The sequence below is a fragment of the Typopeltis vanoorti genome, chromosome 24 (assembly GCF_054136105.1).
Source record: "Typopeltis vanoorti isolate ZY-2024b chromosome 24, IOZ_Tvanoo_1.0, whole genome shotgun sequence".
Classification (NCBI taxonomy): Eukaryota; Metazoa; Arthropoda; class Arachnida; order Uropygi; family Thelyphonidae; genus Typopeltis; species Typopeltis vanoorti.
Window position 1 is genome coordinate 82,213,578 of NC_143572.1, and position 144,179 is coordinate 82,357,756.

General features: G+C 34.7%; 3 protein-coding genes across 4 annotated transcripts in view; 2 read left to right on the forward strand and 1 right to left on the reverse strand.

The window, feature by feature from the left end:
* Positions 1-16,430: 16,430 nt before the first annotated feature.
* On the reverse strand, positions 16,431-67,042 carry LOC150093474 (uncharacterized). 2 transcript variants are annotated; one of them, XM_090413549.1, is made up of 3 exons: positions 66,967-67,042; positions 43,017-43,149; positions 16,431-20,113 (listed from the first exon to the last, which is right to left on the reverse strand). In XM_090413549.1, exon 3 carries the CDS (start codon positions 18,973-18,975, stop codon positions 18,289-18,291), a length of 687 nt encoding a protein of 228 aa, XP_090269675.1. In that variant the 5' UTR covers positions 18,976-20,113; positions 43,017-43,149; positions 66,967-67,042; the 3' UTR covers positions 16,431-18,288. The 2 variants fall into 2 exon arrangements, with proteins under 2 accessions (XP_090269675.1, XP_090269674.1); XM_090413548.1 differs by lacking the exon at positions 66,967-67,042 and adding an exon at positions 43,260-43,310.
* Positions 67,043-76,226: 9,184 nt separating this feature from the next.
* LOC150093475 (uncharacterized) lies at positions 76,227-79,560 on the forward strand. Its single transcript, XM_090413632.1, has one exon. It carries the CDS (start codon positions 76,227-76,229, stop codon positions 77,817-77,819), a length of 1,593 nt encoding a protein of 530 aa, XP_090269758.1. The 3' UTR covers positions 77,820-79,560.
* Positions 79,561-135,637: 56,077 nt separating this feature from the next.
* LOC150093476 (uncharacterized) overlaps positions 135,638-144,179 on the forward strand; it is a 14,199-nt gene continuing 5,657 nt past the window's right edge. Inside the window, exon 1 of the mRNA XM_090413825.1 lies at positions 135,638-135,872. The gene's annotated coding sequence lies outside the window, so the exon portion shown is untranslated. The remainder of the gene's footprint in view (positions 135,873-144,179) is intronic.

The following is a 144,179-nucleotide window of genomic DNA, read 5'->3' on the forward strand; positions in this document are numbered from 1 at the left end:
TAATCTTACTATCTCATTATTTAACCGAGAATCTGTTATCCAATTTTTTTTGAATTAGAAATAACAAGATATTCTTGAGGAAGTCACAAAGTTCAAAGTCGAAACAAATCAAAAGCTCGGAAGACATAGATAAACTGCTACAGTGAAAACAATACTCCTAATTAGATTAAAAAGAAGACCTCAACACAGCAAAAATGAATGTGAACCATCAGGCAAATGTAATACATCAGAAAGCATCAGCGATTGTATTTTTAACTCGCTCGATGCATGGAAACAACACACAGAACAAACGAGAGGTGTCTTCATCCTGCATATTAATATCCGAAGCATTAAAGACGTTGGTTAATGCCTTATCTGAAGAATTAGCTAAGGGGATCGGGGATGATCCCAAAGAGTTCTTTCGCTACGTGGCAAGTAAAAGAAGAATGACTTTGGAAGGATAACTTTAGTGGGTGCCGATGATATTGAGGTGACCAAATCAGATGTAATAGTAGAGTGATCACTTTTCAAAAGTCTATCACCCAAGTAAGTATATATCTGTACCTGTAGCAATAATTGACATGAAAATTCAAGTTAATGAAACAGTACTTAGAATATTGCAGAATTTATACGCAAACACTGGTCTTGGTTCAGATGGAATATCATCTCCGGTGTTATGCGAATGAGCAAGGGAATGTCAACTCCTCTTACATGGTTATTTAACTTGAGTTTGAACTCTGGTATGGTCCCTAGGGAGTGGAACGAAGTCAAAATACATCCTTTGCATAAAGGAGGCTCCAAGACTGCGGTTGTAAATTACAGACCAATTACCATCTCGGGAGTGGTGGTAAAAGTACTGGAAAAGTTGGTTAAGGTCAGAATTCAGGATTGGGTGGATCAGAATATGATACTGTATAAAGGCCAACATGGTTTTGTTAAAGGTTGGTCCTGCCTTAGCAATTTATTAACTTTTTATAATAGAGTGACATCTGAGTTGGACAAGGGGAATGGCTACACAGTGATACTTCTGGATTTTGCAAAGGCTTTTGACAGGATACCCCATGGAATACTGTTGCACAGATTAGAACAAATGCGGATGGATACTAAACTGGTGTTATGGATAAGAGATACTGGCAAGTAGTGTATGGAGAAGCAGAGCCCACCATGAAGCAGGCGACCAGTGGTGTGCCTCAGGTCTCTGTGCTTGGGCCGTTATTGTTTAATTTGTACATAAGTGATATTGAAAATGACTTGAAGGGAGATGTTCAGTTGTTTGCTGATGATGCAAAGTTGGGAAGCGCAATAAGAAATCAAGCCGATGTTGAGAGTTTGCAGGATGATTTAAATAAGCTGGGAAAATGGGCGAAGGGTAATGGATGTCAGTTCAATCTGGAAAAGTGTAAAGTTTTGCACTTTGGAATTAAAAGATTTCCAGCTGTGTACCACATTGATGGAACGGTACTTCAAGATATTGATAGGCTAGGAATTTGGGGGTATTAGTGGATAGGGAATTGAAGTTCAGAGGACACATTGCTAAGGTGTCCAAGATTGCACATATGATTACTTGGTTATTAAAGAACACACTAACATCCAGGGATAAAGAGGTTATTATTCCTCTTTATAAGGCATTGATACTTCTACATTTGGATTACTGTGCTCAAGTCGGGTCGCCCTCTCCACCAATTCCTTGGAGATGAGGAATTGGTGGAGAGGGCTCAGAGGAGAGTGACCAAGTTTGTGAGTGGTGCAAAAAATGCTCCCTACATTGATAGATTGAGAGCTTGTGGATTACAGAGGTTGGCTGATAGGCAGAGAAGAGGAGATATGATAGAAACATTTAAATTACTCAAAGGTTTTATAAGATTGATGCAGGGGAAATGTTTCAGCTGTGTGATATGATGGAAGAACAAGAGGTCATCCCTGGAAATTAAGGAAAAGTGTGGTTAACAAGGGTGTGAGAACAAAGTTTTTTGCTTGGAGAGTGGTGAATGAATGGAATGCATTGCCTAACTCAGTTGTGAGTGCTTTGTCTATAAATGAGTTCAAGAAGAGGTATGATAGTTATTGATTTGATAGCTTGGGTCTCCTGCGACGAGTCCTCTGACTCCGTGCAGATACCCATATATAATAATTACATCGCCATTATTGATATATTGGTCCTAACAGAAGTATCCATAACTAATAAGGAAGTGAATGCTTTCCAAACTCCAGGCTTCCAACAACATAGATCATGCCACCAAACAAAAAGAGGGGTGGAATATTAATATTTATCCAACATAAATTAATAGCAAAAGAAACTGATTAGTTTGAGCATGCTGAAAAAACCTTTTGCATCGATATCAATAATGCCGCACAATCGACGGATTCCCTTAATACTAAATGCTCTTTAGAGGCCACCAAACTTAAACGTGATAAAATTCTTGAACGAACTCAATTGATCCTTTCACGCCAAGAATTCTGCTGAACTGAATACCCAACGATAATCGATGATAAAACATAATAAACATATTGTAAACGACAACAATAACAACACTGAAATACCAAGATATGCTAGCTATGTATAACCTAATAATAATCATAACATCAAGCAAGAGAATAGTAGAAATCAATCAATCACTGCTTGCTTAGATCATATAAACATTCGGGTTCTGCAAAATAGTGCAGTAGTCATAAAGTGCAAAAGTAGCAGACCATTATATCACTGCTCTAAACCTACACAATAAGATAACATCCATGCAAAGCTGCACATGAAATGTTTTGGCATCACCATATTCAGATACCTCATAAATCTCACACTGGAGAATATATATAAGAAAGCTGCATAAAGAATAAAATGCAAAAAGAAAGTACTACAGAGACAAATTAACCTCTGCTCAAAACAACATGAAGTACACCTGTCAACTGATCAACGAGATGGTAGATTGTGTTCCCAATTCCACTGCCTCTGAAACCATAAAACACGGCTTTCACGAAAGACGCTAAATCTATCCAACAACTAGCAAATGACTTTGTAGACCCCATCCAAGAACTACAGAGAAATATCCCTGCAATCACAAAACATGATCCTCCAAGATTTGTGATTAAACGTACGATAATTGTCTTAACAGCGTTATCATACGTACTGGCCATTTATGTCCACACGGTTGGTGAGCCACAGGCAACTACCAGCTTTCGGAAGTCATTCATTGTTCGTGATGTGCGCGCGTTCATTTTGTAGTAAATAAAAGTTCTCTCTCTTAGATGCTCTGCTGCTTGTGTTCGCTACGTTTTGATTTGAACATTCCTTTGTGGGGAAACCCACGACATCCATAACAGTAAGACATTGCAGCAGATACAGTGTGATCGGCTGCATTTTCCCGACAGCGACCGTACGTTAACAGTATGAAATATAGAGAAGCTTGAATTGCAGGCTTTATTTGTGGTGGTAACACGAAACGTGGAGCCAGGACCAGCACAACACAGAAAGAGGCAATGCATCGCAATGGGGCATCTCTTTCAAGGGATGCTAAAGTGAGTAGAAAAAATTAAATCAGCTAATAAAAATTAGTTAACACCTTTTTATTCCCGTATAGGTAGCAGACGAGGCCGTTTCCGCTCTATCTAAGTTAAAAAAACATTTTAATATTAGCGTTAATTAAATGTGGATATGCACTAAATATATTGTAATAAATACTGCGCCTTTAAATAACATTTAAAAAACACAAGTTGTTTTTTGCTATGAAGAGTATAGCGATAGTGAAGCGCTAGATGAGCAGGGCGCTCATCCGGGGACCGATCATGGGACACCCTTACACCGACTTTTTTTTTTTTTTTTTTTAATGCAGGACGCATTCAACAGACACCAGGCTGCTAGAGCAGACAATTCATTCATAAAAAGCTAAAATATATGCCTGATTTCAAAGCTCTAAAACACCGTATTACGATTCTGTTAGGGAGTTATATAGCTGGGTATAAACTGATAAAACCATTTGTGATATACCACTATGAGAATCCACGAGCCTTCAAAATCCTTAGGAAGCATCTGCTTCCAGTTCATTAGTGAAGATATAAGAAGTCATAAATGACTCACAAATTGTTTGAGGATGACTTAATCAACAGTAAGGCGAGTAAAATGGAAAGCGAGTGGGTGAAAGAAATTGTAGAATTTAAAATTTTATTAATTCTAAAAAATGCTGCAGGTCATCCGTCTTATAACAATGATTTTCACCAAGTTCAAGGTCATGTTTCATCCTCCAAATTCATTGATCCAACCAATGGATCAGAAGTTCTTTTTAGTCTGAAAGTTTTCACAGACAGTATGCAATAACTATTACTTCAATTTTCCATTTGATAAAAGAAGTAAGCCATTAATATTTTTGTACCTGCCGAAGCAGATACTTCTAATTCCTGCCTTTTTATTTTGCACTCTACAATCATTTGTTCAGCTGTTTGTTGACATTATTCAAAGTTTTAGAAATTCTATTCTATATTTTCACCATTTAAAAACTGTTTACATCTATGTAACAAAAAAAGGAAAGTTCAGTAGTTTTAGTTTGTTTTTTTCCCTTAAAAAATTCCATATATGACGACTTTTAATGCTCCTGGAAATAACTTTTGTCTTAACAATATTCTCCTCAGCTGCAGGTAAAGGCTAAAAACTACGAAAGATCTCTTCTTTAGAAGTGACACTAAAGTGCCTCAAGCAGTATTGCGTAATACATCAGCAAACTCTATTTGTTTTCAGTTCTTTCCTAAATAGGAAATATCGATATTTCTTTTACAGTCTGAGACAATATTTATTTCAAAATATTTTTTTAATTTTTAATAATCGCAATTTCAATTTTATTATCGAAAACTTATAAATTATTTCATGCAGTTATTTAAGAAACAAAGAAATATTTGAATTAAAAAAAAATTGTGCATGTGTTGCAGAAGGGTTCAGCTTTTTTTTTTTTTTGGAGGGGGGGGGGCTATTTCACGCTTGTGTAACACAATTGTTTTAAAATATTATGAAAAAAATGTTATCAAGCAAAAGTTATTGCAATAAACAAGTTCTGAACATTACTTTTTTTTTTATCTTGCACTACTACGATGTATGAAAATATGCATGTCATGTCCTGTTTACATATTGAGATCTACTGCTGCTGGTTAAAAAAAACTCTTTCTGCTTTTATGAACAAGAAGTTAAATTGCATTACATTCTTATTTCAAGGCTAATTTTAAAATATCGCAAAATTGTATTCAGTAGTATTTCAAATGAACTTGTAGTTGTAAAACGGAATAAACTGTTATTATTATTTCTAGAGTGCTCGTTTCAATAACATTAACTCCGTTTTTAACCATTGTAAAATCACTTTTAGTGAGTGAAAGCAACATCATCCTCTACGCAATTGATTAAAATTTTGTTTGTTTTAAAGAATCCTAACCCCCTCCATACCGGTGACACGGCCGCTCATAGTAAATGAATTATAAACAGAGTACGCCCACAGATTCGAGACCCTTGAAAACTTCTGTGCATGTCTACTTTCCTCTAATTTCACATTATGTTTACTTCACATTTGATATGATTAAAGATTTCAGATTATTATCGAAAACAGAAAAAATTAGTGTCGCGACCTGTTGTATCTTTTCATTGTCGAAAGAGGCAACCTTCCTTAGTGTTGTGTCAACTCTTTATGATATTTGTTTCAATCGAAGTCAAGTTATAGTGCCAAGAGTTAGGGTTTTTTATTGACGAACGGTCGAAAAATGAGTTTCAAACAGAGAGCTGCGATTGAGTTTTGTATTAAACTTGGTAAAAGTTTTACCGAAACTCAAATGCTTCAAAAAGCATACGGTGATGAATGCTTGTCCCGTACTCGAATTATGAGTGGTTTAAATGATTTCAAAGGGATCGAGACGCTTGAGGACGAACATAAGCCAAGCCGTACAAAAACTGGACTGAGCGAAGTTAACAGCCAAAAAGTGAGCGATTTCATCAAAGAAAACCCGAAATCATCCGTGAGATTGATTGAAGAATTGTGGATTCCAAAATCAACCGTGCAACATTTTGACCAAGAGTTTGGGCCTTCGTAAAGTGAATTCGTTTGGAGAAGTCAAAACAAAAGACAACGCTGATTCGTTATCCACAAAGAATTCTTTCCGCGTGGCCAAATAGTCAATGGTGTTATCTCGAAGTTTTGAAGCGACTGATAGCGAGAATCATGGACGGCATGAATATCGTGACGACCAACTGTTCGTCGAAACACACTGTCACTCTTGGCACTATAACTCGGCTTCTCATGAAACAAATGTCAAACAGTTGACACAACACTAATGAAGGTTGCCGCTTTCGAAAACAGGTGACGCCACTAGTTTCTTCTATTTTCGAAAAGTTCGGTTTCTTTTTGGACAGAAGGTGTATAAAGCGAAGTCGTCAAAGTGAGTCCTTCAGGCAATCTACGAAATTTGATTTGGAACAAAAATGGAAATAACAATCTGGAAAGTCGACAGCCCATTTTTGTTTCCTTTTTTTTTTTTTTTTTTTCAAAATACAGTACTTTAGATAATTATCTTGAATTACATTCTTCGAGAACAAATAAACTGTATTGTTGACCAGAAAAAATTAGCACATAAAATTAAAAATGACATTAGTTTTCCAAGGTAATACAATATTCAAGTGAATAAACTATGCAAGGATCTCTTATTTTGTCCTGGCATTCAAAATTGTACAATAAAAGGAATAAACAAAAATAATTTCTATATTTTTTGTCTATCCCATATAAGTAAAAGTCCAGTATGGAACAAGGAATTGCATTTCTTGTTATCAGCAAATGAGCCGCAGCGATAATCGTGAATTCTTTTCAGCATGAAGGTTTATTGCACGTTCGAATGAACATGACATCAACACTGCAATTCTTATCACTGTTCTTTCAATAGAGCAGGTATCATATCCAGAATTTTGGTGGACGTATATAAATAGATGTTCTGACCTATTGGAAGGCTAATATATGTATTTTTCCAAGTACAACACTTTTTCATTAAAAAAAAAAAAAAAATACGAGTTCTTACTTTATGAATTCCCACTTAACGAATTTTTATCTTTACGCATTTTTTGGATTGGAATTTTTATTTTAAATTGTTTGATGTGAAAGCAATTAAGGGCATGTACATGGAATTTCACAATATATAAAGATGTACTTCTCTAAATCCTACCCACACCTCATCTTGGTGGTGAGGTGAATGGGAGATGTAGGTGAAGTATGTCAGAAGTTTGGTCTTCCAGGAGGACCACCCTAGGCATGAAGACTACATCAGTATTCCTGGCTGACGTGGGAGGCATCTAGTGATTGGGTTAGCAAATCGTCATTAGAAACAAAACAATATTGTTCGAGAAACCACTACAAATATGAATCGGATTGGAAAATTGGATATAGATCGAAACAGAAAATGTTGGTAGTTTTTTTTTTTTTTTTTTTTACAGAATAATAAAACTAGCAACATGGAATGTAAGAGATATTAATGAAAAAGAGGAAGGACTTACTCAAGAAATAATCAAAAGAAACATTAAAATATGCAGCATAACAGAAACTAAACAAAAAAAAATGAAATAGAATAATGAACATACAAGGCTATATATTTATAAACAACTATATATTTATAAAAAACAAAACAGAGCTGAAGCTGGACTAGGAATAGTAATACATAAAGAGTTAATATTAATAGTCAGGATAAAAACAGATAGAGGTAAAATAAATATTATTACAGTATATACTCCAGAAGAAGGAAGAAAAGAAAAAAAACAGGGGCTTTTTATGAGGATCTACAACAAATAGTACAAGAAATAAAACCAAATGAAAAATTAATTATAATGGGACACTTAAAAATAAGAATAGGAGCACTCGTGATTTAATCTTGGGTGGGCCAAGTTGAGTAGACGATTTGAGAATGCACACTACATGAGAATGCATATGACCTATGACTGAGCATCTGCAGTGATTGACAATACATGATACCAGTGATCCCCTCTAGCCCACGAAGTAGCGCTCGGTCCATAAGAGCACTACTTCGTTCGCTTTGCTTTCACAGCAGCCAGGATTCCTGAGAGCTATATTCCCATCTTATGTGGTCGCTAATTCATAAGTAGTATAGAAATAGAAGATACGACAAAACAACAACAAAAAAAAATTAATTTTAATTAGGAAAAGATTTTTGGAAATTTTTCTAGTGTTTTTTCCTTTTTCTTTTGGGGAAACAAGGGCCCCTTGGCCTCCTCCCTGAGTGCGCCACTGGTGGCGCACTTTAGTGATCATTGATCCTGGGTAATTGAAATACTTTACTTGTTCTATATTATTGTTCCCTATTTCCATTTAGATTGCTTCCCTTTTTCTTCCTATTTCCATTAGTTCTATTTTATTAAATTGATTTTCATATCATGTTTTTTATTTGTTTGATGTAACTGGGTCAGGATATTTTCTAATTTTTCTTGACTGTCTGTAGTGATAACTATATTGTCAGCATACTTTAAATGTGTTATATTTCTTCCATTTACCATTATGTCTTCACATATCTGCAGTCATTCATCTACTACTTCTTTTAGGTACAGGTTGAAGAAATATGGTGACAATGGACAGCTGTGCATAACTTCTTTTTAAATTGCTATTTAATCTGTTTCTATGTTTTTGAATTCCACTATTGCCTGGGTTTCTGAATAGCAATTCTTGATACAATTTAATAGGTATTTGTTGAATCATCTGATTTTAGAATTTTATTGAGTTTTCTTCTGTTTATTTGGTCAAAAGCTTGTTTGAATCAACAGCAGTAGTGTTTTATATTTTCGTGTCTCATAAGATCTGCGAATCTGTTAATTGCGAAAATCGAATCTATTGTGCTTCTATTTCTAAATTCCATTTACTCTTCTTCCATCTTTTCTTCATGCGAAAATTTAACTCAGTTTTGAAGAATCCTGATGAATATTTTATAGCAGTGGCTTAAAAGTGTGATAAGTCTTTAATTAGTGCAGGATCTGACATCTCCTTTTTTTGTGGATGGGTATGATCTTGCCTGTTCTCCATTCTGTTGGTAAATTTCCTTTCTTTAGTATTTTGTTGAACAGTTTCCTTAGGTAATTTATTATGCTTTCTCCCCCCTTTTTTAAAAGTTCTTATTAAATGTTGTCTATGCTGGTGCTTTATCATTTTTCATTTGTTTGATTGCTCTATGTATTTCTTCATTTAGGATGCCTTTTGTGTTAGAAGTTTCTTCAGGGTTGAAGGCATCTTGATCTATGTTTTCTTCAGCTGCAAATATTTCTTTAAAACGATTATTCCATATTTCTTTTATTGCTTCACTGCTACTTGTTGTGGTTCCATCTAGTTGCAATACTGAAACTGGGTTGGGTGAGTATGTTCTGGTTATCTCTTTAACTATGTAATAAATGGTCTTGGGTCATGTTTCACACATTCCTGCTTTTCACTTTAAATATGTGATAATTTTTGCTAATCTCCAGTTTTTACCCATTTCTTTTTTCAAATTTTTGTATAAAATTGTATTTTCTTCATTATCTTCTTTTGAGAGGTTAGTTTTGGATATTCTTTTTCTCTCCCATAAATCCAAAATATCAGGTGTAAGCCCATCTTTATTTACTCTTGTCTTTTTTGTTGCTGTTTCTTTAATAATTTCTTTACTCCCCCCCCCCCCCCACGACTCCAGGACTGTATCTAAAGCAAGATTATTTCATTTTTCTTTCAATGATCTGATAGTTAGATCTGGTCAAGCTATCATTGAGTTTTGATATATCTACCTCCTTTTGTGTTTGGTGGTTTATTCTCTTTCTTTTGAAACTGATTTTTGGTTTGGCTGAGAGAAGTTCATGGTCTGTATCCATGTCAATCTTTTTTAATGTTTTGACATTTTGGAAGGAAAGTTTCCATTTCTTATTAACTACTATATAGTCTATACAGTTTCTGATTTCATTGTTTGGTGATGTCCAGCTGTATTTGTGTTGTGGCCTATGGTTAAATAAGGTATTTGTGATTAACAGTTGATTTTTTTTGCAAAAATTAATCAAGTCCTCTCCTCATTCATTCATTCATCTCTCAATGACCAAAGTAGAAGTATGTGAAACTTCTACTTTATCTTTAGAGTACTGAACAGTCTTTGCATTAAAATCTCCCATAATAATCAGGATATCTCTTGTACTTGTTTGCCTTATTTCTCCTTGTAGTTGTTCAAGAAATTAACTATATTCTGCCTCTTCATGTGATTGGTCTGGAACATAAACAATTATTATTATGAATATTCCTCGTTCTTTTGCTTTGGATCTTATAGAGATGATTCTAGAAGAAATTGGTCTTACCTCGACTATTGAATATAGGAACCATTTGTTAATGATTATTGCTACACCTTCTCTGTGATTGGTATCTTTCCTTCCTGAGTAAAATAAGGTTGCATTTTTTATGTTGATTTTTTCCCTCACCTGTCCAGTGGGTCTCTGCAAATCCCATTTTGTATTTGAAAAGTTCTAGTTCTCTCTCTATCAGTTTTAATTTGCCAAAAAAAAAAAAAACATCAAAATTCCAAGCAAATCCCAACACTAATTCTTACCAAAGAAAAAAATAAATAAAATAAAATTATTTCCACATTAACTTCACCAAATATCGATGATCTAAAAAGCAGTATAAACTATGTGCAGCGCCACCTGGTCATGGAAATCTGAATAACTCTTCCTATGAGAACCCTATAAGCAAACTGCTCATTGTGTTTTTGCCCAAAAGGTGGCAATTTTGCATTTACCAGAACATACCATGCCACACTACAAATCCTTGAATATCAACTAACTGAACTTCATTGGCTTAAAATTTCCCTACCAAATCAACCTGCCCTATTCATATGTTCTTTAATTGCTCTCCAAACTCCATGAAACACTATACTCACTTCAGCTATATCTGTCCAAAACTGAACTTTCTGCAGTCGAAATATTGCAATAGTAAGATCAACCTTCTTAGGGACTTGAAAGTCCAAAATTTATATTGGTTCCACTTCTCCAGTTTCATCGATCAATCAGAAAGAGATAATGAGGTGTTTGTCAGCAACAATGACCTACCTCAGTCGTTAATCTCCCTACCAGAATACCTGAAAAACCCTTCCAGTTTGCAAAGACACTTGACTTCTCCATAACAAGATCCCCGTCCGTGTATGCTGTGGTTATCAGTTCTCTTCTTGGTAACTAAGTAATAGAAGGATGCTATCTAGGAGGCTGTCAGTGGATTATACTCCTCCGACGGATTGTCCTTCTATTGCTTCAGTTCTTTTCATCCAAACCTCTACCCAGACTGAATAACAGAAATCATCTTAACAGGAATGAAGGTTTTCATCTCTTATTCTACTCGAAATTCTCAGGAAACATCCAAGCTATGGTTCTGAAAAAAGTGTATCAATGCTGAAAAAGAAAATACCCCTACATATGATGGCTGGGTGAAGGCGAAATCTTCTGTTGCTCACTCTGCCTGTTCTAAACCTCATGTCATAAAAGAATACACGAAATCGAAGTCAGACTTTGAAAGGGCCAAATTCTGTAAACTCGCCTCATACCCAAATGACAGTCGGTCCTCCTTCTCTGTTGCCAAAGCCATTGGGAGCAACTTCTGCCACTAGATTCTGATCACTCTTATATCCTGGTTGTACAGAAGTTATATCACATAAAGACAAAGGCAACTAACTGGAATCAGCCTTCCAATTCTTGCATTAATCATCTGGAGAAAGGTCATTTGCTTTCAACTATATAGACGCTCTTCATGGCATCCAGAATCTTCTAACAATAAGAAATTCAAAGAATCCTTAATAACCAGAATACAAACAAAGCATCTGTCTTGATTCCTACCTAGTGTGCTAAACATTATGCCTGAGAACTAACACTTCTGTGTAGCCACTTCAATCTATCCTATTCAGCTCACATCTGCCTTATAACATGGAAACCAGTTCACAGCCAGCCCATCCCAAAGAAAAATGATTAAAGTCAACCAAGGATATGCAATCCAATTAGTTCCACTTCTACTGAAAAAAATTGAGGTTATCGACAACCAAATCTTGAACCATCTAGAGACATTGTATGAATTCTGCTACTCTCCTTCTACAGCTGAACTTTGTGCATTTACCATTCACCTCTGGACTAAGACCATAGATAAATTTACAGAACCTGACATTTTTGCTCATGACTTTTCAAAAATATTTGATTGGATTTGGTTAAGGAGCTTAAGTAAAAAACATCCATCCATCCTATGGTCTGTCTTACTCACTCTGCAACTGGATCACCAACTTTCCCACTAGTTGCACAATACATATAATAGCAGATGGTTTAGGATCAGAGTTAACAATGTAGAATTATCCCTGTGTTCTGTGCTTTCCCCCTTTCTCTTCCTCTTTGTATATAAATGATCTGGTCTTTTCCAATCCTATCCATAGCTCTACAGATGACAGTACACTCCATTCCTCCTTTTCATTCGACAAGCCTTCTAGAACTAAAATTATAGAATCCTCAATGTCATGACCAGTGACCTGAACTCAGCTCTAATAGTTTTTCCAGTGGGGCAAGGACAACATTTGTAATTGCCAATGTCACCAAAATTCAGATCAAATTTCTCTTCTTGCATTGATCTGTACATCTGAACTTTCCTGGCACAACCACATTTCAATTATAGCTTCTGCATCCTCCAAAATACTCGTATTTTTTCGCAAAAGACACTACTTCAGACCTCCCACAGATCCTCAATCTATACAACTCCAAAATCTAGTCAGCCATAGAATATTTTGAGTGGTACACTAAGCTCCACTCTAAGATTGCTCAATTCTATAAAGAAAAGGGCAATCTATCTAATTCATTTCTCGCATACCCACTTCAATCCCTCTCCCTCATAGATGTTCAGTTTCTGGCTTGTTCCTCTTCTACAGATACTTTCATTCACAGTGTAATGCTGAATTTACACCACTAATCCTCCAGTCTACTTCAAACCCATTAGAATAATGGCAACTGCTAAAAAATATTAGACCATCTTGACACTCACCAAACCAACTTCACTCCATCCTCTTTTATCCTTTCTCTCCTTTGGAACAACTCACCCATTATGGTTTCCCCAAAGATTGAAACATCATCATCATGCGTATCAAGAATTTAGGCCTAGCATGGCCTATTCCAACCTTAGAAGTCATCGAATCGTTTAAGAGGATGTCCTGGTTTTGTTTTTCCTAATGGCTTGAACTTTAAGGCTTGTTTTGGTAATCTTTCTGTTTTCATTCTTTGAACATGTTCCATCCATTTATGTTTATATTTTTTAATTTTTTCTATTACTTGTTCTTGGTTTAATTCTTTCATAATTTCTTCATTTTTTTGTGATCAAATAGGTTATAGTTTGTAGTTTTTCTCATAAACTTCATTTCTGCAGTTATTAATCTTTGTCTTTTTGTTTCCAGATTTCGCTTCCATACATTGACTGGTAGATTAAAACTCAGCTGTTCAAACAACATGTGAACAGATTCTTCTTTTCTTCTTGCCCACACAGGGCGCTAATGAGCTGTATGCCTTGTGGCCATTCGTTTCTAGATCAGATATAAAAAATGCTATCGGATTTAATTTTAATTAGCGGTTCTCATTGGCAACCACTTCACTCATTCGTTATTCTTGTAGCAAAAATCTGAACCTTACATCCCTACTAACTACACTGTTAAAGAATTTCCAACGGTGATCTCTTAATCCTCTGTTATGAATTTCTTTCACAAACCTGAAAGCAACTTGAGAGGAATTACCATTGAATGCCTCTTAACCACTTCGATATCCTGAAGAAACCCACTGTCCCAATCTGAGCATGAAATTCTAGATTTGGGATGGTAACTACTTTTTTTGCTACTAGGTGGCATGTTTTGAAGCACCCAATTGATATGTGCGGTTTTGCTAATTTGTTAAGAGGATCTGTGATATTTGGAGAGATGTCAGCCATGATCTCCATATCCTCAATTCATGAGGATACGGAGATCGTAACTGCCTCTAATTCACTTTAAACCAACACCTCTTTCACACTCATCATTTCTCCAGATATATGATCAAAAATGTTTATTCTTGTTACTAACAGTCTTCTAATGTCAAAGAAGATTTTCTCGTATAATTTTATTGCTATACATGGCAGTAATTCAACATTAATGTGATATCTTTAGTCATTCAGAGCATTTGAATTCACATTACCTTCGCAGGAGTAATTTGGGGCGTGCAATGAAATGTTAACATTTATTCACATTCCTTTTCCTAGAAGAAGAGAATATTCCCACATTCCATCTACCTGAATTAAGTTTGTTCTTTTTCTTACTGGAATGCAACACAGGAAATGAGCCCTAATTCTTTCACAAAAGAAAGCGCATGTTTAAATTACTATGGTAATACTCGTTTTTTCCAGGTGAAAATAATATTATCAAAGGAGAGCGATTTATTTTCGAACAGTATGCATTCAAATTTTATTGTCTTACTGAATTCCATTATTGAACAAAGGGGAGGAACAAAGTCTGTTCCTTTTGTTGAACATTTCTTGGATTCGAAAGGCACCGATTGGGAATCCGATATTTCTATCATAAGCATGACATTTACTAAATGGAAATAATGGACATCGGATTTAAATTCCACTTTCTAATATATTTTCTCAATTCGGGTCATTGATAAATGGTAACGCACTTTTTTTGCAGAACTTCTGATATTCCCTGTCAGAGTGAAGAGAAACTGTGTATATAAACAAGCCAGTTAATCCTCCTTTATAAATAAGGTATGATTTCAAATCATCCAGATGATTTATTTTGTTTTTAAACAAAACTACGCACTGATATTTTGAAGATTTTTATCTTCTTATTATTATAAAAAGAAATATCAATCAGAGAACTCTGTGTATGTTTACGAACGGATATGATGATACCCCTTCGTATGCCAACACAGGTGATATTGCTGATCCCCTACTTTTATGGCTTTAAAGTCGTTCTAATTCCTATTTTTAATTTAAACGTGTTGCAGAGTAATTCTACTTGTCACGCTGAAGACAGTGATATATAAATCATCGAAATTGCCTTTGTAGTATCCAAACTTTGTTAGTGCTGAAATTTGAACACTGTGTGGACCCTGATCACTCAGGAGCAAAGAACAAAGCTACAGTTTCTCAGCTGAAGAAAGGTGTCAAAGTGCAACAAATGCATGAAGGATCTATCTTCCAACGGAGGTCATATAACCTCTTGGAAATGCATTAGGTGTCTTCATTTTACATGTTCCAATCTTTCAGAAACAATTTCACAAGGCAAAGAATGAAAGCACCTGTACTCCAGAGAAAACAAAGAAACGCTGCCACCTACGATGGTGGCATGGAATACCTGAAACTGCACCTACACAAAACTTTACAGACGAAGTTATAAAATTAGGTATTATAATTAGCATCCCCCAACAGCATAACAACACTAAGGCCTTAAATCCGATTCCCAGGAAGGGCAAAAAACAAGACTTGCCATGACACGGATCAGTCATAGTTCATCTTAAAAGCCAATCCATAAGGAACAATCTCATAAAAGCTAGCAGACTGAAAGAACAGTTGTCAAGGACTTAAGCGAATTGCAAAACAATACACCAAACTTCCTACTTGAATATTTAACACTATTCAACCAAAATCTGTTCTACCAAGTCAGAAAAGCAAAAACAAAAAAAACAAAAAAAATCAATTATTCTGGATCAGTGATGCTAAGATGTTCTAGAGTAAGTCACAAACTTCAGAGTCAATACAAATCAAAATCTCAGAAAACAGACAGGCTGCCACAGTATAAATAAATTTCTAATTAAACAAAAACAAGACATCAGTGCAGAAAAAAAAAAGAAAAAAAAAAAAACATGAACCATCACGCAGATAAACCAGAATATATCAGTAATTGTATATTTGAATACCTCGATGCTTGGAAACAACCCAGTTTAAAAGAGAGGCCTCTCTATCCTGTATATTAACATTAGACGAAATTCAACTCTCTATCCAACACCCAGAGTCCTATGCTTCATCAATCGCTTGGATTACTGTTACATCATTGTGGTTCACAAATTCTAATCTTTTAATCCAGAAATGTGTTTCAACTTTTCTACATCGAACTGAGATCCATTGTCTTTTCCCCATATTGCCTTGATTAAATCACACTCAGTAAGTTCTTTCTCCTTAAATATTGTGCTACCCAACTTTGCATCATCAGCAAAAAACTACTTATGACACTACAGGTCTGGGTAGTGTCGTAAGTAGTTTTGTCATAACTGTTCAGAACACTCTGATCAGTTCATTTAAGTGAAGTTTTCCAACAAAGTTGTCAGTTAAATTTCGATGAAAAAAATTGAGGAAGGACAGGTCTTATTTGGAAGTAGAGAATCAACAGTGTGCATGATTACCTGAGCTGATTTACTTTTTTTTAAATGGAATTTCAGTTATATCCCCAGAGACACATTGTCATATCCGAAACCTTTTATTATAATTTTTTAAAAGCTTATACATTAAAATGCTTATTTGTTAGAAGCAATTATGTTATTAAAATATTCTCACAACTTTACAAAAATAACTGCATTTTATTAAATTTCAGAAAGTGAACCACATCAGTAGAAATTGCTTAGCAAATACAATTTGTAATTCACATTATATGCATAATAAATTTTCTGCAAACCAGGTGAATACAATTCTCATTTTACACTAAATTAAAAAAAAAAAATCGTGGAACATATCAAATGGTATTGAAAATAAAAAAAAAAATTATGAAAATAACAAAACTAATTAACTAAAATTTTATTCATTCAGAAAGTCACTGAAAAAGTCCTCTGATATTTACGATGAAAAAATCTAAATCACGCGCATTGAAGTTGCGTATTGCCGTATACTAGCGTCTGCTGTTTCCCGACTTCATTACTTTCGTTTCTTAAGTAGTCTCAGTCTTTAAACGTGAACTTCAAAGGTTGAGAGGTGGTGTGGCTACACATTAACAATGTTTGGCGAAACTTGTCATGGTTACTAGATATTAGCATGTATAAAATTTACCTGAGAGTTCTCAGAGAAAAACAGAAAAAATAATTAGTGACCTAAAAGATTTATCATCTTCCTTGTGCCTAATACAAGAAAACGAAGCTCTTCAAACACTTTGAAAAACAGCTTTTTGTTCTCTTTTCATCAAGTGCAAAACCATCGATTTAATTTAAACAACATGCAAGAAACCGACCGAATACTAAAAAAACGTTAGCATGTAGAAAATTCACCCAAGAATTCTCACAGAAAAAAATAATCAGAGGGATCTGAAATATTTTTCATCTTCCTAGTGCCTCGTACAAGAAAAACCAAACTCTTCAAACACTTCTTTGAAACAGCTTTTTGTTCTCTTTTCATTGTGAAGTGCGAAGCCATCAATTTAATTAAACATGTGAGGAACAGATCGAATACTTAAAAATCCATTTCTTCAAGAGAATTTTACTTAGAAATTAGAAGAAAGATTGAGAAAAAATAGTGAACCCTTGAATTGACTTCAGAAAATCCCTGCTAGTTGCCAGTTGGTTTCCGATACCACACTTTATTCAAAGCATAGCAGTCAACAATGTCTACAAGAGTTCGATTTTTGTGTGATATTAAAATCCATTCAATTCAAACTGTTTTCATAAATTTACGATGAATTTTCCTTCAATCAACGTAAGTATGATAATTTTAAAACTCATGTGTCACTAGGAAAAGGAGTGCTACTCACTAAGGTATTAGTTATTTTCGAAAAAAAAAATAATAAACCTATTCACAAGGAATACTCTAATTTGAGCTTAAAAGGGCACTTTAGATTTGGATAAGTGAAACGGTTTCCATCAGTATGCAATCTTAGATGTCTTTTCAGACTCGAACTGTCCGAAAACTTCTTGCTGCAAATTTCACATAGAAAAGGTTTCCCATCAGTATTAGTTGTCTGTCCAGATTCGAACTGTGAAACCCTCTTGTTGCAAATTTTGAATGGAAAATGTTTCTCTCTGGTATGATCTCTTTTGTGTCTATTCAGGTTAAACAAGTCGAGGAATTTCTCGTGACAGACTTCACATGCAAAGGAGCAATCTCTAGTGTGCCTTTAAGATAGCCTAATTCAGAAAATTGTTTGCCACATATTTTACATGTAAAAAGCTTTTTATTAATCTGATGGTAGCATTTTTAGTGCTTTTAGGAATTCTGTAGCCGAAAACCTAGAGCTACTCACAGGACAATTGAAAGGATTTTCACCACAGCACTCGTACTTATTAGTGTCGAAATGACTGAAAACTTCTTGTTGCAAATTTCACATAGAAAAGGACTAACCAGAATGAACTCTAAGATGACTTTTGAGATTCGAACTGCTTGAAAACCTCTTCTTGCAAATTTCGCATTGAAAAGGTTTCTCGCCTGTATGAATTCTTAGATGTCTTGTCAGAGTCGAACTGTCTGAAAACTTCCTGTTGCAAATTTCGCATAGAAGAGGTTTCTCACCAGTATGCACTCTTAGATGAGTTTTCAGAATCGAATTGCGTGAAAACCTCTTGTTGCAAATTTCGCATTGAAAAGGTTTCTCACCAGTATGCACTCTTAAATGTGTTTTCAGATAATAACTGTCAGAAAACTTCTTGTTGCAAATTTTGCATAGAAAAGATTTCTCACCAGTATGTACTCTTAGATGATTTTTCAGCCTTGAATCACGTGAAAATTTCTTGTTGCAAATTTCGCATAGAAAAGGTTTCTTACCGGTATGCTCCATTAGATGTGTTTTCAGGCTTGAACTCTGTGAAAATTTCCTGTTGCAAATTTCACACAGAAAAGGTTTCTCACCAGTGTGAACTCTTAGATGTCTTTTCAGACTCGAACTGACTGAAAACGTCCTGCTGCAAATTTCGCATAGAAAAGGTTTCTCACCAGTATGCACTAATAGATGTGTTTTCAGTCTTGAACTGTGTGAAAATTTCGTGTTGCAAATTTCACACAGAAATGGTTTCTCACCAGTATGCATTCTTATTGTTTTCAGACTCGAACTGTATGAAAACCTTATGTTGCAAATTTCACATGGAAATGGTTTCTCTCTGATGTGAAGAATTTCTTGTAACAGATATCAGATGTAAGCATCTTTAGTGTGCCTCTTGATGTGGGTTTTTATGATTGAGAATATTGTTTGCCACTTATTTAAATAAAAAAAAAAACTAAACTTTTCTGCAGTCAATGCAAGAAGATCATGTCTTTTAAGGGACTGTAGAGTTGAAAACGTAGAGCTACACATGATAAAAGTTTATTTCTTCAGTGTGAAATCTGAGATCCGTTTTAAGGTTTTGCCTATAGCAATGACTTCATACAAATTTGTGTATATTCTAATAATATAAACTCGAAAACCGCCTGTTGCATATTTCACATGTCAACAGATTTTAAGGCTACAGTTCACTGTAGGCTTGTGCCTCTTCACGTGTGTAAACAAGTAAAAGGTCTTGCTGTAATTTTCACAAGAAAATAGCTTCTTGACTGAGGGCAGTTTCAGATGCTCTCGAAGATTTGCTGAATCAAAGAAATTCTTCTGACTTGTCATACAGAAGGAATGTTTTTCCTTTTTCCATGTTCATTGTTTGGTGTCTTTTTAGGTTGTCACAATGATGAAAGTGTTTCCAACATTTTTAGCTTGACTTTTTATCTCTGCAATCTGTTATGGTTCATGTGTTTTAAGTTGATCTGATTGTTTAAAGGTTTTGTGGCTTACTTTGCACATAGATTTTTTTTTATCTGATTGATTGTGCATGTTCTCATGTCGGTTTAGATTATTCTGATATAAAAACTGCACCTTGGATGACGTACAAATGAAATACTTTTCCCGATTTTTATCTCAGTTAAGATATTTCAATAGGAAATTGACTTGAGCCATCTTCACCACCACAGGAATATTACCCATTGTTTTTTGAATTTGTGTTTCAATTCCATTCTCATTTTGATGGATTTCCATTATGCCCCTTGAAGTGCAACATACACAGAATTATTTGAATTTTATTTCAGAAGTCCAGCATGAAACGTTTCCATCAACTTAATAGTCTTCATACATTGCCGTTTATCAACTTGGTTTGAATGGATTAGTAGGCAAAATGTCTCATGGCAGTAACAGTATTCACAATCTGTAAAGAAAAATGATGTAATTTATGCTAAAACTCCATTTAGTAAATAAAATATTCTCAAAATATAATCTAATATTTAATCGCAATTGAAATATGAGTTTTCATCTAGAAATTTAATAATAACGGTAAAACTTTCATTGAAAAATAACAGTATCACTTAAAATGATGATTATTTTAACAAACCTGATTTTGTTTGCCAAATGCATTACGACAAAATAATGTGGCCATATTATATTCTGAAGTTGAACATGTCCTCAGGAATAACTCTGAGGATGAATTTAGATATGAACATATTCCTTGCACAATATGGACACTGTAAAATAACAGTCAAAGTTTAAAAATCGCTTTTCAATCTGGGGGTGAATTTCTTCAAAATTGCCACTTTATTCAGTTGTTTTTGTGTATCAGTTATTACTAGATGAGCAATTGTGATTTACAGTTGTAGATAGCATGAACATTCATTCTTCTGTTGATATTTTTCTCTGTTCTCATTTCTTTGGATTTCCGTCTCTACATCATTCTACGGGAAAATCCCTGTGGAAATGCAGATTCCTCCAGATCACATTATTTCTGGCTTTCCTCTTCCGAATAACGTTAATACTTCCTCTAAGAATCTGCATTTCAGCTGTCCTCTTCATTTCTCAGGATTTTCTCCATCCATCCCGTCTATAATCCATTCATTGTCTCCTCATGTGGCCAGAAGTTGATTGTCTTCAATACTCTACTCTTATTTCTTGCAAAATTTATTTGTTAGTTTTTTCCTCCATATCTTCACTAATTTTACTTGTATTAAATGAATTTTTTCTTTAATACTTATTTTGCCATACTAATTCCTCTTCTTCATATTTTCAGCATGCATCTTCCATCATCTTGGATAATTCCTCGAAGATATGAGTGATTTTATTTGGTCATTATTTATACCTGTAATGACAGTTATTTTATATTCCTTTTTATTTTTTATTTATTGACACCCTAACCATTACTTTATTGAGTTAATTGGCAGTGGACGTTGATCAATCAAAATCCACTGTCCTTACCAAATTTTGAGTGTTGGAGATCCACAACATAAAAATTAGGTCACAACTCCAAATAATAAGCGATAACACAAGGGCCTCAAAGGCTGATAATCCAAGCCGATATGACATAGCCCAGCACTTATCCCAAAATGTTCCGATGACGATAACATGATCAAAACAGCTCGCACATGGTCAACGCACTCCCCTCTCCTGTTTTCCCATAAAACCCTTCCCCAAGAAAAGCGCCCTTAAATATAATAACGTGTGTGTGTGTGTGTGTGTGTGTGTGTGTGTGTGTACACACACATACATACACACAGAGTGTCCCAAAATTCACACAAGATTTAAATTTAGCGCCATTTGTGCGATAGTGTTGCCAACGAGAAAAAAAAGCCAGCGTGACAGTTCAGGGTTATTAAAAATGGAGCGCTACACAAAAGAACAACACATTTTCATTGTTGAGCAATATTTTAAAAATATTGAAGGTTTGGCAGCTACAGTTTGCAATTTTCGTACAAAATATGGTCGGAATAGTGATTTAACTTCATCAACTGTGAAAAGTTTAATTAAAAAATTCAAGGAAACTGGATCAATTAGTGATCTTATACACTCTGGCCGTCCTTCAACAAGTCATTCAACAGAAAACATCGAAGCAGTTTGTGAGAGTGATGCTGAGAGTACAGGAACATAGTCTTGAATTGGGCATTTCGAGAAGCTCTCTACAGCGTATTCTCATGAAAGATTTGCATCTTTATGCTTACAAAGTTCAATTGACTCAAGCACTGAAGCCTACTGACCACACACAGTGAAGAGAGTTCGTTGAATGGATTATGGAACAACAGCAAGTGGATGCTTATTTTTCGAACAAAATCATCTTCAGCGATGAGGCTCGTTTTCATCTTGATGGCTTCGTTAATCGACAAAATTGTCACATTTGAGGTTCAGAAAATCCATGAGTGATTGTTGAGAAACAAATGCATCCACAACGTGTCACTGTTTGGTGTGGATTTTGGGCTGGAGGCATCATCGGTCCATTCTTCTTCGAAAATGCGGCTGGTAAGGCAATAACAGTTAATGGTGCTCGCTATCACGATCCAGTTTTGATAATCCAGTTTTTTGTGCCTAAATTTCAAGGTATGGATGTGGACGACATGTGGTTTCAACAAGACAGTGCCACATGCCATACAGCCCGAGAAACAATTCAATTACTGCATGAGTCATTTCCTGATCGTGTAATTTCCCAAAACGGTGATCAGAATTGGCCACTCAGATCATGTGACTTATCGTCGTTGGACTTTTTTCTTTGGGTTTTTTTGAAGTCTAAGGTTTATGCCAACAAGCCTACGACCACCCATGCCTTGAAGGAGGAAATTGAGCGCTGTATCAATGAAATTCAGCCACATTTATGCAAATCGGTCATGGAAAATTTCGACAAAAGAGTGCGTATGTGCCAGCAAAGCGTGGAGGGCATTTACCCGATATGCTATTCCATGCATAATCCTATACTGTATACTTTATGAATCAATAAGAAATTACAATTTTTAATTAAAAACCTGTGTTTTCTATCAAAATTACTTCTTGCGTGAATTTTGGGACACCCTGTATATGTGTGTGTGTGTGTGTGTGTGTGTGTGTGTGTGTGTGTGTGTGTGTGTGTGTATTTTTTTAATAAAAATACCTTTTCTAATTAATTTTCCCACCATGTCTCAATCCCCCCCCCCTTCCTAACACCCCCTTTTTAACAGCCTAACAGCAGAAGTAAGGAGAATGAAAACATCCTAACATCCAAACAAAGTATGTGCAAAATTCCTTCCTCTATTAGTCTGCATATATCTTTAAAATACACTTATAATACCCTCAGGATTCTTGAGTGAAGAAAATGTTCTCAAAATAACACACTCCTAAACAAGAGCAGGCTAAAATAGCCATAAAAATAATAATTACTATTTATTTTAATCTTGCTCTACTATGATGTATGAAAATATGCATGTCACGTTCTTATGCTTACATATTGAGATCTACTGTGGCTGTTCGAAAACAACTCTTTCTGCTTTTAAGAACAAGACATTAAAATGCATTACATTCTTATTTCAAAGTTAATTTTAAAATATCACAAAACTGTATTCAGTAGTATTTCAGATGAACTTCTAGTTGTAAAACAAAACAAATTGTTATTAATGTTATTTCTAGAGTGCTCATTTCAATAACTGTTTCTTTACCATTGTAAAATAACCCTTTGTGAGTGAAAGCAACATAAATATGTATATGATGAAATTATCTGAGACATATGCATCCTATATGCAATTTATTAAAATTTTGTTTGTTTTGAAGAATTCTCCCCCTCCCCTCCTGCCCCATTTTATTGAGCTGCCATGACCGCTCATTATAAATGTATTGTAAATATCTACATTCCTTCGATTTCACATTATATACTTTTAACAGTATGTTCACTTCACATTTGATATGACTGATGATTTTCGTATTATTATCTATAAAGCGAAGTCGTCAAAGTGCATCCTTCAGGCAATCCACTAAATTTGATTTTTAATAAAAATGAAAATAACATAATCTGGAAATTCGACAGCCCATTTTTTCCCCCGAAAAATACAATACTTTAAACAATTATCATGAATTACGTTCTTCAAGAACAAATAAAATGTATAGTTGACTATACAAAATTAGCATATAAAATTAAAAATGACATTCGTTTTTCCAAGGTAATGCAATATTCAAGGGAATAAATTATGCAAGGATGTCTTATTTTATCCTAGCATTAAAACTTGTGCAATAAAAGGGAAAAAAAATATTATTTTTTTTTGTCTATCCCATATAAGTAAAAGACCAGTTAACGGCATGGACCAAGGAATTGCATTGCTTGTTATTGGCAAATGAGACGCAGCAATAATTGAAATTCTCTTCAGCATGAAGGTTTATCGCAAGTTCAAATGAACATGATGTTCACACTGCATTTCTTATCCCTGTTCTTTCAACAGAGCAGGCATCGTATCCATATAGATGTTCTGACCTGTTGGGAGGTTAACATATATATTTTTCCAAGTACACACTTTTTCTTAAAAAAAAAATAATAATAATAAAATACAAGTAGTTCTCACTTTACGAATTCCTGCTTAACAAATTTTTATCTTTACGCATTTTTTGGATTGGAATTTATTTTAAATTTTGTGAGGTTGAGGAAAGGAGTATGTATGGTGAAATATGCATTATATAATGAAGTTCCTCTCTCAATCCCACCCAGACTTCATCATGGCAAAGAGGTGAACATGTGATGAACTGGTGATTGGAGTGGCAAACCATCATTGGATGTAAAACAATATTGTTCAAGAAACCACGAGAAATATTAATTGGATGGGAAAAATTGAATATCGATCGGAAACAGAAAAGGAAAAAAATACAATACGCAGTTATAAAACTAGCAAAATGGAATGCAAGGGCAATTAATGGAAAAGAGGAAGAACTTATTCAAGAAATAACCAAAAGAAACATGAAAATATGCAGCATAACAGAAACAAAAAAAAAAAAAAAAAAAAGGAAATCTAATAATGAACATACAAGGCATATACAACAGGGTAAAAAAAATACAAAATAGAGCTGGAGTAGAAATAGCAATACATAAAGAGGTAATATTAATAGTCAGAACAGATAGAGGTAAAATGAATATAATTACGGTATATGCTCCAGAAGAAGGAAGAAAAGAAAAAAAACAGGAGCCTTTTATGAGGATCTACAACAAATAGTACAAGAAATAAAACCAAATGAAAAATTAATTATAATGGGTGACAAATGCAAGAATAGGAAATATATACCAATAAATGGAATTATGCAAAGATTTAATGAAGAAACAATAATCCAGGTACACTGATACAATTCTGTGCAAATAAAAGTTAATAATAAAGAATACATTTTATCAGCAAAAAAAAAACCAGCATAAAATAACATTTGGAAACACGAGAGGACAGGAATCAATAATAGATTATATTATATGCAATAAAGTAATACACCCATCAGAAATAGAAGCCGTTAGTGTTAACATCAGCAGAAATTGAAATGACCATAACCTGTTAATATGTAAATTAAGACTTTACAAGAAATAGGTGAAAATAAAATTTAAAGAAAATTAGCACAATGGCAAAATAAAATTTAAAGTGGAATTATTAAAAGAAAGCATAAAAACATTATACTACAATAGATTAAAACAAAAATTTGAAGGTAACTCACTAAGCAGTGAACAACATGTAGAAGATAATCGAAAGATTTTTAAAACAAACTCAGCTGAAATTATTATTATTATTATTCAGGCCTCCATGGAGTCAAAAGACTCATCATGGGAGGTCCCTCCTAGGAAACAAAGTCTATCATACCACTCCTTAAACTCATTGACCATTCTCGCTCTCACCACTCTATCAGGCAATGCATTCCATGGTTCAACCACCTTCCATGCAAAGAAACCACTCTTCACCCTCTTGCTCACGGTTTCCTTTCATAACTTCCAGGGATAGCCACTTATCATGCTGTTCAACCAAACGAAAGACCTCCCCAGTGTTAACCTAATAACCTCCTCTCAATTTAAGTCTCAATCACATCACCTCTCCTTCTTCTATCCACCAAACTCTGTAGTCAACATTCCCTCAGCCAATCCTCACAACTGACATTGTACAATCTTGAAACCATCTTTGTTATCTGCCTTTGTACCCTTTCCACAGTTAATTTATCCCCTTCAAATCCTGGGGACCAAATCTGAGAACAATAGTCTAAGTGTGGTCTGACCAGTCTTATACAACGGAATGATAACTTATCTCTTCAAGTCAGTGTCCTTCTCATTACTGCAGCAATCCTCTGTGTTACCTTCACCACCTTTGCAATATGTCCCCCAAATTTCAGGTTTCTATCAATCATCAACCCCAAATCTCCTGTCTCCCCTACTTTCTCCAGTATAGCTCCTCTAATAGAGTATGCAGCTTCACATCGATATGTCCCAAAACTCAAGACCTTACATTTTGCTATATTAAACCAACCTCCCCCATTCATTTGCCCATCTGTCTAGCTTATTCAAATCCTCCTGCAGGACTACCACACCACAAAAAGATTTCAAGAATGCTATTGCTATACCATATGGTAGAGGCATTTTAGAAAAAAATAGACAGAACACTATACAAACACAACATCAAAACAACCTTTAAACCCCAGACAAAATTAAGACACCTACTCAGTTCTTCCAAGGATCCACTGCCACACCTAGCCCACCCAGGGGTTTACAAAATAGATTCCACATGTAACATACCATACATAGGGGAAACAGGGCGAACCATCCCAATCAGAAAGGATGAACACAAACGACACAAAAAATACCTCCATTATGGAAAAACCAGCCTTTCTGACCACGCACTCCAAACATACCACAGAATTGATTGGAAAGGTACCAAGTCCCTACACCGCACCAAAACCTGGTTCAAGCAGAAATTCAAGGAAGCATGTGAAATACTCAAACATGATCCGAATCTGAATAAAAATGGTCTAACCATTCCAAGAATGTGGAGGACCCATCTTGCAACCTGCATAGCAACCACGATGAAAATTCTCAATACAAGAAGACTTGGTGAAGGGTTTTTTTTTTTTTCCTGAACATTTAATAGCAACCTGTACTGTACAACTCCAGAAGATAATCTTAATATAACTGTATAATTCCAGAAGAATCCTAGTATATGAGGACTTTAGCAGAGTTCATTGGAACTTTTAATGGTTTTTTTTTAAATCACTAGAGGGCAGGCTAAAATAAAAGATTAGTCAACAACGTAGATGTAATTTACCCGTATAAAGTGCAACAGCATGTGGCTTGGTTCTTATAGACATGTATCCTTCTGATGATGATCTCAATAGAGGGGTCGAAACATCAAGTTTTTATTCTATTATTAATCAGTAAAATATAATCTTTTCAACACGTGTTTTGTGTGCCTAAATTCATAAATATGAAGGAGTAGATGATATTTGACCAGAAATGCTAAAGTATGGTGGCATAAAAGTCTTACAGCAGCTGCACTCAATAATTCAGAAGGCTTGCACAGAGAACATGTTACCGATGATTGGAGTAGAGCTCTCATAGTACCCTTATAAAGAAAGGGAAATATACGTGAGCATTACAGAGGTATTTTCCCTACTGAGTGTTCCAGGTAAGATTTATGCAGGTATACTTGAGAAACAGTTGAGAAGAATTGTGAAGAAAAACTTGGTGAAGAACAAGCTGGATTCAGGCCAAATAGAGGCTGTCAGGATCAGATCTTCACTTTACGACAAATAGTTGAGAAATCATCAGAATATCAGAATGCCGGCAAAGGTTGGTTGATTGGTAGAATCTCTGCTACTAATGGCTCAGTTAAGTAAGTTTGAGTGTGGTTAGTAGTTGGAAGGGGAACAATTGTGCGATGAATCTTTGGACTCCCTGGAGGTGTCAAATAATAATAATAAAGATCTGTATTTAAGTTTTGTCGATCTGGAAAAGGCATATGACAAGGTGCCAAGAGAGAAGCTATTCAATATGCTACAGTTATATGATGTCAATGGGACATTATATCAAGCAATACTTAGTCTTTATTTGAGTTGTAAGTCAGCAAGTAGAATTGAAATACAGGAAGATGGTGGTTTCATGTTAAATCTGATGTGAGACGAGGATGTACATTATCCTCTCTGTTATTCATTATCTATATGGATCACATTATGAACGAAAATGGTGTTAAACATAATATCAAAATTGGAAATGTTAATGTCAGCTCTCTGCTTTATGCGGATGATGTTATACTTCTAAATAAATCCGCTACAAATCTACAAGATTCTCTGTCTAAATTGAATAACTGTTGTAATAGATATGATATGAGGGTCAGCATTAAAAAGACAAAGGCAATGAAAATATCAACTGCATTTTGAATGGAAAACCTATCGACCAAGTAAAACATTCCAGCTAATTAGGCGCGAGTTTTACTGAAGATTGTAAATTAAATATGGAGATAGACAACAGAATCAACAAAGCTGGTATGGTAGGAAGTCAATTGAATAAATTCATATGGAATAAGAGACAAATTAGGCAGAACACTAAATTAGCTGTATACAAGACAGTGTTCAACCCAGTTTTAACTTATGGATCTGAGGGCTGGGTCAGAAGTAAAACACTTGATCAAAGACTAGAGACTGCAGACATCCGAGTCTTGAGAAAGATTAGAGGCATTAACAAATGGCAATATCATATTAAAAACGAGGGTATTAGGAAAGAACTTGACATTGTCAGCATGCAGGAATACGCTAGCAGAACCTAATCTCAGGTGGTATGATCACTTAAACAGAATGGGCGAAGAAAGATTAGCAAAACAAGTATTCTCTTCCAGGTTAGCAGGAAAACCCAGGGGAAGACCAAGATATAGGTGGATTGATAAGGTACAAAGTGCCTTAGAAATATAAGATCTGATAATGCAACAGACTGATTTGGAGGAAAATTGTAGATAGGAAGTTAGTAATGACGTAAATTTTTCATGCAGTACACCCCTTGAGAGAACACGACAGGAATTTGATGATGGAAATTATTTTAAAAACCTTTATAAATAAAAAGTTAAAATAAAATTAGAACTAGATAAACAAACTAACCAAGAAGAAATAAATACAACAGAGATAAAAATTGAAAAAACATTATAATAAATTTAGTTTAATCTTTTTTAATAATGAAAACAGATCAAATTGAAAATGCAATTAAAAAACTGAAAAGTATGAAATCACTAGGTGTGTGGATAATATCAATAATGAATTATTAAAAATGGTAAAGAAATTGTAACTCAGAGTTTAAATAAACAATCAAATAAAAACAAAAGATTCCTGTAGAATGAAAAAAAAAAAAAAAAAAAAAAATTATCTTCTTTTCTTCTGCTCCTGGTGTGATGAGTTCCCCAGAGATAAATCTTTGCCAATTTTATCTGTCTGCTGTCTTTTTATTAAGTTCTATTATGGAATTGAAGTGGGTGCTTTCTTTAATGTTGTCAATCCATTTTGTTCTTGGTCTTCCTCTGCTGGACTTCCTTCTACCATTTAATAATATGTTTGGTAGTCTTTCTGGGTTCATTCTTGAAATATGTCCAAACTATCTTAATTGGTCTATTTAGTACACTAATTATTGTTTATTTAAAGTTAGTCTCTAATTTTTCATTTGTTTGTCTTTCTGTGCAGTTTGTTCTATTGATTTTTCTTAGGAATTTCATTTCAAAAGCATTGAGATTATCCATTTATTTTTTTATAAAGATCCAGCATTCTGAGCCATTGAGTACTCTTGGAATTATCATTGTATTATATATCTTTAATTTGAGATTAATTTGCTTAATCTTTTATTTTTTCATTTTATTGTACAGTCTGCCCATTGTTATCCATTCATTACTGATTCGGTGTTTCATGGTTAAGAAATAGGCTAGATCTTCAGTGATCATTCAACCTAGGTAATGGAACTGCTTTATTTGTTCTATAGGATTGTTTTCTATTTTCATTTGGATTGCTTTCCTTTTCCTCCTTATTTCCATTAGTTCTGTTTTACTAAAATTGATTTTCATATCATATTGTTACTTGTTTAATGTAGCATGGCCAGGATATTTTCTAAATTTTCTTGGCTGTCTGTAGTGATAACTATATCATCAGCATAATGAGTTTGCTTCTGTTTATTAAATCAAAAGCTTATTTAAAGTTGATGAAACAGCAGTAGAGTTTTTTTATTTTTGTCTCTCATATGATCTGCTAATCTGTTTAATGTAAAAATTGCATCTATTGTGCTTCTCCTATTTCTAATTCCCATTTACTCCACTTTCATCTGTTTTTCACAGGAATGTTTAACTCTGCTTTGAAGAATCCTGATGAATATTTTATAGCAGTGGCTTAAAAAGGTGATAAGTCTGTTAGTGCAGGATCTGACAACTTTTTTGTGGATGGGTATGATCTGGCCTGTTCTCTATTCTGTTGGTAAATTTCCTTTCTTTAGTATTTTGTTGAACAGTTTCCTTAGGTAATTATTATGCTTTCTCCTGCTTTTTCTATACGTTCTTTTTGAATATCACCCATGCCTAGTGCCTTACCGTTTTTCATTTAGTTTATTGCTCTATGAATTTCTTCATTTAGGATATTTTTTGTGTCAGAAGTTTCTATAGGGTTGAAGGCAACTTCATCTATGTTTTCTTCACCTGCAAATGTTTCTTTAAAATGAATAGTCAATATTTCTTTTATTGTTTCACTGCTACTTGTTGTGGTTCCATCTTGTTGCAATATTGAAATTGGGTTGGGTAAGTATGTTCTGGTTATCTCTAACGATTTCATAAATGGTCTTGGGTCATGTTTCACACATTCCTGCTTTTTCCTCTAAATATGTGACGATTTTTGCTAATCCACAGTTTTTGTCAAATATTTGTATAATATTCTATTTTTTTCTTTTCTATTGTGAGATTACTTTTAAATTTTCTTTTTCTCTCCCATAAGTCAAAAATCTCAGGTAAGCCAATCATTATTTAGTCTTGTCTGGTAGTCTAAGTGTTTTGTTGCTGTTTCTTTAATAATTTCTTTACTTTTTTTCAAAACTTAGGTCTGTATCTAAAGCAAGGTTATTTCATTTTTTTTTCAGTGATTTCTGATAGTTAGATCTGGTCAAGCAATCATTGAGTTTTGAGATATCTACCTTCTTTTGTATTTGATGGTTTATTCTCTTTCTTTTGAAACTGATTTTTAGTTTGGCTGATAGAAGTTCATGGTCTGTATCCATGTCATTTTTTTTAATGTTTTGACATTTTGGAAGGAATGTTTCCATTTCTTATTAACGATTATATAGTCTATACAGTTTCTGATTTTATTGTTTGGTGATGTCCAGGTATATTTGTGTTGTGGCCTGTGGTTGAATAACGTATTTGTGATTAACAGTTAATTTTGCAAAAATTAATCACATCTTCTCCTCTTTCATTCATCTCTCCATGACCAAATTTTCCCATTACTTCTACTTTATCTTCAGAGTACTAAACAATCTTTGCATTAAAATCTCCCATAATAATCAGGATATCTCTTGTACTTGTTTGCCTTATGTCACCTTGCAGTTGTTCAAGAAATAGACTATATTCTGCTTCTTCATGTGATTGGTCTAAGGCAGCACTTCCCAAACTGTGGGCCCCAGCCCCTTTGGGGACAGTAAGTTTTGTTGAGGGGGGGGCCGTGAAATGTTTTAAGACTAAGACTTTTTTTTTATTTTAAAAGAAATGTATTTAATTTTTATTTATTATTTCTTTTTTGTTATTTTTTATATTTTAATGGAAAAATTCACACATTGGTGTTGGTTCACAAACTTTGCTTTCTGCGTATTTTGGCACTTAATGAATATTAGTAAATATTGCTTATTCATATGTTTCATTTCAAAGCAGTGGTTAATTGTATTTACTTCGAATGCTCTCCAAGGAAGCTCCAAATCTTCCTCTCCCTTTCATCACGCGTTCGTAATCAGGGACTGCTGACATATCAAAACTCGTTTTATATTATCACCGTCATCCGAGCTAGTTTACTGTTACCAATAAAAGTTTCGCATATACTTCACACATGAAAAAAAGCTTAAACAAGTTCATGTGGGGAGATAGTAACTCGCTTGCAGTGGTAAATAACAGGCCCTCCCTAACAGCCACTATACTGCAGAGGCAATAAAAACAAGTACTTTTATTATGCCAGTGAATAAGGTATGAGAAGTCTGTGTAATATATTTCTCAACAAATAGTGCAATTAGAGACAAGTGGATTAAAAAAACACTAATTAATGAATCACGTGTCCCCTCATACAGAAACTATGCTGTAGAGACTGAAACAAACACAGTATGGGTAAACACAGTATCTAACTAAAAACTATTGTTATTAATTAGATGTGTGCGAGTTCGATTTCCCAAGGCAGCAATAAAATTCAATCGCATGTGTTAAAATTCGTAAAAGTGTTAAAACTAAGTAATATATAATGAATGTTATGGCAGTTTCACTTATGAAATTCGGTTAAGAGAGTTAGCATTTCAACTCAATTGTCAGCTATGCTTTTATCTTTCGGTTGCACGATCTTTTGTTAATACCACACCAATCATATGCACGTTTTAATAACCTGCCTTTGCGGTCTGTTTCGCTTTAGGGTTAATTACCGTGAAGGGAGAAAAGTCACAAAAGAGAAAAATGTTCCTGGTCCTGGGATTCCCTTATTCAGGTAATATTCACTAATTTCATGTTATCAGTCTGTGGTGTGCCAGTATCGGTAAATGGTGCTATTATTTGATCTATTCTACGTTAAAAAATTTAACCCCGAGATGGATAAGTGACTGATAAAAAAAAAAAAAATTCCCGCAAACAATCAGAAGCAGAAACAGACTCAAAAAAGGACAGTATTTCATATTTTACCAGAGCAGCCCGCATCGTCTTCAGAACCAAACAGTAAGAGGCAAAAAACGTAATATATGCATTTGATTTTTGCAATATTCGCTGTGTATTTATATTATTGAATATAAATACAATAAATATTATAACATATCTCTCTATTATGATTTTTTTTCGAAGGGGGGACCATGAAATATTTTAATTTTTGCAATGGGGACCCTGACATCCAGAAGTTTGGGAAGCACTGGTCTAGGGCACAAACATCTATTATTTTTATGAATATTCCTCTTCCTTTTGATCTTAGAGAAATGATTGTAGAGGAAATTGATGTTACCTCAACCACTGAGTTTAGGAACCATTTTTAATGATTAATGCTACACCTTCATTGTGATAGTTATCTTTCCTTCCTGAGTAAGATAAGTTTGCATTTTTTATGTTGAATTTTTCCTTGCATGTCCAGTGGGTCTCTGCAACTCCCACTATTTCCCATTTGAACAGTTCTAGTTCTCTCTCTATCAGTTTTAATTTGTCAGGTTTGTACAATGTTCTGATGTTGATGGTTGAAATATTATATATGCTGTTTGAATTCCATATAGCTCTCTTCTTAATAAGGAGTACCATTATTTCTATTTCTATTTGCTGGCCAATTCATCTTTAGAGATTTCAGGCAATTAATACAGCTGTCTTGCCATTCCTCTGCTGCAAATCTGTTGGTCTGTGGGACCAACAGGCATGCAGAAAATTATAGAGGGACAACAGAAAATTATAGAGGAATAAATTTATTAAATACTTTGTTAAAAGTACTAACAAGAATTCTAAATAATAAAATAACAAAGGGAATTAATCTTCTAGATGAACAACAAGTATTTAGAGAAGATAGATCATGCACAGATACAATATTTATAATGAGACAATTGATGGAGAAAACAATAGAATATAATAGGAAATTATTTATATTGCTTTATAGACCATGAAAACATTTTACGGAATATTAATTCAAGATGTAATAGAAATACTGCACAGAAGAAAAGTATCAGAAAACATAACACAAATAATTAAAGAAATATACGATAACAATAATTGTATAATAAAAACATAAGGAAAAACAAGTAAGGAGATACAAATTAATAATGGCATTAGACAAGGAGACTCCTTAAGTCCAACAATATCAATATAATAATGGATAGAATAATACAAAATGTTAATAAAATACAAAATATGGGAGTGGAAATAAATATAGAATAATAAGAACTATATGTTATGCAAACAATGTAATATTAATTGCAGAAAATAAAATCCAGTTACAATATTACTACTTCCATTTAATAAAGCAGCAAAATTATTTAATATGAAGATATCAAAAACTAAAACAAAATGTATGACAATATCACAAGAACCAGAAAGATGTAAATTAAACTGGAAGGTACTATTAGAGAGCAAATAACACATTAAAACTATTTAGTTTACAACTAAACTGGGAAGGATGGCCACATCTAAAAGTGAGAAAACAAGTTGAAAAAGTTGCAAGAATATCAGGATGTTTGAAAAAGAATGTATAAAGCAGTAATGAGGTCTATTATGACATATAATGCAGAAACAAGACCAGACACTATGAAAACAAGACAATGTTAAACACTTGTGAAATGAATATATTAAGAAAAATAGTAAACACAACTAGACTAGATAAAATAAAAAATTTAGATAAAAGAAAACAATGTGAAATACAAGCTATAAACAATTGGCTTTCAACCTGAAGAATAAAATGGATTGAACATGCAGATAGATGAAGTGAAGAAAGAATAATAAAGCAAGTCTACAGTTGGAAACCAAAGAATAAAAGTAAAACAGGAACACCTAGAAAAAAGATACCATAAGAGGAAGTGTTCATTGCAATAGATATAATACCTAATGTGTGAAGAAGATAACAATGTAAATGAATGAACCTATGTCACTCACTAGCCTTGGCGACCTATGTTATTTGTAGTTTCTTAATTACACCTGATTTTTTATTTTGGTCTATTTTTAACGATAACAATTTCACTCTTCCAACAATGTCAAAAAGAAGCAATAGTGCAAAACCAGAAAATCAGCAAAAGAAACAAAGAAAAGCAAATTAGAGAAAAAATGGGAAATTATCACCAGTCATCAAGCTGGTAGCACTGTTAACCCTCCAACCGGCCAGGATGTGTGTGTGTGTGTGTGTGTGTGTGTGTGTGTGTGTGTGTGTGTGTGTGTGTGTGTGTGTATATATATATACACACACGTCCAGCTAAATCTGGATACGATTCAATACACCTGTTGAAAGAACAACGGATAAGAAGTGCAATTTGGATGTTCTCTCCTTTAGAAGGTGAGATAATCCTTTACACTGTAGAGAACACTTAAACAGATTATCTCGCGAAGTTGAGTCTCAGTTCTCTATAACAAGAAATGCAGTTCCTTGTTTTATGCTGGGCAACGTGACTGTTAGTAATTATATGAAGAGCCAAAAGGCTTCAATTTGGCGACATGAACTTACATAAGTTAAGGGATATTACATCCCATATTGTTTCTTAGCTGAATAAGAAACTCAAAGAGTTTCATGCCAAATATAGAAACTATATAAAGATCAGCAATTCCAAGCATAAGCAAATACCTGGATAGTGCAGCAACTGATCCATTAGGTAGTGCAAGCTGAGGCAACTCATAGCAAGGGTGGAGCAAGCTCCGATCACTATTCTTGGTATTTACCCATAATGTGAACTTAGCTCCTAGGAGCTGTATTACTGTTCTACATTATGAGAGAAGGTCACTACCCAGACTGGTTTCAACCTTTATTGAGGTCTCATCAGTGAGCAAGTAGACCTAGTTAATACCAAGTTTGTAGCGAACAGAACTTGCATCCCTTCTATGATAATTGCCAAGAAGGTGTCCTAATAAATTATTAATTATATGAAGAGTCAAAAGGCTTCAATTCGGCGACATGAACTTATTTAAGTTAAGGAATATTACATCCCACTAGGTCTACCTACTCACTAATGAGACCTCAATAAAGGTTGAAACCAGTCTGGGTAGTGATCTCTTATAATGTAGAACAGTAATACAACTCCTAGGAGCTTAGTTCACATTATGGTAAATACCAAGAACAGTGATCAGAGCTTGCTCCACCCTTGCTATGAGTTGCCTCAGCTTGCACTACCTAATGGGTCAGTTGCTGCACTATCCAGGTATTTGCTTACGCTTAGAATGGCCAAACTTAATGTAGTTTCTATATTCGGCATGAAACTCTGAGTTTCTTATTCAGCTAAGAAACAACATGGAATGTAATATCGCTTAACTTAAATAAGTTCATGTCACCGAATTGAAGCCTTTTGGCTCTTCATATAATTAGTAATTTATTAGGACACCTACTTGGCAATTATCATAGAAGGGATGCAAGTTCGGTTTGCTACAAACTTGGTATTAACTAGGTCTACCTACTCACTGATCAGACCCCAATGAGGGTGGAAACCGGTGCGGGGAGGATCTGGCTTTGAGAGGCTCCACTTGGAGGTAGGTTTTTGCCTATCTCTGAGTGGGGCCACCGCTGAGCACATGGCTCTGCTTGGTGGTGGGGTTAGCCTGCCACTGGGTAGAGCCAATGCTGAGAGGTTCTTCTCGGTGATGGGGTGAGCCTGTCATCGAGTGGAGCAATGCTGAGTTGGGTAATCTTTCGGGATCATCTTATTTTTAGAGCCCGCTTCACCTATACATAAGGTTAAAACCGGTCTGGGTAGTGACCTTCTCTCATAATGTAGAACAGTAATACAGCTATTAGGAGCTAAGTTCACATTATGGATAAATACCAAGAATAGTGATCGGAGCTTGCTCCACCATTGCTATGAGTTGCCTCAGCTTGCACTACCTAATGGGTCAGGTGCTGCACTATCCAGGTATTTGCTTATGCTTGGATCACCAAACTTTATATAGTTTCTATATTCGGCTAAGAAACAATATGGGATGTAATATCCCTTAACTTAAATAAGTGACTGTTAGTTATATTAGAAAGACTATAAATATATAAATCATTTTTATTTTCTCTTTTTATTGTGCAGTTTATAATTCGAGGACAAAATATAAACTGAGAGGAGACCTCCACATAGCCTTTAAAGGAATGCGGAGAACCGACCAGGGCTTCTGACCTAATGCCCAATCCTCACCTTCTCGTGGTGCACCCTGTTGGGTATCTACTTGGATACTGAACGAACGAGGATGGGCTGGCAATTTGGAATTTAGCCGACCAAATTGTATTCTTATTGGTTAAACCAAAATAAAAAATGATGGCACAACATGACAAAATTTCATGCCGGCTGGGGCGTTGCCGGTTAGACAAGGCCCCCGTTGTTTTCGCCAGGGAACCAGGGCGAACAGCGAAAAGTCAGCTACTGGAACTAATCTGAAAACAAATCCCAACTCAACATCACCAGAGTTAAAGATCGGTACTATCAATGTAAGAAGCCTGAATGGCAAAGAAATGGAGCTAGGTGAGGAATTAGATAAGTACCAGATCGACATAATAGGGGTGACTGAAACAAAAATGACCAAAACTGGCGAGATCTTTCTGAGCAATAAATACAAAATGTTATATTCAGGAAATGACAATCAAGGAAAAGAAGGAGTAGCCATAGTATTCAACACAAAATATGAGGCTAATCTTCTTGATTGACAGTCAGGCTCAAGTAGAGTAATGTGGAGAAATATGGGAATGGGGAACTGGACAATGAAACTTATTTGAGCCTATGATACCATAGAAGGTTCTACTAAGGTAGAAGTGGAGGAATTTTTTGAGGCTTTAGAAAAAGCAACTGCCACAATGAAAAAAGGAAAAGTTGGTCCTTGTTGGGGATCTAAATAGCAGAGTAGGAAATGATTGCAAGACATACAAAAATATTTTGGGAAAATTTGGAGAAAAGAGCAAAGCTAATAAAAATGGCAAATATCTGTTGGATTTCTGCTCAGGACATGGACTGGTTATTACTAACACCATGTTCCAACATAAAAATGTGCACAAATACACATGGAGAGAAGAGGCAAGAAATAAGAAAGTCTCATTGACTATGTTATTGCTGATAGTGATGTTTTCTCCCTCGTGCAGGACACCAGAGTGTACAGAGGATCTGAAATTGGAAGCGATCACTATTTAGTCTTGAGCAGGATAAAATTGAATTTCATATTGAAAAGAATAACATGTAAGAAAGTTTTAAAGTGAATAAAAGTTGAGCAGCTCTCAGAGGTGAACTGTAGACTAAAATACACAAAGATTATTGAAGAAAAAATGAAAGAGTTTGAGAACTGAAATCAAACCTTGGAGATTCAGTGGTAAACTCTGAAGAAAACATTGATTGATTCTGCCAGAGAGGCATGTGGTGAGGTTGTCTGCAAGGATAAAAAAAAATCAGAACTCCCTGGTGGACAAAAGTTAAAGAAGTTAAAGAGGAAGTGAAGGAAAAGAAGAAAACATATCAAAAGTTCCTGGCAAATAAGTCAGCTTTTACTCTTACAGAATACAGAGACAAACAAAAGTCATAGGAGGACTTTGGCAAGAATATAGAAAATAAATATCAAGAAGGTGGCAAAATATTCTGGAGGTTGTTGAAGAAACTTAGGAATGGAGGAAAGAGTGCTGTAAAAGGAGTTAGAGATGATAAAGGTGACATGAAAACAGGAGAAAAAAATATCCTTGAAGTATGGAGTAATTACTTTGAAAAACTGCTAAATGAAACAAGCAGTGATGACAGCACAGTGATAAAAAACACTGAGCCAGGCATCCAGTCAGGAATACATATCCATACTTGAAGTAGAAAAAGCCATCAAAGGCTTGAAATGTGGAAAGGCAGCAGGAGTAGATGATATTCGACCAGAAATGCTGAAGTATGGTGGTATAAAAGTCTTACAGTGGCTGCACTGCATAGTTCAGAAAGCCTGGACAGAGGGAAGAATTCCCGATGATTGGAGTAGAGCTTTCATAGTACCCATATATAAAAAGGGATAAAACTGAATGTGAGAATTACAGAGGTATTTCCCTACTGAGTGTTCCTGGCAAGATCTATGCAAGTATACTTGAGAAACGGTTCAGAAGAATTGTGGAAGAAAAGCTTCGTGAAGAACAAGCTGGATTCAGGCCAAATAGAGGATGTCAGGATCAGATCTTCACTTTACGACAAATAGTCGAGAAAGCATGGGAGTATAACAGAGATCTGTATTTAAGTTTTGTCGATTTGGAAAAGGCATATGACAAGGCGCCAAGAGAGAAGCTATTCAATACACTACAGTTATATGGTGTCAATGGGGCATTATATCAAGCAACACTTAGTCTTTATTTGAGTTGTTAGTCAGCAGTTAGAATTGAAGGAAGTACAGGAAGATGGTTTAATGTTAAATCTGGTGTGAGACAAGGATGTACATTATCCCCCTCTGTTATTCATTATTTATATGGATTACATTATGAAGGAAAGTGGCAATTAAACATGATATCAAAATTGGAGATGTTAATGTCAGCTTTTTGCTTTATGCAGATGATGTTATACTTGTAAATAAATCTGCTACAAGTCTGCAAGATTCTCTAACTAAATTGAATAGTTGTTGTAATAGATATGGTATGAAGGTCAGTAATAAAAAGACAAAGACAATGAAAATAGGCAGAATCGTTGAAAATGTCAACTGTGTTGTGAATGGAGAACATGTGGAATAAGTGAAACATTTCAGCTACTTAGGAACGATTTTTACTGAAGATGGTAAATTAAATATAAAAATAGACAACAGAATCAGCAAAGCTGGTATGATAGGAAGTCAATTGAATAAATTTATATGGAATAAGAGACAAATTAGTCAGAACACTAAATTAGTTATATACAAGGCAGTGTTCAAACCAGTTTTAACTTACGGATCTGAGAGCTGGGTCAGAAGTAAAACACTTGACCAAAGACTAGAGACCGCAGATATGAGAGTCCTGAGAAAGATTATAGGCGTGAATAGAAGGGATCAATGGCAATATCATATTAAAAACGATGATGTTAGAAAAGAACTTGACATTGTCAGCATCAAGGAATGCGTTAGCAGAGCTAATCTCAGGTGGTATGGTCACTTAAACAGAATGGGCAAAGAAAGATTAGCAAAACAAGTGTTCACTGCCAGGTTGGCAGGAAAACGACCCAGAGGAAGACCAAGATATAGGTGGATTGATACGGTACAAAGTGCTTTAGACGATAGAAATATAAGATCTGATAATGTTGGAGTCTTGACAAGTAACGGACTGATTTGGAGGAAAATTGTAGATAGGAAGTTAGTAATGATGTAATTTTTTTCATGTAGTACTATCATATCCTGTACACCCCTTGAGGATACATGTCAGGAATTTGATGATGATGATGATGCATACTTTCTTCACTTAAATATTGCCTTACATTGAAGAACCAATGTTTAATTTTCGTACTAATTTTGTCATATCATATCACTAAGTGTTTTAAAAATATAGTAATCTACTGTTCTTTGTAGTTTCACCTTTTTGGTTTCCTGTATAATAATCAGTCTTTATAAAATGAAATAAACAGTTATTATTTAAATTGATATGTACAGTATATATTTTCTGCTAGTTTATATTTTTCTCTGATTTTAAAGTAAGCGATAATTTTGTGTATATTCTCTGATACAAAATATGTATATGTGCATGCATCAAATGTGAAATTTCATTTTAAATAAATTAATTAAATAAGTTTTTATTTAATTGGCGATTTTTCCATAATAATTGTTTCACATAACGTTTAATTTTTCGACACAGAAACTAAGTTTTGATTATTATAAATTAACAAATTATAAATAAGAAAATATACATATTATTTCCTCATTATTACAAATCAGGAAGTTATGTGACATTGGGTAATAGGGTAAATTAATAATTAAAAACACTGTCATTCTAAAAATGCAATATCAGAATAATATGATTCTAATGTCTGCTAATCAATCAGAAAGATGGAAAAACAAAACAAAACAAGGAATTTCTGCCAGTAAAATATTCAGTTGTTGCACTAGGCACTTTAGTGTGCTTCCTGCTGGGCATGTTCTTTTGATCTGGTTCCCAGTGGGTGGGGGGTTAGTAATCACCGTTAGTCTACAACTTGTTACTGGAAGGCAGAAAGGAATATTAGAACGTATACCCAATATACAATTCATTTGTGAGATGGCAAGCAAGAGCAGTAGCAGCAATAGCAGTAATTTTTTTCAAGATAACTGAATCAAATAATTTAGAATTTTTCGATAATAACAGTGAAACTGATCACTATAAATAAAGAAATAATTTTTGGCATAAATACTGCATCAGCCTATAAAAGAAATGTCAATTATTCTGTGTTAGGATATCTGAAACAACTGAAAACATAACAAGACATTCTTGCTTAAGGCAATTTAGCGCGACTTCTCGGAAACTTTCTGTTTTGTGTTTCTCAAAAGAGTAATCTAACACTTTTAGTTTTTCCTCCAAGTAAAAGAATTATTGTCCAGTATTTCTAAGATCTATTTCAGAAATAGCAACCAGCAGCAATAGAAGTAGTAATATTTAGATTTTTTTTTTTATAAAAAAGAAACAAAAATAACAACTGAACTTTCTTTGTGTGGTATACAGTTTTACATATTGAAAATATAGCATAGCATTTCTAAATCTTAAAATAATTTCAGCAGATTGCTGAACAGCTGATTTCAGATGCAAAGAACGAGTACAGAATTAGAAGCTTTGAATACACAATATTGTTGATTTATTTCTTTTGTCAAAATAGTAAACTGAAATAAGAGATTTTGAATACTCTCTGAAAGCTTTCAAAGCTGTAGAAATTCAAAGTATTTAAGCAACTCAATTCCAGAACAGAAGTGGGGGGGGGGAGCTGCAGTAAAAAATCCTAAAAATGAGCATAAATTTTGAATCATTTCATACAGTGATTAAGACTGGATATTATAGTAATGTGCATGCTACAAAAAAAAATCTTGCAATTTTAAGCAAAAGAAGAAGGCAAAGAGTCTGATAAAATACCATTAGGTATAAATTCTTGATACTAAAAAAGACAGTATCGGAAACTGAGTAATGCAGTTTATAATCATTTGTTGTTCATAAAAAAAAAAAAGAAAAAATAATCCATTCCTAAAATTGAAATGTGATAATCCATATAAAGGTATTTTGCAATGAAAGAAAGCAAAATTTCATATTTATTTCACTAAATGTTATTTAAAAATATAAATATCTGACAAAATATTTTATAATATTTTGTCAGATACAAACATTCGAAAAATCGTGAATAAAAAATCTATATTGTCAGTAAAGTGAAGGAAATTTACTATTAATAAATATATTCATTGCAAAGGCTGATCTGTGGTCATTTCAGGATTGATTATTTATGTTGGCATATGTAAACCTATTTTTGGAAAGAGACACAATAAATAAATTGTGCAGCAAAAACACACGATCAAATATCCTAGTACAATGAAGAAAATTCCAAGTAGCACAGTACATATAAAGACAAGTGACTCAAAAGTCGCTCAACCACAGTTAATCCGCTAATGGCTCTAAAATCGCCGTTAAGGGATTAAGAGCAAAGGAGGGAAAATACTTGATAAAAGATAGAATGGCGATTAAGTTTTGCTCCATGAAAAATTCTGGGGTGGTCTTGCTATTTCATCTACCTTGGCTGGTGGGAGGGTTAAAGCACTTTCTGCAAAATTTCTCTGTCGCTTCTACAGTTTGTGCCATTTTAAAAGATAAAGGAAAATATTTGAAAGCGTAAAAAAAATGCGAAATCTATGCCGTCTATATGGTTGCATAATAAAAAAACAGGTATTATAATTCCTCATAAGGAAACTGTTTTAACTCATTGAATCGGCATTCGAGTAGCGATCCGTTATCCTCCTCTGGCAGAATTGTGCGTCACCTAGTCCTTCAATGCGAAATTTCTAAGGCTCTAAACAGAGCTTTGGAAGAAATTTGCACTTTTTTAACTTCCATTTCATCCACTCCTACAGGTAACGTCACATCCGGTTGCCAGCGGAGACGAGTTACCCGCTCACGCAGTTATGCGTCCGTTGCGATCTCCAGTGTTCAAGAAATGGCCGTTTGGAATGAAAGAGTCCGATTTTCATTCAAAAATGTGCTGATGAGTGTCCTAATTTTTTTTCGTAGCCTGTCATAACTAAAAGTTAAAAAAGTGCATGATATGCAAATTTTGAAATTTAATACGATTCCGTAGACGCACTGGTAACAGGGCTGAGTGACATGACACATTTGCCTGCAACCTATTCAGTAGTGGAATGCATACCGCTTTGGACAAATGATTTTACCCTTGTGAGCTTGGTTGCTCTCTTTAAATTTTCAATACATTGACAAGTAAGCTTTCTGTCTTCTGATAATTTTTTGTTCTCACTTTCACGCAGTTTTGTCCTATAAAAATTATAATTTTGATACAATTAGAGTTTACTCACCTTTAAAAAATCTTGTTTTCGCATACTTTGCAGGTTATCGCCGTTTCCTAAGATTAGAACACGCCATGTACGTAGGTCCGAAGGTTATGGCACAACTCCGGTTTGTAGATCTTTTTCATTGACTGCTTGGATACTATAAAGGGCACACAATTATCAGTTATATCACCTCTACGACACACTAAAATTTACTTACTAATTCGTAGTTAAGCAAATTAAGATTAAATAAATTGGGAAACTACTTACTAATACTTTGCCACCTAGCTTTCGATTGAACACTTCTCTACACAACTGCAACAAATGGCATCGACTTGTTTATTCCACTGCTATGCGCGACACCTATCTCAGTTAAATTCAATCAGATGAAGAACAGTAATATAATATAAATTATGTATTTTATGTATTTTATGTATAGTCGTGAAGCGATTAATTCCACGGTCTTGGAAGTGTCCATATTTGAAATAGAAGGTCTTGAAGGTGATTAAAATAATTACACTTCCATTTTTACTCTTTGGGATAGTCTGAAACTCTATCATTTGTCAGTGCATGTCCAGTGGGTAGGATGCAGAACAAGAAATCATTTCCTACATTACTCGAACAGTAGCGAAACGAACAATCAAAATCAGTCAAAACTCAGGAAAACAAGAGCACACATTGTAAGTTGTTTATGCAAATTCTTTACATAAATGATTATTGCATAATTTTCAATTACAGTATATTCTTCGAGTTGGGATCAAATTCACTACCAAGAAATCACATCTGCTTGTTTATTACATTTTTATACACAACATCTATGGCATAGATGTTTGCATAACAATTGTGCATAGATTCTATGCAATGGACCACAACCCAATGAAATGCAAATTAACTGAGTAGCTCAAAAATTCTTCCACAAAAATATTTCAAAAACTCATAAACACAACACAAAAAATCCAAACAAAAAATAAAAACATCAAAAAATCCAAGCGAATAACCCAACACAAATTGTTACAAAAAAAATTCTTTCGACATTATCTTCACCAAATATTAATCGCCTAAAAAGCAGTATAAACGATGTGTATTGCCACATGTGGTCATGGAAATCAGAATAACTCTTCCTATGAGAACCCCATAGGCAAACTACTCAGTGCACAGGTTTATTGTCCCATGGGAAGCACTTTTGCATTTACAAGAACCAACAAACCATGCAACACTATAAATCCTTGAATATCAACTAACTGAACTTCACTGGCTCAAAATTTCTCTACCATATCAACTTGCCCTTTTCATATGCTGTCTTATTGCTCTCCAAACTTCATCGAACACTCTAACCTCTGCAGTCTAAAACAACTATTTGCAGTCGAAATATACTGCAATAGTAAGGTTGACCTTCTTCTGGACTTCAGGGTCCAAAATTCATATTGGTTCTGCTTCTCCCGTTTCATAAACCAATCAGGAACGGATGTGGAGATGTTTGTCATCAGCAATGACCTATCTCAGATTGTCAATCTTCCTACCAGAAAACCTGACGCTCCCTTGCACTGTGCAAACACACTTGACCTCTTCATAACAAACTACCCATCCAGGTATATACTGTGGTTATCATTTCTCTTCTTAGTAGCTAAGTAATACAAGGGTGCCATCTAAGAGGATTCAGTGAATTGTATTCCTCCATCCTATTGTCCGTCTATTGCTTCAGTTCTTCTCATCCAAACCCTTGCCTAGACTAAATAACCGAAATCATCTTAACAGGAATGAAGGTTTCATCTATTATTCCGCTCGAAATTCTCAGCCACCATCGAAGCTGTGATTCACAAAAAAGTGCATCAGTGCTGTAAGAGAAAAATACCTTTGCATATTAGAGATGGGTGAAGGCATGTTCTAAATCTTGCAACAGTCATAAAAGATTCATCAACAATCGAAGTCAGAATTTGAAAGGGCAAAATTCTGTAAACTTGCCTCATGCCCAAAGGGCAGTTGGTCCTTCTTGTTCATTGCCAAGGCCATTGACAGCAACTTCTGCCACCCAGGTTCTTATCACTCTCATATCCTAATGGTACAGAAGGTATATTACTATTATTACTACTACTATTATTACGGGCAACTTCAGGGAGTCATTAGACTCATCGAGGGAGGCCCCAAATCATATTCATACAACTATTCGACATTCATACAATATCTATCATACCTCGCCATAAGCTCATTCACTGTCACAGCATCCACCATAGAATCAGGGAGCGCATTCCACTCATTCACTACTCTAAAAGTAAAGAACACAGCTAACACCTTTACTAACCACACTTTTGCCCAGTTTCCATGGATGTCCCCTAGTCCTCCCACAACCAGCCCTGTTTTCGAAAATATCTTCTGAATTAATTTTATAGAAACCCTTCAGTAATTTGAATGTCTCAATCATATCTCCCCTCCTCCGCCTATCAACCAATTTTTGCAACCCACAAATCCTCAACCTGTTCTCATACGGTTCATTCCACAGACCTGCTATCATCTTGGTCACTCGCCTCTGGATCCTCTCCACCTCCTCCCCGTCCAGAAGAAACCTAGGTGACCAAATCTGAGCACAGTAGTCGAGATGGGGTCTTATCATCCCTTGATAAGACCCCATCTCGATACGGAGGAACAATAACCTGCTTGTCTCTGATTGTCAACGTATTCTTCAGCAACCAAGTGATTTGATGAGCTGATTTGGCCACTTTTGCAATGTGTCCCCTAAATTTCAATTCCTTATCCACCAACACTCCTAAATCTCGTGCCTCATCAATTTCCTGGAGCACGGTTCCACCAATTCAGTAAACTGCCGCCAATCTTTTCACCCCAAATGCATAACCTTACATTTTGCCATATTAAATTGACATCCATTCTCCTTAGCCCAGACCTCCAAACTATCCAAATCATCCTGCAAAATTTTGACGTCGTCTGCATTCACTATTGCCCTCCCCAACTTCGCATCATCCGCAAACAAATGAACTGTTCCTCTCAGATCCTTTTCCTATATCATATATGAACAAATTAAACAGCAGTGGTCCAAGAACAGATCCTTGTGGCACACCACTAGTCACAGGCCGTCTTGTGGACTCTACTCCTGAGTAAACCACTCTCTGATATCTCTCCGTCAACCACCCTCCTATCCATCTCACCAACCTTATGTCCATTCCCATATGCTGCAATTTACTGATTAGAATTCCATGTGGTATCCTGTCAAAGGCCTTAGCAAGGTCCAGTAGAATCACTGTAAACCCATTACCCTTATCCAGTTCAGCCGTCACTGTGTTATAATACGTGAGCAAGTTACTAAGGCATGACCTACCTTTCACAAAACCATGCTGTCCCTGATACAGTATCCCATTTTCTTCTATCCAATCTTGTATTTTCCTCTTGACTATTTTCTCTAAGACCTTGATAATGATTCCTGTTATGCTGATTGGCCAGTAATTTTCAACAGCTGCCTTGGAACCACCTTTGTGCAATGGAATTATTTTCCCCTCTTTCCACTCCCTTGGGACTGACCCAGTCCTGAGGCTCATATTAAATAAAATGGTCAAGGGCACTGACAATTCTTTGGCCACTTCACATACTACATGAGCTGGTATACCATCCAATCCCACAGATGTATTGACATTGAGGTTCTGTAATAGACTAGTTACCTCTACTTCATTCATCACAATTCCAGTATAAGCTGTTGGTTCTTCCATTCCTGCAAAGTCACCACCTGGATGATATACTCTTGCAAAGTGCTTGCTCAGTAATTCCACAATATCGACTGATTCGGTTACCTCCTACCCTCAGCATTTTTAAGATCATTCTACCATGAGCATTTTCCCTTTTACTTGCAACATATTGAAAAAACTGTTTGGGATTCTCTTTAGCCTGCATGGCCAATTTCCTTTCATAATCTGCTTTTGCTTTTCTTACCACCCTTGTTACCATCCTGGCCTGAGCTTTATACTGTTTCTGCACCTGATGGTCACCCTTCTCCTTAAATTCCCTCCACAATTGTATCTTTTTTTGCATTCATCCATTTAACCCCTACTTGATTTATTATTCGGACTCTTGGTATACAGTCAACCATTGCCTCCTGCAAACAGTCCTTAACCACCTCCCATGCACTATCAACATCCAGCCCTTGCAGTTTTAAATGTCATGGCATTGAGCCAAGCACACACCTAAGCTTGTCATACTTACCATCCCGGTAATTCCACATGTACCCTGTCTTAATTGTAAATTCGACTCCTTTAGCCACCTCCCAAGTCATGACCTTATTTTCACTCTCACCAATTGGTGGCAACATGGTCATGTTCGTTACAGCTACATTGCCAGTTACAATTACTAGGTCCAGCACTCTCTGCCCCCTGGTATTTTCCAATACATGTTGCCATAGATAGTTGTCCCTTAATAACTGCATAAAATCCAATTCCTTCCTCCCATGTGCCCTCTCCTCTTTCCAGTCAATGTTACTATAATTGAAATCACCCATAATAATTACTCTCCTTCCACTCATTTCTTCTATTTGCTTATGCATACTGTCCCCACCATCCACTCCATCACCTGGTCTATAGCAGCACCCAATTGTATATTCTGTTCTGCTAGATTCTATCTCACACCAAACAGCCTCAAATGTGCTTTTTTCCCCATCCTGCAGTTCAACTTCTATACTCCTTGGCTGAAGCTCATCAACTATCATCAATAACAGTCCTCCCCACTTTTTATTCACCCTGTCACTCCTGAACACGCTATAGCCGTCGCATTCAATCCCACTAGCTTTATCATCTTCTGTCAGCCATGTTTCACTAATACCGACAATCTGTGGCCTGGAATTGCCAACCATGGCCAAAAACTCTTCCTTCTTGTTCCTAATACTCCTGGCATTAGTGTACATGAATCACAGAAGCCCATTTGTCCCATCCCTACCTTGATGCCTTATACTAACTATCCCATTCTGATTTGTTGTCCGTCGTACTCGCTCGGGCATAATATACTCATTCATTTACTTAACTGCCCCCTAAAGTCTGCATATCCACTCCCCCCTTAATAAATCTAGTTTCCCTGAGTCTGCACATCCACTTCCACATCATTCATCAACACTCTTTCAAGTCTCCGTACACTAACTCCATTCAAATGTAACCCATCCATCTTATATAAGTCCTTTCGCCCATCAAACTCATTCCACACATCCACAAATTCCACACCAATCTCCATGCATAACCCATGCATAAAGTCATTGGCAATTATGGTCCTCCTTTTAAACACTTCGCTGTCATACCGCGGTAAGATACTCACCATCCTAACTCTCTCACTCTTCTCGTTTGCTACCTCAAACAACTCCCTCACATCCTCAATCATTTCCATTTTGTCCTCTTTCAAATCATTCGTTCCTGCCACGATTATCATCTCTTTCACCCTCTGTTTTTGCAGTCGAATAGATTCGCTGACGTCCTTTATGTTCGCACCCGGCTAGTACGACTTCGTTAAACTCTCAATTATTACGCCTCTTAATAGCGAATCCCCATACAGCACTCGCTCCTTCATTTTATTGACGTTTACGAACATTCTATTATTTGCCGTCACAGACTTCCGCCGGTTATTTGTCGGTACGTTCAACACACATTTTTCCATACGCTCCAGTTGTCTTTTAGCTCTGTGTATCGCACCATTCAAACGGGCAATTTCGCTACTCGGATTTATTTCACCATTTTCATTATCGATCAAATCATCCATTCTTTCTGTGTTTCTACCTTCATTTACACTTTCAGCGACGCTCTCACACCTATCTGGCACTACCACGCAATTCTCTATCACACCGCCATTTTCTACATTCTGACTTTCGTTAACGATATCACTCTCGACACACGAAACACGCTTGAAGTCCTCATTTTCTTTACACTTTCTACACATATTAACTCCACTATCACTTTCTAACCAGACTCCCACCGCTCTTCGCAAGGCATACATCTCACAGACAGCACATTGCATAAATTCGTTTACATCAAAACTCTTAAACAAACATGGCGACCTGGCCGCCATTTTTTTCTTTATCGGTGCCATGTCTACGCTATTTTTTCTTAAAAATAATAATTAAAATAACAGAAAACACGCAAAAATTGCACAGACACACCAAGAAACAAAAAGCAAACAATACTACTTAAAATTCTAGTAAAAAATCTAATGTTAAAACAAAATACTACTAATCATTTCAGGAGCTCTCGACAAGCCAACGATCTAATCAGTGCGACACCAAGCGGCCAATTACATAAAGTATATCACATAAAGCCTAAGGCAACTTACTGGAATCAGTCTTCTCTTCCAATTCTTGCAGTGGCGTAGCTAGTGGGGGGGGGGGCATTTCGCCCCGGGCGGCACTTTTTTGGAGGGTTTCATGTGAGACAACTTCTCGACAATTTTTTATTTATGTTAAATTAGTAATTTTTATGACTTAACCCCTTAAAGTACCAATTAAAAATCAGAAAGCGATCGTTTTTCTGCCAATTTTTTGAGCGAGGGTGATTTGCTGGATCAAATTCATCATTATTTTTCAAATAATGATGAATTTGTGAACGCAAACGAAATAGCCGATACACGCCGTTTGCCATTTTTCTCGGCTGAAAGGAAATAGGCACGAGATAAACACAACCGAGTTTAAACACTAGCGTCTATATTCGGTTGTATTTATATGTGAAACCAAAATTCAAAATCAATTTTGGTGCAATAAACAAAAGACGTGTCACGGACGTCTTTGTATGTTAAGGGGTTAATTAGTAATTCGTTTTTAAAAACTATACTTACAACTAAATTAAATAAAATATAAATATAACAAAACCATCACATTTCCCTATCATACTGTAATTCAAATTCTTAAAAATAAAACAATAAAATGCATGGTAAGACGATTGCTTTATTGGTTATTACTTATAGCTGCAGCAGGCACCGCACAGTCAGTACACATCTGTGAAAACGTTTTTTTTTTCTCTTCTAATTTTGCGTGTAATTAAGGCCATTGACAGGGTTTTATGCTCCCGGTAATAATATTTCTGCGGCTCCCTATTATATTAGGTTTTTTGCTTAACACTTTTGACGCATGTATAAAAATTAACAAACATGATTCCAAAATGCTAAAATGCCTGATTCATCATTAGTTTTTTGTTTTGTTTTTTTAATCTGCTACACATTTATATCATTTGGTCGTTATCGAAACCGTTGAAAACATATTTATTGTATTCTTTATCTATGGTTAGTCTAGAGCAGGGGTGGGCAACCCTTGGCATGTGTGCCAAACGTGGCACACCAACGACATTTTTCAGGCATGCAACTCAGGGCTCACCTTAATAATTAAATAAATACATTTCAAACATCTTTGCTGACTTGTATATTTTAACTTAATATAATACAATTTTATTAAGTTCAACTATACCAAATAATGAGCAAAAGGCAATATTTACGGAATGATTCATATTCACATATGTATACATTATCATCACAATTCCCTTGCTGGTCTAAATTCTTTCTAATTTAACCTTAGTTATAAGCTAATTCACAATCTAGCATAACATTAACTAAATATTTGGCATATATGTTGTTTAAGCCTAATTCAACATTAATATACAGTACATTATCTCATAAACATAAAGACATTCCTGATTTCTCGCGGAATTTCTTAGAGACCATTTTGGTATAGGCAAGGCATAGTCAACTTGACGGCAATGTACAGCTCTTTCCTTTATATCCGCTTGGTCTTCCCTTGTGGGCATGTGCGCGTCTCTTGAAAATGGTAACGTAATGCCTTCGCAGTTCTTAGAATTCTTCACTGTCGTCACTTATTGACCTTCGGACATGATGACATCATTCTTGGAGTGTTTTTTGAAATTCTATCTAGAACAATTCTTGGAATTCTTCACAATTTTTATAATCAATCTTACTAAGTTAACATGAGCTAATATCGCTAAGTCCCCGCTTCATAACCGTATGTCTGGGAAAGGAGTGTCCTGGATTCGACTCCCTTCGCCGAAGTCAGGAACTTAAAGATCTTTCTAAGTCATAGCCAAGTTAGCCGGTCTTGGGCGTGGACAACCGGAGTTTCTCCTCAGTTTATCTGGGTTTTTCATCCAACAAGCAGACAAACCGGCCCAGTGAACGCACAAGCTACAGTCATAGGATATAGTGCGACAAGGAAGGCAGCGAGAAACCACCATAATCATAGTCATTTACCTAGATGGTGGCATACATAACTACTACTAAACAACCAAAGGTTATAACTAATAATTATATCACTACATGAAGACGTGATGAGCCACATTATTTTAACAAAGGCTCATTACAATATCATCATTATCAACTTCCTGTACATCCCTTGAGGGTTTATATCATTACTAACTTCCTCCTACACTTTTCCTGGAAATACATTTTATTACCTTTCAAGATATTATTAGATCTTATATTTCTGTCTTCTAAGGCACTTTTTACTGTATCAATCCATCTATATCTTGGTCTTCCTGTTGGTCTTTTCCCTGCCAACTTGGCAAAGAAAACTTGTTTTGCTAATCTTTCCTCTCCCATTCTGTTTAAGCATTAAAGAGCTGACCATACCATCTGAGGTTAGCTCTGCTAACGCATTCCTGAATGCTGACAACGTTAAGCTCTTTCATAATATTCTAGTATTTAATATGATATATTTCATTGATGCCATCTGTTTATGCCCCTAATCTTTCTCAGGACTCTCATATCTGTTGTCGCTAGTCTTTGGTCAAGTGTTTTACTTCTGACCCACTTCTTAGATCCATAAGTTAAAATTGGTTTGAACATTGTCTTGTATACAGCTAATTTAGTGTTTGACTAATTTCTCTCTTATTCCATATAAATGTATTCAGTTCGCTTCCTACCATACCATCTTTCTTTAATCTGTTGTCAATTTCCATATTGAATTTACCAACTTCACTAAAAATCCTGTCTAATTAGCCGAAATGTTTTACTTGTTCTCCATTTAGGTTCTCTATTTACAACAGAGTTGATATTTTTATGCTTCTGCCTATTTTCATTGTGTTTGTCTTGGTATTGCTGACCTTCATACCACATCTATTACTACAGTTATTCAATTTAGACAGGGAATTTTGCAGACTTGTAGCGGATTTATTTAGAAGTATAACATCATCCGAATAAAGCAAAGAGCTGATATTAACATTTCCAATTTTGATATAAGGTTTAATACCACTACTGAAATAAAGAGCCAAAAGGCTTCATTTCGGCGATGTAAAATTATTTCAGTCAAGGGGATATTGAATCCCACATTATTTCAAAGCCGAATAAGAACCTTTAAGTTAGAAATCAAATCAAAGAGTTTCATGCCGAATATAGCAAAGGTTTCGGCGAATCCTAGCATGAGCTAAACATCTGGTTCAATACCGGGAAACTCGTAGCAAAGGTGGGTAAAGTTCAGGTCACTATCCTTAGAGTTTCCCATAATGTAAAACCCATCTCCGGAGAGATGTATGATGTTATACATTAAGGGGCGAAGGTCACTACCCAGAGCAGTTTCGATCTTTATTTCTTTGATTTCTATCTTAGAGATTGTTATTCGGCTTTGAAATAATATGGGATTCAATATTCCCTTAATTGAAATAAGTTTAATACCACTTTCCTTCATAATGTTATTTCGGATAGATAAAGACTAACAGAGAAGATAATGTACTTCATTGTCTGCACCAGCTTTAACATGACGCCACCGTCTTCCTGTATTTCCTTCAATTCTACCTGCTGACTTAAAACTCAAATAAAGACTATTTCATGATATAACGCCCCATTGGCACCACATAACTGTAGTGTTTGGATTAGCTTTTCTCTTGGCACCATTTAATATGCCTTTTCCAGATCTATCTACAAAACTTAAATACAGATATTCCTTATATTCCCATGATTTCTCCACTATTTGTCGTAAAGTGAAGTTCTGATCCTGACAGCCTCTATTTGACATGAATCCAGCTTTCTCTTGACAAAGCTTTTCTTCCACAATCCTTCTCGACCATTTCTCAGGAATACTTACATAAATTCTACCTGGAACACTCAATAGAGAAATACCTCTGTAATTTTCACATTCAGTTTTTTAATAACTGTTTTTTATATCCCTTTATATATGTATATATAAAAAGGGATATAAAACAGTATAAAAAGGGATATATATATATATATATATATATATAATCTCCAAGGTTTGCGTCCCTTTGTCCAGGCTTTCTGAATTATGCAATGCAGCCACTGTAAGACTTTTATACCTCCATACTTGAGAATTTCTGGTCAAATATCACTACTCTGCCACTCCACATTTCAGATTTTTGAAGGCTTTTTCTACTTCAATTATGGATATATATTCGTGACTGTCTGTTGAGTGTTTTTATTCATTGCACTTTATCTCTAATTCCTTTCACAGCACTCTTTCCTCCATTTCTGAACTTCTTCAACAATTTCTGGTCAAATATCACTACTCTGCCACTCCACATTTCAGACTTTTGAAGGCATTTTCTACTTCAATTATGGATATGTATTCGTGACTGTCTGTTGAGTGTTTTTATTCATTGCACTTTCTCTCTAATTCCTTTCACAGCACTCTTTCCTCCATTTCTGAGCTTCTTCAACAACCTCCAGAACATCTTGCCAACTTCTTCATGTTTATTTTCTGTTCTTCCCAAAGTCTGCCCATGCCTTTTGTTTAGCTAGTTTTACAGTGTTTAGCTCTCTTACATTTGTCTCTGTATTCTCTAAGAACACAAGTTGATTTATTTGCCAGGAACTAATCATACGCTTTCTTCTTTTCTTCATTGCCTCTTTAACTTCCTGGTTCCACCATGCAGTTCTGATTTTTCTATCCTTGCACACAACCTCACAACATGTTTCTCTGACTAAATCAATCAGCGTTTTCTTCTTGGGTTGCCACTGAATCTCCAAGGTTTGTTGCCTGTTCTCAAACTGTTTAATTTTTTCCAAATAACATTTGTATATTTTATTCGACATTTCAGATCTGAGAGCTGCAACAGTTTTATTCGCTTTAAAACGTTCTTATATGTTCTTCTTTACAATATGAAATTCAATTTTATGCTGCTCAATATTAATTATAATCACTTACGATTCGAAATCCTCTGTAAACTCAGGGGGTCCTCCACCAGGGAGAAAACATCACTATCAACAATAACATAGTCATTGAGTCATTTCTTGACGCTTCTCTCCATGTAAATTTTTGCACATTTTTATGTTGGGACATTGTATTAGTAATAACCATTCCATGTTCTGAGCAAAACTCACAACTGGTATTTGCGATTATTATTAGCTTTGCTCTTTTCTCCAAATTTTCCCAAAATATTTTGTATATCTGCCAGTCATTTCCTACTCTGCTATTTAGACCCCCAACAAGGACCAACTTTTCATTTTTCGTTGTGTCAGCTGCTTCTCTAGAGCGTCAAAAATTCCTCCAATTCTAACTTAGTAGAACCTTCTCAGGGACCGTCGGCACAAACATGAACATGTGTTCCTTACTGCATACCTGTTGAGTGTTTTTTCCCATTGTGCCATCACTGCTTGTATCTTTTAGCAATTTTTTGGAAGTAATTACTCCATACATAGAGCCACTAGAGGGCTATATGGTATGTCGTGTTTGTGGATAGCTCTTGAACAGATAAGGGATATTTTGAGTAGCAATTAATAAATTTGCATAGTATTTACATAGTATTGTTTACTTTTAGAATTGTAGCTATTCTGGGTGATTTTTGTGTGTTTTTTGAGTATTTTAATAGTAAATTGATAGATACGATTATCTGTGCACATGGCTGCCATTAAGAAGAATACAAAAATGGCGTCCAGGTCGCCATATTGCCTACAAATCTTAACTTAAAGGATTTGATTCAGTGTACCGTTTGTGAAATGTATGCATTGAGGATAGCGGTTGGAGTCAGGTTAAACAACGATTGTGGAGTGAATGTGTGCAAAAAGTGTAAAGAATGTGAGGATTTAAAGAGTGCTTCAGGTTGTGTGAGTAATATCAATGAAAGTGAGAATCTAGATGACAGTGATATTCGAGGTATGAATGGTGATATTACGAGGTAGTACCTGATAGCTGTGAAAGCGGTATTGAAAGTGAGAATGAAGGTAAACACACAGAACGATTGAATTAATCATCTGAGAATAAAAATGATGACACTGACGCAATAAGTGAGATCGCTTTAATACGCGGAGCGATACATAGGGTAAATCAGCAGCTAGAGCGTTGGCAAAAATGTTTATCAAGCGTACCGATTAATAATCGGCAAAAGTATGATAGAAAAATAAGGGTATGATAGTGAGTGTAAATGGAATGAAAGAGCGTGTGTTGTATGGAGATTCCTTAGTAAGAGGTGTGTTAGTTGAGAGTTTAACAAAATCGTACCAACCCGTGCGAATGTTAAGAATGTAAGCGAGTCAATTAGAATGCAAAAGCAGCGGGTGAAAGAATTGATAGTGGTGGCAGGTACAAATGATTTGAAAGGAAACAAAAAGGCTATGAGTGAGGATGTGAAGGAATTGCTTGAGGTAGCAAAAGGGAAGAGTGAGAGAGCTAGGTTAGTGAGTCTGTTGCCACGATATGACAGTGAAGAGGTATAGAAGGAGGGCCATAATTGCTAATGACTTTATGCATAAATTATGTTTGATGAGTGGTGTGGAATTTGTGGATGTGTGGAATGAGTTCGATGGACGAAAGGATTTATATAAAATGGATGGTTTACATTTGAATGGATTTGGTGTACGGAGACTTGAAAAGTTGTTGTCGAATGTAGTGGAAGTGAATGTGCAGAATCAGGGAAACTGGAGTTATTAAGGGGGGAGGGTAGATATGCAGATTTTAGGAAGACAGTTGAGTATGTGAATGCGTGTAATATACCCAAGCGAGTAGGAAAGACCCCGAATTAGAATGGGATAGTTAGTGTAAGGCATCAAAATAGGGATGGGACAAATCGGCTTCTTCAATTCACGTATAAAAATGCCAGAAGTATTAGGAACAAGAAGGAAGAATTTTTGGCCTTGGTTGGCACTTCCAGACCACACGTTATTGGCATTAGTGAAACATGGCTGACAGAAGATGACACGGCTAGTGGGATTGAATGTGAGGGGTACGGTGTGTTCAGGAGTGACAGGGAGAATAAGATGGGGGGAGTAGTGTTATTGATAATAGCTGATGAGCTACAGCCAAGGAGAATAAAAGTGGAACTGCAGGACAGAGAAAACAGCACATTTGAAGCTATTTGATGTGAGATTGAAACTAGCAGAACAAAATATACAATTGGGTGCTGCTATAGACCAGGTGATGGAATATATGGTGGAGATAGTATGCATAAGCAAATAGAAGAAATGAGTTGAAGGAGGGTAATTATTATGGGAGATTTCAACTATGGGAACATTGATTGTAAGGAGGAGAGGACACATGGGAGGAAGGAATTGGATTTTACGCAGTTATTAAGGTATACTATCTGCGACAGCATGTAATGGAAAATACTAGGGGGTCAGAGAGTGCTTGACCTAGTAACTGCATCTGAGAATTTGGCTGTAACGAATATGACCACATTGCCACCAATTGGTGAGAGCGATCATAGGGTCTTGACTTGGAAGGTGGCTGAAGGTGTGGAATTTACAATTAAAACAGGGTACATGTGGAATTATTGGGCTGGTAATTATGACAAGCTTAGGAGATTGACTGGTTCAGTGACATGGCATGTACAATTGCAAAGGCTAGAAGTTGATAGTGCATGGGAGGTGGTTAAGAAGTGTTTGCATGAAGCAATGGCTGACTGTATACCTAGAGTCCGAATGACAAATCAAGCAGGGGTTAAATGCATGGATAACACCATTAAGCTTGAGATGCAAAAAAAGAAACAACTATGGAGAGAATTTAAGGAGAAATGTAACCGACAGGCACATGAACGGTATAAAGCCCAGGCCAGAAGGGTAACGAGTGTGGTAAGAAAAGCAAAAAAGGATTACGAAAGAATATTGGCCATGCAGGCTAAAGAGAATCCTAAACTGTTTTTTCAATATGTTGCAAGTAAAATAAAAAATGTATATGGCAGAATGATTTTAAAGAATGCCGATGGTAGGGAGGTAACCAAATCAGTTGATATAGTTGAATTACTGAGTGAGCACTTTGCAAGAATATATCATCCAGGTGGTGACATTGCAGAAATGAATGAACCAATAGATTATACAAGAATTGTGGTGAATGAAGTGGAGTTGAGTAGTCTATTGCAAAACCTCAATGTCAATATATCTGTGGGATTGGATGGTATAACAGTTCGTGTCGTACTTGAAGCGGCTAAAGAATTGTCAGTACCCTTGACCATTTTGTTTATTTCGAGTCTCGGGTCTGGGTTAGTACCGAGGGGTTGGAAAGAGGGGAGAATAGTTCCACTGCATAAAGGAGGTTCCAAGACTGCTGTTGTAAATTACCGACCGATTAGCATATCAGGAATCGTTGTCAAGGTCTTGGAGAAATTAGTCAAGAGAAGAATACAGATTGGATAGATGAAATGGGATACTGTATGGGGAACAACATGGGTTTGTGAAGGTAGATCATGCCTCAGTAATTTGATCACGTTTTATAACACAGTGACGGCTGAACTGGATAAGGGTAACGGGTTTACGGTGATTCTATTGGACCTTGCCAAGGCCTTTGCAGGATACCACATGGAACTCTAATCAGTAAACTGGAGCAGATGGGGATGTATATAGGGTTGGTGAGGTGGATTGGAGGATGGTTGATGGAGAGATACCAGAGAGAGAGAGATGTTTATTCAGGAGTTGAGTCCAAAAGACGGCCTGTGACTAATGGTGTGCCACATGGTTCTGTTCTTGGACCACCACTTTTCAATTTGTTCATTAACGATATAGGAAAGGATCTGAGAGGAAGTGTTCACTTGTTTGTGATGAGACAAAGTTGGGTAGAGCAATAGTGAGTGCACAGGATGTCAAACATTTTCAGGATGATTTGGATAGTTTGGAGGACTGGGCTAGGGAAAATGGATGCAAATTTAATGTGGCAAAGTGTAAGGATATGCATTTTGTAGTGAAAAGATTAGCAGCAGTATATCACTTTGGTGGAACCGTACTCCAGGAGATTCATGAGAACAGGGATTTGGGAGTGTTGGTGGATAGGGAGTTGAAGTTTAGGAGGAACATAGCAAAAGTGGCTAAATCAGCTCATCAAATCAGTTGGTTGCGATAAAATACTTTTACAAGCAGAGACAAACAAGTTATTGTTCCACTATATCGTGCCTTGATAAGACCCCATCTAGACTACTGTGCCCAGTTATGGGCTCCAGGGTTTCTTCTTGATGGGGAAGAGGTGGAGAGGATCCAGAGACGAGTGACTAAAATGATAGCAGGTCTGTGGAATGAACCTTATGAGAACAGGTAGAAGATTTGTGGGTTGCAAAAATTGGTTGATAGGCGGAAAAGGGGTGATATGATTGAGACATTCAAATTACTGAAAGGTTTCTATAGGATTAATCCAGAAGATATTTTTGAGAATAGGACTGGTGGTGGGAGGACTAGGGGCCATAAATGGAAGCTGGGCAAGAATGTGGTTAGCAGGGGTGTTAGAGCTAGGTTTTTTACTTGGAGAGTGGTGAATGAGTGGAATAAGAGTTCAAGGCGAGGTATGATAGATACTGTGTGAATGTCGAATAGTTGTTCTTCACATGATGTTAGGGCCTCCCTCGATGAGTCTGTCGACTCCTTGGAGTTGTCCGAAATAATAATAATAATAATAATAATACTTCAAGGATATCTTTTTTCTCCAATTTTCATGTCCCCTTTGGATATTTCATTTCCTTGATTGTGATTGCCTGAATATAACATTTTGTTTATTGCTCCGAAAGATATCACCAGTTTTTGACTTTTTTGTTTCAGTCACCCCTATTTTGTCGATTTGGTTCTTAATTAATTACTCATCTAGCACCATTTCTTTTCCATGACTTCTTATGTTGATTTTGAACTCAGATGATGTTGAATTACAGTGTGTTTTAGGATTGATTCCAGTAGCTGACTTTTCGCTGTTTGTCCTAGTTCCATTGCGGAAAACAATTAACTGAGCCTTCGCTCAGTAGACGCGATAGCCCGCATGAAATTCTGTCATGTTGTACCATAATTGTACTTGTGGTTTAAACCAATAAGAATAAAATTTGGTCGGCTAAATCCTAAATTGCCAGCCCATTCTCGTTCGTTCAGTATCCAGGAAGATACCTAATAGAGTGCACCACGAGAAGGTGAGGAATGGACATTAGTTGAGAAGTCCTGGTCGGTTCTCCGCATTCCTTCAAAGGCTATGTGAAGGTCTCCTCTCAGTTATACAGCTTTTACCCTTAAGAACCCCTTCATTACAATATTATTGCAAACTTAAACGATACTAAAAGTAATTTAATGTGAGATATTATGTTGTTTGCTGATAATGCTAATTTGAGGATGACAAGAATAAATAAAATAGACATAGAGATCCTTCAGAATGACTTGAATAAGCCAACATTCTGTGAAGATTATAACTGGATTTCTTTCAATGCTTCAAAATGTGAAATTGTGTACTTTCAGTTGAAATGGTTCAAACTGTATATACTGTCTTCCAATAATTTTCCAGACAAACTATTATTTGCACTTATGAAATATTCCTGGTTTGTTAATAACATAAAATACGGTGTACTAGTATGAACAGTATATCGTCGTAGCAGTTGAATACAGGGGGTAGGGCAAGACGACGTGAACTCACTTACTTTGAGAGAGGTTTCATCATGGGCTGTCACATTGGTGGCATGTCCCACGGGCCATTTCCACTCAACTTCTGTATCCAAAATCAACGGTTGGCGATGTGATTAAAAAATGGAGACTTTCTTCATCAGTTGTACAGGAAAACACCTATGGTGCTTTAACACCCTCTTGACAGGATGGTGTTAAAACGGGTGGCACGCAAAAACTGGCTTCAATGATTATCATCATGAAGAACGCTAGTGACGCAGTGATGAGCAATACTACTGTGCGAAAAGAACTCCATTTACCTGCTTTCCACAGAAGAGCAGCACAAAATCCGAACATCACATCCATGCATAAATTATGCGATGATTCATGCATGGATTCGTATTAGATCTTTATATCTCAGAATTAGCGAGACAAAGGTTATACAGTAGATGCCCTCCCTCGATGAGTCTTTGGACTCCCTGCAGGTGTGATTTAATAATAATAATAATAATATTAATAATAATATTTCTTTTCTCTTGATCTTTCAAATATTTACTTATATACAACGATCATCTTGAGTAGCATTCAGTATATTATTTTACAAGGTCCAGCACTAAGTGGTACATATGATGAGATTTCAATAATAATAATAATAACATAATTTTTTTTCTATTTTTTAAAAATAACAATCACGGTAATAATTTACAATTATATAGTTTAGAGTTACACAGGTTATATATAATATTACATGTTGTAGCTTACTACTTTTTTTTTCAAAGTTTGAGAAAGTGTGGATATACAACAATATTTACACATATGCAATTAAAATATTGTATTTCCTAATTCTCAGAAATATACAGTGTAAACTCATTATTTACATAATTTTTTAATTATAGGAATAATTTATTACATTCTTTTTTCATGTTACATTGTAATATTATATTAATGATATTATCACATAATAATCAGCATCTTCTTTATTGTTATATGCTTTACTGACTGTTACATTTCTGCATTTGATTATAAGGATTAGGTGTAGATGGGTGAGGCAAGTTAATTCCACCTACTCCGAAGCTTGGGTTAGCTTTTATGAAGAGAGTGGGATTTAGCCTTCACTATTTATGTTGTTGTTACTGTTTATGCATGGGCTGTAGGCATTTGATGCTTGTGATTTATGATGTGTATATTAGTGTTAATGGTGTACTAACTTTTTTGGTATATTTTCCAGACTTCGGTGTTTAATATTCTGTAGTTATCTATGTGTTTTAAATTCCTTGGTAGGTTATTGATTGCGCTGGTTTCTCACAGAAGAACCGCATGAGTTGTTGAGGGTGCAGGGATGTAGAGGGTTGTTGTAGGGCGTGTTATACGATATGTGTCTCTGTTGTTTCGATAGGTAATGTTGAAGTAATTCCTTGTTAATCTCATGTAGTGTTTCAGGCTTTTAATGCTCAGAATTCTATGTATCGCTATGTGCTTGTCGGATATTGGCTGTTGCGTGTAAGGTGTCCAAATCACTGTTGACAATTTTCCTGTGTAATATTTCTAATTTTGTTAGGTGGCTGTTTGATGTGCTTGCAGAGACTGTTATTCCGTATCTGAGTAGGGATTCGCAGATACCGTGATATTGGAGTTATTTTATGTTGGATGGAATAAGGTCTTTTACTGGAAGAGTTTTGCTGTGATGATCCGGAGTATGGAATGTAGGTATTCTATATGTTTTGTCCATTTAAGGTGGCAATCTATATAGAGACCCAGGTATTTTGCATATGTTACAGGTTTGATTTCGGGATATTTGCAGGTATTTTTGTTGTTAATGCAGCGGTATGTGTATCGATAATGGTGCGGGGCGTATGATTCATGGGTTGTGTATTATCAAGATCTGTGTTTTGGTGCCGTTGATTAGAATTGCGTTTTGGTGGAAGTATGTTGTGATTTTATTTAGGTCTTGTTGTGCTATGCAGAGAGCCGTGTTGATGTCTGTGTGGATTGCTGGTATGCGGTGTCATCTGCATACGGAAATATTTGATTTCTTATGGCCATGTTATGAACATCATTAATGTATATGTTGAATAGTGTGGATGATAATATGGCGCCTTGTGGGACACCGTGTTTTATATGTATACCCCAGAGTGACATGTACCTATTTTTGTTACTTGTATTCTGTTTGAGAGGTAGTTCCTGAACCATGTATGCAGTGTTCCTCTTATACCTATTGAGTATAGCTTGGTTAGTAGTATGTCGTGTTCAAGTGTATCAAATGCTTTGGCTGTCAAGCAGTATAAGGACGGCATACTTGTTTTTGTCGGGAGCTTTGTTTATTGTGTCGGCGATGTCTTCTAATAGAGTGATGATGCTTTTTGTTTTCTGAAAGCCGTATTGGTTTTGAGAGATGATGTTGTACTTCTGTAAATAGTTCTGTAGTCTGATGTGCTTTATTTTTTCTAGAATTTTTGAGATGACTGGTAGGGTAGCTATTGGTCTGTAGTCCTGAGTATCGTTTATTTTACCGTGTTTACATATTGGCGTAATTATTGCAGTTTTAGTTGTTGTGGAATAATGCCTGTGTCGAATATTATGTTTACAAGTCTCAAAAGTATTGGATTTATTTGTTCAAAGGGCTGTGAATCTTATTTTGTCTATTCCTGGAGTGGTCTTTGATTTTAGTTCTGGGAGTGCTTGTAGATTCGATGACATGAACAGGGCACGTCATTGATTCTTGGAAGTGATAAAGGAGAGAATCTGTACATGGGTGAACCGATGAGAGTAATAACACTACTACTAATAATAATAATACATTAGAGCGAAAGCATGTATTAATTTAGTATTAGGATCAGTGTCTCTCAAATCTTTAGTAGATTTATATAGCGACACTGCGCAGGTTTGGAGTATGTTTCACGACTTTTGCTGCTTCTAGGAACAACCTCTCTGACTTGTAAAAAAGCAACTTTGCTTTTTTCCAATCGATCCTGTGTGCAGTGGTATCTAAATCATGGTTTGGTAGACCTGACTTGCCATAGCGAAAGTGCCAGATATATTTTATGTGTTCACTGAGGTGAATGTAAACAATTCTTACTGTCTGTCCATAGTAGGTTCATGACATGAACAGGGCACTTCATAGATTCCTGGATGTGATAAAGGAGAGAATCTGTACTTAGGTGAACGGATGAGAGTTGCCAATTTCACATATGGTTTAAATACTGTACATCGTTGGTGTCTGTTCAGCACTCTAGATATCTTTACAGAAGTGCATTTAACGTATGGGGTGGTGATAGTTATGTTGTCTTCTGTGGTAGACAGTGGGAGCATTTCTGGGAGCATTTAGCATTTTGTCTGCATTATGGGGATCATAGCCATTGGTCAAGAAAGTGTGACGTAATTGAGTTAGTTCAGCTGTGAGGTCTATGCTATTGGAACAAATCGCACTAACTCTGTGTCATGATTTGGATTCATAACTCCCTTTCAAAACAGTTAAAACATTATAAATTATGGAATGAAAGAATAATAGAAGTTAGAATAAAAATAGATACAGGCTATTTAACAATAATTGGTTTATATGCCCCAGAAGAGGGAAGAGAACAGGATAATATTGATTTTTGTAATCAGCTACAAAACATATAATTAAAAAAAAAAATGATTATGTAATTTTAGCAGGAGACTTAAATGCAAGAATTGGAAACACGAAAATTAATAATAATATAGGAATACACGGAGAACATACTCTAAATAGAAATGATAAAAAATTGATTAACTTTGTAGTTTATAATAACCTAAAAATAATGAATTCCTTCTATAAACATAAAGACATACATAAATATATTTGGGCAGCAAGAGGATGGAAATCAATATTAGATTACTTCATATTAAATGAAAGACATCACAATTTCCACTAGATGTTAGAGTTCACAGAGGATATGAAATAAGCAGTAACCACTTCCTTGTTAAAATAAAATTAAGATTGCCACCTAAATGAATACAAGTAACAAGAACAGAAAGAAAAATTGAAACATTTGTTTATAAAAATAGACTATTAAATGACACAAATGTACAATGGCTATATGAACAAAGAATAACCAATATCTAGATAAAATAAAACAAAATGAAGAAATAGAAATAGAATGGCTTAATATAAAAACGATACTAAATGCAGCAGCAAATGAAAGATCAAAATATTCAATAAAAGGAAAAAACTGAAGATCTGGGATGATGCAATCAAAGAAATAATCAAAAAGAAAAAAGAAGCATATCACAAATGGTTAAGCAGTAAAAGATTAGAAAATGAAATAGAATATAAAAGAATAAGAGCCATAGCTAAAAGAGAAGTCAGAAAAAGGCATAGAGAATCATGGAACAAATTTGTTTCTAATTTAGAACATGATTTATATAAAATAAGACCCAATGTATATAAGATTTTGAAACACTTAAATGCAGATACCAAAGAAAACAAAATTAAACACCGAATTGAAATTAGAAGAATTTCTAAATTACTACAGAGAATTGTGGACAGACAAATATTTTAAAAAAGACAACTGGCAAACAGTTAACGGAAATGAAATGGAAATAACGAAAGAAGAATTAGAAATCATCCTGAAAGAAACAAGAAACGGAAAATCACCTGGAGAAGTTAAGCTAGATTCAGAACTATATTAATACACAGGAACAATATTCAAAGAAAGTCTTATTATTTTTAAATAAAATTTATTCAACTGGTATCACCCCAATAGAATGGAAAAAAGCAATTGTGAATCCTAAATAGCAAACTAATGAAATATTCCAAAAACTTTATTTTAGAAGTACAGAATGGATTTAGAAGAGAACGATCATGTATAGACCCGGCCTTTTGCCTAAAATTAATAATAGAGAAAAGAAGAGAATACAATTTAGAAACACATATTGCACTTATTGACTTTGTAAAAGCATTTGACAAAGTTAAAAGAAACATATTATTTAACATATTAAAAGAAAGGCAAATACCAAATAATATCCTCAAAGCTATCACAAGTATATATGAAAATAATCAAATACAAATAATATTAAATCACGAGCTATCATATACGAGAGAGATAAACCAAGGGGTCCGACAGGGATGTCCCCTCTCAGCAACTCTTTTTAATACCTACTTAAATGAAATAATAATAAAATGGAATAAAAATTTACATCAAGGAATTAAACTTTGTTCTACAGTAAACTTACACACTCTCCTCTTTGCCGACGTTCAAATAATAATTACAAATTCCGAAGATAAATTACAGAAAGTTATTTTAGATCTAAATGAGATAGTCAAAGATTATGGTATGAAAATATTAACAGAAAATTCAAAAACTATGGCCTTTAAAGGACAAGATCCAGCAAGAACTAAAATAGTAATAGATAACAAGATCATAGAACAGGTGAATTAATTTAACTACCTAGGATGTACGATCACATATGAAAATGAAAAAGATATAAATGTAAAAATTGCAAAATATTTAAAAATAACAGGTGTAATTAACTCTATATTTAAACCAAACCTAGTTCAAAAACAAACCAGACTAATAAGTATACAATACATTATCCCTACCAGTCTTAATGTATGGAAGCGAAATCTGGACAATAAAACAAAAAGACAAACTAAGATTAACAGCAGAAATGAAGTTTATGAGAAAAACTGCAAAGTATACCCTATTTGATCACAAAAGAAATGAAGAAATTATGAAAGAATTAACCAAGAACCAGTAATAGAAAAAAATTAAAAATATTAACATAAATGGATGGAACACGTTCAATGAATGAAAACAGAAAGATTACCAAAACAAGCCTTAAAGTACAAGCCATTAGGGAAAAGAAAACCAGGACGTCCTCTTAAACGATTCAATGATGGCTTCTAAGGCTGGAACAGGCCATGCTAGGCCTAAATCCTTGATACGCATGATGATGATGATGACATATATATTACAAGGAATGGGCGGAGCGTTTTTTATATAGGGTGGGAAAGGGGTTGAAAACAGCAGCGGGGGGGTTGTGGGAAAATGGGATTGAAGGGTGCGGTCCGTTTCGACTAAGCTTGGTCGTCGTCTGAACAAATGGAGGAAGTGGATGCTATGTCAGGTCGGGTAGGTGCTTCTGCTTTTGAAGTGTTTGTGTTATCGCCTATTGGTCGGGGTTGTGACCTAAATTTTACATTGTGAAGCTTCCAAACCTCAGAGATTAGGTAGGGCCTGTGGACGTTGATAGAGTTCTTGTCATATTTTATGGATATTGTTTCCGATATTCTAAGCATTGTTTCATTGTCTTGGCTGTCTACTTTGAAGGCCTTGTCGATCTGCGGATTATGTTTTTGTTCAAGGTGTGAACAGCTATTTCTGTTTTCCCTGTGCTTTGTATTCGATTTTTCTTTTTGATGTTGCGTTTTTTTTTTTTTTAGTGTTTAAATGTTCTGGAATAGGGATGTTACAATCGCGGAAGTGTTCTTGTACTTTTATATATATATTGTGTATTTGTGTGTGTGTGTATATATATATATATATATATATATATATATATATATATATATATATATATATATATATATATATATATATATATATATATATATATATATATATTATATTACTGTTCTTCAACTGATTGAATTAACTCCAATGTCGCGCATAGGAGAGGAATGAATATATGAATGAATGAATAGTCCTCAATTTGAACACTAGATGGCGAAGTGCCAGTAAGTAGACTCCAAATTTCCTTATTCTTAAGGTGTTAACTACGAATTAGTAAGTAAATTTTGGTTTGTCATGTACCTTATCACTACAAGTTGATATAACTGATAATTTTGTGCCCTTTATAGTAACCAAGCAGTCAATGAAAAAGATCTACAAACCGGAGAACTTCCATAACCCTACGTACATGGTCTAATCTTAGGAATGAAATGGCGATACACCGCAAAGTATGCGAGGAACTAGCCGATGATAACAAGAATTTATAAGGTTGGTAAACTTAATTGCAACAAAATCTATCATTTTTACTGAGTGGAAGTCAGTACAAAAAATTATCAGAAGACAGAAAGCTGACCTGTCAATGTATTACATGAAAATTTAGAAATTGACCAATCTTACAACGGTCAAGTCCTTTGTCTAAAGCGGTATGCAAATCTTCTGCTGAATAGCAGTCGCAGGCAAATGTGTCACTCAGCCCTGACACCAGTGCAGCTACGGAATCGTATTAAATTTCAAAATTTGCATTTCATGTACTTTCTTACCTTTTAGTTATGATAGCGCAACCAAAAAAAAATACGAGTCGTTAGCACATTTTGAATTATTACATTTATAAAATCGGACTCTTTCCTTCCGAACGGTCATTTCATTTACAAGAGAATCTACTGGAAATCATAGCGACTCATACCTGCGTGAGCGGGAACATCGTCTCCGATGGCAACCGGATGTGACGCACCGGTAATATGTCGACGAAATGGAAGTTTCGCATTGAAGGACTAGGTAACACACAATTCTGCCAGAGAGAGAGAGAAAGAGAGGATGATAATGGCTCGCTGCAGGAGTGCAGATTCAAAGAGTTAATTTTCCTTATGAGGAATTATATTACCTCTTTCTTTATTATGCAACCATGTAGACGGCATAGATTTCGGAATTTTTACTCTTTCAAATATTTTGCTTTATCCTTTAAAATGGTGCAAACTGTAGAAACGGCAGAGAAATTTTCCAGAAAGTGCTTTAACAGTGCTACCGGCCAAGGTGGATGAAATAACAAGACTACCCCAGAATTTTTTCTGTAATCTGCTTTTCTTTGTTTCTTTTTGGCCATTTTCTGTTGTTGCACTGTTGCTTCTTTTTGACATTGTTGGAAGAATGAAATTGTTATAGTTAAAAATAGAACAAAATAAAAAATCAGGTGTAATTGAAGAAAACTATGAATAACAGACGTCGCCAAGGATGGTGAGTGATTTAGGTTAGTTCAATACGTTATCTTCTTCACGCACTAGGTATAATATCTGTTGCGACCAAGATTTCATCTTCTTTTACGGTAATTTTTTTTTGGTCTTCCTGTTTTTCTTTTATTCTTTGGTTTCCAAATGTAGATTTGCTTTATTATTCTTTCTTCACTGTGCATGTTCAATCCATTTTATTCTTCGGGTTGAAAGCCAATTGTTTATTGCTTGTATTTCATATTGTTTTCTTATGTCTGTATTTTTTATTTTATCTAGTCTAGTTTTGTTTACTGTTTTTCTTAATATAATCATTTCACCAGACCAGTGTCTTGTTTTAACATTTGTCTTGTTTTCGTAGTGTCTGGTCTTGTTTCTGCATTACATGTCATAATAGGTCTGATTACTGCTTCATAAATTATTTTCCAAGCATCCTGATATTCTTACAGCTTTTTCATTTTGTTCTCAGACATCTGGATATGGCATTCCTTCCCAGTTCAGTTGTATACCTAAATACTTGTAATGTGTTATTTGTTCTATAATAGTGCCTTCCAATTCTAATTTACATCTTTGTGATATTGTCATACATTTTGTTTTGGTTTTTGATATCTTCATATTATATAATTTTGCTGCTTTATTAAATGCAAGTAGTAATATTTTTAACTGGATTTCATTTTCTGCAATTAATATTACATCGTCTGCATAACATACTGTATAGTTCTTATTATTCTATTTTTATTTCCACTCCCGTATTTTGCATTTTTTAACGTTCTGTGTTATTCCATCCATTATTATATTGAATAATGTTTGACTTAAGGAGTCTCCTTGTCTAATGCCAGTATTAATTTTTATTTCTATACTTGTTTTTCCTTGTGTTTTTATTATACAACTATTGTTATCATGTATTTCTTTAATTATTTGTGTGTTTTCTGTTACTTTTTCTTCTCTGCAACATATCTATTACATCTTGAATTAATATTCTGTGAAATGCTCTTCCAGGTCTATAAAGCATATAAATAATTTTATATTATATTCTATTGTTTTCTCTATCAGTTGTCGAATTATAAATATTGCATCTGTAGATGATCTATTTTCTCTAAATCCTTGTTGTTCATCTAGTAGATTAATTTCCTTTGTTATTTTATTATTTAGAATTCATGATAGTAATTTTATCGAAGTATTTAGTAAATTTATCCATCTATAATTTTCTGCATACCTGCTGGTCCCAAGACCAACAGATATGCAGCAGAAAAATGGCAAGCCAGCTTCATTTATTGCCTAAAATCTTTAAAGATGAATTGGCCAGCAAATAGAAGCAGAAGTAGTGTTACCATGTAAGGGAGAGCCGACACACCTAACTGAAGTCATAGAGTAGGCAAGAAGACAGCTATGTGGAATGCAAATGGCATATATAATATTTCAACTCTCAACATCAGAACATTGTACAAACCTGGAAAATTAAAACTGATTGAGAGAGAACTAGAACTGTTCAAATGGGAAATAGTTGGAGTTGCAGAGACCCACTCGACCGAGAAAAACATCAACATAAAAAATGCAACCTTGTTTTACTCAGAAAGGAAAGATAACCATCACAGAGAAGGTGTACAACTAATCATTAAAAAAATGGTTCCTAAACTCAGTAATTGAGGTAAGAATAATTTCCTCTAGAATCATTTCCCTAACATCCAAAGCAAAAGAAAGAGGAATATTCATAAATATAATAGAGGTTTATACCGCAGTCCAATCACATGATGAGGTGGAATATGGTCCATTTCTTGAAAAACTGCAAAGAGAATAAGGCAAACAAGTACTGCGATATCCTGATTATTATGGGAGATTTTAATTCAAAGATTGTTAAGTATTTTGAAGATAAATTAGAACTAATGGGAAAATTTGGTCATGGAGAGATGAATAAAAGAGAAGAGGACTTGATTAATTTTTGCAAAATAAATCAACTCTTAATCACAAATACCATATTCAAACACAGGCCACAACACAAATACACTTGGACATCACCAAACCATTAAATCAGAAACTATAGACAATATAATCAATATCATCCGTGTGGTGACATTGAAAGAATGAAGGAACTATTAGTGTATACGGGAATTGTGATGAATGAAGGGGAGGTGAATAGTCTATTACAGAACCTTAATGTGAATACATCTGTGGGATTGGATGGTATACCGGCATGGGTCTTACTTGAAGCAGCTAAAGGATTATCAGAGCCCTTGACCATGTTGTTTAATCTGAGTCTCAGGTCTGGTTTAGTCCTGAAGGTGTGGAAAGAGGGGGAAATAGTTCCACTGCATAAAGGAGGATCCAAGACTACTGTTGCAATTTACCGACCGATCAGGAGTCATTGTCAAGGTCTTGGAGAATGTAGTCAAGGGAAAAATACAGGAATGGATTGATGAAAATGAGATACTGTATGGGGGACAGCATGGCTTTGTGTAGGGTAGATCATGCCTAAGTAACTTGCTCAAGTTTTATAACACAGTGACTGCTAAGCTGTACAGTGATACTGCTGGACCTGGCTAAGGCTTTTGACAGGATACCACATGCAATTCTAATCCATAAACTATAACACATGGGAATGGATATAGGGTTGGTGAGATGGATAGGTGGGTGGTTGATGGAGAGATATGAGAGAGTAGTATATTTAGGAGAAGAGTCCAAAAGACACCTTGTGACTAGTGGTGTCCCACAGGGTTCTGTTCTTGGACTACTGCTGTTTAATTTGTTCATTAACGATATAGGGAAGGATCTAAGAGGAATAGTTCATTTGTTTGCTGATGATGATGCAAAGTTGGGTAGTGCAACAGTGAATGCAGAAGATGTCAAAATCTTGCAGGATGATTTGGATAGATTGGAGTTCTGGGCTAAGGAGAATGGATGTCAATTTAATGTGACAAAATGTAAGATTGTGCATTTCGAGGTGAAAAGATTAGCAGCAGTATACCACATTGGTGGAACTGTACTCCAGGAGATTGATGAGGCCAGGGACTTGGGAGTATTGGTGGATAGGGATATGAAGTTTAGAGGGCACATTGCAAAAGTGACTAAATCAGCTCATCAACTCACTTGGTTGTTGAAAAATACTTTGACTAGCAGAGACAAGCAAGTTATTGTTCCTCTGTACCGAGACTTGATAAGACCTCATCTCGACTACTATGTCCAGATTTTGGTCACCTAGGTTTCTTCTTGATGGGGAGGAGGTTGAGAGGATCCAGAGGCGAGTGACCAAGATGATAGGAGGTCTATGGAATGAACCTTATGAGAACAGGTTGAAGATTTGTGGGTTGCAGAAAAGGGGAGATATGATGAGACATTCAAATTGCTGAAGGGTTTCTATAGGATTATTTCAGAGGATATTTTTGAGATCAGGACGGGTGGTGGGAGAACTAGGGGACATCTATGGAAGCTGGGCAAGAATGTGGCTAGCAAGGGTGTTTGAGCTGGGTTCTTTACTTTTAGAGTGGGAAATGAGTGGAATAAGCTGCCAGAGTCTGTTGTGGGTGCTATGACAGTGAGTGAGTTCAAGGCAAGATATGATAGATACTGTGAGAATGTCGAATAGTTGTGTGGACATGATGTTTAGGGCCTCCCTCGATGAGTCTAAGGACTCCCTGGAGTTGCCTGTAATAATAAGAAATGGAAATGTTCCTTCTAAAATATCAAAAGATTAAAAAAAAGATTGACATGGATACAGGCCATAAACTACTATCAGCCAAACTAAAAGTCAGTTGCAAAAGAAAGAGAATAAACCACCAAAAGCAAAAGAAGGTAGACTTCTCAAAACTAAATGATAGTTTGACCAGATCTAAATGTCATAGATCATTGAAAGAAAATTTAAATAATCTTGCTTTAGATACACTCCTGGAGTCTTGGAAAAAAGGTAAAGAAATTATTAAAGAAACAGCAACAAACATCTGAGTTACCAGACAAGAGTGAATAAAGATTGGCTGGCTTACACCAAAGATTTTGGACTTATGCGAGAGAATAAGAATATCCAAAACTAACTTCTTAAAAGAAGATAATCATGAAAATAGAATATTATATAAAAATTTGAAAAAAGAAATCAACAAAAACTGTAGATTAGCAAAAATCATCACATACTTAGAAGAAAAAGCAGGATTGTGTGAAACATGATGTAAGACCATTTGAGATAGTTAAAGAGATAAGCAGAACATACTCACCCAAGTCAGTTTCAATATTGTAACAAGATGGAACCACTATAAGCAGCATTGAAGCAATAAAAGAAATATGGACTAATAATTTTCAAGAAACATTTGCAGCTAAAGAAAACATAGATCAATATGCCTTCAACCATGAAGCAACTTCTGACACAAAAGACATCCTAAATGAAGAAATAATAGAGCAATCAAACAAATGAAAAATGATAAACCACCAGCCATAGACAACATAGACTTTCAGAAAAAAAGGGGGAGAAGCATAGTAAATTACCTAACAAAACTGTAGAACAAAATACTGAAGAAAGGAAATTTACCAACAGAATGGAGAACAGGCCAGATCATACCCATCCACAATAAAAGGAGATGTTAGATCCTGCATTAACTATAGACTTATCACCCTATTAAGCCACTGCTATAAAATATTCATGAGGATATTTCAAAACAGAGTTAAACATTCCCATGAAAAACAGATGGAAAAAGAGTAAATGGGATTTAGAAATAGCAGAAGCACAATTGATGCAATTTTCACATTAAACAGATTACCAGATCTTATGCGAGACAAAAATAAAAACTCTACTGGTGTTTTATCAACTTCAAACAATATTTTGACTCAATAAACAGAAGCAAACTTATTAAATTTCTAAAATCAGAGGGCTTGTCAAATACCTCTTAAATTTTATCAAGAATTAATATTCAGAAACACAAACAATAGGGAAATACAAAAACATTGAAACAGATCAAATGGCAATTTAAAAAGGAGTTATGCATGGCTGTCCATTGTCACCATATTTATTCAACCTGTACCTAAAAGAATTAGTAGATGAAGGACTACAGACGTGAAGGCATTATGGTAAATGGAAGAAATATAATACATTTAAAGTATGCTGATGATATAGTTATCACTACAGACATCCAAGAAAAATTAGAAAACATCCTGACCAAGCTATATGCAAACAAGCAACAAATATGATGTGAAAATCAATTTTACTAAAACAAAACTAATGGTAATAGGAAGAAAAAGGGAAGAAATTCAAATGAAAATAGGGAACAATAATAGAGAACAAGTAAAGCAGTTCAATTACCTATGATCAATGATCACAAAGATCTAGACTGTCTTGAAACCATAAAACACTGAATCAATAATGGATGGATAACAATGGGCACACTAAAAAATAGGAACAATAAAAAATTAAGCAAAGAACTGAAATTAAAGATGTAAAAATCAATGATAATTCCTACAGTAATGTATGGCTCAGAATGCTGGATCTTAAGAAAAAAAGAAATGGATAAACTCATTGCTTTTGAAATGAAATATCTAAGAAAAAGCAATAGAATAAACTAGACAACAAAAAAAATGAACAACCCAGGGAAGAACTTAACTTTAAAGAAACAATAACTACTGTACTAAAAAGAGCCAATTAAGCTGGTGTGGACATGTTACAAGAATGAACCCAGAAAGACTGTCAAACATATTATTAAATGGTAGACGGAAGACCAAAAAGAAATGAATTGACAACATTAAAGAAAGCACCCACTTAATCTCCATAATAGAACTTTATAAAAAGACAGCAAACAAAGAAATGGCAAAGATTTATCTCTGAGGAACTCACCCCACCATGAGCAGAAGTGAAGATGATTTTTTTTTTTAATATCCTTTCTTAAATATGGGTATTATTATACTTTTTTTTTCATTCTATAGGAATCTCTTTTGTTTTTATTATTTGATTGTATAGTATATCTAAACTCTGAGTTATAATTTCTTTACCATTTTTAATAATTCATTATTGATATTATCTAGACCTGGTGATTTCCTACTCTTCAGATTTTTAATTGCATTTTCAATTTAATGTTTTTTAAATTTTTTATATCTGTTGTATTTATTTCTTCTTGGTTTGTTTGTATACCTAGTTCTACTTTTATTTCAGCTATTTATTTATAAAGGTTTTAAAATAATTTATAATTCTTCCAGTTCTACTTTTAATATTGGAATATATTCTGCTTCTTTCTTTTGTGTATTAATAAATCTCCACATTCGTTTCTGTATACCATAAAAATCATATTCAAATTCTTTTGTATATGATTCCCAAAATTGGTTTTTACTTTCTATTTTCTTCTGATTAACTTTATTACTTATTTCCTTTTATTCGTTGTAATTATCTGTTGTTTTCATTTATAGATATTTTTCTTCATTAATATTTTTTTTTCCTTCGTTAAGGCATGGAGGCGGTATTCTTTAATTTTCTTCTTTTTTTTTTTTTACCCCTAATACTTCTGTTGCTATTTCAGTTAAATTTGTATTCAAAATCTTCCAATTATCTTCTACATGTTATTCACTGCTTAGTTATCTTGAAACTTTTGTTTTAATCTGTTGTAGTATACTGTTTGTGCTGATTTTCTTTAAATTTTATTTTCATTGAGTATTTAAGATAGTTATCTTGTGGCACACATGAGGAGACAATGAATGGATTATAGACGTGTTGGAAGGAGAGAAACCTGAGAAAAGAAGAGGACAGTCGAAATACGCCTTAGAGGAATTGCTTACATTACTCGGAAGAGTTATTAAGCTGTTAAAGAGGACAGCTTGAAATAGGGTGATCTGGAGGAGGGATCTCTGCATTTCCACAGGGATTATCCATTAGAATGATGTAGAGAAGGAAATCCAAAGAAATAAGAACAGAGTATAATATCACCAGAAGAATGGTTGTTGATGCTACCTACTGCTGTAAATCACAATTGTTCGTCTAATAATAATTGACACAACCAACTGAATAAAATGGTATTTTTAAGAAATTCACTCCCAGATTGAAAAGCCATTTTTAAACTTTTACCATTATTTCACAGTTTCCATGTGTGCATGAAATACGTTCATATCCAACTTCATTCTCAGAGTTATTCCTGAGGATATGTTCAACTTCAGAATAAAATAATCCCATGGCTCTCTGCTTAGCTTATTATTTTGTGATGATGCGTTTGGCAAACGAAATCAGGTTTGTTAACACAATCATCATTTTAAGAGCGATAATACTTTTATTTTCCATTGAAAGTTTTACCATTATTTTTGTTTCCACTATTCATTACAAATATTAAATTTCTAGAGTAAAATTCATACATTAATTGCGATTAAATATTAGTTAATATGTTGAGAATATTTTATTTACTAAATGGAGTTTTAATTTAGCATTAATTACATAATTTCTCTTTACAGATTGTGAATAGGTTTACTGTCATGAGACGTTTTGCCTACTAATGTTAAAACCAAGCTGATAAGCCGCATTGTATGAAGACTGTTAAGTTGTAGTAAACATTTCGTGCTGGATTTGCGAAATAAAAATCAAATAATTACATAGAAGTCGCTCTTCTAGTGGCGTAATGGAAAAGCATCAAATGAGAATGGAAATGATGACCCAAATTCAAAAAACAATGAGTAAATCTCCTGCAACAAAGGCTCAGTCGCATTTCCTATTGAAATATCTTAACTGAGAAGAAAGTAGGAAAAAGTATTTAGTTTGTGCATCATCCAAGACGCAGTTTGTATATCAGAGTAGTATGAACTGACACCAAAAAACGCACAATAATCAGTTGGATAAAAAAAAAATCTAGGTGCCAAGGATTCCACAAATCCTTAAGTGATCAGATCAAAATGCATGTGGAAGAAGAAAGTAAAATATTCCTTCTGTACGACATGTCAGAAGAATTTCTTTGATTCAGCAAATCTTCGAAAGCATCTGAAAACGCACTCAGTCGAGAAGCTATTTTCATGTGAAAATTACAGAAAGACCTTTTCCTCATTTACACACTTGAAGAGGCACAAGCCTACAGGAAACTGCAATGAAAGTCTGTTAGCGTGTGAAATGCGACAGACGGTTTTCCAGTTGATGTTATTTGAAGATACACAAACTTGTGCTTCACACATCAGAACATTGTTTCTAAAAAAATGCATGACAACATGTCACAGTTTAACATCAAAGGGTTTACAGGAAAGAGAAGCCGTTTGAATATGAAATTTGTAGGAAATCATATGGCTATAGACAAAGCTTTAAAAACCATCTCATATTTCTCTGAAGAAAAACCTTTTAATTATTATGTGTACCTCTACGTTTTCATTTCTATGGTCCCATAAAAGGCACCAAGATCTTAATACACTCACTGAAGAAAAGTTTTTTCTTCCAAAATACATGGCAAAAAATATTCTCAATCATAAAAACCACATCAAGCGGCAAACTGAAGATGATTATTCATTTACAACAGAAATCTCTTTCAAGAAATTCTTCGACTCGTCTCATCTGAAAAGTCACGAAAGAGTTCACATCAGAGAGAAACCGTTTCCATGTCAACTTTCTAAAATGAGTGAAAAGTTATCAAAGAGTTCATACTGGTGAGAAAATGTTTCTTTGTGAAATTTGCAACAAGAAATTTTCAAAGAGTTGGGAACTTAAAATACATCTAAAAGTTCATACTGGTGAGAAACCTTTTCTATGCGAAATTTGCAACAAGAAGTTTTCAAGCAGTTCGAGTCTGAAAAGTCACCTAAGAGTGCATACTGGTGAGAAACCATTTCTTTGTGAAATATGCAACAAGAATTTTTCAGACATTTCGAATCTGAAAAGACATCTAAGAGTGCATACTGGTGAGAAACCTTTTCTATGCGAAATTTGCAACAAGAAGTTTTCAGGGAGTTGGGATCTGAAAATACATCTAAGAGTGCATACTGGTGAGAAACCATTTCTTTGTGAAATTTGCAACAAGAGGTTTTCAGTCAGTTCGAGTCTGAAAAGTCATCTAACAGTGCATACTGGTGAGAAACTTTTTCTATGCGAAATTTGCAACAAGAAGTTTTCAGTCAGTTCGAGTCTGAAAAGTCATTTAAGAGTTCATACTGAAGAGAAATATTTTCTATGCGAAATTTGTAACAAGAGGTTTCCAAAAAGTTGGCAGCTGAAAAGACATCTAAGAGTTCATACTGAAGAGAAATGTTTTCAATGCGAAATTTGCAACAAGATTTTTTCAGTCAGTTCGAGTCTGAAAAGTCATCTAAGAGTGCATACTGGTGAGAAAACTTTTCTATGCGACATTTGTAGCAAGAAATTTTCAGACAGTTCGAGCCTGAAAAGTCATCTAAGAGTGCATACTGGTGAGAAACCTTTTTTATGCGAAATTTGCAACAAGAAGTTTTCAAGCAGTTCGATTCTGAAAAGTCATCTAAGAGTGCATACTGGTGAGAAACCTTTTCTTTGCGAAATTTGCAACAAAACGTTTTCTGTCAGTTCTACACTGAAAAGTCATCTAAGAGTGCATACTAATGAGAAACCTTTTCAATGCGAAATTTGCAACAAGAGGTTTTCATTCAGATCGAGTCTGAAAAGCCATCTAAGAGTGCACACTAATGAGAGTCCTTTTCTGTGCGAAATTTGCAACAAGAATTTTTCAGGCAGTTTGAGTCTGAAAAGTCATCTAAGAGTGCATACTAATTCGAAACCTTTTCCTTGTAAAATTTGCAACAAGATGTTTTCAGTCAGTTCGAATCTGAAAAGTCATCTAATAGTGCATACTGGTGAGAAACCTTTTCTATGCGAAATTTGCTACAAGAAGTTTTCAAGAAGTTGGGATCTGAAAAGACATCTAAGAATTCATACTGGTGAGAAGCCTTTTCTTTGCGAAATTTGCAACAAGAGGTTTTTATTCAGTTCAAGTCTGAAAAGCCATCTAAGAGTGCATAGTGGTGAGAAAACTTTCCTATGCGACATTTGCAGCAAGGAATTTTCAGACAGTTCAAATCTGAAAAGTCATCTAAGAGTGCATACTGGTGAAAAATCTTTTTTATGCGTAATTTGCAAGAAGAAGTTTTCAAGCAGTTGCAGTCTGAAAAGTCATCTAAGAGTGCATACTGGTGAGAAACCTTTTACTTATCCCGTGTGTAACTCTAGGTTTTCTGCTATAGAATCCCTAAAAGCACCAAGAACGTTACCATCCGATTGATGAAAAGTTTTTTACCTGTGAAGTATGTTGCAAACAATTTTTTATTCAGGCTATCTTGAAAAAAACACATAAAATGCACCCCCACAGATTGCTCCTTTGCATGCGAAATTTGTCAAAAAAATTCCTCCACTTGTTTAACCTGAAAAGTCACGATAGTTCTCTCCACAGAGAAACCGTTTCCTTTCGAAATTTGTAACGAGGTTTATAGACAGTTCGAATGTGTAAAGACATCTATGAGTGAATACTGGTGAGCAATCTTTCACTTGTACCATGTTTAGCTATAGGTTTTCGGCTATACAGTCTCTTAAATAGCAACAAAAAACGCTTCCGTCTGACTAAATAAAAGTATTTTTTCGTGTAAAATGTGGGAAACAATTTCTAATTAAGGCTATCGTAAAAATCACATGAAAAGGCACAGCAGAGATTACTTCTTTACTTGCAAAATCTAATAAAGTTTCTCGACTTGTCTCCTCTGAAATGACACGAAAGTTTTCACACCAGAGAGAAACATTTTTCTTGTGAAATTTACAAATAGAGATTTTCTGACAGTTCGAGTGTGTAAAGACATCTAAGAGTACATACTGATGAGAACCCTTTCACTTGTACAACGTGTGGGAAAATATTTTCGCGAAAGGAACCTCTGGTATGACCCACTGAAGAATTCAATGCAGTTAATGAGTGGTGGGTGAACATGTTGCCTTGATATGTGCAATTATATTGCATTTATCTAAGTAGCCCTTTTAAGCACAACTTAAAAGTATTCGTTGTGAATAGGTTTATTATTTTCTTTCGAATCCCAATGAGTAGCACTGCTTTTCCAAATGAGCATTGAGTTTTAAAAATATCCTACGTGGACTAAAGGAAAATTCATCGTAAATTTATGAAAACAGAATGAATGGGTTTTAATATCTCATAAATTGAACTCTTGTAGATTTTGTATAGTGTTATATGTTGAAGAATGTTCTGGTATTGGGAACCTGCTGATACCAAGTAGGGATTTTCCAGTCACTTGAAGGCTCAATATATTTTTTTTGCTGCTAATTTAGAAATAAATTTCTCTTGAAGGAATGGATACACTGTTTTCCTAACTGACTACCTGCGATTTTGTTTTCTTTTTTTTTGATGAAATTCGGTCGGTTCCTCGCATGTTTAAATTAAATCGATGGCTTCGCATTTTACGATGAAGAGAAAAAAGAAGCTGTTTCAAAGAAGTATTGGAAGAACTAAGTGTTTTCATACAGGTCACTAGGAAAATGAAAAATATTTCATATCACTGATTTTTTTTTGTTTTGTTTTTCTGTGAGAAATCTCGGGTGAATTTTGTACATGCTATTATCTAGTAACCATGACAAATTTCTACCAAAACTTTTTGATGTGTAGTCATACTACCCTCGTCCTTTGAAGTTCATATGTTTCAAAACCATCAGAGTAGGAAAATACAAGAAAGTAATAACAGCAGGGAAAGAGCAGCAGCTAGTCCATGACAATGCACAACTTCAATGTACACCTTTCAGATTTTTTCATCATGAATATCAAAGATTACTTTTTCAGTGACTTTGAATGAATAAAATTTCAGTTCATTAGTTTTATTGTTTTCCTTATTTGTTTTTTTTTTTTAATTTTCACAACCATTTCATACGTTCCACTTTTTTAAATTTAGTGTGAAATGAGAATTGTATTCATCTGCTTAGCAGTAATTTATTATGTGTGAAATGTAAATTACAAATTGTAATTGGCAAGCAATTTCTGCTGAGGTGGTTCAATTTCTGAAATGTAATAAAATGCAGTTCTTTTTGTTGTAAAGTTGTGAGAATATTTTAACAACATAATTGCTTTTAACAAATACTCATTTTAATGTATAAGCTTTTTTAAAAATTATAATAGTTTTCGAATGCGACTCCGAGAATATAACAAATTCAATTCTAAAAAAGCAAATTAGATCAAAGTCATAACGCACACATTCGTTTCTCTACTTCAAAATAAGTCTTATACTTCTCTCCTCCACTTTTTGTTCATCGAAATTTAACTGACATCTTCCTTGAGGAAACTTCACCTAAATGAACCCATTCTTATTATTATGTCAGTGATTTACCTAATTTCTAATCCCATTTATAATCACTTTAAATTCAAATTTTGTTTCTCATTCATTTCTTTCATGATGCTCTATTGGTATACAAATCCCCCCCCCCCTATTGTTTAGTTTCATTTGAGATGACACCATACCCATAAGATTTTGTACATGATCCAACTTATTTCTAGAAGTGCATAGACCATTGGAAGAAGTGTTGACCATTATTGAAAACTTACATCAGGAAAAGGTATATGATGAGATTCAAGAGAACGTTAAAAAAATTTCACATTGTTTTCTATTTTGGAAATATTTACAGTCGATTGTAATTGCCAAATGTTTTAGAGTCAATTATTAAAATTTCAGGCATTATTTAATTTATTAACATATTACAATCACTGCATTACAAAATAATAGAGCTGGTATTATGAAAACGAAATGAAAATGCCCTGAGTGGGATGGACAAAGCACGTCTGGAGTATTATTATTCCTGTTAGGGCTATCCAAGGCGTGAAGGCAATCCCACTATGCCCAGGTGAAGAGAGAAGATGGGATGGGTGCCATCTGCCTTAATTTACTGCCCATTAGACATTCATGGCACAGGATTTAGCACAGCATACCATGCCGCTTGGAAGTCGCCCAGTTCAACAAGGTCTGCATTGCTATTTGGTAGCAGCCCCAGGATTAGCAATGAGAAATTAGCGAACTGGCGCTACCACTATCACTGACAAAAATAATGAAAAAACTGGATTCAGATTCAGACTCTGCACCATTTAAAGACCAGAACCTGGAATATTAGGACTCCACTACAATCAGATCAATTCTACTATTACAGCACAAATTAATATATATGTATGGACTGTTATGAGACTGTGAAATTCGATGGCCCAAAACGAGAGCTAAAAATAGATGGAAGATTCCTCTTCTTTACTCTGGATGTGAATGTAGCCGGAAAGAAGGTGTTGGGTTTTTGATACACAAAACATCACGAAATTCTGACATGGAATTTAATCCTATCAGCAGAATTGCTTTATTCCGCCTAAGAGGAAAATCTCTCAATATCACCGTCATACAGGTCTATGTCCCAACCACAGACCACAAGCATTCCGAAGTAGAGGAATTTTATGGTCAACTTAATGCAACAATCACCGGAGCAAATTGAAAAGACCTTTTGATTGCACAGGGCGATTGGAATAACAAAATTGGAGCAGACATCGGTGAAGATTTTCTCCCATTTGCCAGATCCTATGGCTACGGAGAGAGAAAGGAAGAGGTTTTGAATTCATCAATTTTCCCAAACAAATGAACTCACCATTTCTAACACTGTTTTCCCATAAACCTTCCAGAAGATGGACATGGACTTCCCCTGATGATAAAACACACAACCAAATCGACTTAATCCTTGTAAGCACAAAATTTAAAAACTCGATCAAACTCACATGAACCAGATTATTTCCTCGAGCTGACATTGGCAATGACCACAGTATGGTCATCACAGAAAATGAGAGAAATATTAACAAAAAATGAGAAATAATTATAAAAAAAATCAACTCTTAAAAGGTATAATATAATATAGAAAAATTTAAAGACCCCCAAATAAATACATTATTTCATGACAAATTAAAACAAATTTTTGACAAAGCTTCAAAAAATATAATAATATCGAATCAAAACCAAATACTTCTCACAAAAGATAACTGAAACAGCTGAGGAAATGCTTGGGTACAAAAGAAAAGTCAATAAACCATGGATAACCAAAAATATTTTTGTCTTTTTGATGAAGGAAGAAATTTTAAATTTCATATTAAAAGTAGTGACAATAGAGAGCAGTATAAAAATATTGCCAAGATTATCAAAAAAAAAAAAAAAGAAAGAAAAGAAATGAAACATGCTAGAAACCTATGGATACTATATGAATGCAAAAACACAGAGGACCTAAATAAAAAAAATCCTAAAAGTGCTTTTCAAATTATCAATAAATTAACCAAACCTTTTACTGCAATTAATTGGAGTATAGAATAAGAAGATGGAACTATTCATGGATAACCAGAAATTAGTTGATATGGAAATGGTACACAACAAAGCTTTTTCGAAAGTACCCCCAACTGACTGATGATATTTTGGACGGAATTTTCCCAGGAGATTCGGAAGAAGGATATTATCCGATATTAAAAGAGTCATTGCAGCAGTTAGCTCCTGAAAAACAGAAAAATCACCGGGTGTTGATGGGGTTACAATGGAACTGATATGTGAAGGAGGTGACATCATCATAGACACCTTGCTAAAATTATTTCAGGATGTAGAGAACTATTCCTAAAAAGGGAAACAGCAATAAATGTAGCAATATAGAACAAGGCTTATTAGCCATGCAAGCAAAATCCTTTATAAAAATATTGTGAAGAATCGAAAAGAAAATAGGAAGCAGACTATTAGAACAAGCAGGTTTCCGAATGTCCAGAATACAATCGACCATATTTTTACATTACATATAGTAGGTGAAAAATACACAGAACATAAAAAAATAATCTGTCACAGCTTTTCAGACCTTCAGAAAGCTTTTGACTCAATATGGCATGAGGCATTATGGAAAATTTTAGAACATTATATGGTATAGACAATAAAATCATTAAGATTAATAAAGCTCTTGATTCCTCATCTGATATGAGAATTGAAATTAAAAATTACAGCAGTGAACCTTTCCAGGCAGAAAGGGGGATAAGACAGGAATGCATCTTGTCTTCTCTTCTTTTAATTGTTTATTGGAATATATATCATAGATGAAATTCTTCATGAATATGACAGGAATAGTACTTGGCGGACTAAGAATAAACAACTTACGTTTTGCAGACGATATCGATCTTCTGGCAGAAAGTGAAGAATTACAAGAGATAACCAACCCACGTTTTTGGAACATTAAAAAATATGGATTATACATAAACCTGCAAAAAACAAAAACAGTGAAAACCTCAAAATCAGACATTAAACCCTTGAAGATACAAATTGAGAATGTAAACAAGTTCACTTATCTAGGAAGCACACTGATTCAAGATGGTCGCTCGAAACCGACTTAAAATACCGAATTGCTAAGGCAACTGAGCCCTACAGAAGTTAAAACCATTGTGGACAGATAACAGAATAGCAATCACAACTAGACTAAGACCAATTGACACTTTGGTGAATTCTATCCTCTTGTATGGTTGTGAGGCCTGGAATTTAAAATGAAATTTTAAATTCGTTTCAAATGGCCTGTCTTTTGAAATGAAAACTTACAGAAGACATTTGAGAATTCCCTATACAGCTCAGGAAATCAATGAAAATGTCCGAAAACTGATTGATTCAATAGACGGGAAAAAAGGGAATATTTTCTGACAGTCATCAGAAGAAGACAGAGGAAATGATTCTGATATGTGGAGAGGGCTAATGGCATTCCAAAGTAAGCACTTGAGGAATCGTTCCAAAATTAAGGAGTAGGGTCCGAACTCCATTAAAATGGACTGATAATTTCAAAAAATGGACAAATTCCTCCCTTTCTCAACTGACATCAAGAACAAGAGACCGAGATGATTGCAGAAGGCTAACAAAGAATATTATCTTACAGCCATGAGTGAACCAACGGTCCATTTAGGACTCCAGAAGAGAAAAAGACTGTCATATTGGCCGGAAAGACAAAACACAATCTACTAAAGTTATAATTCCAGTTGCACTGCATAGGAATGTTAAAACACTACTTCAATGCTTACCGAATAAATATCAGCATGTCACATGCTGGACTGCATTCTCTCAACTACGTTAAGTAGTGATTGTTACTGACATAACAGTCACTACTTAAAAGCCACCCGTAGATTCTACACCTTCTAATAAAAAAATTAGAATAATCAAAGAAAATGTGTTGAATTATTTGCAGTTCTAATTTATTGTAAAGAATAATTATTACAAAATATGAATTAGCATATTTTAAAAAAATAAAAATTAATAAAAAATAAAAAAGAATAATGAGATGAGATGAATTAGCATCGTCTGAATCTACTTACTTTGTAGATTATATAACCATTTCATCACAAAAAAATGCAATTTTAATTAAAAGAAAACATTCAGAAAATTTTAATAATTTTTATTGTGATTCAAAGTATTACAATATTCCAAATTTCTTCGATCGGTTTTGAGGAAAGCGTAGAAATAGCATATATTTCAGTAGTTGCAGGACTGACTCGTGTCTGAGGAATCGTTTCGGTGTGGATTTCAGTTAATCATTCGCTAAACATGGGTCGAATGAGTGATATATTAGAAGCAAAGAAGTTTCCTACGGTCTCTTCGCAAAGGCCAAACTCCACAGTTTTAAGCTAAGGAATTCAATGATATATTCACGTAAACACAAGGAAGATATTTATTTAACCAAATATTTCTTTTGGAAATAGCAGACCATCTTCAGTGGTATTACAAGAACAGTTTAAAAAAATGCAAGTTAGAATACTAACAATAGATCGTTAAAAATAGAACAAGCCGCGTGGTGTTATATCACTAAGTATGAAACGGAATATTTTGAAGTAGAAACATGCTTGAAAAAAAAAAATAATAATGAGTAATCTTGATTAGACTTTCCCAGATTTTTGATATAGATATACAGTCATTCCGATTCAGGTTGGGACGATGGAGCAAGTCTTCCACGCTTTCCTTGAACAAACGTTCGAACCTATAACGGGATCTATGTAACAGGCGAGTCCTGGACCAAAAGATGCTGTGGTCAGTTTCAATCCCGTGTTGAGCCAATCCAGACATTTCATATTTGTTGTGAAGAATGGAGGATTGATATTCTTGGATTCTTTTCTCAAGAGAACATCCAGTCTGTCCAAAATAGGAGAGATCACAGTTGCAAGGAATTTGATAAACTCCAGGAAGCGATAAAGCTGAGCGTTTGTCTTTAGGAGAAGGAAAATGAGAAGACAATTTGTTGATAGATGAATACGTAGTTGATAAATCATATTTCTTTAAAATTCTTGCGATAGGTTCTGAAATACCGGAGATATAAGGAATAGGCACTCGACGTATTGAAACTTTGTTTTGTGGAGGATTATAAGAATTGAGATTCATGTGTTGTTGGATAGTAGAAAGTTCTTTCTGTAGATAAGCAAAAGTAGAACAATTAGTTTTGGCTCTTCAGATGAGGCATTTTATAATTCCTGTTTTTTGACATGGATGATGGACTGATTCTTTAAGAATATAACGACCTGTGAACGTTGGTTTCCTGTAAACTGTAGTTGTAAGAATATTTGAATGTGACCGGATGAGGTGAACGTCTAAAAAAGATAACTGGTTGTTTTCTTCTATTTCCATAGTAAACTTTATACGATGATGCAAGGAATTGATACTGTTTAAAAAAGAAGGTAAAGACTTTTTGCTGTGAGGCCAAACAGCAAAGATGTCATCTATATATCTCACCCAAAAGGATGGTTGAGGGAAAATAGAGGAGAAGAGGACTTTTTCTAAATGTTCTAAATAAAAGGTGGCTAAAGCTGGAGAAAGAGGACTTCCCATGGCCGTTCCTTCTACTTGGCTGTAAAATTTATTTTGACATACGAAATATCCAGAATGTATTACGAAATCGAATAGTTTTATAATGTCTTGAGGAAAGGTATCAGCAAGTAATTTTAAGGTTTCCTTGAGAGGTACATTGGTATATAAAGTTTCTAAATCAAAGCTAACCATAAGATCTGTAGGTTGTAATGAGACTTTTTTTAATTTTTCTAGGAAATCTGAGGAGTTTTTTAAAGAATTAGAGTTGCCAATGTAAGATTTCAATAATTTAGCTAGATATTTGGCTATATGGTAAGTAGGAGAATCAATACAATCTACTATTGGACGAAGAGGATAGTCAATCTTATGGATTTTTGGAAGGCCATAAAATCTAGGAGGTCTTGCAAAATTAGTTATTCTTTATCTAAACTGATGACATCATCTAAGAGAGAATTTAATTTCTTTAGTTGTCTAAATAATCACCTGATTATCACCAAAGCTGACAAGTGAAAAGCAACAATAGTTATGGACTCAGCAAATTACCGAAGAAAACTTTCTCTTTTGCTTCGAGATCGCTCCACATATCAAGAAATTGATTATAATCCAACCAACAGACAACTAAAAAAATTAAATTCTCTCTTAGATGGAGTCATCAGTTTTGATAAAGACACAATTGAAAGACTTAAAACTCTTTTGCAAGACCTCCTAGATTTTCTGGCCTTCCAAAAATTCCAGCGATTTTTATCATCTCATTTTGATATGTGGGACAATGTTGAAATATTTCACCAGATGCGGGCGTTTCAAACTTTACTAAGGAAGAATAATGAATTATTTCATCCTTATTGGTCACCATCTTTGTAACCATCTAAATAATCTCTGCTATTTTGCTAATTTTTGTAGAATGCATCTCTGAAATTCTTTGTCCTATCAGCCACCAACCAAATAACTGTAGTGAGATCAATATCCAGAAATGAAATTTCGTTAATATAACGTAGTTTGAAACCTTCTCAACCATTCACAACTCCACATTCATAGATCAGCCATTGTAATGTCAACACGATTTCGTCTTATTCAAGTCATCTTGAAAGATCTTTTTTGTTTGAATACTCATGTCATCCTCAAATTAGCATTATCAACAAACAACTAAATATCACTCATTAAATTACCTTCAGTATCGTTAATGGAGAAATTAAACAGGGATGGGTTGCTCACTGAAATATTAAAGTTAGAGCTTTTGCGACACACCACCATATATTGCACTTTGATTTGTCTCTGCCAACCTTCTTCCTATCCATTTCTCCTTATACCAAATCCATCCAATCTACACAGACATAATGCCCACTATAACATACCATATTCTGATATAACAATTGTTGAGTTCGGGCTTTAACTAACTTTTTAAACTTTAATCACCTACTTACTAAAATATCTGTAATTTTCAGTCTCTGGTGTTGATTTGGCTTTAAGTAATGGCAGTACCCTACCTTCATCCACTCTCCTGGAACTACAGCAGATCTAACACGTTAACTGCATAGCTTAGTCAAATGAAGCAAGCGGTGATAAGTCATCGGGTACAAAACCTCAAATGGCAGAATTCCAGTTGAGATTTTGCTGCATTGCATCACCTCCATTTCCTATATTTCCAGCACGTCGTCTCCCAAAGCTCACATGAATGTGTGTTACATCGGGCACTCAGTTAGCGCAAATTGACGAAACATTTTCGTAATATATCCACTCCCGAAGGGTTTTATTTCTTTCCGTTGGGTTACTCTCGTTCCAGTAGCATTGCTTAAAGATATCTTTCCATAATAACTTTTCCTCTTACCCACAAGAAAGAGAAAAATATTTGGGATTCTCTTTGCTTTTGCCAGCTAATTTTACCTCATAATTTCTTTTGTATTCCTAACAAGGTTGGTAATCATTCTTGCCCGCACTTATTTATTAACAATATGTATTAGTCACAGAAATGAAAATCCCAAGTTTAGTAAATATCTCTCTAATTTGATTTTCTCTTTTTTTTTTAATATTTTTTTTTAGTGTTGTGTTTTATTCAATTTCAATAGTAGTTAATTACGAAATTTTAATATAATATATCGTCAGGTATTTATATCAAAATAATCAATAATGACAAACTTAAAAGTAAAAACTGAAAGGAATAGTAATTAAGATCTTCCCGAATCAACATCTGTACATGGGAGAGTAGTCTTGATGCCAGAATTATGGAACTGATGCAACAACCAAAGCAATGCTTAGGCGATTATCGCTTACATCGATGTGGTTTGTGTTGTTCTAGTCTGGTATTGAGGAACACGTTCGTGTTAAACTTATCTGAGTATGATATATAATTGATACCGTTTTGATGAGCTGTGACTTTCCCATGCTATTTTACATAAAACCACAGACATAACTATATTCAGAGAAATAGGAATCGCTGAAAACATCGTTCAGCCGAAAGGTATGTCAAAATTTTCTAAAGTCAGATCATATCATTAATAGAAGAGCTTCATAATAAAAAAAGGAAATAATCTAACAAATTTATTGAAGCAGATGGGGACATCCTATATTACCCACTTTCGGCGTGCCCTCTGCCACCAATAATTTCGCTCTTAGATTGGTATACCAACTACACCCATTTCTTAGACAAAATGGACGTTTTACGCAACGGTTTGAAGTCAACACTCCATCCTCCTTTCGAAGAAAATCTCCCTGGAAATGAATAGATTATTTCAAACTATAAAGAGCAATTTGATATATCAAAGGAAAATGTTCCAGTTCTTGTTTAATGCGAACATAATCGGCATACTGATTTTTGTGGAGATTTCAGAATATGGTAGCGCTGTTATTCGATATTAGTGTATAATAATAAGAACATTTTCATTTACAATAAAAAATGTCTAATCTTTTATCCCTTCAGAACTCAATTTTTTAAAGAAAAAACAATGGTTTTGGGCTTTGTGTGTGTGTGTGTTTCGTAATATACATGTACGGACTGCATTGTCCAATATGCACCACTCTGCTCATGAGCTTGGGATACGCTTCTGCCACTGATGTGTCCATCACCTTCGCTGCAGAGGCTTTCCTGAACTAGGATTTGGAGAGAGAGATGAGTTCATTCAAACGATGACATTCTCGTGAGTTTCGTTCTGATTTACCATCTGTTAGAAGAAAGTAATCCTGTTACTCTTAGCATTTGCCAACCAGGCATGCCTGTGCAGTGCACAACGTGTAAACTACGTGATATGATGCTTTTTTCAATACTTATAGGAAAGTGATTTGCTCATATTCTAAATGCGTACTCGATTAAAACTCACCATATTGTAAGGTAATATGCCTTTGAAGGGTTAGCACTGTGAAACCATGTCCATTCAGTTTGAGAAAGCAGATGGCCTTTTAGAGAGTTGTTGAAGGGCTACGTTTAATTACTGAAATAACTAGAATGGGAAAATAATTACTATTGAACGATACGTTCAATACAATAGACCTTCTTCAAATTTTAAAATGCGAAACTAGATGTTCTTTACATAATGGTTTGATTCAAAATAAAAATAAAATAAAAAATTAAGATGATATATAACATTAAGGGGAACAGGTAAAATATCCCCAAAAGGTATTGGGAACCATTTTAAACAGCATAATTTCAAACCATTCGTACTTTTCAGAGAATAAATTTAAAATATTCTGCTGATTATTATTCTTGCCTTGAGTTCTGATTGTAGTGGAGTTCTAATATTCCAGGTTCTGGTCTTTAAATGGTTGCAGAGTCGAATCTGGATCCAGTTTTTTTATTATTTTTGTCAGTGATAGTAGTAGCGCCAGTCCTTAATTTCTCATTGCCAACCTTGGAGCTGCTACCAAATAGCAATGCAGACCTTGTTGAACCCAATGCAAGCGGCATTATATGTATGCTGTGTTAAATCCTTCACCAGGTCTAATGGGCAATAAATTAAGGAATATGCACCCATCCCCTCTTCTGTCTTCACCTGCTAGCATTTAGCTGGGCATAATGGGAAGGCCTTCTGCCTTGGATAGCCCTACCAGAAATAATACTCCCGACGTGTTTCGTCCATCCCACCCAGGGCATTTTCATTTAGTTTCCATAATATCAGCTCAATTGTTTTATAATGCAGTGATTGTAATATGTTAATAAATAAAATATTACCTGAAATTTTAATAATCGACTCTAAAACACTTGGCAATTACAGTTGACTGCAAATGTTTAAAAAATAGAAAACAATATGAACTTTTTCAAACGTTCCCTTGAACCTCATCAGATACCTTTTCCTGATGTAAGCTTTTAATAATGGCCAACACTTCTTCCAATGGTCTACTGCACTTCTAGAAATAAGTTGGATCATGTACAAAATCTTATGGGTATGGTGTAATCTCAAATGAAACTTAACGGGGGGAAAGAAAATTTGTATACCAATAGAGCATCATGAGAGAAATGAATGAGAAGCAAAATTTGAATTTAAAGTGATTATAAATGGGATTAGAAATCGTTGATCGCTGTCATAATTATAAGAGAATGGTCTGTTGGGTTCATTTAGGTGACGTTTCCTCAAGGAAGTTGTCAGTTAAATTTCGATGAACAAGAAGTCGAGGAGAGAAATATAAGACTTATTTTGATGTAGAGAAACGAATGTGTGCATGGTTACTTGATCTAATTTGCTTTTTTAGAATTGAATTTCAGTTATAATCACGGAGTCACATTTGAAAACTATTATAATTTTTAAAAAAGCTTTATACATTAAAATGAGTATTTGTTAAAAGCAATTATGTTATTAAAATATTCTCACAACTTTACAAAAAGAACTGCATTTTATTAAATTTCAAAAATTGAACCACCTGAGCAGAAATTGCTTAGCAATTACAATTTGTAATTTACATTTCACACGTAAATTGTCTGCTAAGCAGATGAATACAATTCTCATTTCACACTAAATTTTTAAAAAATGGAACATATGAAATGGTTGTGAAAATTAAAATGAAATTTAAAAAAACGAATAAGGAAAACAATAAAACTAATTAACTGAAAGTTTATTCAGTCACTGAAAAAGCACTCTTTGATATTTATGATGAAAAAAACTGAAAGGCATATATTGAAGTTGCGCATTGTCGCATACTAGCTGCTGCTGTTTCCCGGCTGTCATTACTTTCTTGTTCTTTCTTACTCTGACGGTTTTGAAACATATGAACTTCAAAGGACGAGGGTAGTATGGCTACACATCAAAAAGTTTTGGCAGAAACTTCTCTTGGTTGCTAGATATTAGCATGTACAAAATTCACCCGAGAGTTCTCACAGAAAAACAAATACAAAATAATAATAATCAGTGATCTGAAATATTTTTCATTTTCCTAGTGCCTTATACGAAAAAACTAAGGTCATCAAATACTTCTTGGAAACAGCTTTTTGTTCTCTTTTCATCGTCAAGTGCGAAGCCATCGATTTAACTTAAACATGCGAGGAACCGACCGAATACCATCAAAAAAAAAAAAAAAATAGAAAATCGCAGGTATGCGATTTTCTATTTTCTCCTTCAAGTGAATTTTATTTATAAATTAGTAGCATTAGCAGCAAAAAATATATTGAGCCTTCAAGCGACTGGAAAATCCCTGCTTGGTATCAGCTTGTTCCCAATACCGCAACTTTCTTCAACACATAGCACTATACAAAATCTACAAGAGGTCAAATTTTTGCGATATTAAAACCAATTCGTTCGCACCGTTTTCATAAATTTACGATGAATTTTCCTTCAGTCCACGTAAGTATGATATTTTTAAAAAGCAGTGCTGCACACTGGGATTAATTATTTTCAAAAAAAATAATAAATTTATTCAAAACGAATATACTTTTAAGTTATGCTTAAAAGGGCTACTTAGATAAATGCAATATAATTGTACATATCAAGTCAACATGTTCACCAACCACTCATTAGCTGTGTTGAATTCTTCAGTGGTTCACACCAGAAGTTCTTTTCACGAAAATATTTTCCCGTACGTTGTACAAGTCAAAGGGTTCTCGTCGGTATGTACTCTTAAATGTCTTTTCACACTCGACCTGTCAGAAAATCTCTTTTTCCAAATTTCACACGAAAAAATTTCTCTCTGGTGTGAAAACCTTCGTGTCATTCCAGAGAAGACGAGTCGAGAAATTTTGTGAGATTTTGTAAGTAAAGAAGTAATCTCTGCTGTGCCGTTTAATGTGATTTTTAAGATAGCTTTCTTCAGAAAATTGTTCCCCACATTTTACACGAAAAAAACTTTTCTTCAGTCATACGGAAGCGTTCTTTGGTGCTATTTAAGAGACTGTATAGCCGAAAACCTAGAGCTAAACATAGTACAAGTGAAAGATATCTTACCAGTATTCACTCATAGATGTTACAGATTCGAACTGTCTATAAACCTCGTTACAAATTTCAATGGAAAATGTTTCTCTGTGGTGAGAAATATCGTGACTTTTCAAGTTAAACAAGTGGAGGAATTTTTCATGACAATCTTCGCATTCAAAGGATCAATCTGGTGTGCATTTCATGTGTTTTTTTCAAGATAGCCTAATTCAAAAATTGTTTGCAACATACTTCACAGGTAAAAACTTTTCGTCAATCGGATGGTAGCGTTTCTGGTGCTTTTAGGGATTCTATAGAAGAAAACCTAGAGCTACACATGGGAGAAGTAAAATGATTCTCAGCAGTATGCATTCTTAGAAGACTTTTCAGTGTCGAACTGACTGAATAAACTTTTTGTTGCAAATTTCTTAAAGAAAAGATTTCTCACCAGTATGAATTCTTGTATGACTTTTCAGACTTGAACTGAATAAAAACCTCTTGTTGCAAATTTCGCATAGAAAAGGCTTCTCACCAGTATGAATTCTTAGATGTCTTTTCAGACCCGAATTCTCAGAAAACTTCTTGTTGCAAATTTCGCACAGAAAAGGTTTCTTTCCAGTATGAATTCTTAGATGACTTTTCAGAGTCGAACTGTCTGAAAAATTCTTGTTGCATATTTCGCATAGAAAAGGTTTCTTACCAGTATGCACTCTTAGATGACTTTTCAGATTCGAACTGCTTGAAAACTTCTTGTTGCAAATTTCACATAGAAAAGGTTTCTCACCAGTATGCACTCTTAGATGACTTTTCAGATTGGAACTGCTTGAAAACTTCTTGTTGCAAATTTTGCATAGAAAAGGTTTCTCATTAGTATGCACTCTTAGATGACTTTTCAGATTGGAACTGCTTGAAAACTCCTTGTTGCAAATTTCACAAAGAAAAGGTTTCTCACCAGTATGCACTCTTAGATGACTTTGCAGACTCGAACTGAACGAAAACATATTGTTGCAAATTTCGCATAGAAAAGGTTTCTCATTAGTATGCACTCTTAGATGACTTTTCAAACTCCTACTGACTGAAAACCTCTTGTTGCAAATTTCGCATAGAAAAGGTTTCTCATTAGTATGCACTCTTAGATGACTTTTCAGACTTGAATTGACTGAAAACTTCTTGTTGCAAATTTCACAAAGAAATCGTTTCTCACCAGTATGCATTCTTAGATGACTTTTCAGACTCGAATTGTCTGAAAAATTCTTGTTGCAAATTTCGCATAGAAAAGGTTTCTCATTAGTATGCTCTTTTATATGACTTTTCAGATTCGAACTGACTGAAACCATCCTGTTGCAATTTTCACAAAGAAAAGGTTTCTCACCAGAATTCAATCTTAGGTGACTTTTCAGACTCGAACTGCTTCTTCTTGAAAACTTCTTGTTGCAAAGGTTTCTCACCAGTATGAACTTTTAGATGTATTTTCTGATCCCAACTCATTGAAAACTTCTTGTTGCAAATTTCACAAAGAAGTTTTCTCACCAGTATGCACTTTTAGATAATTTTTGTCTCATATTACAAATTTTACATCGAAACGGCTTCTCAATGATGTGAACTGTTTCGTGACTTCTCAGGTGAGACGAGTCGAAGAATTTCTTGAAACAGATTTCTGTCGTAAACGAATAATCTTTGTTTGCTACGTATTTTGCTAGAAAAAACCTTTCTTCATTGAGTACATGAAGATCTTGGTGCTTTTTAAGGGACCATACAGATGAAAACGTAAAGGTAACCATAATAATTAAAAGGTTTTTCTTCAGTGAAATCTGAGATGCTTTTTAAAGCTTTGTCTATAGCCATATGATTTCCTACAAATTTCATACTTAATGGCTTCTCTTTCCCGTGAACCCATCTGATGTTAAACAAAAGTTAACTTTATCAGAAAAGGCTCTGTCACATATTTCACAGGTGAAAGGTTTCTTCTGGAAGGCCACAGAAACAATTTGGCATTTTAGTTTCTGAGTGCAAATGTCTTGTGGAATTTTTGTGATTGAAAAGGCCTCTCATTCGTGTGAATAACGGAATGTGTTTAAAGAAATACAGTCGATGAAAATGATTTGCAACTCCCTTCACAGAAAACACGACTTTCTCCACTAGGAAGTTTGAACATTGATCTGTGGTCGGTTGTATTTATGTTCTCTATGCCTGGTAATTTAATCGGGAGAAGTTTGTAGTGGTCACAATTTCTGCCAAATGCACCTCAAAAGAACTAAAATATGAAACTTTTTTTTTTCATTCGGAAAAACGAAATGTTTCCCAGTATTAGAAACAGGACTGTAAGCGATGTTTTCTTGCATTTTTCGGATTAGAAACAATGTTCTGATGCGTGAAGCACAAGTTTGTGTATCTTCAAATAATATCAACTGGAAAACCGTCTGTCGAATATCACATGCCAACAGACTTTCATTGCAGTTCCCTGTATCCTTGAGCCACTTCAGGTGTGTAAATGAGGAAATGGTCTTGCTGTAATTTTCACATGAAAATAGCTTCTCGACTGAGAGCGTTTTCAGATGTTTTGGAAGATTTGCTGAATCAAAGAAATTCTTCTGACATGTCGTACAGAAGGAATATTTTCCCTTCTTCCACATGCATTTTCAGGTGCACTTTTAAGCTTTCAGAAGGATATAAGTTTTTCGACACATTTTTAGAATGCCTGTTTACCTCTGGAGTCTATTATTGTTCGAATGCTGTGATTTGTCTCATGCGTTTTAAGTTGATCTGATGGCTTAAGGATTTGTGGAATACTTTACCCATAGATTTTTTTTATCTGACTGATTATTGTGCATTTTCCGATATCAGTTCATACTACTGTGATATACAAACTGTGTCTTGGATGATGCACAAACTAAAAACTTTTTCCTATTTTCTTCTCAGTTAAGATATTTCAATAGGAAATGCGACTGAGCCCTTGTTGCAGGAGACTTACTCATTGCTATTTGAATTTGGGTCGTCAATCCCATTCTCATTTGATGCATTTCCATTATGCCACTAGAAGAGCAACTTCTTTGGTATTATTTGATTTTTATTTTGCAAATCCAGCATGAAATGTTTACTTAATAGTCTTCATTCAATGCGGCTTATCAGCTTGGTTTTAATGCATTAGTAGGCAAAATGTCTCATGGCAGTAAACCTATTCACAATCTGCAAAGAGAAATTATGTAATTAATGCTAAATTAAAACTCCATTTAGTAAATAAAATATTCTCAACATATTAACTAATATTTAATTGCAATTAATGTACGAATTTTACTCTAGAAATTTAATATTTGTAATGAATAGTAGAAACAAAAATAATGGTAAAACATTCAATGGAAAATAAAGTATCATTGCTCTTAAAATAATGATTGTATTAACAAACCTGATTTCATTTACCAAACCCATCATCACAAAATAATAAGCTAAGCAGAGAGCCATGGGGCCATATTATATTCTGAAGTTGAACATATCTTCAGGAATAACTGAGAATGAAGTTAGATATGAGAGTATTTCTTGCACACATGGAAACTGTGAAATAATGGAAAAAGTTTCAAAATGGCTTTTAAATCCGAGAGTGAATTTCTTAAAAATACCATTTTATTCAGTTGGTTGTGTATCAATTATTATTAGACGAACAATTGTGATTTACATCAGTAGGTAGCATGAACACCCATTCTTCTGTTGATATTATTCTCTGTTCTTATTTCTTTGGATTTCCTTCTCTACATCATTCTAAGTGATAATCCCAGTGGAAATGCAAAGATTCCTCCTCCAGATCACCCTATTTCTGGTTTTCCTCTTCCGACTAATGCAAACACTCCCTGCAGGAAGGTGTATTTCGGCTGTCCTCTTCTTTTCTGAGGTTTCTCTCCTTAACAGAACACGTCTACAATCCATTCATTGTCTCGTCATGTGTGCCACAAGATAACTGTCTTCAATCCATGAGTTTTATTTCTTACAAAATTTATTCGTCAGTTTTCTTTTCTACATGTCTTTACTAATCTTATTTGCATTAAATGATTTTTTTTAAATACTTATTCTGCCAAAATAATTCTTCTTCGTATTTTCAGCATACATCTTCGGTCATCTTGGAAATTCCTCCAAGATATGAGTGGTCATAAATAATGACCAATACTTGGTCATTATTTTTACCTGTAATCACATTTATTTTATATTCCTTTTTATTTATTAATTTTTTGACAATGTTACCATTATTTTAGTTTTTGTATTATTTTGTAGAGTTAATGATCAGATGAAACCTCATCCATTCTCTTTAACGACTATTTTAAATCCTGTTAATTCTCAGCTAATACAGCTACAACATTCCTAGAAGTCGAATACTTACTAACTCTAATCTATCAACGCAAGACAACAATTCTTACAATTTCAGCAGGTATTCCTATCTGGAACACTGATGTTGCACATCAGTGTTCCAGATAGGAAATTCATTGATCTCTCTTTAAATTCCTTCATGCAGTTCTCTAGCCCATGATTTCTTGTTCAGTAAGTTCAGTATTCATGTTTTCTTCATGGTATAAGTCTTCAAGATATTTCTTCTTTCTCTCTTTCTACTAGCTCTTTGTTACCAATAACTTTAATCCAAACATCTTATATAAGCATGATGGTCTTCGATTCTAATAGTATCAAAACGGCCAATCTGTCCATAGCAGCAAATATGAAAAGAACAGGGTGTTTCATAAACACCAAGCAAAGATAAAGGTGATAAAATATCTTTGATAGGCTGTACAAAAAATACAACCACCTGGCTAGTTGTTTGAAAGTGGTGCACAAATTATATCTGTGAAAGTTCCTTGCTGTTTGTTCAGATGTTCCTTTAAGGAAGGGAACGAGGATCCTTTTAACATTAGATTGTAATCTGGAAAGGGGATGATAACTATCAAATAATTTCTCCATCAAGTGCTCGCTGTACCTATTAAGTTATAGTGTTTCATCCTAGTGGATAGAAATCGACCCACGTGATATTATACGCATGCGGCACGACTCATACTTGTATTCAGAATTTAAATGTTATCAGCTTTTCTGTCTTCTTCCTGAATGAAAAAAAAAAATGTACATAGAAATATTCAAGACGTATGTCTCTATTCATTTTGTCCACTGTTATTTGCATGCAATCTCTTTTTTAAATTCATTTTTTATATGTGGGTTGCAGTATTTCAATATTCTATATTATTCTCTGCTTTTTCAATGTATTTTCTTATTTTCTTTATATTTTGCAATAACGAATGTTTAGTCACTCTTTATTTCAGCTCCTGGGTGACTATAGTATGATTTCAGTTGGTTTTTGTATCAATTCTTGGCTGGTAATTAATCTGTTTTCAGTAAACATCTCTTGGCGATTTTCATGTAAAGCTTCTTCCTTTCGGTATTTCAAAAAGCATATTGCAAACTGTAAGGTCATTATTTATAGAAATGTAGAAGTTGTTCTCCTCTTGCATTCTTCCAAATCCTTCTATTTCACATTCAGTGTCCTCTCCAACCATTCCATTAAAGCCCTAACAACCAACAATTGCAGTGTACTGAGGTATAAATATGCATTTAGCATATTTATACCTCACTTACTATCTGTGAAATGGTCAAGTAGTCTGAGATTCAAAGTTCTAATACGAATCCACGCATGGATCATTGCACTATGACCGAAAAGTATATCCATTAAAAAAGAGTTTCGTTAGAAACCTTTATATGTTAAGGGAGATGAAATGCTTTTGAGCGAATCGTAGTTTATGTTTACTGGAATAAAATTCAAATTTTTCTCCAAAACAGGTTTTCAACACTCAAACTGGTCTCGAATAGCTGTTAATAGGATTAATAATGTTTACAATATAAAAAAAATTATCTTTAAAGCTAATCTGTGTTCATTATCAGTGGGCTGCATGTGGTGGTGCAATTATATTCCCCTTCCCGCTATGCTGTTTACGAAAAGCTGGAGAGACGACAATTTGAATTATAACCAGAAATAAATGCTTGTATACAAATAAAACTGTTCTAATGCTTGAATACAACCAGAGACATGAGGTCTAGACACCATGAAGATGGTCCATTTGGCATTACACATGGATAAGGGTCTTTGTGAATGTTGCTCAATTGGAGAAGAATTACAACTTAATTGTGGTTTAAAATGCCGACAGGACAAGCAACTTTAATAGTATAGTAAGAAGGTTTAGTAGTGAGGAAGAGGACTGCCTGCTATTTGGAAATTCATGTGAACCACAGCAAACACTGCAGAGCTATGGGAAAGGTATTTGCATTCAATGTGCAAGACCGCCCAAAGCAGGGAAAAGTTTGATACCAGTGACCAAGGAGAATTGAACAGTTGACGGTAGGTAGCGTCCATATATGAAATGCTCTGCATGACATAGCTGTATTAGTTGTGATTAAACAGATTTAAGGTCGATGTTCTTTAAGATGAATGATGTTCTCTGTTTACGAGAGCACAACATTCTTGTGTTTAAGATAAACACAACAACAACAATAACAAAAAATTTAATAAGTGCTGAAAATGTCAAAAGAACAAAGGACGATAGACAAGACATAGATAAAGCACGACGGGATTTAACTGAGGTCTGCAAACTTTTACCATCTAAAGATACAACTGGATTCAACAACTTAAATTATAAAGATATAATGGATGTGCATAATTTCGAACTAATCAAGGATTGCTGTTAGTTGGACTTTTCATGAAATATTATTTCTGTGAAAGAGTAGTCAAGTCTTTCACAGAATCAACTTCCGAAAAATATTGTACCAGAAGATACCTCGAACAGATGAGATTGAAGGAGGACACCAAGTGAGTATTTAGAAAGTCACCTGATTAGTAATGGTTGTTTTCTTTACTTAGACACAATACTTTTATTATCAACTGTTTTATTATTTATTCGTATGAAAAAAAAAAAAAGAAAAAAAAAACGAAAGTTTTTTTTCTTGTGAAGGATTGGAAAAGACGAACAGGCACATTTTAGTTGAGAATTATATTTATCCTCTAATATTTATAACATTTTGCATATAAAGATATATACAAACCAGAATGTTATTATCAAAGTTTAGAATATTCTAAAGATTAATGCCGGATGCTCTTGTTAGCTGTATAATATTATAATAGATTACTGTATAACACAGCATTATAATATGATTTTTACTTGTAGATAATAAAATATAATTGCGAATTCCAAAGTTGCATGCTCATCGCATATTTCAGAGAATGCGAAAAATGTCACCATTTCAATAGTTATGTAATCATTGCAGAAATCCATGAATTCCAATTATTAACGTAATAGTGAATTTCAAGTACTAGTGAATTAAGAGAAACATTTAGCGAATTAAGCAATCCTATAGCAACTCTTGAAGAGATAATTGTACAGTACTAGTTTTCACCCGTTTCTGACAGTGGTGATTTGATAAACCCTCATACTTTACTCATTGCTTTGAAGTCCGGCAATTTTTCCATCAGTTTTTGATATATGGAATAATGCTGAAACATTTCACCAGATGTGGGCGTTTCAAACTTTTCTAAGGATGAATAATGACTACTCTATCCCTACTACTCAACACATTTCGAAGCATCCAAATAACCATCTCTGCTATTTTGCTAATGTTAATCACAGGCCTCTCTGAAATTCTTTTTCCTCTCAGCCACCAACTATATATCTGTAGTCTGATCAATATCCAGAATTGAAATTCAATTAATATAATATACAGGTTGAACCTATTTCAACCGATAGTTAACAAGTCCACATTGATAAAACAGCCATCGTAATGTTTACACGATTTCGACTTATTCAAGTCATTTTGAAAGATCTATATGTTTTAATTACTACTGTCATCTTCAAGTTAACATTAGCAGCAAAGTTAATATCACTGATTAAATTACCTTCAGTATCGTTAATGGAAAAATTAAACAGGAATGGACTGCTCACTGAAATATGAAAGATAGAGCTTTGCCACCAACTTAATCTTTGACTGCACACCACCACCATACATTACTTTTTGATTTCTCTCTGACAACCATCTTCCTATCCATTTCACCAAACACCCAATCCATTCCTTGTACACAGATATAATGCACACTATATCATACCATATTCTGATATCACCATTTTTGAATTCGGTCTTTAACTTTTCAAAACATAAATCATCTCTTCACAAAAAGGTAATTTTCAACATCTGGTATGAATTTGCCTTTAAATAACGATAATACCTTACTTTCCTTCCACTCTACCAGATCTAACACGTAAATTGCACATCATAGTCAAAGGAAACATGAGGCGATAAGCCATCAGGTGCAAAATCTCAAATGGCAGAATTCCAGTTGAGATTTTGTAATATTGCATGCGCCACCAGTTCCTCTATTTCCAGTTGGTAGTTTCTCACATCGGCTACCTCCGTGGTCTTTTCGATCTTATGAGTCAGGAAGTCGGCTGTGGTGAAAAGATAATATCATCTGATAGCATGGAGCTAGAAAGATGTGAGATATGAGCTGAGGCCTACACTTCCTTTTCCTACTCCCCCCCACCGCCCTTCCCATCCTAGTCCCTCTCCTTTTTCCCTTTCCCATCCCCCCCCTCATTCCCCACCTCAACCTCACTGTCACTTCCCTTCTTTCTCTTTTCTACTAGGGCACTCTGACCTCGCCTTTTTCATAGGCCAATGATGAGTTCCCCCTTTACTTTCACCCCGGCCAGTTGAGGCTGAGGAAGCTTGTCACCGGTGTCCAGCAACCCTCCACGTTGCAGTGGGTTCCGATGCGTACAGGTCGTCCAACTGAACAACAAGGAACCAGTAGACAGGGCCATTAGTGAGTTACACCAATGTGACGATTTCGAAGGACTCAACACCTCGAAAGGATTGAGTAAAGAAAGACAGCGGAATGACAAGTAAGTCTTGCCATATCCGAGGAAAGATCAGACATAAAACAACGGGACCACCACGCTAAGGAGATTAACTGGTAATGCAAATATTTCTTACCCTATATGCATAAGAAGTGGTGTAAAACCAGAGTGAACAAAGAGAAAGGGGTAAACTTTAAGCATAGCCCTGCTTGACCCGACTAGAAGATCAGTTTTGGACTGAACGTCTTTATAGGACTTTCCTGATTGTAATTTGTGAATTTGTGTTTGATTGAACTTTAATGGAACAGTTAAGAGATGAATTTTTATAAGAGGCACAATAAATGAAGGCACAGTTCTGTATATTAAGCCTGTGACTTGCATAAGATTTATAGCAAGGAGTTTCCCTTTTACAAAAGTTGTAATTGTTAAGATTGATTGAACACATCATGCATAATTTGTTTAACTTAGCATTACCAAAACTTGCATAAAAACTGGAGTAACATTTAATCGTAACGCAAGCTACAGAAGTAACACTGATAAACTAATGCTCCTGAATTATGATTGCATGAACCTGTATTTTAAGAAGTACGTGAGAGGGATTGAATGAGCCCATTGCATTTGTGCATGAATTATTTTGTATATTATTATTATTGCTTTATTTCCTGTATATGAATATTAGTTGTATTAAAATGCATTATTTTAGATCGGTTTGTATGTTCTGTTAATTGAGACTGACCTACCACTTATTAAAAGTTCGAACCTGTGTAAGAGGGGGGGAGATATTTGTATAAGTAAGGGGGGGGGAACCGTGACTGCATACCATGTATTCCCAATGCTAAGTAATATTGTAGAGATAATTGTTAAAGTAAGCCTAAGTATCAGGAACCAGTCACCGGCTGGCGCAGTCGATTTAAGATAGATAAATTTGTCGGAAGCTAACTCCTGGTAAAAGTAAGACTTAAGTTGTAAAATAGCTGTAAAAGACGATAAAAGGCCATAAAAAAGGGAAGTAAAAAACAGATATAACAAAAGTAATACACGATCAGAAATAGAACATGTCAGAGTGTGAACATCACAAGAAATTGGAAGTGAACATAACGTGTTAATATGTAAATAAGACTAAAAAAATGGCTGAAAATAAAATTTAAAGAAAATCAGCACAAACAGTATACTACAATAGATTAAAACAAAAGTTCCAAGATAACTCACTAAGCAGTGAAAATAACATGTAGAAGATAATTGGAAGATTTTTAATACAAATTTAACTGAAATAGCAACAGAAGTATTACGGATAAAAAAAAAATTAAAGAATATCGGCTCCATGGTTTAATGAAGAAAAAAGAAATTAACGAAAGATAAATGAAAACAACTGATAATTGGAATGAATAAAAGGAAATAAGTAATAAAGTTAATCAGAAGAAAATAGAAAGTAAAAATCAATTTTGGGAATCATATACAAAAGAATTTGAATATGATTTTTATGGTATACAGAAACAAATGTGGAGATTTATTAATACAATAAGAAAGAAGAAGCAGAATATATTCAATATTAAAAGTAGAACTAGAAGAATTAGAAAATTATTTTAAAACCTTTATAAATAAATAGTTGAAATAAAAGTAGAACTAGATATACAAACAAACCAAGAAGAAATAAATACAAATCCCAGATATAAAAAATTGAAAAAACATTAAATTGAAAATGCAATTAAAAAACTGAAGATTAGGAAATCACCAGGTCTACATAATATCAATAATGAATTATTAAAAATGGTAAAGAAATTATAACTCAGTGTTTAGATATATTATACAATCAAATAATAAAAACAAAAGAGATTCCTGTAAAATGAAAAAAAAAAAGTATAATAATATTCATATTTAAGAAAGGATATTAAAAAAAAAAAACGAAAAAAAGCAGAAAATTATTTTTGCTATTTCCTTGTTGCTGTCTTTTTTATGAAGTTCTATTATGGAGATTAAGAGGGTGCTTTCTTTAATGTTGTCAATCAATTTCTTTTTGGTCTTCCTTTGCAGGACTTCCTTCTACCATTTAATAATATATTTGATAGTCTTTCTGGGATCATTCTTGTAACATGTCCAAACAGCTTAATTGGCTCTTTTTAGTGCAGTAACTATTGTTTCCTTAAAGTTAAGTTTTTCTCTGACTTTTCCAATTTTTTTTTTTTTTCTGTCCAGTTTGTTCTATTGATTTTTCTTAGACATTTCATTTCAAAAGCATTGAGCTTATCCATTTCTTATTTTCTTAAGATCCAGCATTCTGAGCCATACAGTACTGTTGGAATTATCATTGTTTTTTACATCTTTAATTTCAGTTCTTTGATTAATTTTTTATTGTGCCCATTGTTATCCATCCATTCTTGATTCAGTGTTTTATGGTTTCGAGACAGTCGAAATCTTCAGTGATCATTGATCCTAGGTAATTGAACTGCTTTACTTGTTCTCTATTATTGTTTCCTATTTTCATTTGAATTTCTTCCCTTTTTCTTCCTATTACCATTAGTTTTGTTTCAGTAAAATTGATTTTCATATCATATTTTGGTCAGGATATTTTAAAATTTTTCTTGCTTGTCTGTAGTGATAACTATATCATCAGCATATTTTAAATGTGTTATATTTCTTCCATTTATCATTTTGCCTTCACATGCCTATAGTCGTTCATCTACTAATTCTTTAAGGTACAGGATGAATAAATAGTGACAATGGACAGCCATGCATAACTCCTTTTTAAATTGCTATTTGATCTGTTTCAATGATTTTGTATTTCACTATTGTTTGTGTGTCTGAATAGTAATTCTTGATACAATTTAACAGGTATTTGTCAAACGCTCTGTTTTTAGAAATTTAATAAGTTTGCTTCTGTTTATTGAGTCAAAAGATCGTTTGAAGTTGATAAAATAGCAGTAGAGTTTTTATTTTTGTCTCACATAAGATCTGGTAATCTGTTTAATGTAAAAATTGCATCAATTGTGCTTCTGCTATTTCTAAATCCCATTTACTCTTCTTCCATCTGTTCTTAATGGGAATGTTTAACTCTGTTTTGAAGAATCCTGATGAATATTTTATAGCAGTGGCTTAAACGGGTGATAAGTCTATAGTTAGTGCAGGATCTAACATATCTTTTTACTGGTACAGTTTCGTTAGGTAATTGCTTTCTTCCCTTTTTCTAGAAGTTCTTTTTGAATGTTGTCTATGGCTGGTGCTTTATCATTTTTCATTTGTTTGATTACTTTATGTATTTCTTCATTTGATGCCTTTTGTGTCAGAAGTTTCTTCACGGTTGAAGGCACCTTGATCTATGTTTTCTTCAGCTGCAAATGTTTCTTTAAAATGATTAGTCCATATTTCTTTTATTGCTTCAATGCTGCTTGCAGTGGTTCCATCTTGTTGCAATATTGAAAGAGGGTTGGGTGAGTATGTTCTGCTTATCTCTTTAACTATCTCAAATGGTCCTGCGTCATGTTTCACACAATCCTGCTTTTTCCTCTAAGTATGTGATGATTTTTGCTAATCTACAGTTTTTGTTGATTTCTTTTTCCAAATTTTTGTATAATATTCTATTTTCATGATGATCTTCTTTTAAGAGGTTAGTTTTGGATATTCTTATTCTCTCGCATAAGCCCAAATTCTTTGGTGTAAGCCAATCTTTATTCACTCTTGTCTGGTAGCCCAGATATTTATTGCTGTTTCTTTAATAATTTCTTTACCCTCCGGAACTGTATCTAAAGCAAGATTAATTAATTTTTTTTTCAATGATCTGTGACAGTTAGATCTGGTCAAGCTATCATTTAGTTTTGAGAGGTCTATCTTCTTTTGTTTTTGGTGGTTTATTCTCTTTCTATTGCAACTGACTTTTAGTTTGGCAGATAGTTTTAGTAAAATTGATTTTCATATCATATTTTAGTCAGGATATTTAAAAATTTTTCTTGGCTGTCTGTAGTGATAACTATATCATCAGCATGTTTACGGGCTGTATCCATATCAATCTTTTTTTAATGTTTTGATATTTTAGAAGGAATGTTTCCATTTCTTATTATTACGGACGACTCCAGGGAGTACTTAGACTCATCGAGAAAGGCCCTAAACATCATGTCCACACAACTATTCGACATTCTCAGAGTATCTATCATACCTTCCCTTGAACTCACTCACTGTCATAGCACCCACAACAGATTCTGGCAGCTTATTCCACTCATTTACCACTCTAAAAGTAAAGAACCCAGCTCTAACACCCTTGCTAACCACATGCTTGCCCAGCTTCCATAGATGTCCCTTAGTTCTCTCCCCCCACCTGATTTCAAAAATATCCTCTGAATTAATCCTATAGAAACCCTTCAGCAATTTGAATGTCTCAATCATATCTCCCCTTTTCCGTCTATCAACCAATTTCTGCAACCCACAAATCTTCAACCTGTTCCCATAAGGTTCATTCCATAGACCTGCTATCATCTTGGTCACTCGCCTCTGGATCCTCTCAACCTCCTCCCCATCAAGAAGAAACCTAGGTGAACAAAATCTGGGCACAGTAGTTGAGATGAGGTCTTATCAAGTCTCGGAACAGAGGAACAATAACTTGCTTGTATCTGCTCGTCAAAGTATTTTTCAACAACTAAGTGAGTTGATGAGCTGATTTAGCCACTTTTGCAATGTGCCTCCTAAACTTCATATCCCTATCCACCAACACACCCAAGTCTCTGGCCTCATCAATCTCCTGGAGTACAGTTCCACCAATGTAGAATACTGCTGCTGTATCTTTTCACCCAATAACCTTACATTTTGTCACATTAAATTGACATCCATTCTTCTTAGCCCAGAACTCCAATCTATCCAAATCATCCTGACATCTTCTGCATTCACTATTGCCCTACCTAACTTTGTATCATCAGCGAACAAATGAACTGTTCCTCTTAGATCCTTCCCTATATCATTAATGAACAAATTAAACAGCAGTGGTCCAAGAACGGAACCCTGCAGCACACCACTAGTCACAGGCCATCTTTGGGACTCTACTCCTGAATAAACTACTCTCTGATATCTCTCCATCAACCACCCACCTATCCATCTCACCAACCCTATATCCATTCCCATATGTTGTAGTTTACGTATTAGAATTCCATGTGGGATCCTGTCAAAGGCCATAGCAAGGTCCAACAGTATCACTGTAAACCATTACCCTTATCCAGTTCAGCCATCACTGTTTTATAAAACTTGATCAAGTAACTGAATCATGATTTATCCTTCACAAAGCCATGCTGTCCCCCATACAGTATCTCATTTTCATCAATACACTCCAGTATTTTTCACTTGACTACTTTCTCCAAGACCTTGACAACGACTCCTGATATGCTGATTGGTTGGTAATTTGCAACAGTAGTCTTGGATCTTCTTTCATGCAGTGGAACTATTTTCCCCTCTTTACACACCTTCGGGACTAAACCAGACTCGAGACTCAGATTAAACAACATGGTCAAGGGTACTGATAATTCTTTAGCTGCTTCACGTAAGACCCGTGCCGGTATACCATCCAATCCCACAGATGTATTCACATTAAGGTTCTGTAATAGACTATTCACCTCCACTTAATTCATCACAATTCCCGTATGAACTAATGGTTCCTTCATTCTTTCAATGTCACCACCCAGATGATATTGATTATATTGTCTATACAGTCTCTGATTTCATGGTTTGGTGATGTCCAAGTGTATTTGTGCTGTGGCCTGTGTTTGAATATGGAATTTGTGATTAACAGTTGAATCATTTTGCAAAAATTAATCAAGTTCTCTTCTCTTTCATTCATCTCTCCATGACCAAATTTTCCCATTACTTCTAATTTATCTTCAAAGTACTGAACAATCTTTGAATTAAAATATCCCATAATAATCAGGATATCTCTGGTACTTCTTTGCCTTATTTCTCTTTGCAGTTTTTCAAGAAATTGACTATATTCCACCTCTTCATGTGATTGGACTGGGGTATAAACCTCTACTATTTTTGTGAATATTCCTCTTTTTTTTGCTTTGGATCTTAGGGAAATGATTCTAGAGGAAATTTTTCTTACCTCAATTACTGAGTTTAGGAACCATTTTTTTTAATGATTAGTTGTACACCTTCTCTGTGATGGTTATCTTTCCTTCCTGAGTAAAATAAGGTTGCATTTTTTATGTTGATGTTTTTCTCAGTCGAGTGGGTCTCTGCAACTCCAACTATTTCCCATTTGAACAGTTCTAGTTCTCTCTCAATCAGTTTTAATTTGCTAGGTTTGTACAATGTTCTGATTTTGATGGTTGAAATATTATATATGCTGTTTGCATTCCACATAACTGTCTTTTTGCCTACTCTATGTGGACTTCAGTTAGATGTGTCGGCTCTCCCTTACACAGTAGCATGCCTTCTGCTTCTATTTGCTGGCCAATTCATCTTTAAAGATTTTTTAGGCAATTAATGCAGCTGGTTTGCCATTTTTCTGCTGATGTCTGTTGGTCCCCAGACCAACATGTATGCAGAAAATTATAGATGGATAAATTTATTAAATACTTTGTTACATTACTATTATGAATTCTAAATAATAAAATAATAAAGGAAATTAATCTACTAGATGAACAACAAGGATTTAGAAAAAATAGATGATGTACAGATGCAATATTTATAATTCGACAACTGATAGAGAAAACAATAGAACATAATAGAAAATTATTTATATGCTTTATAGACCTTGAAGAGCATTTCACAGACTATTAATTCAAGATATAATAGATATATTGCAGAGAAGAAAAGTAGCAGAAAACATAACACAAATAATAAAAGAAATGCATGATAACAATAGTTGTATAATAAAAACACAAGGAAAAAACAAGTAAAGAATACAAATTAATAATGTGATTAGACAAGTAGAATCACTATGTCAAACATTATTCAATATAATAATGGATGGAATAACACAAAACGTTAAAAAATACAAAATACGGGAGTGGAAATAAAAATAGAATAATAAGAACTATATGTTATGCAGACGATGTAATATTAATTGCAGAAAATGAAATCCAGTTAAAAATATTACTACTTGTATTTAATAAAGCAGCAAAATTATATAATATAAAGATATCAAAAACCAAAACAAAATGTATGACAATATCACAAGAACCACAAAGATGTAAATTAGAATTGGAAGGTACCATTGTAAAACAAATAACGCATTACAAGTATTTAGGTATACAACTGAACTGGAAATGGAAGGCCACATCCAGAAGTCAGAGAACAAGATGAAAAAAAGCTGCAAGAATATCATGATGCTTGAAAAAGAATTTATGAAGCAGTAATCAGACTTATTATGACATATAATGCAGAAACAAGATCAGACACTACGAAAACAAGACAAATGTTAAACACTGGTGAAATGAATATATTAAGAAAAATAGCAAACAAAACAAGACAAGATAAAATAAAAAATACAGACATAAGAAAACAATATCTAATACAAGCAATAAACAATTGGCTTTCAACCCGAAGAATAAAATGGATTGAACATGTACAGTGAAGAAAGAATAATAAAGCAAGTCTACATTTGGAAACAAAAGAATAAAGGAAAAACGGGAAGTCCTAGAAAAAGTTACCATAAAAGAAGATGAAATCTTGGTTGCAACAGATATTATTTTGATTAAATTGTGAGGACAGCACAGCGCATTGTCAGTGATACCGAGAACACTGAAATGTAGGCATAAAGCTGTAATGACTCCATTGTATAAAGCTTTATTCAGATCCCTTATTGGTTACTATGCCAAGATTTCTTTTCTTGGTTTTCAAATAGATGAAGATATGTTGTAAAAGATTCAGAGACGATTGACTAAGGTGGTTTCTGGTCGCTGGAATGTTGAGCATGAAGACAGATTGAGGGATCGCCATTGTAGTCTCGTGGATAGAATGACGGGAGGGAAACGTCATCGAGACATATCATGGGCTATTTATTGGATTAATGAGTATCAGATTTTTCATAGAATGAGTGGAGAAGGAGAGAACAAGAGGCCATCCCTGGACGCTATATAAAAAGGTCGTGAGCAAATAGACAAGAACTGGTTTGTTTTTTTTGCGTGGTGAGTTGAGAGTTTTTGGAATGCGTTGCCTGCAAAAGTGGGTGCGAAGATGGTGAATACATTCAACCATTGCCGGGCCAAGGGGTCCTGTCCCCCTAAAACAAAGTAAAAAAAAAAACACTAGAAAATTTTCCAAAAATTTTTTCCTAATTAAAATTCTTTTTTTTTTTTTTAATTTATGTTGTGTCGTGTCTTCTATTTCTATACAATTTATGAATTAGCGGTCACATAAGGTGGGAATACTCTGGCTTTTGGGAATCACGGGCGTTGTGAACGCAAGGCGAACGAAGTAGTGCTCGGGCGATGCTTTGTTTGCCCGAGATCACAGGTATCGTGTATTGGCGATCACTACAGATGCTCAGTCTTAGGTCGTATGCAATGCGTAGTGTGTATTCTCACACTACGCATTGCATATACTTAACTCGTATACTTAACTCGACCCCCCCCCCCCCAGATTAAATCTTGAGTACTCGTCCCCCTCCAAGATTAAATCCTGAGTGCGCCACTGTATGATGAGCTGTGTGTGTAATGGAGGGCCTCCCAATATCAGTTGTTGACAGGGAAGTCTACACTCGTAGACCTCCCTACAGTCAACAACTGATATTGAGAGGTTACAGACCACTGCCGCATAGCAAATTTCATTGTACAGTGAATCACTGCCGGTTTTATCACTTGCAGAATGCATGTAACGATTAAATAATGTTTTGAGAGTTGGAATGCGTTGCCTGCAAAAGTGGGTGCGAAGATAGTAAATACATTCAACCATTGCCGGGCCACCTTAATCAGTTGTTGACTGTAGGGAGGTCTACGAGTGTAGACTTCCCTGCAGTCAACAACTGATATTGGGAGACCCTCCATTACACACACAGCTCATCATACAGTGGCGTACTCAGGATTTAATCTTGGAGGGGGACGAGTACTCAAGATTTAATCTGGGGGGAGGTCGAGTTAAATATACGATTTAAGAATACACACTACGCATTGCATACGACCTACGACTGAGCATTTGCAGTGATCGCCAATACACGATACCTGTGATCTCTGGCCCGGTTCGGGCAAACAAAGTATCGCTCGAGCACTACTTCGTTCGCCTTGCGTTCACAACGCCCGTGATTCCCAAAAGCCAGAGTATTCCCACCTTAGTCTCGGTGCCTAATAAATGCTTCTTGCGTTATTATTAAATTAAGAGATAATCACTGAAGCTTTTTGGTTATGTCAGTTGAAAAATAAAATAAATAAATAAAATGTAATAAATAAGGTTTACGGCATAATGTCTTTCTCACAACAAACAAAAGAAGTTAGCTGTTAGACGATTCCCAAAGCAGGGAGAGATATTTCTCAGAACAAACTATAAACAAAATTCGCATTTAATCTGCTTCTAATGGAAAGACGTTTTCCTGAACTGTGTATAACTTACATCCTTTCAATCATATGGAAAATTCTAAAACCTTTTCATTCAAAAAATATAAAATTAAAAAAAATCAATTTTCAGAAAAAAAAAGAAAAAAAAAAGAAATCTAGAATCTAGGTCTAGAATCTAGCAGACTGGGCATTATCACCTGCTTACCAAACACACACTTACCAAAAAAACAGCACTTTATTTCTGTGATTTTTTTTTTTTTTTTTTACTTGCTATCTCATCAAGAAGTTATTTGGTGTTCTTTTTTCTTTACCCACTTCCAAGCTCTGGGTATAAACAAATATCTTTTTTGAGCATTCCACTTTTATAAAAGCATCATGGCACTTCAGATTCACCAATCTTCCTTCACACAGGTTATTCATTATGCTGCAATGCATTCATCATTAATAAGCAACGTGTTTGTTATTAATATGTAGGGCACAGTTTAACTGCATATAAACTTTTCAAGTCAAGTTATTGCGAACGAAAGTTGCTTGGCAAATAAATCAATGTTCATCTTTCCTAATTAAATTACTTCGTTCACTTGTGTACGAAGTAATTTAAAAGAAAGATTACGTGTGATTATATCACACGTAATATCACGAGAAACGTCGACTGCTATCAAGGCTAAGAAATATATCGTTGTTTAGAGATAGGAACGCTATGGTTGGGCTGGTGTCAGAAGAGTGATAGTAACATGATATTTTATTGAAAATGGGACACTGAAAGAAGGCGCTTAGATGCGAATTTCTCAAGGTTGCCAATATCTTAATTTCTAAAATATCTTAATTTTATCAATAATTGCTGATTTTTAGAGTATACTGCTAAAAAGCATGTGGATGGATGCATAAACCACGCAAGTTATTTACAGTAATCACTAGGAAAATAGGTCTTTCCCAACACACTAGTCATATACGGTACTAACGTATATGACGTAATTATATATATATATATTATTCCCATATATATATATATATATATATATATATATATATATATATATATATATATATTATATATATGCCTTTGATATATGGCATCTCTGAACGTTTGTCAAAAATTATGAAGAAATACAAACTTGCTGCTATCTATAAACTAATCAACCAAATTCACAACTTGCTACCTTCTCCAGAAGACAAACTCTCACCAATGATGCTTCCATAAGCAAATTACAACTCTTTTTTTTTTTTTTTTTTATGTTGGGCCCATATACGAGAGGTTGGCTGGTCAACCTATAGTACGTTAGTACCGTATATGACTAGTGTGTTGGGGAAATGAGAAACTTGTTTACATTTGATTTGAAAGCCTGTATGTTGTATTCCTTGGGAAATATGCCAGGGGAAGACTATTCCGCAGTAGCAGGGATGAAGGAGGAAGAAGAGAAACTTGTTCTGTGGGTTTCAAGGTGTACTGTGAAAGATGTTGGGAGGCAGCTGTACGTGTTTCAATGGGCTTAGTATAGAGTGGGGGAATTATCGATCCTGTTTCAGATGAACATTTCCCATGGAAATATAGAATATACATGTCTCAGAGACCAAGCGTCTATGTGAAAGTGAGGGGAGCGAGTTGGTGAGAGATGGGTCATTTATCAGTCACATTGCTTTCTGTATTGAGTCAAGCATTTTGAGGGAGTTTTAAAGAGCCCCACTCCAAATGTGAGAGCAGTATTCGATAGCTGGGCGGATTTGTGATTTGTATAATGTTAACAGCTGTTTAGAGGTGAAGCAGCATCTTGAGCGAAAGAGAACACCTAGTTTTTTGGAAGCTGAGGATGGAATGGTTGTGATGCGTTTATGCCAGGAGAGTCTTAATGTCTCAGGGTAATTCCGAGAACAGAAATCTCATTTTGTCTGGGAATTTGAGTGTTATCAAAAGCAATGTAGGGGGGAAATGGTTCTTTTTTGTGAGAAATAAAACAGAACTAGTTTTACTAGCGTTGAAGTTGACGACGTTATCTGAGCCCCATTGGAGGATGGCTTGGAGGTCAGTATTAAGGGCAGTGGTGGTTGATGTTCTGTGGGTCGAAGTGAGTTATGTAGAGTAGGGTTTGTCAAACGAGAGGGAGGAGTGTAATGTGCTGTCGTCTGCAAAACTGTGTATTGGGTTAGAGGTCACGGTACTTCGTATAGACAAAGAGGAAGATATGTAAATAAAACCATCTCCGAATATCAAGACTGCATGAAACCTTATGAAACCACCAATCTAGCTTTGCACAACATGGAGTTGAAAACGCTAACCACAGGATTCAATGGCAAAACACATTTGCTAAATGGATCCATATATAAACATGAACGTTTGTATAAAGAAAGGGCTCTAGCCTACGTCACAGACCCAATCTTAACCGTAATAACTGTTTCATTATCCCAAAAGTTTGGGAAATTGTTATCGTCAATTGTATAAAATAAATTTATCAATTATGTTTTAATTTAATTACAGCCCAATAGTTTTAAATCCTTAAACACTATTGTATACATAGGGGATTCCAATATAAGCATGCGCACTAATGTTTTTTTTTTTTTAATATAATTCCTATTGTTGTTTAATAATTGTACCGATGATGTCTTATGATACCTAAGATGAAATATTTGCATATTATCAAAAATGTAATTACTGGGCATATGTAGGAAATTTTAATTATCGAAATTATCGACACTTTCGGTAATCCTACATTCATTTTTTTTTTTTTTTTTTTTTTAGTGTCAGCAGCTCTTCTGTCTTATCAACAATAATAGGTATCTGACTGGCACATGCTAGTATTTTGCTGTAGATCAAAAACCTCTCATAATACAAAAGTATTCATTTTTATTTCGGAATAGATAAATTTTTACTACTTCTGTTGTTTCTGAAGACAGACTGAAAATGTCCCTACCGTTAAAAACTCAAATTTCAACAGATGCTGTACTACACAAGCCACAAGTGACTTTTTTTTTTCTTTTTTTTTATCACAATACATCTTTGTACTATATTTAGGAACAATTAGTGTAATTAAAGACAACTCGAACGACACACTTAATGGAACACTTCGCTCTCACAGACTATGCTGCATGCATACAAACGGGGCAGATTTATTGTGGTAATAAACAGAGAAACTACAAAAGATATTTGTCTTTAGTTAGTTTCTGTCTAACAGCTGCTTCCAAATTTTCAGTTCCAGAAATATGTGTAACAGCTGTTTATAATAGCCATTGGATACAGAAAGCACTCAATTTATAATTTATTAAAAGCAAAATGAATATAACTTGAATTCAGTTAGATAGCATCCGGCCTCTTAAATGCTAATTGCTTTTAAGTGTCTGGATCGAACTAATGCTTCGTGAAAATGCGACCACTCTGGAAGCATACATATGCTAAGAGCTATTACCACCAGGGAATAGCTCTTAGCATATGTATGCTTCCAGACGTGTTAATACAATTTTAAATATGGAAGGCATGAAGGTCAAATGAACAGTAGCTATAGTCATGCTTAGGAGAGCCATTTTTGTGAGACACTCAAACGTTTACACCTCTTGGTGAGATTAGATTATCATTGGCAAATACTAGAGTGAGACACGGATAAATTTAATTTTGATATGATTTTTAAGTTCATCCATATAACGCACAGAAATTGGAAAAACTAATAACTTGGGAAATTATAATTTTTCGGGAATGAATCAAAGAAAGGCTGAAATAACACATTTTACTTATTTATACACAAGTTCCATTCTCCTGTTTTTCCTTAGGAATTGTATTAGCACATCATCATAAAATGAAGTTTTATCCTTCAGTTCCATCACCAATGTCTTGTCAGTAGCGAATAAGCTGTGACCATACAGCCTTTCTTGAGATCGTCTTTCCTATAACACGCAGGGCCGAGCTTTACCGACAGTGCAACGCGTGCATTTGCAGGGGGGACAACTTTTTTTGGAGCGGCAAAATTGGCCTAAACTATACGAAAAATGAATCATAAACAAGTCATTTTTGCCTACCCTGTTGAAACCAGACTTCAGGATGTCATTAGTTAAATTTTTACATAATAAAACTTCATTGTACTGTATATTTTTTAAAAATCATAATCATTTAAAATAATATAGTATTATGTTGCGTTTAATATCGCACTGTCAGTGTTAATTTCAGACGACAATAGAAGAACACGTCCTATCTTGCATTTATTTTCTATTCCAGTGTTAGCCGTGAGTTGAGGTTGAATTTCATTTCATCAATGAGACCAAATGATCATTATGAGATAATTGGTTAAGAGTAAACCAATAAAAGAAATAGAAGCAAAACACATAAATACAGTTGTGTAGTTATTATTAATAATATTTTTTTTTGATAGTTATTAGGATTTGACTTTTAAAATCATTTTAACATGCCAGTATGTCTGATAAAAGAAAAAAAAACCTATCAGGCGTAGAATATAACTAACGAAAATCGGAAAAAGAACGCGATATTCAGAAACTATATCTAAAACCTGAAACAGTTAATACAAGAGAAAATAAACGAAAGGACCGAAACCAAAATGTCTGAGCTCATGGCAAGTATTTCTAAATGCGATACCAGGAATGTCGATATTAGTAACAATAAATGCAGCAAAATAGTGGAGAAGGGGCGGCAAAATATGCTACTAAACGGACGATAAAATTCCCTCAAAAACCATTGGAATTGGGACATTCAGGTGCCTTGCGGTCGACGTCTTGACCACTCCTGGAATAGAGAGCTATCGTTGGCAGGCTGCCAAGAAGAGTTCATTCATGTTGAAGGGGAGAAAGACATAAGGCGATGTACAAATTGGTCACCAACACGTGAATTTAATTGCTATGTACATAAAATTTTCCAACTGTTATACTTGCAAAATAGTTACCACTTTAAAAACTGCAATGATCATAAAAGAGAAGTTAATTTTCTGACGTGTAGTAATAAACAACCCATCCAACAAGACGAATTGATTACCCTATAATGGGAATGGATTCTCCTTATCATATGCGCCGAAGAGTCGAATCTGTGGGCGTACTATAGCTTCGCAAATGCAGTCACTTCTGACATAGCAGGAAGCAGTACGATGGTTAATTGACAGGACTGATTCTCTGCCAAATATATCATTTTAAGCCAAATTAATTTGGAAAGAAAAATTCTTTCCAAATTAATTTGGAAAGAATTTTTCTTTCCAAATAAAAAACAGGAAAAAAAATCAGCTAACGCCTTTTTTTTTTTTTTTTTTATTCCCGTATATACGGGAGTAGGCGAGGCCATTTAGCCCTATCTAACTTTTGGAGACAGAGTGGGCAGTTCAATCTCCACTGGTACCCAATCAGAGACAGATGGCCCAAGGCTATCACTAATTAAGCGGTACGCAGTGAAGAGAGACGGCTCAAATGTGCCGCCATCTCGTGGTCTCTAACCCTAACACAATATATTTAATGTCTGAAATAATGTGGGTTCTACGGTCGATTTTCTTGAGTTTACAGGACGAAAAACCCGAGTTTCCGGGAGGAAAAACCTGCTTGCCCGTGCCAGAGATCGACTAACTCGGGAACCGGTCGAAAAAAGGCTTAGAAAAATTTCCTCTAGTCGCCGACTAGACTCGAAACCAAGACTTCCTTCATGCGGCCTAGCGCGGTGGTGTGCAAACGCCACATCCACTGAGCTACACAGGCTACATTAGCAGGAGTATTTAATAAATAACTTTAAATTTGGTCATAGTAGCGAGGTCCTTTATACAGAGGCGTAGCTTGGGGACGGCAGAGGGAGCCTCTGTCCCGGGCAGCAGTTTGAAAGTTTATGAACTTTTTCAGTTAATTCTAAAATATAGTCTCGAGAACTCAGTTCCAAATATTGTAATACTACTGTGAATTTTCCTCACAATTGCTGTAAGTGTCGCTAGTTGCAACAGGAGTTTTTCTAAATAAATCTGATTAAGAACTACCTACATTACTATGAAATAGTAATGTAGGTAATTCTTCAACCACTAACTCATATCTTGATATACTAAGTCAGTACAACATAAACCCTACCATTAAGAATAAGATTAGAAATCACTCAAAAACTATATAATGGAGATCTCAAACATAGGCGAACATATCCAGTCAGACAACATAAACTTCAAGGGCTTTGACTCTTTGAAGAAATAGACAACACTGGCTTACATTGATAACACGCTCAATTATACCATGATAAACATAGATGCGCTAATACTGACCGAAGTTGCAATAAACGACACAAGAATCAATGCATACAACATAAATAATTACCAAACCTACAATTTATGTAGACCAAACAAAAGAGGAGGTGGCATCGTGGCATTTATCAAAGAAAAATACAATGTGACTGAAAAACAAACTAATTTCGAACATGCCGAAACACTAATTTTGGAAATCACAAATAGCCACAACAGTATCAAATACACAATATACAGATCCCCAGATAATAATCCACTCAGCTTTCTTCATGAGTTAGAAGCATGGCTAAGCGGCATCGAACCCCGTACAACACACAGGCTCATCCTAATAGGAGACATTAACATAAATACTCTTGACCACGCTTCTTCAACCACTAACGCATATCTTGATATACTAAATCAGTACAACATAAACTACCATTAACTCCCCAACAAGAGAAGAAATACTCAATAACTCACTAACACAATCATGCATTGATCATATCAACATACGGGCTTCCATCCATACATATACATCGTCAGTAATTAACGTCAAAATTGCCGATCACTGCTTTGTCTCAACTTCGTTTTATGACGTTACCTATCCCCCCCCCTCCCACCACTACAAAAGTCGACAAAACTCGATCATACTAAAGAGCATTGTCGATAACCATGTAAAAAATACAGACTGGAATTCCCTACTTAAAATAAACGATCCTGTAACATTATACGAGAATTTTCAACTAAAGTTCACAGAAATATATAAAAAAGCAACAAAGCCTACACAAACAAGGCGACAAACAGACAACAATCCATGGATAAATGATGACATACTAAATAGTATTACTGTAAAAGAAAATCTATGGAAAAAACTTAAAAAGTCACTCAGTAACACATATTTACAAACCTTATACAAAAACACAAGAAATCAACTAACAACAAAAATTCGTAGGGCAAAAAGACGCTACTACTTCCAAAAATTCATGGAATGTAACGACAACATTAAGCAAACATGGGCTACACTCAACTAATTAGTAACTCGAAAAAAGAAAACTTTGCCACAAGATTTTATTGCAAAATGCTTCGGTTAGGACACAAACCAAGAGGAACCAGCAGACTCGTTCAACCATGCTTTCACAAACAATATCACACAACTCAAAAAAGACAAACTACCGACGATCAACAAAAAACTATCGACACAAAGTCAACAACAAACGATGTATTTCCCACTCGCAAAGAAACAGGAACTGAAATAAGCACTCCTACAACTAAAACCAAAGACCACTCCAGGAATAGACAAAATAAGACTCACCTTATAACAACACACTTTGAACAAATAAATCCAATACTTTTGAAACTCGTGAACATAATATTCGACACAGGCATTATTCCACAACAACTAAAAACTGCAGCAATTATGCCAATATACAAATACTCAGAACTACAGACCAATAGCTACATTACCAGTCATCTCAAAAATTCTAGAAAAAATAACACACAGCAGACTACAGAACTATTTACAGAAGTAAAACATCATCTCACAAAACCAATATGGCTTTCAGAAAACAAAAAGCACCATCACTTTATTAGAAGACATCGCCTGCACAATTAACAAAGCTCTCGATAAAAACAAGTATGCCGAAATTATACTGCTTGAATTAACCAAAGCATTTGATACACTTGAACATGACATACTACTCACCAAACTATACTCAATAGGTATAAGAGGAACACTGCATACATGGTTCAAGAATTACCTCTCAAACAGAACACTAGTAACAAAAATAGGTACATGTCACAGTCGGGGTACACAAATAAAACACGGTGTACCTCAAGGTGATGTAAAAATATTTATGTAGCTATAACAATTCTAAATATTTTTACATAAAGTTTACCAAGGTCGAGCCTAGTTAGACCTGTAACATGTAAATAGTTATGTTATATGTAAATAATCCCAATGGGAATTTGTATGTGCTCTATGCCAAATAAGGGAATATTGTAGAAGGTATAGTATTAAGGCAATACCTTGCCAATAGTAAAGCAGTATATTTTTAGATTTTTGTAAAGACATCAAACTTTGTGTATGTTCTACATGGGAAGCTCAAGGTCAGTGCTAGGTGGACCAACAAAAGCTTCAAACGAATGTCTGCTGCCAGAACGAATAGGATTTAGGGAGTGTAGGAGATAAACAAAAGAAGGGTCAGTATGAAAAAAGGATCAAGGGATTTCGCCGAAATGTTCGGGGTTCACTTATCTCCACACAAGGATTCGGAAGTGACCGAATAAAAGGCGTGAGCGAAAAGATCGCATCATCAGTTCGAGAAATTTTTGTCAAGGATCCAGAGGTCGTAATCGCAAAGTTGCGATTACGACCATTACCCAGTGATAACAACATCAACAACAAAGAACTGGAAATAATGACTAAATATCGAAGTTGGCCGACTGTAGCTTAAACACACTAGTCATTACAATAGTTATCGGTGCATTTGATGCAAGTTCAAAGAAGCTGTCCAACTATTTACAGCAATTAAAAATCAATGAAGTGACCCCATATGACCTACAACTTGGAACAGTCCATATTTTACGACGCTACCTGACGGACTATTCTTAAATTCTTGGGTAGAATCTGAATTGTTCTGAATCACCAGTCATATTTTATTTATATGATATCTTGTTTTGATTGTGTATCAATTATGTGATTAAAATAATAATAATAATAATACTCTTCAAAATATCGGTGCGTAATTTTCTTTAAAAATGGAAAATAATTCATCTGGATGAATTCAAATGATACCTTATTTATAAACAGGGATTAACTGGCTTATTTATATACACAGTTTTTCTTCAATCTGACAAGGAATATCAGAATTTCGGCAAAAAAAATGCAATATCATTTATCAACAAACACGACTAGTGAATATATATTAGAAACTGGAATTTAGTTCCAATGGTAATTATTTCTATTTACTATTACTTATTTACTATAGTTATTTCTATAACTATTCTATTTGTCTCGCTAAAGATAGAAATATCGGGTCCATAATCGGTGCCTTGCGAATCCAAGAAGGTATTAGATATGTTCAATAAAAGGAACAGACATTTTCCCTCCCTTTTGTTCAACTCCATAAATAATGCAGCATCAGTAAAACAGTAAAATCTGAATGCATACTGTTCGAAAATAAATCATTCCCTTCTTTGATAATATTATTTTCACCTGAAAAAAAAAACGAGTATTAGTAATTTAAATATACGCTTTCATTCGTGAAAGAATTAGGGCTCATTTCTGTTTTTTATTCCAATCAGTAAAAGGAGGAACTTGATTCAGATAGTTGAAATGCCGGAATATTCTCTTCGTTTACGAGAAGGAACATGAATAAAAGTTAACATCTCTTGCATGCCCCAAATTATTCCTGCAATGGTAATGTGAATTCAGATGCTCTGAAAAACTAGATATCCCATTAATGTTGAATAACTAACATGTATAGCATATAGCAATAAAATAATGAGAGAAATCTTTTTTGACATTAGAAGGCTACTACTGCTAGTAACAAAAAGAAACATTTTTGTTCATATATCTGTTCATATATATTTGTTCATATATTTGTACAAGAACTAAAACCAAATGAAAAATTAATTATAATGGGAGACTTAAACGCAAGAATAGGAAATATACCAATAAATGGAATTATGCAAAGATTTAACGGAGAAACAATAAATTTGTTTATTGTTCTTCAAGAAATTGTATCAGGAACAATAAAAGTTAAAAATAATGAATATATTTTATCAGCGTAAAATAACATTTGGAAACACAAGAGGACAGGAATCAATAAGAGTTTATATTATATGCATTAAATAATACGCTCAGAAATAGATGTTAACATCAGCAGAAATTGAAGTGACCATAACCTGTTAATATGTAAACTAAGCCTTTATTACAAGAAATAGGTGAACATAAGCACAATGCCAAAATAAAATTTAAAGTGGAATTATTAAAAGAATAATGCATAAAACATTATACTACAATAGATAAACAAAAGTTGCAAGATAACTCACTAAGCAGTGAACAACATGTAGGAGATAATTGGAAGATTTTTAATACAAATTTAACTGAAATATCAACAAAAGTATTAGAATACGGTCTCCGTGGTTTAATGAAGAAATAAAAATATTAACGAAAGAAAAATATCTACAAATGAAAACAACAGATAATTGGAACTAATATAAGGAAATAAGAAATAAAGTTAATCAAAAGAAAATACATACATACATAGTTTATTCACAATATAATACAATGTGAAAAGAGAAAAGAGATTTATATTAAAAATTAAATATTGCAAATTATGTTCTTCCAATTCTCGCTATTTTCAGCTAACTGGTAGATGTCAGATGGAGCTTTGCACTTCAGCCTACTGATGGTTTCAGAAATATATTGCCAAAATTGTTTGCATGGTCTTCCTCTACTGCGTTTGCCATCTTCTGGTTTGTACAGGACGAAGGATTCCAAAACGGGCGACACTTCAGGATGTCTGAGTTGATGCCCAAACCATCTGAGTTGTACTTTTTTGACTATACCGACAAATGGTTCTTGCTTAGCCAGATTTAGCAGCAGAGTTAGTGACGCAGTATATCCAGGTGTATCCAAGGATCAGTCTGAGACATGTGTTTCCAAAGGAGTTAATTGCATTAGATCTGTAGTTTTTTTTTTTTTTGGGTGCTTATTGTCCAGATTTGAGAACCGTACAAGAAGATGGATCTACGAGTTGATGGTATAGTCTGAATTTTCTCTTTAGTGATACTAATGATGATTTCCAGATTGGGTGGAGTTTGTTATGGAAGACTAGCGCCAGCTGGTTACATTTTCTAATATCCAAGGTGTTGAAAGTCCTTTACTCTTTCTAAGAGTTTATTGTTGATATGAAGTATAAAGTTTTCACATCTGATTAAGAATACTCTGGACTTTTGATCTGCAAACCAATACGTTTAGCCTGTGCCTCTAATAGACAAATGTTTTTGTGCATTTGTTGGTTCTGTATCAATAAGTACAACATCGTCAGCAAAGCTAAAATCAATTGTTTGCATGTTGTGGGTGGAAGTTTTAATGCTAAAATCAAGATCTTGTGTTGATGGTGCGGAAGATGTAGTCCAAGCATATTAAAAACAAATGTGCTAGTACATCATCTTACAGCATGCTGTTGTCAATGGAAATGATTCAGATGTTTCTGTTTTAAAGATTACTGTAGCGCTGTAATCTTTGTAAGGTGCTGAAATTGTTGTATGAGTTTTGAGGGTAGACCATAGAAGCTGAGTATTTTAAACATTGCTTCTTTATTAATAGGGTCAAAGGCTTTTTTGACCCAATTAATAAAGAAACTTAAAACTCATTTTAGTCTCTAAAGATTAAAATGAGTGGTAAGTTTTTGTCACATGAATCTGTAAAAATAATCATATTAAAAATTCTGAATATTTTTACGTATTAATTATGCTTGTTAGTTTTTGTTTTCATACACTCAGTATCTGCACTTGTGATGTGCTCGTTATGAAAATGTTATATTAGAAGTAACATATAAAGAAGTAAAAATATTGAAGTACTTACTAAACTAATTATTTGTGTTACTTATAAGAAAGTTTGTTGTATTTTAAAATGTTGAATTTTGTGTTTGTGAAAGACTCTTAGCGCTGATGGATACAGCGAGTCAGCCATTTTATTGCAGTGCGTAGTTTCTGACTTTTGTAGAGTGCGCATGCTCCCGGAGAGAACTTGATGTGTGATTGACAGCTGACAAGGAAAGCGTTGCGTATCCAAGTTACAGTTGTAAACAAGAGAGCGTTCGGAAAGTTTTTTAGAACACTGGCCGAGATATATTCAAGTTGGGAGGAACTTGATTTTTTTGTGCGGCAGTCAGAAGGAAATTTCATAATGTATTCCGAAAAGGGAATAGTTTCTGACTTTTGTAGAGTGCGCATGCTCCCGGAGAGAACTTGATGTGTGATTGACAGCTGACAAGGAAAGCGTTGCGTATCCAAGTTACAGTTGTAAACAAGAGAGAGTTCGGAAAGTTTTTTAGAACACTGGCCGAGATATATTCAAGTTGGGAGGAACTTGATTTTTTTGTGCGGCAGTCAGAAGGAAATTTCATAATGTATTCCGAAAAGGGAATAGTGAAAATAATAGGTTTCAAGCAGGAATAAGTAATGAATAAAAGGGAAGTCTTGAAACTATAAGTTTTATATAAATTGGCCGGTAAATATTCAAGTTAGAAGAAACTTGATATTTGTTTTTGTGTGTGGCAGTCGGAAGATATTTTATAGTGTATTCCGAGAAAAAGGAATAGTGGAAATAATGTTTCAAGGAGAAATAAGTAATGAATAAAAGGAAATCTTGAAACTGTAAGTTTTTATGGTGAAATAAGTTAAGACTGTCAATTTAGTATTGTGAATGAAAGGAGAACTTGTTGCTTACATTCTAAAGTGAATGTTTTTCTTAGAGAAAATATTGATAAGGAAGTTTTATAAGTATTAAGGATGCCTGAAAGTGAAAGTTTAGAAAATATATTGATTAAGAAGATTTTTAGGTATTAAAGGTGCCTGATCTGATGAGTATTACTACTAAAAGGAAAACAGGATATAGTCAAGAAGACTTTATGTGTGTTATATTGATTGATGAAAAGGATCCTGATAATGAAGTACAGAGTCTTGTAACTTCTGGAAAAGAGCCTTAACAGAAAGAGAAAAAGACTATGAACATTTTTTTGTGATCGTAAAAAAAAAAAGTGTTTAGTCTTAAGAGTAAGTTTATATTTTTAAATAAGGCCTTGGATCCATATAATCTGTAGTTATAGTTATGTATTATTACTAGAAGTGTGTATATATATATTGTTTTAGTTTTATTAAATGTGTTTATTTTGTACTTGGTATTGAGTCAATGATTAGTTGGATTCTGAAAGAGTGAGTAAAAGTCATTGCACCAATTGGAGTGAACTCTTTGTGCAAATATAATAACATATAGGGACACTCGGAGTCAAAAATAAAAATAATTGTTAGTAAAAGAAATTTATATAATATTTCATCTCATAAGTATATAGAGAGAATAATAATATACATAAAGAGGGAAATATATATAAAATACACATTAAAAGTAACAAATCTTCTATGATTCTTCTGAGGTAATGTATCTGAAGGATGTATCTGTTCTGTTGTATATCATTTTTTAGAAATCCAGCTTGGTATTTCTTAAAAGTTGTGTTAAGTAAGGTTCTATTCTATTAAGTATCATCCTATTGTAGATTTTAACTGTGGTTGATAGTAAAGTATTGTCTCTGTAGTTATCCATTCTATTGAGACTGCCCATTTCGGATATAGGGACAATAAGGCCTTGTTTCCATTGTTGAGGTATTATTCCAGTGTTTAAACCTTGATTCATTATGGCAAGGAGATTGGAATCTGTATTATACCCAGCATTTTTAAAAGCTTCTGCTCTAATTCATCCAATCCATGGGGACTTTCCTGCTTTGGTTTGATCTATTGCTATTTTCAGTTCGTTATTTCAGTGAAGTCTTCACAATTTATTGGTAGAGTGGTGGTTAGATGCAGGTCCACTAGCTGACTTGAACGTTGGGGATTATCAACATTCAGTAATTCTTGAAAGTAGTTTCTCCATTCTTTCATCAAGTCTGAATTTACTGATAGCTGTCTACAGTTTTTGTCATGTGTGAAAATATTTCTGTTTCTTTTTGTTTTATGGTGACAGATATAATTTATCATTTGAAAGATGTTTCTAGTATCACCAGTTTATTATAATTTTCAAGTTCCTAGCAGTATTTATTTATTTGATTTTCTCTGACTTTGTTCATGAGTTCATTGACCTTGTTATTTAAAGTGTCTAGTTTATCATTAATCATTTCATTCCTGTTTAAGGAGTAGAGTTTCCTTGCTTTATTTCTTTCATCTATATATTTTTCAGTTTCAAGGGTGATCCATTTTTCCAAGTCTTTTTGTTGCTGTTTCCAAGAATTTTGTTCAATGTTATATTTATTGCTTCAATGATACCCTTATACTTTTCATTAACTGGATCTTAAAGAATGTTTTCCATATTGTCTTCTAATGTGCTGTGGAAAGATGCTGCAATTTGTGGGTCTTTTAGTTTGTCCCAGTTGTATTGTTTCTTTTTGGGCTTGTTATTTTTAGAGGCTTTTAAAGAAAGTTTAATGTGGGCACTGATTATTCTGTGGTCGGAGTTTAGTTCAACAATGTTATATGCTCGACAGTTCTTGATTAATCTGATTCACTTTCCACTGATCAGTATGTGGTCTATTTGGGAATGAGAACCATTTGGATGTTCCCATGTCCATAGTCATTTGGGATGGGGAAATTTGGGTGATTACCATGTTATGGCTATTGCAGAAGATCACAACAGAATGTCCATTGTTATTTGTATTTTCATGATAAGTGTATTTACCTACCTTTTTAGTAGTAATGGCAATGCCTTTATAAATTTGGGAATTAAAATCACCACCAATGAGTGTGACACTTTGAACTGGGATGTTCATGACAGTTTCAGAAAGATCTTTATAACAGGTGTCTTTTTTTTCTAGTGGAGAATATGTGGATACTATTGTCAGTTTTGGGTTGGTACTTATGGTTATGAGGAGAATTCTTTCAGATACTTTTTCAATTTGTTACTTTTACTGCTAGTTCCTTCTTGAGCATTATTCCAACCTCTCCAATACCATCACTATTTGCTTAGTTCTAAATAAATTTCCATTTTTTGTCAGCAGATGATGTTTCATTCACTTCATGATTCTCAGTTCTCCATGTATGTTCTTGTATACATATAATGTCTATGTTGACTTTTTCTGCTCCACAAAGTAACTCCAAAAATTTTCCAGTTTCCTTGAGTGTCTGTATATTATATATTGAGAAGATGAGATTAGATTTCCATAATTTCATTTGATCACATTTTCTTGTACCTTTATTCAACCAAGAATTTACTGGAAGGCTTTGATCTTTGGTAATGCATAGTAACTGTATCAGCAGTTGAGGCACAAGTCTGAGTGGAAGTAGCCGATATTATCTCATTTCCTTTCATAACCATTTAATATCCACATAGTGGGTGATTGGCCCTAATATACTTTACGAGTCATGTTAGCCTACTGGGAATTTATCCAGGGTCTCCAGAGGCACCACGAGGAGGTGTGACTTAGATTTTTATCCCCCCCCCCTCCAAAAAAAAAAATAAAAATCAATTTTGGGAATCATATATAAAAGAATTTGAATATAATTTTTATCATATACAGAAACAAATGTGGAGATTTATTAATACACAAAAGAAATAAGAAGCAGAAATAGAAGAATTAGAAAATTATTTTAAAACTTTTATAAATAAATAGTTGAAATAAATGTAGAACAAGGTAAACAAACAAACCAAGAAGAAGAAATAAACAGAACAGAGATAAAAAATTGAAAAAACATTAAATTGAAAATGCAATTAAAAAACTGAAGGCTAGGAAATCACCAGGTCTAGATAATATCAATAATGAATTATAAAAAAATGATAAAGAAATTATAACTCAGAGTTTAGATATATTATACAATCAAATAATAAAAACACAAGAGATTCCTGTAGAATGAAAAAAAAAAAGGTATAATAATACCAATATTTAAGAAAGGAGATTAAAAAAATAAAAAATAAACGCAGAAAATTATGTTCTTCTACTCTTCTGCTCATGGCAGGTTAATATCCAGCAGTAGACAGAAAGAAACGGCAAAGACAAATCTTTGCCATTTCTTTCTGTCTGCTGTCTTTTTTATGAAGTTCTATTATGGAATTTAAGTGGGTACTTTCTTTAATGTTGCCAATTCATTTCTTTCTCGGTCTTCCTTCTCCCATTTAATAATATGTTTGGTAGTGTTTCTGGGTTCATTCTTGAAACATGTGCAAACTAGCTTAATTGGCTCTATTTATTAAAATAATTATTGTTTCTTCAAAGTTAAGTCCTTCTCTGATTTTTTTTCTGTCCAGTTTCTTCTATTGATTTTTCTTAGGCATTTTATTTCAAAAGCACTGAGTTTATAAAATTATTTTTTTCTTAAGATCCAGCATTCTGAGCCATCTCTAGGAATTATCATTGTTTTATATATCTTTGTGTTCTTTGCTTAATGTTTTCTTGTTCCATATTTTTGTAGTGTGCCCATTATTACCCATCCATTATTGATTTGGTGTTTTATGGTTTCAAAATAGTCTAGATCTTCGTTGATTCTAAGTAATTGAACTGCTTTACTTGTTCTATAGTACTGTTCCCTATTTACATTTAGAATTGCTTTCCTTTTTCTTCCTAATACCATTAGATTTGTTTTACTAAAATTGATTTTCATATCATATTTGTTACTTGTTTGATGTAGTTTGGTCAAGATATTTTCTAATTTTTCTTGGCTGTCTAGAGTGATAACTATATCGTCAGTATACTTTAAATGTGTTATATTTCTTCCATTTATCATTATGCCTTCACACATCTGTAGTCCTTCATCTACTACTTCTTTTAGGTAGAGGTTGAATAAATATGGTAACAATGGACAGCCATGCATAACTCATTTTTTAATTGCTAATTGATCTCTTTCTATATTTTTGTATTTCACTATTGCTTGTGTTTCTGAATAGTAATTCTTGATACAATTTAATAAGTATTTTTCAAACCCTCTGTTTTTAGAATTTTAATGGGTTTGCTTCTTTTTATTGAGTCAAAAGCTTGTTTGAATAGATAAAACAGCAGTAATGTTTTTCATTGTTGTCTCTCACAGGATCTGCCAATCTGTTTAATGTTAAAATTGCATATATTGTGCTTCTGCTATTTCTAAATCCCATTTACTCTTCTTCCATCTGTTTTTCATGGGAATGTTTAACTCTGTTTTGAAGAATCCTGATGAATATTTTATAGCAGTGGCTTAAAAGGGTGATAAGCTATAGTTAGTGAAAGATCTAATATTTCCTTTTTTTGTGGATGGGTCTGATAAATTTCCTTTTTTAGTATTTTGTTGAACAGTTTCCTTAGGTAATTTATTATGCTTTCTCTCCCCGTTTTTTAGAAGGTCTTATTAAATGTTGTCTATGCCTGGTGCTTTATCATTTTTCATTTGTTTGATTGCTCTGTGTATTTCTTCATTTAGGATGCCTTTTGTGTTAGACGTTTCTTCAGGGTTGAACATCATGATCTATGTTTTCTTCAGCTGCAAATGTTTCTTTAAAGTGATTAGTCAATGTTTCTTTTATTGCTTCACTGCTACTTGTTATGGTTCCATCTGGTTGCTATATTGAAACAGGGTTGGGTGAGTATGTTCTGGCTATTTCTTAAACTATTTCATAAATGGTCTTCGGTCATGTTTAACACATTCCTGCATTTTCCCCTAAATATATGATGATTTTTGCTAATCTGCAGCTTTTGTCGATTTTCTTTTTCAATTTTTTCTATAATATTCTATTTTCTTCATTATCTTCTTTTGAGAGGTTAGTTTTAGATATTCTTTTTCTCTCCCATAAGTCCAAATTCTTAGGTATAAGCCAATCTTTATTTATTCTTGTCTGGTAGCCCATGTGTTTTGTTGCTGTTTCTTTAATAATTTATTTTTACCAAGACTCCTGGACTGTATCTAAAGCAAGATTATTTAATTTTTCTTTCAATGTTCTGTGATAGTTAGATCTGGTCCAACTATCATTGAGTTTTGAGATATCTACCTTCTTTTGTGTTTGGTGGTTTTTTCTCTTTCTTTTGAAACTGATTTTTAGTTTGGCTGACAGCAGTTGATGGTCAGTATCCATGTCAATTTTTTTTAATATTTTGACATGTTGGAAGGAACATTTGTTTCTTATTAACGATTATATAATCTATACAGTTTCTGATTTCATTTTGTGGTGATGCCTAGGTGTATTTGTGTTGTGGCCTTTGGTTGAATAAGATATTTGTGATTGACAGTCAATTTATCTTGCAAAAATTAATCAAGTCCTCTCCTCTTTCATTCATCTCTCAATGATCAAATTTTCCCATACTTCTACTTTATCTTCAGAGTACTGAACAATCCTTGCATTAAAATTCCAATAATAATCAGGTTATCTCTTGTAGTTGTTTGCCTTATTTCTCCTTGCAGTTCATGAAATTTTCTATATTCTGCCTTTTAATATGATTGGTCTAAGGTATAAACCTCTATTGATTTTATGAATATTCCTCTTTCTTTTGCTTTGGATCTTACATAGATGATTTTAGAAAAAATTGGTGTCACCTCGAATATTGATTTTAGGAACCATTTTTGAATGATTAGTGCTACACCTTATCTGTGATGGTTATCTTTCATTCCTGAGTAAAATAAGGTTGCATTTTTTTATGTTGATTTTTTTCCTTGCATATCCAGTGTGTCTCTGCAACACACTATTTCCCATTTGAACAGTTCTAGTTATCTCTCTCTATCAATTTTAGTTTGCACAATGTTCTGATGTTGATGGTTAAAATATTATATATGCTGTTTGCATTCCACATAGCTGTCCTCTTTTCTACTCTATGTGGACTTGAGTTAGGCACATCGCTCTCCAGTACATGGTAGCATTATTTCTGCTTCTATTTCCTGGCCAATTCATCTTTAAAGATTTCTACATACCTCTTGGTCCTGCAGACCAACAGGTATACAGAAAATTATTGAGGGATAAATTTATTAAATAATTTGTTAAAAGTAATAACAAGAATTTTAAATAATAAAATAACAAAGGAAATTAATCTGCTAGATGAACAAGAATTTATAGAAGATAGATCATGTATAGATGTAATATTTATAATCACAAATTCATAGAGAAAAGAGAATATAATAGACCTGGAAAAGCATTTTACAGAATGTTAATTCAAGATGTAATAGAAATATTGCAGAGACGAAAAGCATCAGAAAACATAACACAAATAATTAAAGAAATACACGATAACAATAGTTGTATAATAAAAATACAAGGGGAAAAAAGTAAAGTAAAGTAAAAACAAACAAAAAAAAAACACATTAATAATGGCATTAGACAAGAGGCCTCGTTAAATCCAACAACATTCAATATAATAATGGATGGAATAATACAAAACGTTAATAAAATGCAAAGATGGGAGTGCAAATAAAAATAGAATAATGACTATATGTTATACAGACGTAATATTAATTACAGAAAAAGAAACCCAGTTACAAATATTTCTACATGCATTTAATAAAGCAGCAAAATTATATAATATGAAGATATCAAAAACTAAAACAAAATGTATGACAATATCACAAGAACCACAAAGATGTAAATTATAATTGGAAGGTACTATTATTGAACAAATAACACAGTTGTATACCTAAATAGTTATTCAACTGAACTTGGAATCAAGGCCACATCCATAAATCAGAAAACAAGCTGAAAAAGCTGCAAGAATATTGGGATGCTTGAAAAAGAATTTGTAAAGCAGTAATCAGGCCTATAATGACATACAATGCAGAAACAAAACCAGCCACTACAAAAACAAGACAAATGTTAAACACAGGTGAAATGAATATAAAAAGAAAAATAGTAAACAAATCTGAACTAGATAAAATAAAAAATACAGACATATGAAAACAATGTGAAATACAAGCAATAAACAATTGGCCTTCAACCCGAAGAATAAAATGGATTGAACACGTACAGAGAAGAAGTGAAGAAAGAATAATAAAGCAAGTCTACAGTTGGAAACCAAAAATAAAAGAAAAACAGCAAGACCAAGAAAAAGATAATATAAAAGAAGACGAAGTCTTGGTCGCAACATATATTATACCTAATTCATGAAGAAGATATCGACGTAACAAACCAACCTAAGTCACTCATCATCCTTGGCGATGCAAGTGTGTTATTTGTAGTTTTCTTCAATTACACCTGATCTTTTATTTTTAACGATAACCTTTTCACTCTTCCAACAATGTCAAAAAGAACCTATAGTACAAATACCGAACGAAAATGAGCAAAAGAAACAAAGAAAAGAAGATTAGAGAAAAAATGAGAAATTATCACCAGTCATCAAGTGGGTAGCTCTGTTAAGGCACTTTGTGAGAAATATCTCTGCCGCTTCTACAGTTTGCACCATTTTAAAGGATAAAGGAAAATATTTGACAGAGTAAAAAATGTGAAATCTATGTCGTCTACATGGTTGCATAATAAAGAAACGTAGTATAATTCCTCATAAGGTAAACCTGTTACTCGTTGAAACAGCTGCCGAGTAGCAACCCGTTATACTCCTCTGGAAGAACTGATAACCTGATATGGCTTGATGGATAACAGTTCCATGGACTTCGATCCCTTAATCGGTATGAAATAGTCGTGTATTAAATGTTAGCGAGCATCTGGCTCACCCTATTTAGGGTTGTACGGAGGCACCAGAATCGATAAGCAAAGCAGCTTTTGGGCACTTATGTTTCCATCTATCGTGTTCGTCATAATTAGATGACTCTTGAATGAGTTGATTTGGATGAACAGCTGCTTTGGCAAAATAAACAGCAGCACTGTTATGGAGGAAAGTGGGAATATCGACATCGCGATGTAAGAGAGCATTTCTGACAAACCACGGAGCGTTGAAGATCATATGGAGGCACTTGTTTTGTATAACTTGTAGCTTTTTGATGTTAGTGGGGGAAGTGTGACCCCAGGCTGGCGATCCGTAACTTAACAATGCTCTGATAATTGTTTTGTAGATCCGTAGTTTGTTTTCGGTGCTGACTTGACTTCTTCTATTGAGGAGAGAATAGAGTTGTACAATTGCAGAGTTTGCTTTTTTGCATGCATAAACTATGTGGGAGTTAAAGTTTAAATGGTTATCAAGTTGAATGCCTAGATATTTGGTGCTAGATCTCCATGGGATGGCTGTGTTAAAAAGTTTAACCTCTCCAAAGGGAGATGCTAGTCTTCTTGTGAATAGAATGGTAGTGCTTTTATCGGCATTTACAGAAATTCTCCATTTTTTGAACCAGTCCTCTAAATTTGTTGCTGCAGTTTGTAATCACTGAGTAGCTATATTAGGCCTGAGAGATCTGCTAAGAATTGCCATATCATCTGCATAACTAGCTATATTGGTTAGTGATGTGCTAGGAACATCAGAAACAAAGATGTTAAAAAGCAGCGGAGAGAGCAGCGAGCCTTGAGGGACACCAGCAGTGATTTTTTTCAGTGGGGATCTAATTCCATGCAACTTGACCTGAATTTTACGGTCCTGTAGAAAAGAGTTAATAATTTTGGTAAGATAAAGAGGGATGTTGGCTGCAATTAATTTATAGATGAGACCTTTGTGCCACACCTTATCAAAAGCTTTTGCAACATCTAGAAAGATAGCTCCTGCGTGCTGTTTCCAGTTAAAGCCTGTAGTGATGAACTCAATGAGTCTGTGAATTTGCTGTGTAGTGCTATGTCCAGTATGGAAACCAAATTGTTCTTTCGGAATTATGTTATTTTTATTCACTTCCTCATTAAGTCGGTTGAGAATGACTCTTTCTGCTATTTTTCCTAGGCATGATAGAAGACTGATAGGTCTATAGCTTTGTGGCATCTGAGGTGCCTTACCAGGCTTGAGAATAAGAAATATATCAGTTTGTTTCCATCTTGAGAGGAAATAATTAATTCTCAGAATTGCATTAATAATGGCTACTAAATGAATGACAGCTTTGTGTGGGAGGGCTTTAATTGTTTTGTTGGTAATTTCGTCTGGACCAGGGGCTTTTTTATTTTTAAGCTTCTTAATTATTGAATAGACCTCTTTAGGTGAGGTGGGACAGATATTTTCACAGCTACAAGGTTGCCGAAGCACAGAGCGTACCCTACGATGTATTTTTTCTATGAAGACTAGATCCGCTTGGGCATAATTAGGACGGCACTGAAGTTGGAGAGCCTCAACGAGAGCTTCTGCTTTTTCGTTATCTCTGTAAACAAGACCTCTTTCTCCGTGAATGGGCTGGATGTTAGAGCGATCTGTACGGAGAGCTTTAGTCAACTTCCACAAAGAATTATCTTCAGTTTTGAGAGAACAGAGTTTTCTTTCCCATTGCTGGTTTCTATGATCTTTTAAAGCGTAACGGACTAGGTTGGACGCTCTATTTAGTTCTCGAGTCTTGCGGAGATAACGTGTTGTGATAGTGGCGTCTGAACCTATTTTTGTTCCCTATCAGAGTAAGGATTTCTGCAGGAAGTAAGTTAACTTGAGCTGGGTTGGAAATAGAGCAAGCTGCGGATAAGCCAGCGTGTATTATACATTCAAGATTGTTGACTGCTGTGTCAATTTCTTCACGGGTGGAAATAGTAGGTACTGAGTCTATGATAGTGTTCATTTTAGCCTTGAATTTTGCAAAGTTAGTGTGGGATTGGCTGGGAATGAGCTCAGGCTCCTCCCCTAAACTTAAGAGTACTGGATTGTGATCTGAGCTTAGCTCGTCAACCACTTGAAGTCGGAATTGATGAGAAATATTGTTAAAAATAGCAATATCCAAAACATCAGGTCTGCCGATCACTCCGTAATGTGTTGGCTGAATCGGGCCTGCAATAACAATATTTCTCTTCAAGGCAAAGTTGTAGAGGATCATTCCGTTGTTGTTAAAACTTTTGCTGTTCCATAAAGGATGCTTGGAATTAAGATCTCCTGCTACAATTATTGCTTCATTTGTATCTAGTAGCTGAGAGAGATCAGAGGGGAGTAGAGGTTTGCCGGGGGGGGGGGTTGTATACAGAATAAATCCTTAAGCTGCCTGCATTGTTGGTATGAATTTCTATGCCTGTCTCCTCGAGGTTAGATGTATTAATCTTCTTAATCTCATTATAGCGAATGTTTCTTCTGACAAAGATGGCAGTGCCTCCACCTCTGGCATTAAGTCTGTCATTTCTAAGTAACAAGTAGTTTCTGAGTTTGGAATTATCGCAGGGACATAGGTGAGTCTCGTTAATGAGGAGAATATCAATTTGCAAATGATCTGCAAGTTCCTGTAATTCCAAAATTTTGCTGTTGAGACCGTTTGCATTCCAGAATATTATCTGCATAGAATTTGTTGTTGAAGCCGGATTAGTCATTAATCATGGAGAAGATGACTTGAGTATTACTAAGGAATTTGTTGGTGTTGGCGTGGCTTGGATTTATTTTGCTGAAGGCCATTAGCATCTCCCCAAGTGAGGCAGCGAGTATTGCTGAAGAATTTTGACTGCTAGTTGCAGGAAGTACCTCAGTGTTACTCGAGGAAACCGCGGAAGCATAAGATTTATCTGGTGTAACTTTTCACGTTCTGATTTCAGGCACAGATCTCACAATATTTTTCTGAGTGGGCTGGGTTAACTCCTGTCTAGGCCTTTGAAGGTTGGATTGGTGGAGAGAACAATCCTTGTAATTTGCAGGATGTGGGCCACTGCAGTTCGCACATTTAGCAGGTGTGGTCTTTGGCTTGACGCAAGTGTGCGAGGGATGGTTGCCACCGCACTTCACACACTTGTAGTCTGCTCTGCATAACATTTGCGCATGCCCAAATTTTTGGCAACGATGGCATTGACCAGCGGATGCCTTTCTTCTCAGTGGTTCGGTCTTGATAATCAAGTTGCAGACTACCTTAAGATCGTAAATTTCTCTCTGATCTTTACTGATCTCTACTAAGACCAGAGGCATGGGGCACTTGTCTGCTCGATACATTCGAGAAATCTTGATTGGCTCCAAGCCTTGTAATCTAAGGTCAGTAGCTATTTCTTCTGATGTTATGTTTTCTACCAATCCTCTGATCACTACCTTGAGGTTCTTTTCACTTTTAAGTTGGTAAGCATGGTGATTGTCCATAAGTCTGGTGAGCTGGCAGTAGTCCGTTGTTCCTTCAGGCTGTATGCGGACTCCATCATCTGTGTTTTTGGCTGATGAGAACTTGATGTTATTTTTCTTCATCGTCTCTGCAAGCAACGACCATTTTTCCTTAGATTGCAAGACTACTGGTGGGATCCTCTCTTTGGGCTGTGTCGGTATATTTGTCTCCGTTCTTGCACTAGATTGTACTGATGTGTCCATTTGAGGTGCAAATTCAGGTTCTGCAGCAAGAGACTCTTTCTTTCTGCTGACTTCCTGGTAATCATTAGAATCTATGTCAGTTGTTGTAGCGGAGGAATTGGCACTGTCATGTGTAAGGCAAGGAGAAAGTTCGGAAGTTTGAGGGTCTTCGTCTCGACCTCCATAATCTGATGAACTTCTACCTTTCCTGGCCATTTTGTGTGCAAGATGTTACCAATTTGTCGAAAGATAGCTAGAAGTTCTTTGAAGGAGGGATCCTCATATGGTGAATCCATAATTAAATCTAGACTTGAAGTGGGGGAAGGACCTGCCTTGTCCCTTCAACCACCGAGTGCTGCACAGGGCGGGGAACAGGAGAAGGCCTGGAAAATGTTTTTGAAGATGAAAAAAAAAGTCTTACCTGCTCTGATGATCGAGCACGCTGTTGACGCTATAAAAGAACATCAAATAATCACTATTTTAATTTTAATGTTGAAAGGAACTCTGAACTAATCATTAAAAACAAAACTTAATCACTGCTGTAATACTACAAGGAGCGCTGATAAACACGTATGTACTGAATGAAACTAAAACTAAATCAAATATCAGATCAATCTCTGGAAGAACTGTGCGACACCTAGTCCTTAAATACGAAACTTCAGTTTCATTCCCGCCAACCGGTGCGTAACATCCGGTTGTCTACATTGACGAGGTACCACTCACGCAGATATGCGTCCGCTGCGATCTCCAGTAGAATCCCGTGTTAAAGAAATTACCATTTGGAAGTAAAGAGTCCGATTTTAGAAATGGAATAATTCAAAATGTGCTCATGAGTCCTAATTTTCTTTGGTTGCGCTGTCATAAGTAAAAGTTAAGAAAGTGCATGATATTCAAATTTTGAAATTTAATATGATTCCATAGCACTGGTGTCAGGCATGAGTGACACATTTGCTTGCGACCACTGTTCAGCAGTGGAATGCATATCGCTTTGGACATAGGACTTGACCGCTGTGAGCTTGATTGCTCTCTAAATTTTTATGTAGTACATTGATAGGTCAGCTTTGTCTTCTGATAATTTTTTGTACTGACTTTCACTCATTTTTGCGCAGTAAAAATTATAGTTTTTGTTAAAATTAGAGTTTACGCACCTTGTTATCATCGGTCAGTTCCCTGCATACTTTGCAGCGTATCGCCATTTCCTAAGATTAGCAAGTTATATCACCTTGTGATATAATTGACACACTAAAATTTACTTACTAATTCGCAGTTAAGCACCTTAAGAATAAGTAAATTGTGAAGCTACTTACTGATACTTCGCCATCTAGTGTTCAAATTGAGGACCACGCAACACCACTGCAACAAATAACATCGACTAGTTTATTGTAAGGCTCTAAATAGAAGGTACGCTAACTTGCCGCCATATATGTCCTAGAGTCGCGTTCGTTCGAGCTTTTCATTATTTTTTTGACTTTAGAGTGAAATAGGAGTTTGTTCTGCTCCAAACAGGTATTTTAAAGGATTCAGTCTTTATCGATTTCCAAGAGATCCGGATAGAAGACCAATATGGCTACAGAATTGTCGTCGTGATGGATGGAAGGCAACAGATTGTTCTAGACTTTGTGAAGTGAGTATTGAATTGAGCATATAACGAGAATTATAAACCTAGTGATAAAATGAAATAGTTCAATAATTATCCAATCTTTTAACTAATTCTAAAAAAGTGAATTCGATTCGATTGTAATTGGGAACTTAAACACACGTGGACTATATACGTAATTTTTAAATAATTTTCCCTAGCAAAACTCTGAAATGATTTCTGGACACTAATATGATATGATATCCTATTGATAAATATAATATAAAATGATAACAGACAAAGCGTGAGAAAGATTGTCTCGAATCTAAATCCAATTTGTTACCTTTCAGTGAAAATAGCGCAACTTACTAAAATTGGGACTCGTTTCAGGTTTGGGAATTAATCCATTTCGAAAATCTGATCTTTCCCTTCAAACGGCTGGTTCTTTAACATGGTAGCCTATGGGAGACCGCACCGGACGCATTAATGTGTGAGCGGGCACCTTGTCTTCGTTCGCTACCGGAAGGGGGATGAAGCGGAAGTTACATCACAATGATGCTCGTATCTCTCTCTCCGTCGTAGATTAGCATAGCCGCGTGGTCTCCCTATGTGCCTCTGGTTACGATCGGTCGCTTGTGTGCATATTCGGCCGAGCACACGAGGAATGTTTGCTTTTTACGGTATACCAGGGTAAAAAAAGCTTGCCGCACTTGTGATTTTCGTTTCCGAAACATAAATAAAAGCACATTGCATCCCCGCCCAATCATCCATACATACTTCAATGGAGCTGATAAGTCAAAACGTGTAGTGTGCTCTGTGAAACTGTCATATATATATATATTATAAAATTACTTGGTTATCCTAATATACAATATCCCCAAGTTAAAAAATTTATTACATATATATAATATTCATCAAAGCTTGATTTGCTTCCTCAGTCTTAAGAAAAGGCTGGTTATATTCCACTAATTCGAGCCCTACCCAAGGACCTATGAGTTGTGGAAATACTTTCTGAAAATGAAAGCTGTGCCGAACAAAGCAGCCTTTTGCAGCTGCCCAATTTTTAATCCATCTAACTCGAGTGTTTGTAGATGTTTTTACGGTGTTTTGGGGATGGCGCCTAAAGCACCTATTATTATGGGAACAACTTTCGTTTTCTTTTGCCAGATTCGTTCAACTTCGATTTGCAAATCACGATATTTTGTAAATTTTTCATTTTCTTTGTTGTCAATCCGACTATTTCCTGGTACTGATATTTCGATATATGTAACACCCTTCTTTTTACTTTCTTCAACCACTGTAATATCGGGTGTATTACATTCCAAGCTTTTGTCAGTCTGGAATTTGAAATCCCACAGTATTTTAGCTTTTTCATTCTCAGCCACTTTCTGGTGAACTTTATGCTTCCAATAGTCTTTTGATACTTCAAACCCATACTTTTTACATAAATGCCAGTGGATTATCCTAGCTACGTTATCATGCCTTTTACGGTACTCAATTTGTGCGATTTTGCTGCATCCACTTATAATGTGGTCTACCGTTTCTTCCTTTTCTTTGCACAGTCTACATTTACTGTCTTCTTGAATTTTTTGTATTTTTGCCTTCATAACGTTGGTTTTAATGGCTTGTTCTTGTGCTGCAAAAATTACAGATTCTGTTTCTTTAGTGCTCCATTTCCCAACCATTGCCATGTCAAGTTGCTGTCAGCGCTGTCCTCTATGCTGTGAAGGTATTTTCCATGCAATGCCTTGTTTTTCCATCTTTCAGTTCTCACTTTTACTTGGTTGATTTTGTATTCCAATTTTGTCTCCATGGGTTTAAATAAACCCTCTTTCCTTACCTCAATTAGAAATTTTTCCGTTGTTTGCTGCAGATAATCATTTAAATTTCGTTTTTCTTCTTCAATAACTTGCTTCACTTGTAATAATCCTCTACCTCCTTTTTTGCGTGATAGATATAGCCTATCAATGTCACTGCGAGGACTGAGGGCATGGTGCATTGTCATTAATTTTCGAGTTTTTCGATCTAAATCTTCCATCTCTAGCTGGGTCCATTCAGCAATGCCTGCTGAATATCTCAGAACAGGTATGGCCCAGGTATTAATTGCTTTTATCAAATTTCCAGCATTAAGCATTGACCTAAGGAGTTTTCTTAATCATCTTATGTATTCTGTGCTAGTTCTTTCTTTGATCTTATTGTGCAGAATTTGTGATGCTTCTAAAATTCCCAAATATTTGTAGCTGTCTTCGAATTTTATTGCTTTGATTATTTCACCATTGAGCAGCTCGATTTCGTTCATATCTTCAAACTTTCCTCTTGCTATTCCAGCAATTGCACATTTGTCTAAGCCAAAATCCATTGATATATCTTGTGCACATATCCATTGAATATGTGCACAGTGTTTAGCAACGATCCGAGTTCATTCTCTGATTTTGCATACAATTTTAGATCGTCCATGTATAAAAGGTGAGATATCTTTGCACTCTTTTGCACAGTTTGATAACCATGAGCAGTTTTATTTAAAATTATGGTTAAGGGGATCAATGACAATATAAACAATAGAGGGGATAATAAGTCTCCTTGAAAGATGCCCCTTTTTATGTTTACCTCTCCAATTTCTTCTTTGTTTATAACCAACGTTGTTTTTCATGCTGGATTGCAAAAATTTTTGCACGTTTTCGCTAATACCAAATAGTTCTGTGCATTTTAAAATCCAACTATGAGGCACCGAATCAAACGCTTTTTTATAATCTATCCAAGCCATATGAAGGTTGGTTTTTCTACGTTTGCAATTTTTAAGAATCATTTTATCAATCAGCAATTGGTCTTTTGTGCCTCTTGAATTTTTGCTGTTCCCTTTTTGTTCAATTGGGAGAAGAGAATTTGCTTTAAGATAGCTGTATATTTTATCAGCTAGTATGCCTGTGAGGAGCTTAAAAGTTGTTGGCAGGCAGGGTATTGGTTGGAAGTTTTCTGGGTTTGGACCTTTTTCTTTATCCTTTATGACCAAAAACGTTTTCTCTGCTGTGAGCCACTCTTCTTTGCAATTTCCTTTTAAAACGGCATAAAATTGGCTAGCAAGTCTTTCATGTAAGCCTGTTAGATATTTCAACCAGTAGCCATGTAATTCATCGTTCCCAGGTGTTGACCAATTTTTTATTTTTTTAGCTTGCTTTTGAACCATTTCAGTTGTTATTTTCAATTGGTCCATTTTTCGTTCTTGAGATTTGTTCGTAATTTGTTCAATCCATTTTGCCTTGTTATTGTGCCTCTTAGGGTCGTCCCATAGGTTTTTCCAAAACTTTAGTGTATTTTCTTTGTCTCTGGTATTTATATTTATATTTTCTTTAATGTTATCCCTGCAGCAATCAGTTTTCTTGTAAAACTGGTTCTGATTTGCATGAAACATCGAATTTTGCTTGTACTGTTCAATGCATGCACTGTATCTTCTTATTTTAGCTGCAACTGCAACTATTTTTTGCTTCACTTCCTCTAATATTTCATCAATAGGTTCATGTTCCAGTATTATATCTCTTTATGAGGTTATTTTGGATTTTTGTGTTTTTCAGCTTCTTTTCCTTAAGGTTTTTCAAATTGCTCACGTCTACTCTGAGTTTAAGAATTTTATTTTCCAGTCGATGCTTCCATTTTGGTTCCTGAGCCTTACTGCTTTTGGGTTCACTAATCTTATATCCTAATTCAGATGTTACGACGTAGGCTATCAAGTACATAATTTGATTCGTTTGCCCAATAGTTCCAGTAGGAATATCCCTTGCAACTCTATTGACTTCTTGTAGGAGTTCCTTCAGTTTTTGTTGAGGTACTTGTCTCAATACTGGAAGCCTAACTCGTTCCTGGTTGCTGTTCATTTGCTCGATAATTTTTCGTGCGAGTTCTTGTTCCTTATCTGATAGCTTCCTTTCAACTATTTGTATATTTTCAAAGTTTTCAGCATACTGCATGTTGGAATCTGGTTCTGCTTCATTCATATTTTTGGTCACTTCAGGGTCAGTACAATCTCCTTTTACAGCTTGAGGTTTCAGTGCTTCCAATTCAAGTTCACTAAATACCTTGCGTTTGATAATGAAGCTGCGTTACTGCATCAGCCTTTCGAATGAAATTTCAGAATTTGGTTGTCGTTCAAGCCAAAGTTGGAACATTCGTTTCTGAAATCCCCGAACTGATGGGTTTGAACTGTAGAAGCACTGCATGACTTGTCTATTTTCAGCCATGCTCCACTTTTTCCTAGTAAATACTTTTGAGTTCTGTGGATCTTGCTCCTGTAGCCCATTTGTCACTGGCTGTCCAGGAAGCCTAACATCCAGTGCAGTCCTTGGTAACCCGCACGACGACTGATGCAGTATAGACTTCTGATTTGTCTTCACCATTTTTAAGTGGGGGTGGGCAGGTGCACGAGATAAAAAATTGGTAAATAAGACAGAATCACTCCTAGCCCCCTCTAATAGCATTGGGGGGAAGGAGCAAGGTCAAAAGAAATACAGAGGGGAAAGAAGAGTAGGGACCAGTCTACAGATAATATACCAGATGTATATTACATGAAGTAAGGCATGGTCCTGCTTCAGGTGCCTCGGGTTCGCCATGCCCGTACTCACTAGAGTGAGCCCTTGAGGATTCATCTTTAGGTAAATTCATATTTATATAACACAGGTACATCTTTAGACTTGAACTTTTGTTTCAGGTGCAAACTTAATTGTTTGCATACTTGGGATTAGGAGTTAAATAACCAAGTTTATAAAATTACTTGGTTATCCTAATATACAATATCCCCAAGTTAAAAATTTTATTGCATATATATATATATATATATATATATATATATATATATCACATTCATAAAAGCAGAAAGTGTTACTAAATATATGAAAAGAGTTGTTCTCAAACAGCAGCAGTATATCTGAAGCTGTAAGCATACATCTATCTTGGAAATCACTAAAATATTAGCTTGAATTTCCTAATTGAGGAAATCCAAAGTAACACAGGTTCGCTCTTCTAAGTCAGGAGGTCAAAACCATTAAAAATCTCCTATAGTTAGTCATTTCCGATGTTCAGTTGACAGTAATAGCCAGAAAATAATGATGTGCACTTTTCTAAAATCACACAAAGAAAGTACATTATAAATTACTTCATTCTGATAATCTCCACTCAATGAAAGTACCGCATCTTTTCTTATCATTATCTGACATATCAGTACAAACAAGAAATGACCGCATATTTAAAAAAGATATTTCAGCTAATTTAGATCGGTGGCAATTTTTGAAATAGCTATGTACTTTTAGTACAATAAAATGCATGAGTATGCTCCCTAACCTAAGCGCTTTTCGTTCGTAACAATTGTGTTATGAACGATACTGAAAATAATTTTTTTTTTGACATCAGCAGATTAATAGGTGGGTTCTTCCCCCACAAAAAAAGAGAAAAGCTGGATTCTTATGCAAAGGTCTGGTTTTACCATTAGGCGAACTTCTGGGAGCCAGATTTTGCTACATATTTTGGAGGAAAATTACAACCTTCGAAAAAAATTGGTAAAACTTTGATTACTAATTAAAAACCAAAAAATTAAATAAGTCAAGCCGTCCTGCTGCTCGCTGATGATCCTACATTATTTCACAATTTTTCCCCCAAGTTTCTCAAAATTCAAACTTAAAAAAACTTACACTTTCTCTACGATGGCTCAGGAACGACTCACTGGTCTAATAATAATAATATCTTTACAGCATGAAATTGCATCTACAATCAATATAGATGAATTAATTCGAAACTGCTTGATGTTGTTTAATGCGACTTCTGAAGGAATACAACCATTCTTTCTCAATAGCATTGAGAATAATCTAAGCTTTTATCCTTTACCTCCAGCTGAGGACATTATTGTCTAGTATTTTGGAGACCAAAGTGTTTCCTGGGAAGAGAAGATTATTGTCTAGTGTTTGTGATAATGAAAATATAAAAATTTATTTCCAGTGGCAGTAACATTGCCAGTATTTGAATTTTTTAAGAAACAAACTGCCACTCCACTACTGAATTTGTTTATTATTATATATTTTATTTTATTAACTGGGAATAATGTCAACACACACCCACAAAGAAATTCGCTGAATACAACAATATTCTTGGTATTCTTATTTTAATAAACATTAAAATGAAAAAAATAGATATTGATTACTGTCTAGTGAAAACTTTCAGTAGAAAATTAGAGTAGTTCTTTATAATTCATGAGAGAGAGAGTGGGGGGTTACTGGAAATGTTCATAATTAGCATAAATTCTGAATCAGTCTGTGCAGAATATCGCTCATATATTTTTCTGTGGGGGGGGCCACACAGAAAAACCTTACTCCTCACAGAGAACAATAAAAAAAAAATCCATAGTTATAGTTGGGAGAACACCCTTGCTAACCACAAGGGAGTGTGGTTAGCAAGGGTGTTAGACCTATGTTTTTTACTTGAAGAGTGGTGAATAAGTGAAATAAGTTGCAAGTTGCCAGAGTCTGTTGTGGGTGCCATGACTGTCAATGAATTCATGTGGATGTTGAGTAGTTGTTTAGGGCCTCCCTCGATTAATCTTGGAGTTACCCGTAATAATAATAATAATAATAATAGTTGCAAAATAAAATACTTATTTATAAATATTAAATTCATAATATAAAAACTAGAGGCTGCTGAAAAATTTGTGAGGCCTCCTGCTTCCATTTGAAATACATTGTTTTTTCCTTAGAATATAAAGCTAACAGGAACTGCTGTATGTATTCCATGAAATTAATGTATGTAAGTGTACCATTTTTTTTGCTGGACGTATATACACGTCCAGCAAACCTGGATAGTTATAATTTTTAGTTATTAGTGATTATTTTTTTAAATTTTAATATGAACTGATATGAAGCAAATACCTGGATAGTACAACACCAGGGCAACTCATAGTAAGGATGGAGCAGGCTCCATTCACTGTTCTTGGTATTTACCCATAATGTGTCACCCAGCTCCTAGGAGCTGTATTACTGTTTTTCATTATGAGAGAAGGTCACTACCCAGATTGATTTCAACCTTCACTGAGGTCTCATCAGTGAGTAGGTAGACCTAGATATAATACGAAGCTTTTGTAGCGGAACAAAATGGGATGTAATATCACTTAATTTTAATTATCATTTTATATTATAGAGTATATATATGTGTTAAAAATACCAAGCAATTTTAAACCTGGTTTTACTCCATTTGCCAAGTAAGCAAACAGACAAACAAGTTAAGTTTGCGCCTGCAAGTCTAGCTGATCCTACAGGTAGTGCAAGACCAAGGCAACTCATGGTAAAGGTGGCATAAGCTCTGATCACTAATCTTAATATTTACCCTTAATGCCAAAACACATCTCCAAGAAGGGGATGTATGAAGTTTTGTATTAAAGGCAAGGGGCCACTACCCAGACTGGTTTCGACCTTTATTGAGGTCTCATCAGTGGGAGCCAGGCTAGAAATACCAAGATTTAGTAATACAGAGCTTATAAGTATTTTACCAGAACAAGTTACCATAAGGTGTTTTAACCTTATTAAATAAAAATCTCTGGAGGAGATATAAATGTAGAAAGTATTTTACCTTGGGTATAATAAATGTTAAAAATACTTTCTACATATACAGGGTGTTCGGGATAAATTTGACATATTTATAATTAATTATATTTTTCCGTAAGTTACATGTATTAACACACACTTCTCTTCATTTAAAAGTTTGGACCCTTCTTCATTCATATACAAGATGTCAGAAAGGATGGATAGCTGGAACCCACCTGAATCATGGAAGAGAATAACTTGTATCATGATGATTCGTGCCCGCCATCAAAATAAGGATATTACGACTGCTGCCCAATGCTCCCTGAATACAGTAAAAACAATCAGGCATGAACTAGAGACTTGCAATGGTGACTACGAGGATGTAGCAAGAAGAAAGATCCCTAGCAGACGATCTGATTGCGTTCGTACAGCAGAATTCCTCGCAAATCTGCAGGAACAGGTGTTGAAGAACCCTGGCATTGGAATTCGCACTTTGTTCGTGGAGTTGCTAACTGTAATCAAGCCCTGGATAACAAGGGTAGCCAATGGTAGGCCGTATGTATGGCAGCAGGATTCGGCCCCTTGCCACACCTCTGGGAAAAGTCAAAAATGGTTGTCTGAAAATTTCTACGACTTCACCAGTCCAAATGTTTGGCCTCCAAACTCCCCAGACCTTAACCCCATGGATTATTTTGTATGGGGCGCAGTTGAAAAAGACACCAATCGCACTTCCAGTAATACAAAAGCCCAGTTAATGGATAAAATTAAAACAGTTTTTGCGGCCCTTCCCAGGGAGACTGTA

Bases quoted from the DNA above. Each gene is read 5' to 3' on its own strand.
- LOC150093474 (XM_090413549.1), bottom strand. From the start codon at position 18,975: ATGCATACTGGTGAGAAACCATTTCTGTGTGAAATTTGCAACACGAAA.
- LOC150093475 (XM_090413632.1), top strand. From the start codon at position 76,227: ATGTTTCTTTGTGAAATTTGCAACAAGAAATTTTCAAAGAGTTGGGAA.